The sequence below is a fragment of the Pinus tabuliformis genome, chromosome 4_1 (genome assembly GCF_031772625.1).
Source record: "Pinus tabuliformis cultivar Carrire ecotype Pingquan chromosome 4_1, CPIR1, whole genome shotgun sequence".
In the NCBI taxonomy this organism is placed as follows: Eukaryota; Viridiplantae; Streptophyta; class Pinopsida; order Pinales; family Pinaceae; genus Pinus; species Pinus tabuliformis.
Genome location: NC_142303.1, coordinates 749,363,301 through 749,507,479, shown reverse-complemented (window position 1 = coordinate 749,507,479; position 144,179 = coordinate 749,363,301). Strand labels below are relative to the sequence as shown.

Here is a 144,179-nt window from a genome sequence, read left to right as displayed (position 1 = left end):
ATATGGGAATGTCAAAGTTAACTTGTACCTTAAAGGGTGTGGCGCTTCCAGAGTAGCTGCTGGAAGTAGATGTATCGCCCCTAAGTAGTCGTTGAAGGATCTGGGCAAATTTGTCCATCATTGTGTTCCTGTGTCACTCGAGGTCCTCTTAGAGCAAGATTTTGATAGGATCTCCTGCCCCCTCGTCTTTCTTTTCATCCGCTATGGGAGACCGTCGGGATTTGTGAGGCTGGTCTTGCAAAGGTTCGACCAGTTCAAGTCCTAACTCCTTATATCCCGACCTCGTTGGGAACATGCAAAGAAAGACAAAGAAAGAGCAAATCACTTTGATACCACTGATCTGGATTTAAGAAGGAATGCAACAAATTATAGATATAACCATACATATAGAGATGCAGCAGAAATAATAATTCACTTCATTACTGTAAAATACTAAAATATGTTTACAAACAGAACTAGAAATAAACTAGCTAGGGTGATGGTAGCTTATCTCTGAGAAGAGATGTGGCGGCTACATGCCTCTGAACTATGTTACAATGAGGCCCAAAGGCCTATTTATTGTTGAGAAACAATGGAAAACCCTAAACATCTAAAAACCTAACCCTAGAAGATGAAATACCAAACTATGGGCCCCGTTTGGGTAAATTGGTACATCAACTTCTCGGGGTAGTAACTTTGGCATACGATCTCCATTTGATGTGCACAATATCTCGTTAGAAATATCTATCCGAGAACTACAACTTTGGGAAGAGAAACATAGGTCCACGGACCCATTTTGCTCCTAGTTTTCCCAAAAAATGTCGTTTAGGGCCTCAAAACGGCTCCGGAAGTTTAGGACCCGAAAAAACTACTAAAAATAGTAAACTGTGCTACAATTAAGAGAATTGAAAAGCTGAAAGAAACAATGGTGGGGTCCAAGTGGACTTGGCGGGTGGTCACCAATATCCACCTGGATTAGGTGAGCCATTGACCAAAATGGATAAGAAAGATTTGGAGATGAAAAACATCACCCAAGGTATCCATTTGTCATGAAATCCATATGCTTTTAGGGTATGGTAAATGTATTGTCAACTCAACTTGTTAAAAGCCTTGGACATATCAAGCTTGAGGAGCATCCCCAGTTCTTTGTAGAGGGAAGTGAGTATATGTCTTCCCGGACAACTCTATAGTTCAAACCGTTACACTCCAATATAGTATTTACAAGAAAAACCTCAAGTTTAGGAGCCTTGAGATCATAATGATGAAGATTCGGTGCATGTGGTGGGATGGGAAGCTTCATTTTTGTATTCCAAGACCCCTTTGGTATCCACTAATTTGAGGTCATTGGAAAAATAATTCTCCCTATATTTTGGTGTGGTGTTGTTGGAAAAACAATGGGGTTGGTTTTGCTTCTAGGAAAACAATGATTCATGACCAACATAACCATTGTAGGTTAATAATTACTAGCTGATGACATAGAAGTTCAACATGAATAATGTATTGTTCCAATATGAGTTATCACCAAACATGTTTCTAGTGACATATTCCTTCTTTAAGGATTCAAGAACTAGAGGACTTTATATGCCTATTATATTAGATTGGTAGACACCACCCTCGTCCTTTGTAACAAGAAACCAATGTAAGTAATAATGGGTGTTATTGGGAAAACTAGTGTCTATTCAGAGCTGCTAGTCCCACTACGATGGGTAGCTATCTTAGAAACAAACAAACTAAAGTCACTTGTGTTTTCCTTTATGAGAGATAGATGAGAAAGAAGCAGAGAGTACCAACCTCAGTCTTTCGCTTGGCTCCTTGCTTGTTTCCTTTCCCCTTTGACAGAATTTCGCCACTCCTTCCTTACTTGTCCCGCTTCAAAGAGCACTTGTAGAGTTAAAGCAGCATAATACCATCAAAGCATAGAGATCTATAACCATAAACAATATAGGATTAGATGTATATTAGCCATACATATGCATATATCAATACAAGATTCAGAGATATACAAGAATATAAAGGAAAACTCAAATAGCTTTATTGATAGAAGTAGTAGAAGAGAGGATTACAACCCATTGGTCTGACCCAGTGCCATCCTCCCAGCATGAAAGCCCTCTTCACCTCATACAAAGCAAGATCACCCAACAATGTCTTCAAAGAGAAACCAACAGCACTTCCTTGCAAATTACAAAATTCCAGCCCCTGGATCTTTGGGATGAGGGATCCATATATAGATTTTTGTAGAGGGGTGAGTCAGCTTCTGGGATTTTGATTAGTGTCATCTCTCTGATAGTTCTTGGTTCCACTTGGATATTTCATGATCCCTTACTCATCCCTAGGCGAATTTAGAGAGGCAAGTGTCAAATGAGCAACTTCTAGAAGATTCTCAGGGTCTCCAACTAGCAAACTGCTTATGCCATTTGTCTACTCTCACTCATCGCACCCTATAGAAGGGCTTTCCAGTATGCATCACACTTTTTGCATGTGGCAGGTGTGATGCATCACACCCTTAGCACTGGGCAGTCTGTATGGTCTTGTTTTGACCAGTTCTGAGTAGTTTTTTAGGGAAAACTTCTGGGAGATGATGTAATCAGCTGACCTTGCTCCTTTAGGGTATGAAACAACACTTTTAGGGACTTATAAGCCCTTGGTTTATGGACATATGTGATTGGGGTTGCAGTGCCCAAATATGTCTATAACAGTTGCCCCCTAAAGCATGAGGTCGTAAATCTTTTTGATGTCGGGTGAAATGCTTTATCATGAGGATCCGAGGTTTTTCGAATTGGAAGGTGACCTGTAATAAGATACAATACAATACATTATCTTCATAATATTTTTCATGATCTAGCTGAGGCGGGCATTCCCATGCCCAGCTTTATAAATTCATTTTCATGTACATAGGACAGACAACTGTCTATGTGACAGACTGATGATTCGGGTAGAGCCATCATCCTTTGGTTTGGATGATTATCTGTGCAGCAATGATGTACATTTGATGTCTTTATTTTCCTGAATATATCGCAGCCCGGATGGATGAAACTAGATCCAGGGTCTTCAAAACTCGTTCAATCTTCACCCGGAGTACAAGTCGGTCCATGTGAAAAGATGTTCTGATGTCGAACATGGAAAGACATCGCCTGATTACCAACCAATGATGTAAGCTGTTAACAGGCATGAGAGGAATCACCGATGATGATGATGACCCTCAAGGTACTGCAGTACAATTCACGTGGTGTGAATACATGAGTCGATGTCGAACACCACGCAAAATCTTTTGGTCGAAGGCCATTAATGTAAACCTGTCGCCGGAAGTGAGAAACTTGCCATTGAGGCATGCAAGCTTCAAAGTACTGAAAGGGTTGTTCCTAGGTCGACTTCTTGGATAATGAGCTGATGTCAACAAGAAGTGACCCATCGTAGGAGGGCATTAATGAATCCCACATCTACGACACGGAACGGAGCAAATTATTTTGTGGAGGTGAAAACGATCTGATGATACAAGGTTTAGGGTGGCGGTCATGAAAGAATGAAGTGTGAAGGTATTGCAGCGGATGAGACACAAGCTGGGTTGGTGAATTATCTGAGCGACTTCTCTTGAACATATCAGCGACACTGAAAATTGGTAGCATTAACCCCAAAAGTGGATGGTACGGTGGACCAATGGTGATATGACCAGTGAACGGAATAACCCAACCCGACTCAATCATGGTGATAGAGTGAAAGTGTCATGTTCAAGAGCGACCTGCTACCAATAAAGTTTCTTCAAGTTTTCTTCCCAATTTTCCCCAGTCATTTCTGACCAGTACCTCTTTATTTTTGTCAAGCTTGAGGATGATAACATATGCTTGTTCTATAATTTTCCCTTCGGGCAAACCCGTCGCTATGTTTTAACGAGCCTAGCGACAGTGAGACTTGCTCTTGTCTGCATGGACAAGTTTGTCGCTATTGTTTTAATGAGTTTAACGACAAGGATAACTTGGTTATTTTCAATTTTAGAGAGTTTGAAAAGAGACGGAAAGGAAACTCCAATATTCCTTTTTCGTAATATAATCCCTTAAGTCCGAAAAAGTATAAAACAATGGTAAAGGGATGACTTTTCAATAGTTTTAACGAGCTGAACAAGACAAACGCTCGATCTTTTTGTGCAATAATCCCTCAGGTCCAAAAAGATTAAAATCTAGAGGAGGGATGGCACTTCCAATCACTTTAACGAGCTAGAGAGGCTAATTGCTTGGCAATCTTTTCATATTTTACGAGTCAAATGAAAAGAGCTTAAAGGAGACTCATTTTTTGAGGAGCGAGTGATGTTTTCAGATAGCAGCAAGTTCTAGGTAATGTTTGGAACTTTTTCAATCATGGCAGTGTAGAGAAAGTGGCTAATAGGATCACTCGTTGTAGCTGTTCCTCAAAAGGGGTAAACAATCAAATGGAGGCATATGATCGGCTAAAAAAGAGTGGAGGTGATGGTAGGAGCACGAACAAGACTCAAAAGCTGATAATAATGCGATTGCAATGGTTATTTACCGAAGATGGGTTCATTTTTAATGAGCTTAAACTCTAGTGGAACATATGCTCATTGCTAGGTTTATTTTTTAACGAGCTTGAACTTCACGTAAAACTGCTCGTGCCAGTCGTATAATAAAGATGTCTCATTGATAGGTTCATTTTTTAGGGAGCTTGCCCCATTCGAAACTTTGCTCCGAATCCTTTCATTATGTAAGCTAGGAACGACCAATCCTACGAGTTTAAAGGGTTAAGAACCTACAAACTAAGAAAAGAAATGGTCGCTTTTCACTTTCATGCAAAAAGGTTTGCATGCCCCCAGGTATAACGAAGTAGAGTTTCCAAGTTACCCTTCAATTTGCAGACAAAACACTTGCTTTGTCGGGAAAGGCATACCTTCTGATGGAGGTATCTTATTCCAGTATAATCCCATTTTCTTAAATGGACGGGTGTGTCAGACTAGTCATATTCCTACGCGGAATCCCACCTTATAACTGGGGTTTTCATGCCGAAGCAGACCAGGGCACATGCCCCCTGGGTTTCAGTCAAAATCACTGAATCACTCACGCTCATCAGGTGGATGGACTGTAGATTGATGAGACATTCCTTGCACAAAAATACCAGTTAGGGACGCCATTTGACTATTAGCTATGTGTGAGCCAGGAAATGAAAGCTGGTCTACGAGATGGACCACTCTGCCTTCATGCGGAAAACACATCACTCAAAAGAGTGAGGAAACAATAGCTCCCATGCTATAAATGTAGTCACGCCCAAGGAGTAGATTGTAATCTAAAGGTCCTTGGACTACCATCACGTTCAGATAAACGGTTTTCCTTCTCAAATTTATAGGCAAATTTGGAAGGATCCCTAATGGTCGACTGGTTCCTTTGTCGAAGCCTGTCAGATTTCGCATCTCAGGCAGAAGCGATGGCGAACCAAGCGCTTTCCAAGCAGTTGAGGAAAGGATACTCACAGAAGCCCCTTCATCTATGATGGTACCAACCATGACAATTCTGTACGTTTGCACTATGATTCGAAATGGTACATCAGATGGTAGACGGGGTCTGCCTAGTAGATTCCAGTCGAAGGAAACAACTAGGTTTCTTGTAGGTGGGACCAAATAAATGGTTGGATACATCTCCGACGAACTTCCTTCCTGCAGTAAAGGAACAGGTAGATTGCCCCCATGCTCATCGAAGTCTGTGTTTACGAAGAGAATTTGAACGGTGTTGTTCTCATTCTTTTTGGTGACTGTATCATCTGAAGGTGGATCCTCTGAAGACAAGATGGGGTTGATTGCCATCTCGACCTGTTGACATTGGTCCAATGTGGACTCAGAGGGTTTATCTTCAATGATATGTGCTTTGACCGACAACAAAGGTGTGTCAGTCGGATTTTCAACTAGCGATGGACTCAGCAAGAGTTTCTTGTATCCAGGGGGAATCCGTAGTGGTGAAGCAGGACGGTTATCCAAGACTCTTTTAGCTTCATCTAGGAAGGGACAACGGTGGATGGCATGATCGCCTTCACACAGTCTGCAAGGAAATTTGGATCTTCCTTTCTGTCCCTTGACTTCATTTTCACTAGTTGACGGTGTACTCTCAACATGATCGTTAGAGGTTGACGACATTGGGTTGTGCAAGCGGGGAGACCAGTCCCTTAAGATTCGTGGGATGCAAGGAAAATGTCAATGATAGTGGTCCCCTTTGCAGATGAAACATGGAGATTTAGGTTTGGACGATGCAGTGTGTGGATTTTCACTAGATGATGTACGGTTGCCCCTTTTTGTCGTTGGCTCCTTCTTCTTCTTCTCCTTCCCTTTCTTCTTCTTCTCAGTTACTTGGTTTTTAGTTTTACTAGCTTCACCAAGCGAAGAGGAAGAAGGCGAGGGAGAAACAAATGAAGTAGAAGGTTGGGGGGTAACTCTAGTATCATCTAGTTTCTGATTTGATTGCTCAGGAATCACGGTGCTTTGAACGACAGAGGTCGAGAAGAGCCATACTGGCAGGCCAATTGTCAGTCCCGGAAGGGACAATGTGGCCATATGAGGTGCACCAACATCTCCCCAAGAGGAGAAAGGGGAAATCCTTGATTGGTGGACTCGATTTTCTCAACCTAAGATCAATGAGGGAGCAATGATGTTATTCAGATTAAAATAAATTTTATGATGCTTTGACACAACTTGATTTTCAATTTTTAAGAGTCGAGAAAAAGCTAAAGATGACTCTAGTCGCCTTCGATTTTTAATGAGCCTGAAGTGACAAGTGCTCAGATGGACCTTTTCCTTTAAGGAGTCTGAAAAGGAATGAAAGAGACTACTCTGGAAATCTAGACAGAGGGATTACCAAACCAATCGCAAAACTGCAGAATACTTTTTATGGTACGACAGTCAATCTTCCCGAATGCTGTGTTCAGTGCATTGCGATCAATAGGGCGGCAGACACGGTTTCCTAAGGATAAAGGATATAACCTATTGTGGTCTCCCAATATATACTCGACGGTACGTGGGAGCAAAAGTCCATACTATCACTTGTCATCTCAAAGAGGAGGAATGACCCAACCTACGATGAAAGCGATAGTTACCAGGCTTTACGACGCTAGAATACGTCTCTAGCCTAGACTTCAAGATGTTGTGCGTTAGGTTCCAAAGCGTTTTTATGTTCATTGAATTTATTTTACAGTTGATCTTTCTTAAGAAGTTTGCCTTTAAGGTTCACCGCGTGATGTAGATATACAATTCCTAAATATGCAATCTAAGATGATAAACAATCATTTACTCTTCTTTTTGCAATGAAAATCCTAGCTACTAAGGAAAGAGCAGTGAAATTCTTTCAACATAGAGCAGAGAGCACACACTAGAATGCGTTGTCCTAAATCAAAATCAACAAGCAGTCTAAATGCAATTGCACATACATGTATTTGTTTTCTGCTTTCTTAATGTGTGAATGACAAAAAGAATGCTAAATACAAATCTGAACTATCTTTTCTCTCAAAGCGATAGTACTAACAATTTTCTCTTCAAAAGACGAAAGGAAGACAAGGACGACACTTTGCGATTTTGAATTGAAAACTGCTTTCGACACTTGAAATACTATTAATTCAGATCAAATACAAGAGTAATAGTGTAATCAACCATCAACAGAGTAGGATTATTTTCTTTGACTGAAAACGACACTTGTGACACTTTCAAATCAATAGATGACAGGTCGATTAAGCTACTTTTTTGTAAAAGAGAACTGTAAATGGCGAAAAATACATTAAAACATTCACAATTCTTTGTACAATGGAGGCTGAATAATGCAAAGGAAGGGAGTTTCAACAGTGGTATACTGATCACAGACAACAAAACTCCTGAATAAAGCTGAAGACAGTGAAGAAAAAACCAAAATTTGGAGGCAGAAATAGTCTTACCTTATCATCGCACCTGTAACACAGGGAAACAGGGATGCATCCCACCTACTGCACATGGGAGGTGCGATGCATCTAGTCTGCCGAAAGGAGACAGTGCGATGGTCCAGGGACGAGACTTTAACTTGGTTTTTGGTCACAGTTTGCAGCCTAGTTCAGGGATTTAGGTTGAGCTAATGATAATCAGTAAATACAAAGTATAGGGGCTGATCTAATGAGGTTACTTGAGGTACCACCAGGTCACTTAGGATGTTTGCAAGTCAGTTGTTCAGTTCATAAACAAACCTAGAGATTGATTGAAGCAACATTGATCTACTTTGCACTTGCATAGAAAATGCAGTTTGAAGGCTAGCTGGCTTAACTTCGGCTCCGTCTGTAGTTTATGAAGCAAACAAATAGAGACAAGCAATCAAACTATTCGCTCCCCAGTGGAGTCGCCATTTTGTTATCGAGAAAGCTAGTGTCTATTCAGAGTTGCTAGTCCCACTAAGACGGGTAGCTATCTTAGAAACAAACAAACTAAAGTCACTTGTGTTTTCCTTTATGAGAGATAGATGAGAAAGAAGTAGAGAGTACCAACCTCAGTGTTTCGCTTGGATCCTTGCTTGTTTCCTTTCCCCTTTGACAGAATTTCGCCACTCCTTCCTTACTTGTCCCGCTTCAAAGAGCACCTGTAGAGTCAAAGCAGCATAATACCATCAAAGCATAGAGATCTGTAACCATAAACAATATAGGATCAGATGTATATTAACCATACAGATGCATATATCAATACAATATTCAGAGATATACAAGAATATGAAGGAAAAATCAAATAGATTTATTGATAGAAGTAGTAGAAGAGAGGATTACAACCCATTGGTCTGACCTAGCGCCATCCTCCCAGCATGAAAGCCCTTTTCACCTCATACAAAGCAAGATCACCCAACAATGTCTTCAGAGAAACCAACAACACTTCCTTGCAAATTACAAAATTCCAGCCCCTTGATCTCTGGGATGAGGGATCCATATATAGATGTTTGCAGAGGGGTAAGTTAGCTTCTAGGATTTTGATTAGTGTCATCTCTCTAATAGTTCTTGGTTCCACTTAGAGATTTCATGATCCCTTACTCATCCCTGGGCGAATTCAGAGAGGCAAGTGTCAAATGAGCAGCTTCTAGAATATTCTCAGGGTCTCCACCTAGCAAACTACTTTTTCCATTTGTTTGCTCTCGCTCATCGAACCCTACAGAATGGCTTTCCAGTATGCATCGCACCCTTAGCACTGGGCAGTCTGTATGGTCCTGTTTTGACCAGTTCTGAGTAGTTTTTTAGGGAGAACTTCTGGGAGATGATGTAATCAGATAAAACCTTGCTCCTTTAGGGTACGAAACAACGCTTTTAGGGACTTAGAATCCCTTGGTTTAGGGACATATGTGATTGGGGTTGCAGTGCCCAAATATTTCTATAACAATGGGGAACCATTATTATCTCGTAAGGTGAGTTAATTGTGAAGTACAACGACCAAGATTTCACCGGTGCAGGCATTATATCTAGGTGAATACAAGTGTGCTGGAAGATTGACAACATGGCCAAATGTCTGATGATTTTCTATGGCCCTGAATGCTTGTTGAAATTCATTGGCGCTAGGCACCCACGGTGGGGAAGAAATCCTGAAGTGCTATGGAGAGGCTAGTTGAGTCTCAAAAGAGTTTGAGTTTGACAACATTTCCACATATACTACTAAATATTAATTTTATTAAAGGTTGAGAGTTTAAGGAAAGCAACTAGATATTCTCTTGAATTATCATATTTTCTCACACAATATATAATAGTAATATACTTTCCTCTTCTGAGTTTCATGTTGAGTCACTAACATCTTACAATATCTTAAATGGGGAAGAACAACAAGACAATAAACTTCCATTTATATAACTTGATGTAGACTATTTACCTTGAACAAAAGGTTCATCCAATGCAAAATATATTCATAAAGCAACTAGTACCACAATCCTATTATTTTTAGAACAATTTATTTAGATAGTAAATGTATAATATGTTACTAGAAACATGTTTGGTGATAGCTCAGCTTGGAACAATACAATATCCATGTTGAACTTCTATGTCATCAGCCAGTAATTATTAGCCTATAATGGTTTTGTTGGTCATGAATCGTTGTTTTCCTAGCAGCAAAACCAACCCCATTGTTTTTCCAACAACACCACACCCAAATATAGGGAGAATTATTTTTCCAATGACCTCAAATTAGTGGATACGAAAGGGGCCTTGGAATACAAAAATGAAGCTTCCCATCCCACCACATGCACTGAATCTTTTTCATTATGATCTCAAGGCTCCTAAACTTGAGGTTTTTCTTGAAAATACTATATTTGAGTTTAACCATTTGAACAATAATTGTATGGACATAAATACCTAATATGGTTCAAATTACCAATTTCAATTAGAACCTATCCAACCAAAAAAATGTTGTATAAAACTAAAAGATTTTAATTTGTTGCATCTAAGTGTAATTGGAATGGGTCCATAAACAAGAATTTCAAGAAAAATAGAGATATTGTACTATTTTGGAGCTTTAGAGTGTGTTTGGATTCATGATCAGTCAAATGATTGGCAACAACATTTGTTGTTTCAGATCATCTTTCAAACCTTATTCAAGTGGAGAGCCTTTGAAAGGTTGTAAGAAAAAATGAAATAAAAGTGATATCTTAGAAGGACTACAACTATTAGAAATATATTTCCATGGTTTTTTCGCGATACCTATACACACCTCTAATCTCAATCAATCCCTATCATGGTAGATTTATTCCTCCATGATTTTTTTAATAAAAGGTAATTTTTTCTGAGTTGTTGGAGTTGTACCAAATAATTTAACTAAAACATTCCATCCACTTCCTTATTTAGTATTAAATATTCTAGTATTTCGCTATTTTTTTACTCTACCATCCAAATTATCACATATTTTATGTAGTGCCTTTTAGGCTTCACAATAAGATAATTAGTCCAATATATCTCTAATAGAATCCCAAATTTAAACCAACAAACAATAAATCGAAAATACAGGTGGACTCGATAAGATTTATTTCAAACGGGTTTAAAATCTCATGAGTTCTGAAGGATCGAACCGTTGATTGAACGAATGATCGGACGACTCACGCACAGCTAAGGCAGACCCGGTAGGTTTATGAATCAAATTGTTCAGTCTTTTCAGTTCCGTGGAAAAATAATGCTTCGCGTAAAATAGCCGATTCCGCTATTTAAGTGAGATAATCAGAATTAGCGGTGGATGACTAAAACTTCAAAGAAAGGTGATTGGTCGGGTTTTATTATGTTTTGGCCAATCAAGACGTGCCTGATACATACGTGGCCCCAGGTCCACGCACGGGGTTTTGTCAAATACAGTTTATTGAGATTAAAACAATTTAATCATTATTAAAGCATCTACAAAGAAACTTCATTAGCAGCCAAGAAACAAATCTGAAAGCGAAAATCATCATCATTTTGCTAAATTTTGTTACCTCTTGTTATTTTATTTACGAGGTTTTTAATCCTCTATGTAATATTCTATAATAACCTTTACTTCAAAGGTGTTAGAAGATAGTTAGGTAGTTTGACAGTTTTGGTGATTACCAATTGTCTCATAATGTATAAAAAGTGGGAAAATTTAGAGAGAGGGGGTTCGAATTTTGGAGAATCTGGAGACTAAGATAAGGAATTTCTGATACAACTGTTGATTAATGAAGAATCAGAAGTTTTCCATACGTTGTTGGGTATGATTTTGTGTCTTCTCTGTTATGTGTCATCTTATGTTTTCTTCCTTTGAGTATAGTAATTGAAGTTGCAGGTCTTTATTTGCCTATGTAAATAAAGTTAAATTCCTTAAAGAGCGCTCCTATACTTGAAGTTCCCATCTCTGCAATTCTTCTAAGTTACAAATAGTAGTTTCTGTGTAAAACAACATATTATCTATAACTTTTCCCAGTGTCACAAACAATAGATCCAATGTAAAACAACATATTTTTTATGACTTATTCAATCTTTCTTCATTCATCATTTGTATTCAACAATCAAATGGCATTATGATGTTTTCATGTCACTTAAGTATTAAGGGTCGAGAACCAGATTTCCCAGGTCCTTCATTTGAGAACACTATATAATTAAGTGACAAACAAGTGAAAATCATTATAATCATTAATGTCTTAAGAAAAATTTCTATACAGCCAGGAAATTGGTTTCTTAAGGTATCACATTAATTGGCGTCGTTGTCGGGGAGAGAATATAATAACACTTTTCCCTGGGTTTATTAAGTTTGAAGTTGATTCTTGAGGGTGACAAGGTTTCAATAGTTAGTTGTACATCCACACCTGTGATCTTCACTTTGAAGTTTTCTTTTCTGGGTTTTAATGGCTATCCCTGCTTTCTTAGTTAATAAATTTGGCCCACTAGATTTTACTGGGATCACTGGCTATCCTCATCATATGCCTACATTTCATGAGTGGAATGAGTATCTTCCAAGATTCAGTGGAAATGAATATGAAGATCCAGTTCAACACCTCCAAGAGTTTCATGAATGCATGGAGCAGCAAAACATCATTCATGAAGATGTGAAGATGAAATTGTTTATGTTTTATTTGGACTAAGAAGCTAGGGCTTGGTACAGGGCTCTGCCTCGTTCAAGCATTTCATCTTTGAAATATTTCCATTCAATATTCAATTCTTTTTGTAGAACTTCTTATGCACACAAGTTTCTTTTTAAAGGTTGTTGTGAATATTATGATTCTAAAGAAACTTTAAAAGCTCATGATAATCTTGTTGAAGAAACTAATGATCTTGTTGATAATATATCAAGCATTCAGAAAGGTTATAGCCAAATTAATTATGAGCAAGGCTTTGAAAAGTTTATAAAATAATTTTCTTCAATAACCTCACAAGCAGAGAATCAGTTGACTCTATTCCAAGAAAATCAAGAGACTATTCAGATGGAGAAAATTTCAAACATGCATCAAGAATTTCTGCCCAGCAGTGGAGAAGAGGGAGAAATAATTAAGTTGCAAATAAATCCCCAGAGATCTCATTTTGTTAAATTTGATGGTCCTCCTATCTATAAGAAAAATGGTTCAGATGGGGAACAGGATGAAGGTCTTCAAATTCATCAGTTGCGTGTTGGACATATAGAAGAAAACCAACAAGTGGGAAATGTTGTACAACAATATATTGAGCCATTTATCATAGAAAAAGAGGCTATCTGATGTAAAAAGAAAGATGATAAAGAGATTGTATATCATTGCGTTGAAGAACACAATGATGCCCATGGATCAGAGGTAAACAATATATTTGAAGTTGGCCATATGTCAATAAATATGTGAAAAAAATTCGTTTTCTTCCTGAGGTCATAATTACAAATTATTTTCAATCAAAGCTCAGAGATGAAAAGTGGAGACATAAAAGTGGCATAGATCATTTTCTTAAAGATTTTGTTGATTGTTCTGTTGAGCATGTTATCTCAATAAAAGGTTTATTTGAGCAAGAACCTTCATACATAGAGACTTTCTTTTTTGGAGCTCATCAGGACCATATTTTTTCTTATACTTTTGAAGATCCTGTGGCAGATTACATGGAGAAATTTATTAACATCCTACACATACAATTTTGTGGATATATTCCTAATTTTTGTTGTGAGCTACCCTTATGAATAGTTTATTTTCTATTCAGGATGAATTGTATTTTCAAGATTTACTGGCAGAATGGTTCTAGATTAGGCACTCAAATGCTAACCTGGTACCATTGGAAGATTGACTTCACCTGATGGAGATCATTCATGCACATAGGTAGGAACCTATACATAAATAAGCTCAGGTGTTGAGCATTTGGTTTCTAGTTGTAGTTCTTTAGTTTAATTTTAGCGGATAAATAAGGAGGACTGTACCAGTAGGAAACTAGTTTGCAGAGGTTTCAGACTTCAAGAATGTCAGGTTTCAGTTTTTCAAATTTCATGGTTTTCAGATTTTTGGACTTCATGCCCAATTAAGGCCACTGATATATGATTCTCAGCACCTTGCTATCAAAGCACAAGCATCCAATTATTGTAGATACCAAAGTGAAATCAGTGTGCAAATGCCATAAAATTTAAATTGATTAAGAAATATATGACTCCATGCCCGAGGTGAAGGGATTCTTTGTGCTTTTATCGCAAAAGCACTATCCCCAGGTGGAGCCAGATGTTGTATCTTATATTGTGACTTAGGCCTTATTTTCAGTTTTATCACAAAATGAAACAAAAATCAAAAGAAATGAAAAATTAAACCATTCTCTAAAGGTCGTGTAGGTTCAAGAGGTGCGATAAAGCGATAGCTTGATGAGAACGATGAGTTGTGGTGCGGGGAACAATAAGCACGAATGATAATTAAGGCTCAACCCCTGCAGTTGACCGTGACATGAGCATGGTTGACCACAACTTGTGGCCTAGAATCATTACGAGGGTTCGACCTCAATGTAGTTCCTTTATATTCTTTACCCCTGCAATGTCTAAAAGAAATGAATTATTTTGTTTGATTGACGGGATGGATTTGAATGCAAACCTGTGAGAAGATCTGGGTTGTTTGATTGACAAGCCACAGATCCAACGATAATCGCACAAGTTAACTTGAATGGGTTTTTTTCAGAGATCTGATGCAACGGTGTACATGCGAGAAGATCTGGGTCATCCGATCAACATACCACATATCCAACGACAATTGGACGGTAACTTATCGGACACGGCGGTATATCAAACATAGTTTAAACTTGCTAAAGTCAAGGCCAATATCAGTCGTCCATCCAAAAATATGGGATCCAACAGATATCGGGCGAAGACATGATCAGGTTTTAGCGCTAAAGTCGGATCCGATAGATTATTAACTGGTGGTATATATTTCTCATCGGGTCCATATGGGAGTCAATGAAGCGTTGAACAGGCAGACTCGATAAGATTTATTTCAAACAGGTTTAAAATCTCGTGAGTTCTGAAGGATCTGACCGTTGATTAAATGAATGATCAGATGGCTCACACACAACTAAGGTAGACTCGACACGTTTATTAATCGAAATGTTAAGTCTTTTAAGTTCCGTGGCAAACTAGTGCTTCGTGTAAAATAATTGATTCCACTATTTAAGTGAGATAATTAGAATTAGCGGTGGATGACTAAAACTTCAAAAAAAGTTGATTGGTCGGGTTTTCTTGTGTTTTGGCCAATCAAAATGTGCCCGATACATATGTGGGCCCAGGTCCACGTGGGTTTGTCAAACACAGTTTATTATGATTAAAACAGTTTAATCATTATTAAAGCATATATAGAGAAACTTCATCAGCAGCCAAGCAACAAATCTGAAAGCGAACAATCATCATCATTTTGCTAAATTATGTTACCTCTTGTTATTTTATTTACGATGTGTTTTTATCATCTATGTAATATTCTGTAATAACCTTTGCTTCAAAGAAGTTAGAAGATAGTTAGGTAGTTTGACAGTTTTTGTGATTATCAACTATCTCATAGTGTATAAAAAGGGGGGAAATTTAGAGAGAGGGGGTTTGAATTTTTGAGAACCTGGAGACTAAGTTACTGAATTCCTGATACAACTGTTGATTGATGAAGAATCAGAAGTTTTCCATACCTTGTTGGGTACGATTTTGTGTCTTCTCTGTTATGTGTCATCTTATGTTTTCTTCCTTTGAGTATAGTAATTGAAGCTGCAGGTCTTTATTTGCCTATGTAAATAAAGTTAAATTCCTTAAAGAGCGCTCCTATACTTGACGTTCCTATCTTTGAAATTCTTATAAGTTACAGATAATAGTTTCAGTGTAAAACAACATATTATCTGTAACTTTTCCCAGTTGTGATGAAGCTGCACAATCACAAACAGACATGGTCGTTGTCACAAGTGATTATCTGTTGTCCCCTCATCAAACAGCTCCACCATCGCAGAGTGATGTGGGAGAGCATGAACACACATTTTTTCAACCATCACATCCTCCTAACATCGCTCCTTCCGATTTTCGTGCAAGATTAGTTGCGAATCCATTGGGTTATCACATGTATTTTGTACCTCAACCTCTGTCTTCATACTTGGATGATCCTCCAGAAGACACTGTCTTGTGTTCTTCCATTCTAGACTCTACACTTGTTGTGAACAAGGATCAAGCCATCAACGGAGTTGGTGTTGCACAACCAACATGCGTTGTCATTCATGAAGAGTATTACTGAGAGATTGAACATCTACCGAAAGCATAGGACCATCCCTGTCTGTCCATACCTCTTCCATTTTTTCCTGACATCCTTGATGATCTTGCCATCCCTGATTTTTCATGTTTATCTCCATCCACGAAAGCACCCATTCTTGATCATTCACAGGACACACCAGATGTCAGTCCATCATCCTAACATGGCATGAACACACATTTGTTCAACCGTCACATCCTCCTAACATCGCTCCTTCCGATTTTCGCGCAAGATTAGTTGTGAATCCATTGGGTTATCACGTGTCTTTTGTACCTCAACCTCTGTCTTCGTACTTGGATGATCCTCCAGATGCCACTGTCTTGTGTTCTTCCATTCCAGACTCTACACTTGTTGTGAACAAGGATCAAGCCATCAACGGAGTTGGTGTTGCACAACCAACATGCGTTGTCATTCATGAAGAGTATTACTGAGAGCTTGAACATCTACCGGAAGCATAGGACCATCCCTGTCTGTCCATACCTCCTCCATTTTTTCCTGACATCCTTGATGATCCTACCATCCCTGATTTTTCATGTTTATCTCCATCCATGAAAGCACCCATTATTGATCATTCGCAGGGCACACCGGATGTCAGTCCATCATCTGACAATGGAGAGGACCAATCATTTTTTAAACATCCAGTTGATTTTTCATCTATTTTTTCTGGAAACGCAGAGGATGAACATTCTTGCTTCTAATCTACCCCTCTGTGCGATTCATCAAATCATGAGGATGCTGACCGACATCTTGAGTTTTCGGATCTTGGTTTTCGTGATCTATTTACATCATCATCCAATCACAATGTTGATTCACTCGTTGTTAATCCATCTAAGCCACTAGTCTACGATGATCCATCTGTCAACAAAGTCAAAACCCCACAGACTGTCGAGGCATTTCAGCTCGAGCTAATGGTTATGTTAGACCCTCGCTCTCCTGAGGTTGGTTTCACTTATGATGAGGAAATTGTTCAAACAAGTGAGGCTCCACATCACTCATCTATATGCATTGAAGATCAATCTAACACTCATATTTCACTTCCTCCACTCGAACTACATGATCCCATCGCTCATGCATTGGAGGAATCTTACTCAGCAAGCACACTTGTGCAACGTAAGTGGTCTACCTTCCTCACGTATGCTTGCAGATCACAGTCAAGAGTATCTGTGTGCTCAACATCTGCATGCAGTGTCACATAACATCATGGTATGTCCACGGGCTGCATGTCATGCACTTTCGCTCATTTTTGTTCTGTGGACGCTTGTAAGCTCGGAGTGTGTCTGTTTTCATTGCTGTATCTTTCACATCTACTGGTACGCATAGCTATGTTGTTCGTGAACCATGCCTTCACCGACATGGGTCAACCAATGTGCTAGTGGCTGCATTTCAAGTATCACTTCACGTGAGACGACCCATTCACTGTTAGCTTAGGAGTAGGAGTAGTGTTTGCTTTTTGAGTTGTTTCATTTCCTGCATGTTTGCTTCCTCTTTGTGTGTTTGTTTGTTTGCTTACTCACGTTTCATACGCATTTTCTTCTCGTTCTTTCTTTTCATTTTGTTTTGTTTGCTTGTTTTCGTACGTAGTTTATTGTTATGCTCTTAACCTGCAAGACAATACCAGAATATGCGAAGAAATATACCCAGAACATATAATAGTGAGAAACAACAACAAGTATTTTATTATTCAGAAAGCAATGTTCACTTTCCTCTTCGAGGGGGCAACCTCCAACAGAGCAGAGCTCGATTACAAAATAAGACACGATTCTCCTCGCAGGGAGTCTCTATCCTTTATATATGACTCATACATGCAATACCATGGATCAATACCATGGTTCTTATTAATACCATCTATCTAATACCATGTCCCATTTGCAACTAACAATGGTCCCGTCATTAATTTCGGGTTAACCACTTACAATTATTAGTATGGGCTTTATTGACTCCTTACTTAACTCTAACTATGACTCGATCCTACTACATAAATAAGGGGGTTAGGGTGGGACCCTAACATGCCCTCCCCCTTAAGAATAACCTTGTCCTCAAGGCTGAAGCTGCGGAAAATAATGAAGAATAGTGGCTGGTTCCCAGGTTGCATATTCCGGAGAGGTGTCTTTCCACTTGACGAGGACTTCCCTGATCATGCGGCCATGCAGGTGTTGTTCTCGTGTGTCTAGGACCTGTTCAGGTTGGAGCCAGATTGACCCTTCTTCATCCAATTCAGGTAGACTGGTTTGAATTCTGCAATTGTTCCCAATCACTTTCTTGAGGCATGAGACATGGAAAACTGGATGGATTTTTGCAGTGGGTGGCAAAGCTAGCTTGTAGGCCACTTCTCCAATGCACTGAAGTACTTGATATGGTACGTAGAATTTTGGAGATAGTTTATGACAACCCTTGTCTTTGAGTGAAGTTTGCTTATATGGTTGCAACCTCAAAAATACCTGATCCCCTTCTTGAAATTGGCGCTCTGAGCGACGCTGATCTACCTGTTGCTTCATGCGGTTTTGAGCTTGATGAAGATTCTCTCTAAGACAGGCGAGCATGGTTGTGCAGTTTTGTAGGAGTTGATCCACTATTTGGACCTTGGAGCACCCCTTGATATAAGAAGTAGGGGAAGGAGGGAGTTAACCATAAACTGCTTTATAGGGAGTCACTTTGGTGGTGGCATGAAGTGAAACACCTAAGGTAGGTTTCCAGACATTTTTTGACGGCTTCAGTTTGACCATCCATTTGTGGATGATAGGAAGTAATTAGTTTTAGTTGGGTGCCTTGTAGCCTGAAGAGTTCCTGCCAAAAATTACTGGTGAAGATCGGGTCACGATCAGACACAATAGAAGTGGGCATGCCATGCAATTTGAAGATCTGATCCATGAAAGATTGAGCGACCAAAGTTGGTGTAAAGGGGTGGGGTAGGGTGCAGAAATGAGCATACTTAGAAAGTCGGTCCACAACCACCATGATGACTGACTTGTTTCCTGACTTTGGAAGACCTGTAATGAAATCCATAGAAACCTCCGTCCATATAGATGTCGGGATGGGCAATGGTTGTAATGTGCCTGGTGCTTTAACTGTCTCCCCTTTGTGGTGTTGACAGACATCGTATTCCGCTACAAAAGTAAGGATGTCCTTTTTCATTCCTGTCCAAAAAAATGATCTTCTAGTGCGAGCATATGTCTTCTGAAAGCCTGAATGTCCTGCAATGGGGGATGAGTGCAATTCTACCAAAATGCAGCTTTTGAGGGTGGATGTTGGTGATATTACGACTCTGTCCTTGTAGCGAAGAATCTCATCCTGCCACGAGTAGCCCTTGGTGGAATTTGGATCCGCCTGCAATTGAGTAATGAGTTGGGAGATCTAGGGATGTGAAAACCATTCCCTGCAAGCCTCTTCAATCCATTCTGGAATGGGAAGGGAAATTGCGAGCAGGGTACTTTCCTCCTCAAATTGGCGAGATAATGCATCTACTACACTATTTTCCCGCCCTTTCTTGTAAATGATCTCATAATCATATCCCAGCATTTAGGCAAGCCATTTATTTTTTTGTGGGGAGGATAGGCGTTGCTCCAAAAAATATTTAAGACTGTGATGGTCTGTGCGGATTTGGAAACGTCGCCCCAGTAAGTAAGGTCGCCACGTATCTACTACATGTAAGATGGCCATCATTTCCTTCTCATAGGTAGATTGTCCCAGATTCCTCCCACTTAGTTGTTGGCTTGTGAAGGCCAAGGGTCGACCTTCCTGCATTAAGACGCCCCAATGCCCGTACCCAAAGCATCACATTCAATGACAAAAGATTTGGTGAAATCAGGTAGTGCTAAGACTGGATTGGAAAACATGGCATTTTTGAGAGCTATAAATGCCTATTGTGCTTCATCATTCCAGAAGAATGAATTTTTCTTCAGGAGTTGAGTGAGGGGCTTCGCAATGTGACCATAATTGCGGATAAATTTTCGATAATAGCCTGTGAGACCCAAAAATCCTCTCAGGCTCTTCAAGGTCTTAGGTTGAGGCCAATCCTGCATTGCTTGGATATTTTTGGGGTCCACCTTGACACCTTCACGCCCCACAATGTGGCCCAAATACTCAACTTCTGCCCTGCCAAAAGAACATTTGGACATCTTAACAAATAATTTATGCTTGCGGAGCAGTTGCAAGAGCAGATCTACATGCTCAAAATGTGCGGCCCAAGTGCAACTATAGATGAGGATGTCATCGAAGAAGACAAGGACAAATTTCCTGAGATATGGTTTGAGAAGGTGGTTCATAAGGCTCTAAAAAGTAGATGGGGAATTACAAAGACCGAATGGCATGACCAGGAACTCATAATGGCCTTCATGAGTTCTGAAAGCAGTCTTTGGAATGTCATCTTCCTTCATGAAAATTTGGTGGTAGCCTGAGCGAAGATCCAACTTAGTGAAGAATTGAGCTCCATTGAGTTCATCCAGCAAATCATCGACAACCAGAATGGGAAATTTATCTTTGACTGTCAACTTATTGAGGGCCCTGAAGTCTGGACACATCCGCCATTCCCCATCTTTCTTAAGCACCATGACCACCGGTGATGAATAAGGACTAATGCTGGGACGAATGACACCTGCTTCCAAAAGTTCCTTGATTATTTTTTCTATTTCATTCTTTTGGGTGAACGGATATCTGTATGGGTGCAAATTTGGTGGTTGGGCCCCTGGAACCAAGGTGATTCTATGATCATGTTCCCCTCACGAGGGTGGAAACTCATGAGGCTTTTCAAAGACTGGCAGATGGTTATTTAAAATTTGTTGCATCTCAGAGTGAATCAACAGAGAATTGGGTTCGACGGCCTGGATGCCATTAAATTGAGCTATAACTCCATGATGGCCCTTTTTTAGCAATTTTTCCATCCTATGTGAGCTGATGATAGAGGGAGCTCCCGCCTGGAGTCCATGGAGGGTATGTGTGGATTTGTTCTGCTTAAAGCTCATATATAACTCCTGGAAATCCATTGTGATTGGCCCAAGAGTGCGAAGCCATTTAGCACTGAGGACAATGTCGCACCCTCCCAGGTGTATGGAAAACATGTGGGTCTTCAACTGATAATCCCCCATTTGAATTTTGACATTTTCACAGCGGCCTTCACATTTCATTGTTCCCCCATCCGCAATTTGGACTTGGAAGTTAGAAACTGCTCGTACAAAACAATGCACTACTTCCACGACTTTTTGATGGATGAAGTTATGTGTACTTCCACTATCAATCAAGACTACTGCTGGGCGATGTTTAATAAAACCTCTGATTTTGAGAGTTTGAGGTGAAGAAATCCCTGCCAAATCATGCAGCGAAATAACTGGTTCGTAAGGGACATTGTCCTTCTCTTCTACCTCCTTCGGTTCCTCAAGTGGTGGGGCTTCCTCCGATGAGCTGTAATCAGTAGCATCAATTTGAAAAAATTTAGGCTCCTTGCATTTATGACCTGGGGAGTATTTTCATCATAGTAGTAACATAATCCCTATTTTCTTCTTTCGGCCATTTCTGCAGGTGACACCTTTTGAACCTTCAGTGTTTGAGTCGTGCTGTGAGCCTGTGGGGGGTGACCCTTGGCGGTGAAATTTGGGCGAACGGACTAGGCTGGTAATTCGGAACTGCGGGACTGATGTCTGCTACTGCTGCAACCCTAATTGGAGATCTGATCTAGCAGATATTATACGTGATCCCGAGATAGAAAAGGGAACTATGGTCTCGAGGAGTGTCAGGTGCTACAGATCGCAATATACATAAGGGTCTGATAGTAGTACTCGGCCCAATGTTTCAGGGCTCTAACTAAGGAGGATCAACCGTACCCTTAGTCGTACAACCCGACTACCCTATCGTACGGGCAAGTAATCTCTCTGAGTGCTGTTCTCATTGTACTGTAGCAACAAGATGGCAGACAGTTTATCTATGGCGAGGTTTGAAAGGAGCTAGGGGGCTTCCGATATACCCAGAGGGTACTTGGAAGACAGTGTGTGCGCGGTTCTGTTTAATGCGCTACTACTTGAAGGGGTACCCACAGGGGTTACAAGGGAGTCCAACAAGCGTGACCACCTCTTGTATTTCCTACGTGCATGCCTCCCCAAATCCGCAGGTTTATGCGCTCAACGACAGATCCCGTGGTTTAAAGACGTCGGAACACGTCTCTAGCCAAAAAAAAAAATTGCTAAGAAATGGAGATCCCACCGGCCCTGGAAAGAGCTCTGATACCACTTGTTATGCTCTTAACCTGCAAGAATACAGAATACGTGAAGAAATATACCCAGAACATAGAATAGTGAGAAAAAACAGCAAGTCTTTTATTATTCAGAAAGCAATGTTCACTTGCCTCTTCGAGGGGGCAACCTCCAACAGAGCAGATCTCGATTACAAAATAAGACATGATGCTCCTCGCAGGTAGTCTCTATCCTTTATATATGACTCATACATGCAATACCATGGATCAATACCATGGTTCTTATTAATACCATCTATCTAATACCATGGCCCATTTGCAACTAACTGTGGTCTCGTGATTAATTGCGGGTTAACCACTTACAATTATTAATATGGGCTTTATTGACTTCTTACTTAACTATAACTATGACTCGATCCTACTACATAAATAAGGGGGTTAGGGTGGGACCCTAACATTTATTTTCACATGGACCGTGTGTGACTCTTGAAACAAGACTGGATAAGGTACAAGAGGACTTGTAGAGCTATTAACATTTGTTTATATGTTTTCCACTCTCTCATGAAGAACATGTTACTTCTAGTCCATGACACATCAATGGACAATTCGCATTGTTCGAAGTGAACCTTGGTGAAAACACAACGCTTGCGTGCTAACTAGCGTCACCTACTCTAGTCAGTTGTTTTTGGGTTAACCCTTTTCATCTCAGTCAAGTAGAGTAAGGTGAGGGGGAAAACCTTAACAAGAACGTCAGAGGTATATAATAAAATACCTCTTTGAAGGAACAACCTCTTTTGCTCTCAATAAGTCGGGATTCCTCTTCCACCCGTGAAATGAATAAGTGTTATGCATAGTTATGAAAATAAAAAATGAAAAAGTGAAAAAATTCAAAAAAAATGAAAAATGAATAAGGTGAAAGAAGAGAAAGGCTTTTTGTGCAGAGAGGTGATGTGAGTAACTTTGTCGGGGTACTGACCTAGCTCGCTGGTAGTGGAGTGATGCTTGTGTTCCTGCGTGATTCTGTTGGGGTATTGTCCATGCCTGCTAGCAGCGGAGCAACACCAGAGATGAAACTAAAACTCTGACGACTATACTACTTGTGCACTAATATACCCCTCATACCCAATCGAAACAACTGTGTTCGCTTGGCTTGGAATGTGTGTCGACTGACCAAGATTTTGGAAAATGCTACATCTTACAATCAAGCAAGTGTGGAAACCAAGACGAATAGAGAACTGAACAATACTTCTGGAGGTGTTAGACTTGCATTTCACGAACAAGGTCCATTCAGAGAGTTGGAGTTCTACTAGTGTGTCGCCAAGTGTTGTAGCGGCTACAACCACCCTCCAAAAAAAAAAATAGCTTCATTTTGGAGCCTCCCTACCAACCATCCTCAAAATCATGTCTTGCACTATCAAGCACATAAGCTTTAGTTGTTTCATAGAGTCTTGTCAGCCTATGCATGCAAATTTGTTCCACCTCCTTCATAGGCTGATTTCTGAACTTAGTATCAGTTGTTGGTTGAGCAGCTCCCTCTAGGAATTGCATAATTATGGAGGGGAACCAGCCTTCCCTCCATAAATTGTGCAAACCCAGCTGGGCTCCAGAATTGTGCAATTCTTCTTGTAAGTCTTCCTCTCAAAAATTGCACAATTCATCCCAGGACAACTGCTCAGCCCAAAAATTGCACAGTTTTGGGTAGTAGTCACTTGCCGATCCCAGAAATTATGCAATTCCTCTGGGATAGCCAACCCAGTAGCTAGAAAAAATTGTGCAAATCCATCCAGGAAGCCTGTTGGGCTCAGAAATTGCGCAATACAATCAGACAGGATTCCTTGAGAAAATTGAGAGGTCTGACCCAGGATAATTTCTCATCTCAAAAATTGCGCAATCCTGGGAGACAGTCACATGTTCCTCCCATAAATTGTGCAATCCCTATGGGAAAACCATCTCTGCTCAGCCCAGAAACTACGCATATTTTCATCCCAAGCTCGCAGACCGATGCATGTCCCTTCAGGTTGACCGGTTCCCTCCGAGACCGAGAAAAACTAATTTGCATGCATATACTACTTCTCCCAAGGAAACATGCAAAGGCATCCTTTGGTCCAGGGATCTATTTTCAGCAACTGGAGATTACATGCAAGGATCATTTTAGAAACCTCCCGCCAAGTATCGCTTTTCCTATATTTGTGGCATGCACATCACAACCTCGATTTTATCAAAACTCATCAACCGAACGTTGTAGAGCTCATTACTCACATCAACCTTGTAGCTCTGGCATCCCACATTGCATCTAGGAGTCATCGGCACATTTAGCTCAACATTTTCGGGGTAAGCCTGCTTTTCATGTCTTGCGCAGTGTTTCTGTCGCTTTTTGTGTTTCGCTTTGTGTGAGTGTTGTTTGCTTGATTTCAGTGAGAGCTTGTTGTCATTTGATGTATGTTAGCTTGTAGAATCACCTTTTTAGTTTTCGTTTGCATCTCATTGATGTCGCATGCATGACACTATTTTTGCACAGACGGTCGTCGTTGCATAGACTTGCTTCACACACATGCATGCTTTCCCATTTCCTGAATCCTGCACCTGATGTTTGCATGTATGATTGCTCACTCTTGTTTGCACTCATCTCATCATGCATTCAAACTTCTCATGTTTTCAGTCACCCGTCGACCGATCTAGGTTGCTTTGGCCAGGACCGTGCCTTGCCTAGCTAGCATTGCGCATTTCTGGAAGTGAAGGCTCTGCCTTCCCTCCAAAAATTGTGCAAGTCTGGCCCAACACTGACCTCCAAGCTTGCATTTTGCAATTCTTGGAGGCAATCTCATGCTTGCCCCGGAAACTGCGCAATGCAGTTTGTTGGTTGCCTGTCACTCCTGACTGAAATTGCGCATTGCGCAGTTTCAGTCCTCAGCAAGCTAGCCTGGACTGTGTGTTACGCAGTTCCAACAGTTAATCAGCCTCCTAATAGCCCGAACTGTGCCCTGCGCAGTTTTGGCGGTCAGTCTCCCGACCTCCTGGCGGAAATTGTGCAATCTTCACGAACAGTCACACAGGTATGTTTCATGTCATTCCTCCATTTTTTTGTGGCTTTCAACTGACCGTTTTCTTTCCATGAGTGTTTCTATGTCTCCAGGTATCACAGGTGTCGTTTGCCTCCCAACAGCACAAGTATAATGGCTTCCAGGAGAGCAGAGTTGAAGACACTGTTCCGAGCACACTTGGGGATGCAGTCAAGCAAGTGTCTATGAACTTTCCTATCCACAAAGACATCAAGTTGTTCATGGAGAAGGATATCAAGATGAATTCCAACGGAATCACAACGAACAACACCATCAGCAGCAACAGAAGGCAACACACCTGCACATGAAGAATCCAAGAGGAAAGTTGTTGACAGCATAGAGACGGAGCAAAGCTACAAGTTCAAAGCAGTTCCACTCATGACGAAAATAGCTTTGGATATTTATGCTATGAGGTGACAACGCGACACGAATATGGCACGAAGTCAGAGAGAGAAATAGCGAAGGACTTGCAAGTGCTGAAGTAGCAACTCAAGGAAGAACAAGAGTTGCATAGATGAGAGAATGAGTTGCAGTAGGAACAAGTACAGTAGGGAGTGCAACATGCACAGACGGATGAAACTCCGCACTTACAAGTTATATATCCATCCCAGCAGCTGGCACGGAGTAGAAAAGTTGAGCAGTGTTGTTGATCACATGCAAGGAAATTCAACAACATGCATGTCATTGTGCGCATGCATGCGATCCCACCCATTTGACACACTCACCGAGGCGAATACAAGAAGAAATTCTGACTGGAGCCGAATATGTATTCTGACAAGTTGATGTGCATGGCCACCAGCACATGCTTGGAGATCAGCGCAGACACTATGCAGCAACATGTCGCAGGTTCGATCACACCTAGGATGACCATGCACATGTTATCAGACGAGTTGGATGGAGGAGCCATATTAGTGTACCCCGATGCAATGGAGACAAGAGTTCGCTTTCAATAGGATGTCACCATTGAGTGCACAGACACCATCATAGACAACCAAGCTTGGCATCACTTCGCCACCATCGACCATCACAAGGGTGTCAAAGAGTTGGTCTCACCACAACGGTCTGGGTGTTAGTGATGTCTTGCATGGCTTGCTCAAGCCATTTTGTCTCACATTGGTACATGTGCAAATTGTATGTAACGTCTTGTCAAGTGGAAGTTCAAGTGTCGATAGTTGAATGTAATAGTCATAGAGTAGTTGAAGAGTCATGAGGATAGATGAATGGTCACAAAGGGGAATGTTGAGGGTCACCCCACCCTTTGCTATAAAGAGTCCCTCGTAACTCATTGTAGAGGTTTTCGGTCATCCATGCTTCCAATAGGAGTATCTTAGAGAAAGCATGGACAGGATTGTAACGAGCCTTGGCTTCTCCACTACGTAGAGCTAGTATATCTCTTTGGAGGAGCAGGCAGCAGTGACTATAACGTTTTGCTATCGGAACTAGTGGTTGGACATGGTTGTATTGTATGACTGGAACTTACACTTCTTAATATAATAGAGCCAACACATTTCATGCATATGTCGTATTGTATTTCAGATATCTGTTTACTCTAAATGATATATGTATCTATTTGCTTACACATGCATGTGTGGCTATTTTCCGTACATGTATGTATGAATCTTACTAAAATGTGTTGTTGGTTTAACCATCACTTTGGATTGCTAGCTAACTTTCCTTCCATGTTGTGATGCATCTTTGCTCATGTATTCCCTTCTTAACGTCGTGCTATCATAGGTTTCCAAGGGGCACACTCACCTCACCCTCCATGTGTTAAAACCGATCATGCACCTTCCTTGATTTGTCGCAACTATCACACCCTTGCTACCAACAGGGACATCTTACATGCCTATGTGCAAAATTGCGGTCAAGGCGATACCGTACGACCCACTGTTGGGACTCCTACACCAAACGGTTTGAGGTCCAATTGGGACTTCCTACCGGGGAGATCCCCTGACATGTTGGTTGGTCTAGCACCTTCAACCAACACATATCACTTTTCTCAAAGACCTTGGTTGGAAGGGAGGAATGGAAACTCATTATTGAGAGAGAGATATGACAAGAAATATTGATCAAGAAATGCATATACTCGAGAATGGATCGGAATTTTTAACAAATCACATAAAGGAGCATTGGAAACTTATCTTCAAGAGAGGTATTTGGCTATAATATTCATAAATAAATCCATAAACATAATGCATCTATATAAGTGGATTAAAATTCCTAACAAATCATAGAAAGGGGGGGATTAAAACTCATCGTAAAGAGAGATATCTAGTAATAAATATTGACCAAGATAATAAATTTAATGCATATGGAGTGATGAATTAGAATGGATAATAAATTACACAAATGGATCTCTTAATTCTGGAAATCATTGTTAGAGTATTTTGTTGTGATTAGAAGATGCCTATTTTGGTGTGTGGCAATGGCACAGTGGTTCATTTAGGTAGGGATCAAGGACTTGGTAAGGAGCGGGACTTTGATGTGCCAAGGGAGTTTAAATATTTACTACTTTTTCAAGACTACCATATCTTAGTAAATTTGGTTTTATCATCATCCCACTTATCAATGGATAAACCTTAGTTATTCAACAAATCTATAGATATTTGAGGGGGGGTGGCTATTCAATGGCATATTTTTACTAGCCAATTAATCAATGTTGGGATTAGGTTTGTGGAGGAGGAGGATACACTTTGGTAGTGTGTCTATCTCATATGGGGTGCATACTTAGTTAATTTTGGTTATCACTCATAGTACTCCATTATGGAAAACCATCATAATCCTTGGTAGGTTTGAATTTGGAAGTTCTAGGCACCACCAAAGGTGATACCCTTTTCATGGTTAGCACGCAATAACAAAATATTAACTCGGGATGCATTGTAGTGCAAAGGCTAATAGGGTTCCAACTATTGTCCATGGTATGTGGATGGTACAGAAACAATCTATCATTTATTCATGAATTTCTCATACTTAGGGAATTATAGAGTTATGCAACTAGGTTAATGGCCTCTGAGGCTATTTGGGATGGCTAGAGGCTGGAGGTGTAGCATTCAAATTTTTTCTTGAACAAGAAAAGAAAGTGACGATAGAGCTCAAAGACTCCTCCTTCACATCATATGGGCAATTTGGTTAGCCAAAAACTAAATGGATCAAAAAGAAAACATTTTTCCATACCAATCAATTAAAGGTTTAATTTACAGATGGAATGATAAGGAAGAAAATGAAGTCCCCAAAGTTCTAGTTTCCCTAATTAGGTACCTTGGAAAAAGAATGGTATACCTTAATGAATTGTCAAGAGATAACCTATGGTAGAGTGACACTGGTCAAGTCCTCCCTCTCACAAAAAATGAGAAAATAGCATTCTTATTAGGATTAGGGAAGAGGGAAAACAATAAAGTGGAGCTAATGGTAACTTCTACACTTATCTAGGACGGTCCAAACTATTGTCCATAGTATGTGGAGGGTATGGCAAGCTTTGGCTCTCACATTAGTTTTGTTTAGCCATGATGTGTTCATCATGGTTAACCCATAAATTTATTAGTTTAATGCATCTAGATTTCTACTTCATTAATATATTAACCCAGTTATTTCAACTCAACCATATTTTCTATGCCTCCTTGGTTATCTTCATATGCTTTGCTTATTACGTGCACCTATTTATCCAATCAGTTGAATTGTTTATTGGATTAAAACTCCATTATTGTTGTTGCTATCGAACCCTCCATCATTGCATGTGTGTTAGTTCATTAAACATGGCTTATTTGATGTTTAATTAGTTTTAATTTTTCTATCTTATTCAATGTTTGATTAAGTCATATGTTTTAAGATGGATACAATTTTTAGAATAAGAAAAGAAAATACGAAATGGTTGAAACACATTCCAAATTTTATGGATTTTAATTCATCTTTTTAAGGTTACCAAGTCCTATATTTTAAGATGGATACCAATTTCATTGGCAAGTAAGAAAAATTAGAGCACATACAACTATGTCAAGCTAGGAAATCATGATAGTTTTATCTCCATGAAGATAGAAGATCTAGTCTAGTTCCATTGGAAATTTTTCCTTATCTATCAAAATAAAGATAGCCATGCGACAAAGATTCTAGAGGAAAAAATATGTATATATTAAAGATACTTATGTGGATGAAATAATGGTAAATATTGACTCAAAATTAGGTTCATTAGCAGTGGCAGATCTTGGTATCCTCAAACTCAAACTTAATGCCAGCATAATGAGGGGTATTAAACAGATGATGATCTACATCATCATCATCTAGACCCTTAATGTCTTGATGTACTTATCTTGATATACTCGCATCTTCATTAAAATCCCTAATAATTGAAAATTCAATACGACATTGTTGTGTACTCATGTTTAGAGTTGTTCTAATCTTCTAATATTTACTTATATTTCCATTTTTGGTATAAAAAAAAATCTATGTTTTGATTTTTTTAGAGATGTTGAAATAGTATACCTTGTTTCTTCAAGTTTCAAAAATAATATTTTGAATTTCTAGTAATTTAGGACTATATTTTAAATCCACCATTGGGGTCATATCCAATATAAAATACACTAAACAAATTACAAGTAAAAGTATTCCATTTAAAAAAAAAAAAAAAAAAAAAAAAAAAAAAAAAAAAAAAAAAAACCTTCTAATTTTCTCTTCTTATTAGACCTCAAGCAACAAAGTACCACGTGGAAATTCATAATGGTAATATTAACTTACTTAAGAAATGGAATTGTAGTAAAATTTGGATTTCACAAAGCCTTTAGTTAGTGAGTAGAAAAACAAATCTAGGTGAGCTCAGGCTCAAATTAGGATAAAGTTTAATGGAGGAAAACCAATGGACATTGAAATCATTCTTAAATGACTTGTTGGTATAAGTAAAAACCTTATTAGAATTCAAGATTGTTGATTCTCCCTTATTTAGTTTTCTCAACTAGTACCATAATGAAGTTTTAGCAATGGAGGGGATAGAGAACTAAATGTCAAAAGGGCCTTAACAAGTTAACACCTATTTCTCGAAGTCCACGTACCATTATTTATTACCTTTTCAATTTGTGTGAGACGAACTCTAAGACATATGGAAAACAACCTAGATGATCAACTAAGGTCCCTACACAATATCCATCATAGATAGAAGTTGTAAAACTCAAAACAAATATACTGTTGGATTTAGAGGCAACCATCCAAGAGTGAGAAATATCGATTTTTAATAGCATAAAGTGAGCTCACAGGGAAAACATACAACAGTGTTTTCTTGTTAATTGAAGATAATAATATGTTTAATCTCAAGAAATTTTTAGAACAAAACCAACAATCACATGCCATTAAAAGGAAAAATAACTTTAAGCATTGACATAATAGGAAAAATGAATCAATTGGATGTAGTGAGACTGTTTGTAAGGATAAAATGTTGTCCTCCCCACCAGAGTTCTAGATTGTGATATGTGTGTACTTCATGAGGAAGATGTACATATGTGATGATGGAAAGGCACCAACAATTCAACCACTTTTATTAGTGTTATCGTCGAAGGTGGAATGAACCCTTGAGCCTTGACGAATTTAGTTTATCCTAAGTATCATCCTCAAAATGAGGAGAAATGCGTGATTGCTTAAAAAAATGAGGCAAAACATGCCCAATAAAGTAGTTTCAGGTGGATTAAATTGAAAATAAAATTACCACTCTTCCATAGCATTCCCCAATTAATTAATTACATTTACAAAAACAAAGACTTGATGTTGCAAAATGATAGAAGGTTTTAAATGATGCAGGAGCATCTAGCTCACCATGACCGAGTGAAGTCTCTGCCAGGTTGGAAGGTTGTTGAGTATCTGGATTTTTTTTCTTTTAATTAGTTTATAAGGTCATGAGGTAGGATTTTATTTTATTGTACTCTTAGTTGCTATGTGGTCAAGTTAAATGTCGGTTAGGGGTTGTTAAGGTTCAACAGTAATAAACAGTAGTTTAGGAATTGATCTGTCAACTTAGAAAACAAAAGACAAAATTATCTAAACGCAGAACTTGTAATGACAACTGAACTGTAGTTACACAACCAATTGTTTCTGTTCGACTGACAAACAATTGTAGTTTCAATTAACTGTAACCAAAATGTATAAAAGCAACAATGTAAGACAAGAGAAGAGTTTAGCAATCTCATAACAGAGAAATAAAGAAATAGAGACAGATCTTATTTCCAAACACTGTCCATCTGTATTCATTGCCTATTTACTGTAACACTGTAATTTCATTTATCGAATTACAAGGAATTATGCTAACAAACAGTGAACGACCATCGTAAGGTTGTATTTTTCTTTGTGTTCTCGTCAAACAAACAAACCACAACAAATTCATGCAACTATCCAAATACAGAGCGAAGGACCAACGAGTGGAACCACAGTCTGAGTAGTGAAATACAACAAAATGACCAAGAGAAAATAGAACCGAAGGGAGAGTGCCGGAGAAGCAAACCACAGCAAAGGTATCTTCGAACGATTCCTCATAATTTTCATAAGTCAAACAGATATAACAAAACCATGTTCTCATTGTTATTGACCGAGACATAGATGTATTACATTCATTGATAAATAAAAACAAGTGCCGCGTCTAGAGAGTGGACAAACCCTAACCTAGGGTTTGGTAACAGCAACCCCCATAATAATAAAAACGAATAGTTAACCAAAGCAGGAATTACAACCAGGCCGAAGCTTCATCTTCAAAAGTGACATAGATTGAATACAAAAAGTGAAACGACAAACTACAAACCCTACAGGAAACTCAAGACCCTGTCAGTGCAACGACGAATGTAAGGACCAGAGCCTACCGGCAGAGCAAGAGTAGCTATATTTGGAAGAACGAACCCAGAAGGAAACCGCGTACCCAGGTCGAGCCATCGACCTGCACATACAATAGAGCATAGTTAATACATTACATAGTGATGAACCGAAGTCTAAACAACCACCGAAACGGGAGGGTTTCAAACATTACCTGAGTAAGCCGGACCAAGGGTTCGAGGAGCAGAGCCATTAACAATTGACAGAGCTGAGATAGAAGGAACATTTCTAGTCAGGATCAACACCATAAGGAGGTCGAATTGAATTAGGGAAGGGATTAATTACCTATCCAGAGCCGCGGAGGTCTATTAACTTGTTACCTGAATCCAAAGACGACGAAAGTTAAACCATTTTACACACAGAACAATGACCAGAGGAAAAAATAATAATAGCGGAGGTGACCATACGAAAGCAGAGGCAATAGAACAATAACAAGGAGCGATTATCGGATGAGACACCAGGTTCTACAACCAGACCATAGTAGAACGGAGGACGAGACTAAGGAGCTTACCGTGTGAAGAGAAGTCGAGCGAGTGCACCTTCAGAACTAGAACAGATTCGAGCCACCTGAGAAAACCACTGACAAACAAATAACCAGGTTTGGGAGGCCAGTATTCACCCACAGTCATACCAGGAGGAGAACTGGAGATTTCCATATTCACCAAAGCAAGAACCATACAGTAAACCCAGCAAACCCTTGCAGAAACCTCACCGCAGAGCAAAACCATCTCGAATGACCGGGAAGCCAAAGTGTTTTGGCCAAAGAACAAACGGAGGAACCAGGCCCGAGGTGTGCAGGTAGAAATTGAATGCAGCATTAACTACTGCCAGTTGACAGACAGATATTTATTGACCACCTTGCATGCAACCGCCGAAAAATCTAACACATCGTAAAGTCCGGCAACAGGTGTAAAGCCGAGGACACGCGGAGTTGTGGGCCAGTGTGGGTTGGGTTACGTCAGAGTGGTATCAGAGCGGTTGTTTATGTTAGTAGGAGGAATGGAGAGAGGAAGGCGAGGTCGTGGCAAAGGTGCTCGAAGATTGGCAAAGGAAGGATTGAGAGAAGAGATCAGAATTCTTGCTGCCTGTTTGGAGGCATTAGAGGCAGGTAGACGAAGAGATCCAGAAATAGGCGATGACAGTGAAGAGGAAGTTGAAGTAGCAGTAGATGGACTAGAAGGTGAGTTTGCATAAGTGAGCTTGTTGAGATCTGTTTTAGTAGCAAGCAGTAAACCCAAGCCAGAACTCCCGACGTATGATGGCAGTCTGTCTATTGAAGTTTTATTGGATTGGATTAGTGAGATGGATAAGTACTTTGAGTGCGAGGAAGTCAGCGAAGATCACAGGTTTAAGTTCGCTGTGACAAAATTGAAGGGACACGCAATCCTATGGTGGGATAGTGTCCAGAACGAGAGGAAGAGATTGAACAAGGCGCCGATTAAAACCTGGTCAAGGATGGTGGCCAAGTTAAAGGGCAGATTTCTGTCGAGGGACTATCAGATTGTGTTGCACAGGCAGGTGCAGAATCTGAAATAGAAAGGATTGACGGTAAGGGAGTACACGGAGGAGTTCTATCGAGTGAATTTGCGAGCCAGATATACAGAGGATACAACAGAAATAACAGCCAGGTATGTTAATGGGATAAGGTTATATATTTTGGATGAAATCAGTATTTTGTCTTCGAACAACATTGAGGAAGCATATCAGAGTGCGATGAAGGCTGAGGAGAAAATTACCAAAAGGCAAAATGCCCGGAGAGGATGAGGAACCAATAGAGGGAAAGGCCAGTCCTACGGCAGGGGTCGGACTGCTAATAGCAACGAGGAAGGCAACATTTCTAAAGCTTCTGGATCAGCAGACAGAGGTGGCAATGCGAGAGGCGGTAGGTCATCCCAGCGAGGCAGGGGAAATGGCCGAGGTAGAGGGGCTGGTTATCAGTGTTATAGGTGTCATAAATGGGGACACCGATCTTTTGAATGTCCAGAAGCAGATCCAGCTAGATAGCAGGGTGCGTATGTGGTGCAACCTGAGGAAGCAGCAACACCTCCCCAAGAAGCAGAGAATGCTCCGGAAACAGGGGAAGCTCTGGTGCTGCACAAGGTGTTGTTAAAACCAGTCAAGGAGGTCACCGAACAGACGCAGTGGAAGGCTTTATTCAGAACAATTTGCAAGTCGCGAGGTAAGTGTTGTAAGTTAATTATTGATAGTGGTAGTACTGATAATTTAGTGTCCACATAAATGGTGGAAAAATTGGAGTTGAAATGCTCGAAGCATCCCAACCCTTACAGAGTTTCATGGCTGCAAAAATGCCATCAGTTGCCAGTGGATGAACAGAGCGAGGTTGAGTTTCAAATAGGCATATATAAGGACAAAGTTATTTGTGACATCATGTCGATGGATGTATGTCACATGCTGCTTGGCAGGCCTTGGCAGTGTGATAGGAAAGTGGTCCACGATGGATTGACGAACTATTATAAATTTGTGAAGGATGGAATCAAGCATACGCTTGTACCCATCAAGGAAGAAGGGCCAGCAGGAACTAGTGAATCAAGAACATTTTTGGTCAGCGGAAAACAGTTTTTAAAACAGATTGAGGATAGTGAGATAGGTTATGCAGTTGTAAAGAAAGCAAGGACAATATTGTTGCATACAGAGGTATCAGATTTACCTACGGAGATCCAGCAAATGTTGGAGGAGTTTACGGACATAGTTTTAGATGACTTTCCAGACAAGTTGCCCCCCAAACGGAGCATAAGTCATCATATTGACTTTATACCCAGAGTTAGTTTGCCTAACAAAGCGGCATACCTAATGAGCCCCAAGGACAATGAAGAAATTAGGAAGCAGGTGCAAGAGCTGTTGGACAAGGGATTGATCAGGGAGAGATTAAGCCCTTGTGATGTTCCAACAGTTCTCGCTCCCAAGAAGGGAGGAGAATGGCGGATGTGCACTGACTCAAGGGCCATCAATAAAATCACTATCTGGTACAAGTTTCCACTGCCACGGATGGATGATATGATGTATTTTTTAAGCGGGGCAGCTTATTTCTCTAAGATAGACTTGAAAAGTGGGTACCATCAAATTTGGATACGAGAGGGGGACGAATGGAAGACAGCCTTTAAGACGAATGAGGGGTTGTACGAATGGTTGGTCATGCCATTTGGGCTGAGCAATGCGCCCAGTACATTCATGAGGTTAATGAATGAGATGTTGACGGAGTACATTGGGAAGTTTGTGATAGTATACTTGTATGACATACTTATTTTAAGCAGGACAAGGGAAGAACACCTTCAACATGTGCGTAAGGTGCTGGAGAAATTACAGTAGACTGAACTGCTAATAAACCTGAAGAAATGTACTTTTCTGCAGAAGGAATTGATTTATTTGGGGTTTGTAATAGCAGAGAATGAACTGAAGATGGATCCGGAGAAGGTGGCAGCGATAGTGAATTAGCCATCTCCAAAGAATTTATTTGAGGTACGTAGCTTTCACGGATTAGTGAGTTTTTACAGAAAAATCATAAAGAATTTCAGTGAAATTTGTGCGCCTATGCTGGAAACCATCAAAAAGGCCAGCCAGCCTTTTCGATGGACAGAGGCAGCAGAGAGAAGTTTCTAGTTGTTAAAGAGAAAGATTACTGAGAGGTCGATCCTAAGATTACCAGATTTCAAGAAGTTATTTCAGGTTCGTTGTGATGCCAGCGAAACAGCAATTGGAGCTGTACTCAGTCAGGAGGATAAGCCTGTAGCGTTCTTCAACGAGAAGCTGAATGAGAGTCGACAAAAGTACTCATCGTATGATAAGGAGTTCTATGCTGTCATACATGAATTAAAACATTGGAGGCATTATCTATTGGGAAATGAATTTGTGTTATTTTCAAACAATTATGCACTATAGTATGTAATGCAGCAACACAAGCTGAACCACAAACACGCCAAATGGGTGGAGTATTTGCAGAGTTTCAATTTCGTGTTGAAGCATATTAGCGGGCAAGCAAATAAGGTAGCGGATGCGCTGAGTAGGAAATCTCTACTTCTGCAGGAAAGCATTGTGAAGGTGTTGGGTTTTGAGCACTTACAGGACTTATACCAGACGGATACAGATTTTAAAGAAGCTTATGAGGCATGTCAGAATCCCTTAGCGAGAGATAACAGTCCTTGGTTGGACTACAATCTACAGGAGAAGTTGTTGTTTAAGGGAGGACAGATGTGCATACTTGACTGCTCGATGATGGAGAATATTATTTGAGAGAAGCATAGTGGAGGTTTGGCCGGAAATTTCAGCATGGACAAGACCCTCGAGAAGCTTAGTCATTTCTACTTTTGGCCTAAGATGAGGAGAGATGTATAGCGGTTTGTGGCCAAATGCAAAGTGTGCCAGTTAGCAAAGGGTCACAGTCAAAACACAGGAATCTATACACCGTTACCTGTTCCAGGCAGGCCATGGGACTCAGTTAGCTTGGACTTCGTCTTAGGTCTACCCAAGACACAACGAGGATATGACTCGGTAATGGTAGTAGTGGAAAGATTCTCAAAAATGGCGCATTTTATTCCTTGCAGAAAGACCAGTGATGCCACTCACGTGGCCCACTTGTTTTAAAATGAAATTGTCGAGTTACATGGATTGCCTAAATCTATCCTTTCAGACAGGGATGTGAAGTTCACGGGACACTTTTGGCGTACCTTATGGAAAAAACTGGACACACAGCTAAGATACAGTTTTGCATATCACCCGCAAACTGACGAGCAAACAGAAGTTGTACACAGGAGTTTGGGAAACCTGTTACAGAGCTTGGTCGGAGAGAATTCGCGAATGTGGGATCAAGCGCTTGCAAAGGCAAAGTTCGCTTACAACGACTCGCCTAACCGCAGCACAGGTTTCAGTCCATTTCAGATCCTGTACGACATGCATCCTCGCGGAGTGATTGAACTGCGGGACCTTGGACTGCAAGAAAGGCGAAGCGCAGACGAAGAATATTTCACTAACGCGATGAGAGATTTGCATGAACAAGTAAAAATTAAATCACAGGACAGCAGCTTAAAATACAAACAACAAGCTGATTTGAAGAGAAGGGAAGTACAGTTTGACGTGGGGGACGAAGTCCTCGCACATTTACGCAAAGAATGCTTCCCTAAAGGTACGTACGATAAATTGAAGTATAAAAAGATAGGACCTTGCAAAGTCCTTCAGAAGTTTTCAACGAATGCCTACGAGATACAATTGCCACCCGGAATAGGCATTTCACCTATCTTTAATGTAGCAGACCTGTTCCCTTATACGGCTGACCCAAAAGGAGAAGGAAGAATATGGAACCACGCGACCTACACGGAGTACCCAAGATGAAGGAGAAGCTTGTGTAAGAACCTGAATCCTATTATTAGAGCCTTTATTTCGTTATACACTAACATATCTATTTTCCTGTTAATATATAAATAATAAAAGGAGCTTGCTGACCTTTTCACATATCTTTAAATATTTAACATCTAATCATTTTATCATAAGCAACATAAATTAAGGTGAGCATTCCATTGATATCAACTTAACAAGAGTAGTCCATGGAAAAATACCTGTTCCGGCGGTTGATGACGATACCTTTGTCTGATAGCTCCAGCTGAACGCTCCTTCTGGCCGACCCAACCGGATTTACCTCCCAGCCAACTAGGAAATAAATTCCTAGCCCAGGAAACCTCCACAGGTTCCCTAGCCCTCTGTGCCCAAGTCCAACCAGGTATAGTGTGTCCTCAAGAAGAATGTGCAAAACTAGAAAATGATACTTTCCTCCCCTCAACCCAAGAAACCTCCACAGGTTTCCAAGGTCTCCCAAAAATCATAACAAGGCCAAACAATCACAACCAACCCCCACAATCCTAAGCAAGACTCCCACTCCCCTCTTCTTCCTTCCCCCTTCCCTTTTATACCCTCTTTCCTCAACCACCTCTCATTAATGTCATTAACTCTCACCCATCCTTGGTTGACTTCTCTTCCAAGCTAGAGTACATTTGGAATTGTGATATGAATTTAAAATTGAGAATTTAATGGGGAAGGATCATGTCTTCTCCCAAGTAAATCTGAAAAGTACATTTGGGAATGTGAAGTGTAATTACATGGGGAGGACTATGTCTTCTCCCAATTAAATGTGAGGGTACATTGGGGAATGTGAAATGAATAAATATATATTGATGATAAGATGGAGAGGACTTTGTCTTCTCCTTAGTAAATGTGAGGGTACATTGGGGAATGTGAAATGAATAAATATATATATATTGATGATAAGATGGAGAGGACTATGTCTTCTCCCAATTAAATGTGAGGGTACATTGGGGAATGTGAAATGAATAAATATATTTTGAATTAATGGAAGGAGACCATATCCTACACAATATTCAAATTGAGAAGGTAAGTGGGGAATTTGAAAAATGGAAATCATAAATTTATTTTAGACCAATATTTCTCAATATTTTCAGATAATGTAAATATTAGCACAATTTGTAGGATAAGATTTAAGTGGGGCATTACATACACCCCTCCTTCAGAAAACTTCGTCCCGAAGTTAGAATGAAAAGATACAAGGAGTTTGAAAGCATAGCAAACCAGAAAGAGTTATAGCATTAAATTTGATAAGTCAGACAATGACATTACTTCCCATCAAGAGTTTCCAACTGATCTATATCCTCCTATCCACCTTGACCTAGTTCCGTTCCCACCCTATCCATCCTCTGCTGCTCTATCAGTGGCAACGGCCATACTAACCACTGATAAAACCGACATGGTGGAAGCGTCGAATACCTCGACCGAACTTTCCCCAGCAGGCATCTGGCAATCGTCATCACACGTCTAGGGGGAGCGTTCAGTTGTCCTCCCCACGATTCCAGGTTTCGGAGGATACACGGTGGGAAACACCTCCACCCCTCCTTCAGAGCACGGACCACACTACAGAGCTGGTTGGACTTGTCATCGAATAATCCAGTCAGGTCGTCTTGCCACCTGTCATTTGCATTTTACTCATGTCATAAGAGTGCATATCAAGTAGATACCAAATGTAATAGAACAATGTACATCGTACCTTTCCTCATTGGTCATCTCGACCTTCCCCAATGGAATAGTATATCTTGGTTATCATATGGTTCTTTCCAACCTGTAGTTTAGTTCTCATCCATGCATATATACAACCACAAAATAGATATAGGTACATGATCTTAAACATCATGTTTATTAAGCCCAGTGTCCACGTGTCAATTTTTGTTGTTCATACTGGAAATAAATCTTACATTAGATAAATCATAATTTCACTAAGTCATTGATTAGATAAATCATATCTATATAAGCCTATACGATGCAACAATAACTTTGACAAGTCATGCACTAGATAAATTGTAACCAAGTAAGTCATACATTTGGTCATACATCCAACATGTCCATCATCAATATCCCATCCATCAATCGATTTTCACGTGTCCAACCAAATGTATATAATGTTCATAAATAACATGGAACTGCAAAATAGAACCTTAACATAGGTGGCTATCTATGTTAAAATGGGCATCATAAATGCTCATGTGACATCCTTGTGGAACCCCTCAATAACAATTAGAGTTGAAACAGATTCAACTGTCCATCATGGAAAATAGAATTTGAACCCGTATATGCTATATGGTGGTACCAAAACCAAGATAATAGCAAGCAACAAATTAGTGCACTATCAATTCCACTAGGAGGTGTTAGTATAAGTTTTATGCATATAATTTCTTTAAAACCTTAGTGAATAGATAAGTCCCAATCTTCCAAACCCATTTAATTAATCTTGAAAATAAAATAAAAACTCCAAACTTCAGAACTGTTTCCAACATGATTTTCATACTTTATTTTTTTGTAAATTGAGAGGAATGTCCTGTAAATGTCAAAAGGTTCAAATTTATTATATATTTAATCATTGTTTACTAGTACTAAAACAATCTTGTGATATATATTGCAGCTCACAATATGACCAGACAATTGAAAAATAATTAAATGAACGGAATAATTTCCTTTTCCCTGTTGCTATTAGTATTTCCTCTAAATGGCACCGCATTTCTAAAGATGCCTACTCCTTTCATAAGTGGCCAGTGACCACAAAGTTGCGAAGAAAGTTGAGGGTCTTTTTATCCACAACTAGCAACACATTACTTTTCACGATATTTTTATTCAACACTAGAATAAGGGTAAATGTGTATCCTAATATTTTCACTAGAAAATTCTACCCCACTAGACCATCTTTGTAAGGCCTCCATCTGTTATGCACCATGCAATAATTGTTGGCATTAGCTTGCTATTCAACTTCCTAAATCTTTCCAAGATAACCCCTGCATACTTGGTTCGAGATATAAAGATACTTTCATTTGTTTGTTCGACTTTAATACCAAAAAATATCTCAATAAGCCCATTTTTGTTATTACAAATTCTTTCTCGACTGCTAATCTAGATTCTTCTATGGATAGATTATTTCCTGTAAAAATAAAATCATCTACATACAAGCAAATAATTATAATTTCACCTTCATTGCTAACTTTGATAATTTCACCTTCATTGCTAACTTTGATGTAAACTGTTTGGCTTCCTGCTACTTTTACTAAAACCATTGCTCAATAGTTACGAGTCAATGCAGCTATACCAAGAATTTGGCAACTGCTTGAACCCACACAATGCTTTTCTTAACTTATACGTCATTGGGAAAAGTTGATTTTACATCCATTTGATGGACTTATCATTTGTATTGAGCTACTATGGCCATGACAACTATAACAGTTTCCATTCTTTGTACAAGAGCAAAGGTTTGATTATATTCTCTTCCATATTGTCGTTTGCACCCTTGACTACAAGTTGTGCTTTGTGCCTTTCAATTATGCATTATACATCATTCCTGGGTTTATAAACTCACCTCACACTAATAACTCCTTTTTCTGCTAGAAGATTTACTATCTCTCACGTCTCATTTTCCTCAATTGTTTGGATTTCTTCATCCATGTCATCACACCATTTTCTTTCTTTTACTACATTCTCAAAATAAATAGAATCAGATTAAAAAAAATATATATATATATAGCAAAACTCACAAAGTCATTATCATCATCTTCACACTTGGATATCTCATATATTTCTTACAAGTAGAAAAGAGTCTTCATCTTGATGCACCAGATACCATTTTCCCATCAAGCTATGGTACACTACTAGCCATCTCAAAACTGCAAAATAAACACCAAAAAGCCTCCAAATCTTCTTCTCCATTCATACCTTTTACTTCTCTTTTGCATATAACGATGAATAATCTTCTTCTCTATTCATACCTTTTACTTCTCTTTTACATATATAGATAAAACAGCTCTGCAAGTTTAGAAACTAACTTCCACGATTCTAATTTAATTGTCAATAAAGTTTCAGGATCCATAGTTTGAGTAAATGAAAAATGTTACGCTGGTAATATATGATAAAAAGAAAGAATATATTCATAAACCCAGCACTTCAATTATCATCGAAATTTAGAAAAAAAACTAGGAGAAATAAAACACAACCATCTAAAATTTCCTAAGTAATGGATCAGTATATAAATCATGGTTGAGGCCACCATAAGTTGTTAGATTCGAAGGCTGATATCGATACTCGAATTGGTCGTTGAGACATGCGAGGCCCAGGGAATCTCAATCGCCAGACTATCAATTTCTCATTCCAGTTATATATCGATATATTCATTTTCCGATCCATTACCATTACCAACCCACTGCTATTAACTGCTACTGAATCCAATAATGGAATGCTGCATTTTGCCAAACGGTTCTTTTTTTTTTACATCACACCATACTTCTGCTTCATTCAACTTCCATATGCAAACAGAGTCATGGCCCTTGTGCTCCACTAGCACCACTTTCCCATTGTAATCCCCTAAATTTTTCAGGACTAATCCTTTTGCATCTTTGTGGCAACGGGATTTCTGTCCACAGCCCGTCGGCAATATTGAAGGCTACCATGAGATTAGGGATGGGATTCGGGGGATTGGGAGGCAGAGACACCCAGTAAAACTTGCCATTACAGAAGATACCCTTTCCAGTAGGCCGAATATGGTCCGGGACCATCATGGAAACTTGAGTCCAGGCGTTGGATTCTGAATCATAAATACACATCACAATTCTTCTCCTGCTACTAGAATATCTGCCCAGCAGGAGAGTGCAACTCCTTGTGGAACAATCGAAAGCCAATCCATTGAAAACGAAAGCAGGTATTGGAGGACGAGGCAGCTGTACCCAATTCCTGGCACTGGGAATGCCTATGGAAAGATCCAATATATCCCCTTTTCTATGACAACAGAAGATGCCCTTGCAATTATTCACAACGACGTGATTGAGCAAAGGAACTTGGTACATGTCTGAACTGCGTTCTTCTATAACCCAAGAATCCACGTCATCTTTTGGATTCCAATGGATCTGAATAAAAACCCAGGGGTGGAGTACAACGACCAAATTGGAACCAGTCCTTCGAAGGCATCACGGGAAGACAGTAGATGTTCCACTGTTTGCACACAGTCCTCATTTTGCCAAGAACCCTAATGGGCAGCCTCGCTAAAATCATATGCAACAACTCTTTTGGGATCCTTTGCCATATTTCAGCTTCCATTGCTACAATATTTCTCTTCCACATAAAAAGAAATATATATATATATATATATATATATATATATATATATATATATATATATATGCTAGTTGATAGAAGTAGAAAAGATAAATAGTCTTAAAATGCAATGTGCTAGTCGGGTTAGGATTTAAGATCTGCTGACAGGTCCATGGTTTACCAGTGCCATATAAAATTCATCACCTTCTGTGCCCATAATTCATATTTTAATAACATTGTGTTATGTTCTCCCTTCTTGCCACAACCACTAATATTATGTAGTCTTTGGTCTTAGACACCTGTGGTGTATGAGCGTTGTCCCAGTAAGGATGATGATCAACAATGTTTGATTTCCTATGCACATATCTTTCTCATAACAAACTAGTCGGTTCATTACAAAGGGTATAGAGAACTCTCGATCATTGCACCACCGAGGCATGGTAGAGACGGAGTACTGAAATCAACAGTGGAAGGACAAACCCATCCTAGTTTAGAGCAAAGGAGACCAACTCAGATTAGTCCAAATTTTTTTTGAATGCTGACCTGGACATGCCATCGCTTTGTTCTATTCTTTTGTCGTAATCTTTAGGTTTGCATTGCTGTGTTTTTTGAATTTTATGTGAAATGTTGCATAGTATACAAGCGATCTTGTCCCATAGGCTGGTTGGCCTTGCAGAAGGTTTAATAAAATCTTATCTATCAATCTATTCTTGCAGTTTTGTCAAACATCCAATCTTTTTATCTATTCCATCATTTTCCCTCTCATTCCACTATATTCCTTTATTTCTGCACTCTTTGTTTGTTTTCATGTATTTATATAGAAGGAATTCATGATACTGAAGCTATAGACAGGTTTGGAAATTACCATTAATCCATGGGGAAGAATATACTCCTTGTAAACTGAGATGGAAAGTTTTTGGGTCTAAGTAGATTTAGTTGTTGTCTCCATATATATATTGATGCTGGAAGCATATGAAGACTGAGTTAACATAAGCCTATATAAAATATATGTTACCCATGTTTCACTCAAACACAGGGAGGGCTAAATATAATGTGGTTGCCTAAGAACCAAATTCCTTTAGGAAACAGCTGCTGTCAACATGGTTCAGGAAAATGTAATGTAAAGCAACAATGAGGTCGTCATTGAGGTTTTTGCTGTAAAAGACTGAATGACATAAGAACAAAAATAATCCTACATGAGGGCTTGGTATTCTACTATACATAAATATAAAGTCAGTAACGTCAGATGGAAGCAACAACTCACACCCTTTCAGAATCATGAAAAATGGTGATCAAACACATGTGGCTATCTAGTTGCTATGGTTTAGATCAAATTAAATGTTTGTAGATATATCTATCATAATGAATGCATACCAAGTGGTAAGAGGTATAATCTTGGGAGGATCTTCTTAATTAAACCTAAAGACAACTTTGTCCCACTTTTACTTGACTAGGCAGAAATCGTCTCCCACCTTAAGATACAACACGTTTAGCTTGATAATGCAAACTGGAGGGATTCCAAAGTTGTCCAATTTCTTGCCTGAACCACATTGCTTCTTATAACAATAATCAGCGTTGGATTGAGTTACTGTTCACCTTCAATTAAAGAGTAACAGATTGACAATTATTTATGTTATCTATAACGTTGAAAGTTTTTCTTTGTTGGACTCTTCTATATGTAACTGCAGATCATCTTCTTCCTACATCCATATATACATGAAGTGTGTCTTGAAGGTGCACCCTCTACTATAGTTAGTATCGGCATTTCTGCGCAAATGTATATGATGTCTTGAAAAGCTCTTTTTTTTTTTCTTTCGAATTTTGAACTTGCCTATGAATATTGCTCTCTGTTTTGGAGTTATCAACACAAGGGTTATAATCTACAGGTATATCTCATTGTCTCTTGTATTTGCTTCTCAGCACTTACAATTATCAGAATCTTGTTCATGTTATGTTGTTTCTGCTGGATTAGAAAGACAGTGTTGCATTTCATGCATCTCAATTTTTCATTGACAAAGAGTAAAGTGAACTCACTGTAATTTCCACTACCAGGAAACCTATCAAGTACCAAGCCGAGTACCGAATTAGACTGCAATAAAGTACCCAATAGAATAAACACAATTCAGAAGCAGAGTTCCACATGTTGAAAATTTCTGGAATGGCTACTCAAGCACAAAATAGAATAGAGTATGAACATAATTTTCCGGACTGGAAATTTCTCATATTCTAGCGCATTGATGACGATATCTTGTGATAATGATATAAGTCTGACTGGTGATATCCTTATAATTGTTCTGTTCCTTGACTTTTTACTCAGAATCAACAATCCCTGTCAAGTATATATATAGCCCAACTATTGCAAGGCTGAATTAATGTTCCTGGATGATTGGATACTTTCCCACCAGCCTGTATATGTCAATGCCTTGCTATATCTATAAACTTGATTATGATAGTCCATGAAGAACTACACCAGGCTGAAAGCTAATGCAATTCACACATCCTACACTGCCTTTTCATTTACCAATATGTTAGACTACACAGACATGCTATAAATGATGAGGCTTCAATGATTTGTACATGGGTGCTAAACTTTTGTTAACATGCTTGAGCTATATCATCTCTTCAAATTGAACTCACTTTTGAGGACCAAATTCCCAAATCAGACGTACTGATGTTACTGATGCCTCAAGAATATGACAGATTTGAATCTAGATCATCCACAAGGATCAATTCTAGTTTGAGATGATTGTTGAAGAAGATGATGTAATTAGATCACTGATAAATACGCAAACTTTCATGACAGTCTTCAACAAGAAATAAAGACTTCAAGCCAGCCTGAAGAATGAGATCGAAACATTTAGCTATAACTGCTTGGTTCTTTATCTAGCATAGGTCGGCTCAATTCCCCTTGATAGACATAGATCTATACTTAGTGAATTGAAATTCTAGACATCACCTAAAGGAGAGTGTTGTGGTTGTAATTTGACCACTGCAATTAAACTCAGAATCTTCGTTGTTATGCAATAAGGCTGAGACATTGCAATGTGGCTCATATTGAAACCTTAAAATCGTGGAGAGAATGGAAATAGTAATCATCATTCCTTGCCATTGTCAAAATTATTGGTCTACAACTTCTGAAGAAACCTAAGGCCGAGAATAGATCTTACTATTACAATTTGTGCTCTTAAATTCAAAAATTATGAGGACATACCTTAATCACAAGGCCGCAATATTTACTATCTTCTTTGCAGGGATAAGACATCCCTTAGATCTCTTTAAGAAAGGGTCAAATGTCCTGAAAATGTTTCTCCTCCACAGGTCTTCAAAACATATAAATAAGGATGTATTATTTTAGAGTATGACGCCCTAATGAGGACCGAGCCTAATTTTCTTTTACCAAAAAAAAAAAAAAATCCAGAACAAAACCAACCTTCTTCACTGCCACTTATCTGATTTTCAATGAATCTTTAGGGTTGAAGAGATACTCCAGTGCACGCACACAATCAAATGATATTTATCCAAATGGCTTGATCAGCATACCTCCATTTAAAACAAAATCTTAACATAACACAGTATGTAACCTACTTGACAAGCTCTTAGTGCTTCGCTGCGTGTGCATGAAAAGGTCATCTGGAATTTAATTTTTGCTCTGATTTGCTATATATATAAACCACTGAGTGAAATGGTACATATTTTCTTCTGAATGGATTAAAATATTAAATGAGTCTCCAGCAACTTCTCTATCATAATCCACTTCAGACAAATGGCTACAACACAAGTAATAAGTATATGCTGCATAAAAGTGGCTTGCATTAGAGTAATACGCATGTCACCCTCCATTTAAAACAGAAACTTAACACAACACAGTATGTAACCTACTTGGCAAACTCGAAGTGCTTGGCTGCAATGTGCATAAAAAGGTCGTCTGGAATTTAGTTTTTTTTTTTTTTTTTTTTTTTTTTTTTTTTTTTCCTGAATTTCTTCTTATGGCACTAACTTTCAGCATTTCCTTTCATCAAATGAGGATAATTGGGATTTAATCCTTACTAGTTACAACTTACACCTCGCTACCAGCTTTTGGGACGGTCGAAGATATCAAAGGGTTTAGAGGAACTTAACAAAAGCCAGTGCTAAGGAATGGGCGTAAACTGCAAAACAATAAATCCTTGACGGACTACAAGCAGTCAAGATCCCATTGACACTAAATCTCATTATGACACTAAATAAACAGAAATAATGAACCATAGTAAATCTGTAATTTTTACCCATTATATTATATCATATTATATATATTAATATAATATATATTGATTTTGACCGACAGATCCGCAGAAACAGTGGGACACTATAAATCTGCCGTCACAAAAGCATAAATTTCGTGAGGAATATTATGTCATGAATCCAGTATCATTGAGGGATAATTTTTACCGATATTATTGAGGGATATTATGTATTAATATATTATTTTGACCGACAGATCCGCTGAAATACTGGGCGACTGTACAGTGTAAATCGGTCGTTCGTCACAAATTTGTGAACACGGTGGGACTACTGTAAATCTATTGACTATAATACAAAAGAGTTTGAGCATTCGATACTGCAAATCTATCGACTATAATACAAAGGAATCTGAGCATACGATTAAGCATGGGATTTTTTTAATTCTTAAAATTTAATAATTTTTTTTTTATAAAATTATATATTTTTTATTATATAAATATATTTAATTTATAAAAAAATGATAAATATAACGGAAAAAAATATTAAAAATAAAATCCCAAAACATCTTTAAAAATAAAATTCGAAAACATCTGGACTACTACGCTTGATACAAATTGCCTCGGAACTCTACCGCATGCGATCCACAAAATACAATTATGAACCTCCTCTGCTACTTCAGCAAAAGGAATGCGGCGACTTAAATCAGCTAAAGCTAGGCCCAGAAACGCGATCAGATATTATGACGGAACCGCTTGCTTCGCCTGCGAGAGATGGACCATGAAGCAGAAACGGCAAAGGCCTGTCTCGGATTTCAGGAATCTCAACCTCTCCCTCGGATTTCAGGCTTCTTGCTTATTCTTGTAACCCAATCGTAAAAGTTACTTCCTCCTCATAGTCTGTAGCTCAAAGGGATTCAGTTAATTGAGACATCAAGGATAAATATGAACATATACTCAGAGCAGCAATGCCTTCTTTATGACATCACAACCCAACACTCCACTAGACAAGTGAAAGTCCATGGAAAGCTACTATGTTCTAGATAGAGATATACATTAATTTGTTTATCAAGTAACAAATTTCTCGCCACACTTTGGTAAGCAACAATGATGGATAGAATTAGCCAAGCAGAAGTCAGTTTGTTTATTATTTACAGAATCCAGGCAGGATTTTCACCAAACAATGAGTTTTAACCTGTAGACATTAGTCTGACTTTTAAACTCCCTTGATGTGGACCAAATGTATACTTGCCGTGATTGCCACATCGTGTACAGGTTGAACAGGGAACATATGTAACATTGCTTCCTGAATCCACAATTAGAGCAAATTCTTGTGGCGGCTTTCCAATCCAGAGCCTTGTAGTATAGTAGCTGTACCGATTGCCTGGTGCATTAACGCTGGCATTAAGTTTCCACCAAATTACGCTCTAAAGATTTCAAATTTCCAGGTATTTGTGGCCAAGTTTAAGCACTCAGCGGTGGTAAAATAAAATCACAGAAGAGGGAAGCTCAGCTTATTGTTGACCGCCTCTGCTAGACTTTTTTGGTCCCTCTATGAACTGCACATGCCCAGATTTATCTTGCAGAGAGTCTAATCCTTATGTTGTTCTCAGATAATTGGCTAGCGCAAAAAAAAAAAATCAATTATAAAACACAGAAGCTCCTCAGACTAGCCATCAGATTGGTGGAGGAAAGGGCAGATTCAAACTAAATGCGAATGGAATATGGGATCCTGGCAGAAGTAAAGGCCAGTAGTCATGGGTGGGGATTCACATCAAATGACAAGGAGACTTGTGGAAAGTATAAATTGTGGGTTTAGTGGGCTTTGGGTCCAGATTTTGAACCAAAGCTCTGATACCATGTGTAAGAACCTGAATCCTATTATTAGAGCCTTTATTTCGTTATACACTAACATATCTATTTTCCTGTTAATTTATAAATAATAAAAGGAGCTTGCTGACCTTTTCACATATCTTTAAATATTTAACATCTAATCATTTTATCATAAGCAACATAAATTAAGGTGAGCATTCCATTGATATCAACTTAACAAGAGTAGTCCATGGAAAAATACTTGTTCCGGCGGTTGATGACGATACCTTTGTCTGATAGCTCCAGTTGAACGCTCCTTCTGGCCGACCCAACCGGATTTACCTCCCAGCCAACTAGGAAAAAATTCCTAGCCCAGGAAACCTCCACAGATTCCCTAGCCCTCCGTGCCCAAGTCCAACCAGGTATAGTGTGTCCTCAAGAAGAATGTGCAAAACTAGAAAATGATACTTTCCTCCCCTCAACCCAAGAAACCTCCACAGGTTTCCAAGGTCTCCCAAAAATCATAACAAGGCCAAACAATCACAACCAACCCCCACAATCCTAAGCAAGACTCCCACTCCCCTCTTCTTCCTTCCCCCTTCCCTTTTATATCCTCTTTCCTCAACCACCTCTCATTAATGTCATTAACTCTCACCCATCCTTGGTTGACTTCTCTTCCAAGCTAGAGTACATTTGGAATTGTGATATGAATTTAAAATTGAGAATTTAATGGGGAAGGATCATGTCTTCTCCCAAGTAAATCTGAAAAGTACATTTGGGAATGTGAAGTGTAATTACATGGGGAGGACTATGTCTTCTCCCAATTAAATGTGAGGGTACATTGGGGAATGTGAAATGAATAAATATATATTGATGATAAGATGGAGAGGACTTTGTCTTCTCCTTAGTAAATGTGAGGGTACATTGGGGAATGTGAAATGAATAAATATATATATATATTGATGATAAGATGGAGAGGACTATGTCTTCTCCCAATTAAATGTGAGGGTACATTGGGGAATGTGAAATGAATAAATATATTTTGAATTAATGGAAGGAGACCATATCCTACACAATATTCAAATTGAGAAGGTAAGTGGGGAATTTGAAAAATGGAAATCATAAATTTATTTTAGACCAATATTTCTCAATATTTTCAGATAATGTAAATATTAGCACAATTTGTAGGATAAGATTTAAGTGGGGCATTACAGCTTGGAAGAGACAGATGCCTTACGTTCAACCTCCCGAGATCGAAAGCATTCTCGGCACTTAGGTGGTTAAACGAACTCGGCGGAAGGAGTATGTGCAGTACCTGGTCAAGTGGAAGAATCGTCCTATTGAGGACAGTTCATGGCTTGATGCCAGGAAAATTGAACAGACAGGTACTTCAGTCGAGAAGCTCATGGACCGGAGCCATGATTTCTTTTTGCCCCGGGAGCCTGATGCAGGAGCATCTAGCTCACCATGACCGGGTGAAGTCTCTGCCAGGTTGGAAGGTTGTTGAGTATCTGGATTGTTTTTCTTTTAATTAGTTTATAAGGTCATGAGGTAGGATTTTATTTTATTGTAATTTTAGTTGCTATGTGGTCAAGTTAAATGTCGGTTAGGGGTTGTTAAGGTTCAACAGTAATAAACAGTAGTTTAGGAATTGATCTGTCAAGTTAGAAAAGAAAAGACAAAATGATCTAAATGCAGATCTTGTAATGACAACTGAACTGTAGTTACACAACCAATTGTTTCTGTTCAACTGACAAAACAATTGCAGTTTCAATTAACTGTAACCAAAGTGTATAAAAGCAGCAATATAAGACAAGAGAAGGGTTCATCAATCTCATAACAGAGAAATAAAGAAATAGATACAGAACTTATTTCCAAACATTGTCCATCTGTATTCATTGCCTATTTACTGTAACACTGTAATTTCATTTATCGAATTGCAAGGAATTGTGCTAACAAACAGTGAATGACCACTGTAAGGTCGTATTTTTCTTTGTGTTCTTGTCAAACAAACAAACCACAGCAAATTCATGCAACTGTCCAAATACAGAGCGAAGGACCAACGAGTGGAACCACAGTCCGAGTAGTGAAATACAGCAAAACGACCGAGAGCAAACAGAACCGGAGACAGAGTGCTGGAGAAGCAAACCACAGCAAAGGTATCTTCGAACGATTCCTCATAATTTTCATAAGTCAAACAGATATAACAAAACCATGTTCTCATTGCTATTTACCGAGACATAGATGTATTACATTCATTGATAAATAAAAACAAGTGCCACGTCCAGAGTGGACAAACCCTAGCCTAGGGTTTGGTAACAGCAACCCCCATAATAATACAAACGAACAGTTAAACAGAGCAGGAATTACAACCAGGCCGAAGCTTCATCTTCGAAAGTGACATAGATTGCATACGAAAAGCGAAACAGAAAACTACAAACCCTACAGGAAACTCAATACCCTATCAGTGCAACGACGAATGTAAGGACCAAAGCCTACCGGTAAAGCAAGAGTGGCTATATTTGGAAGAACGAACCCAGAAGGAAACCGCGTACCCAGGTCGAGCCATCGACTTGCACATACAACAGAGCACAGTTAATACATTACACAGTGATGAACCGAAGTCTAAACAACCACCAAAACGGGAGGGTTTCAAACATTACCTGAGTAAGCCGGACCAAGGGTTCGAGGAGCAGAGCCATTAACAAATTGACAGAGCTGAGACAGAAGGAACATTTCTGGTCAGGGTCAACAACATAAGGAGGTCGAATTGAATCAGGGAAGGGATTAATTACCTGTCCAGAGCCGCGAAGGTCTATTAACTTGTTACCTGAATCCAAAGACGACGGAAGTTAAACCATTTTAAGCACAGAACAGTGACCAGAGGCAACAATAATAATACCGGAGGTGACCATACAAAAGCAGAGGCAATAGAACAATAGCAAGGAGCGATTATTGGACGAGACACCAGGTTCTACAACTAGAACATCACAGAACGACAGGACGAGACTAAGGAGCTTACCGTGTGAAGAGAATTCGAGCGAGCGCACCTCCAGAACCAGAACGGATTCGAGCCACTAGAGAAAACCACTGACAAACACATAACTAGGTTTGGGAGGCCGGTATTCACCCACAGTCATACCAGGAGGAGAACCAGAGATTTCCATATTCACCAAAGCAAGAACCATACAGTAAACCCAACAAACCCTCGCAGAAACCTCACCGCAGAGCAGAACCATCTCGAATGACCGGGAAGCCAAAGTGTTTTGGCCAAAGAACAAATGGAGGAACTAGGCCCGAGGTGTGTAGGTAGAAATTGAATGCAGCATTAACTACTCCCAGTTGCCAGACAGATATTTACTGACCACCTTGCATGCAACCGCCGAAAAATCTAACACGTCGTAAAGTCCGGCAACAGGTGTAAAGCCGAGGACACGCGGAGTTGTGGGCCAGTGTGGGCTGGGTTACGTCATTAAATTACTTTCTAAATGGTAATAACTAGAACAAGAAGAGCAGATATTAAATACAGTTAGCATTTCTTTTTTATTTAAGATGATTTCCAAAATCATGATAATAATGAATGAGTGGATTTAATGGTACATTGATGATAGCTTCACTTCATATTTTTTTGTTGAAGTATATGATGATGATTGCAATATGCATTGTCCACTTTCTTATACCTAGGAAAATATATTAAAAGTGAGGAAATGTAAGCTAAACCACTATTATTCTCAACATTTTGAACCACAAGGTGAGGCTCATAGTTAGGAGCAATGTGGTGTTGATGAGCACATTTCCCTTAATGACAGACGCAACTTGGTGGCTGTGTTGCAATATACATGTTGAAGAAGAAGAATGTAAAGATCAAGAACTATTTTGGATTTTGATTATGAGAACGACAGCATGACTAAACAGGTTTCACAAAACATTGATAGATAGACCTAAACAACTAAGTAATTTAACTTTATGCCAAAATGCACTATGAGAAAACAATGAGTATTCAAATTTCAGACCTAATTTTAGAAGACACATAAATGCAAAGCATACAATACCTCAATAGAAAACCAATACTTTAGAGCAAGAGGATGTGTACCTAGACATTTATGACCATCTTCGTAAATGGTAGAATGCCTATGGGTAGGTTGGAAGAAAATAACCTTTAGAATTTGAAACAACATATATCATTTAAATATCCCCTACAAAGGGTGCCCAGGAGCGACATACCCCCACCCATTCCCCCTCACCTTGATATGATGTTAGCTCGTACGAAAAGGGGTCATGGCTCCCACTATACTTGCACATTTCATGTGCTCCTATCACTTCATTGATCATGGCACGAAGCTTGTGTAAGGATCAACGCCATTTGAATATTGGAGGTTGTATAGGGAGGTACATATGGACTCAGTAGGAGAATTTTGTCAGATTGGAGGATGAGAGTAGTGACCAGCCATCATGGATGCCTGGAGATTATGCTCAATAGTTGTTGCGACTCACTGGTTTTTTTTCTTGCAACACTTAATAGTCTTCTCATGTTGATGTATGTCAAGGTCTGACACATCCAGCCTGTTTGTATCAATTTCTATTTACAAGGTGCTCCATTTAGACGAGGTATTAGCAATCTCAAGACTCTGAACTGCACTTATGTTACTGTAACAAAAGAAAAATTGGTCTATATCTAACTTCAACAATATATATATATATATATATATATATATGCAAAGATCACATGAGATAATGACGAAAAAATTCAACTTGAAGTTGATAGGATTCATTGGGATACATACATGTGTGTCTTGACTCCTATAACCTCAATTGTCTATCTACACAAAAGTATTATCTGTAAAGTTCAAGAATTCACACTTCATTGCAATCTTTGCTTTCTTATTAACTATCCATTTACATATCTTTTTACACTAAATAAAATAATAAATATATGAAAAAATAATGCTAGAAACCAATAAAATATTTGTCATTCTATTAATTTATAAGAAAAATTATTAATATAAATTATTTTACAAATTTAGGAAAAATTCAAATTTCCATAACTTTAATAAATAAAGTAAAATAAAACTTTACTTATTTCATGAATCTGCAACATGGAGGATTTGAAATCTGAAAAAGCTAAATAAATTTAATAATTTCATGAATATGGAGGATTTGAAATCTGAAAAAGCTAAATAAATTTAATAAGAAATAATTTCATGAATATGGAGGATTTGAAATCTGAAAAAGCTAAATAAATTTAATAAGAAAGAAGTAGCATAAAAACAACCCAATACAAAAAAGATAATTCTACAGGCAATTCAAGAAAACGCAAAAAGGTGGAGAACCATAATCCGAATAAAGTAGGTTCCAATGCTTTTCCCATAGTGCTGACGTAACTGTTTGAGGTGGTGAACCGTTGGGATTTAGAAAAGCAGGATCCAATGTGTTTCCCATAGTGGCGAATTATGTAGCCTTTGATTTCTGGATGCTTCAAGAGTTGGCGCTCATGCGTTACACAGAATTTCTATCCGTTGAAAGGAATTGGCTATATATACATCTAGCCTCTCAAATTTAGCATTTTCTTCCTCCTCTGTCCATCGCCTGCTCTGTCTGTCTGTGTGTGGGGATTGGGAGTCTGAGTCGAGTCGTGTCATGTCTTGCCTGTGTGTGGTCTGGTGTCTAAGTCCAAGTTTGAGTCTGAGTCATGTGGGTCTATGTGACAGAGGAGGAAGAGGCAGCCTCCATTTGGATCATCCCATCTCAGGGAGAGCCTCTGCTCTGAGCAAGGGTTTTTGGTTTCAGGTAAATATATTTCATTTTCTATAATTTTTCCACTATTTTTGCTTTGAATCTTTGGTATAACCATTCTCCAGCTCTCTCTTTTTAGGGAAATGTACAAATTGAAATAAGTGGCTCAATAATCTGGCTCTCCTGCTCTATGTAAATTTGTGTGATTTTAATTTGTGAGGTAGGGTTCCCAGGGAAAATTAGGATGTTCAAACCCTGATTGCAGCCCAACATGCTTTTCCCATTGATTACTAACCTCAGAAAAGCAATCTGATTTCTATTTGTTATTCACAGGTGAGAACGACTCCTAAACAATATTATAAGTGTTCACACTTTCCTGTATTCAAATTGCTCTTCACAAATTTTTGGTTCAGGGCCTCAAGTATTATAATTGTTGTGCTTTTTCTATGAAAAGAAATCTCTTATACTATACTAAGACTTATACTGTGCTATAATTTTTTTATTAAACAAAATTTTTAAATCTTCTGTTACAGAGTTCTGTCCATGGAGTTCTTTCCCAGAAAAGAAATTTTTGGTTCAGGGCCACGGGTATTATAATTGTTGTGCTTTTTCCATGAAAAGAAATCTCTTATACTATACTGCGACTTCTTTTATTAAAAAAAATTCTTAGATCTTCTGTTACAGAGTTCTGTCCATGGAGTTCTTCCCCAGAAAAAAGCAGAGTTCTATCCGTGGAGCTCTTCCCAAAAAAAGCAAAGCCACAACGAATCTCAATTCCAGCTCCAGGTATGCACTGGCTCCCTCTCTCAAATGATGTAACCGATTTTATTAAATTTATCATAATTAAAATTGAAATCAGTGTTTGATATTATTAGTTGGGGAATATTGCTCAAGTTAAATTGACCAGAACATCATAGGCAAGGAAAATAACTAAATCCCAGCCATTTAGTTTACAGACCTTGACTCTTTAAATTTTTTTTTAATGAATTTCAATGTGATTAAAACAAACTTTGAACTCTTTTTTTTTTAAATGAATTTCAATCTGATTAAAACAAATAAAATCACCAAATCCTACTCAGTACTCCCAGGTTCTCAATTCTTCACTTTAAAAACGTCTGGCTCTTCCTGCATTATTATTATTTTTAATTTTTTTAATCATGTTTTTAGGGTGATTATATATATTTTTTAATTTTTTTAATTATGTTTTTACAGTGATTATATATAATATTTTTTTTAACAATAACTTTGAGTCACATTGCTTCCAAATCGGGAACTCAATCTGCATATGGAAATGGATTTAAATGCGCGATTGAGAACTTCCTCTGCATCTTTCTATGATTCTATTTATTTTATCATAATTAAAAATGAAATTAGTGTTTGATTTTGAAATAATTAGTGTTTGGTTTCACAATTCAAAAAACCACAGATTTTGAAATTAGTGTTTGGTTTCACAATTCAAAAACCACAGATTTTGAAATCTGCTCCCGGGCTCTTAATTCACATTAAAATCTCCGGGTTCTCGATTCAAATCCCGGGCTCTCCATTACACACCCCACTACAGGGGAAGGGTAGTCCAAGATTTGAACCCAAGACTTCCGGTTCAGTGGCCATTGCCACTTGAGCTACCCCATACTGACATTACAGTGTTTAAATTTTATATTGCAACGCAGTTTGTATTTATTATTTCTGTATCACCATATTTATCAAATTTTTATAGAACATTTTTAAAAAATTATTTTAAAATTTATTTTATCATAAATTCATATTTTCATTATAGGTAGAAAATAAGAGTTATGTAAAACTCAATGTAAAATAAGAATTATGCTTACAAATTGAATACTTCCCGGTTTTGCAGGTCTACTTCCAGATAGATGTCCAAGAATGGTTCCTAATTATATGTTTATTCAAAATAAATATCAATGTAGTTATATAGGCATTCTCTTTTTCAGAGATTTTCTTTGTATAATGTCAGACTTATGTACATACAAGTATTAATAAAAGTACTTTTTTTTTTGTGGGAGAGGTAAAACCTCTCCCAAATGCTCTAGGGAGGATGGGGCCCCATTCTCTTTAGAGTTGTGTAGCATTTATTGTTTCCATGTTTTTATTTTTATTTTTTTAGTAAACTTACACATACCAAAATACATTTCAGGTGTACACATTTACTTTTTCAGATCGTCATTAATTATAATTGAAATATTTAGTTTTATATTTCAATTCATAAAAAAGTGTTATATACATGCAAACTATACAATTTCTCAAATAAAATAAAAGTAATGAATAATTTCATAAGCAAAATATTTATATTATTTTAGTTTTCTTTTCTTTTTAAATTATTTTTTTTTAAGCTTAACTCTTTTTTTTTTTTTTTTTTTATTATATTATATTTTTCCCTTCTCTATTTTTTATATTATATATTAATTTAATTAAATAAAATAATTATATATTATATGTTAAGTTTGTTTGGCAGATTAAATTGTATGATGTGTATTTATATAATTGGTTTTCATAATGTTTGTATTTTAAGTTGAAATTGTATTTATGTTTGTTAATTTGATTTTTGCTTATTCGAAATTGTAAGTTGTGTTGAGTAGTTCAAACTATTTGAAATGATGTTTGCTTTGTATTTGTATGTGTGCTTTGAAAATTTGTATGTAAGTTGTTTTGGCAATGTTTGTTTGTTTGATAAATTAGATTTGTATGCTGATCTGAAATTGTATGATGTGTTTAATTATTTAATCCAATTTGCATATGTATGGGTGTATAGGTGGTTTTCGTAATGTTTGTATTTTAAGTTGAAATTGTATTATGTTGATCTGAAATTCTATGTTGTGTTGAGTTGTTCAAATTATTTGCAATGATGTTTATGTTATGTGTGCTTTGAAAATTTGTATGTAAGTTGTTTTGGCAATGTTTGTTTGTTTGATAAATTGGATTTGTATGTTGATCTGAAATTGTATCATATGTGTAATTATTTAATCGAATTTGCATGTGTATAGGTGGTTTTCATAATGTTTGCATTCTAAGTTGAAATTGTATTATGTTGATCTGAAATTCTATGTTCTGTTGAGTAGTTCAAATTATTTGCAATGATGTTTATGTTATGTTTGTATGTGTGCTTTGAAAATTTGTATGTAAGTTGTTTTGGCAATGTTTGTTTGTTTGATAAATTGGATTTGTATGTTGATCTGAAATTGTATGATGTGTGTAATCATTTAATCGAATTTGCATATGTGTGTGTGTATAGGTGGTTTTCATAATGTTTGCATTCTAAGTTGAAATTGTATTATGTTGATCTGAAATTCTATGTTTTGTTGAGTAGTTCAAATTATTTGAATTGATGTTTATGTTATGTTTGTATGTGTGCTTTGAAAATTTGTATGTAATTTGTTTTGGCAATGTTTGTTTGTTTGATAAATTGGATTTGTATGTTGATCTGAAATTGTGTGATGTGTGTAATTATTTAATCGAATTTTCATATGTATATGTGTATAGGTGGTTTTCATAATGTTTGTATTTTAAGTTGAAATTGTATTATGTTGATCTGAAATCCTATGTTGTGTTGAGTAGTTCAAATTATTTGAAATGATGTTTGCTTTATATTTGTATGTGTGCTTTGAAAATTTGTATGTAAGTTGTTTTTGGCAATGTTTGTTTGTTTGATAAATTGGATTTATATGTTGATGTGAATTGTATGATATGTTTAATTGTTTAATCCAATTTTCATATGTATGTGTGTATAGGTGGTTTTCATAATGTTTGTATTTTAAGTTGAAATTGTATTATGTTGATATGAAATTCTATGTTGTGTTGAGTATCTGAAATTCTTTGAAATGATGTTTATGTTATGTTTGAATGTGTGCTTTGAAAAAATGTATGTATGGTTGTTTGGAAATGTTGGTTTGTTTGATAGATCGAATTTGTATTCTGATTTGAAATTGTATGGTGTGTTTATTTATTTAATTGATTTTTTCATAATGTTTGTATTCTAAGTTGAAATTGTATTATGTTTGTTAGTTTGAAATTCTATGTTGTGCTTAAGTATTTGAAATTCTTTGAAATGATGTTTATGCTATGTTTGTAAGTGTACTTTGAAAAAATGTATGTATGATAGATTCGATTTGTATTCTGCTTTGAAATTGTATGATGTGTTTATTTATTTAACTGAATTTCAAATAATGTTTGTATTCTAAGTTGAAATTGTATTATGTTTGTTAATTCGAAATTCTATGTTGTGTTGAGTATTTGAAATTCTTTGAAATGATGTTTATGTTATGTTTCTATGTGTGCTTTGAAAAAATGTATGTATGATTGTTTGGGAATGCTTGTGTGTTTGATAGATTCAATTTGTTTTCTAGTTTGAAATTGTATGATGTGTTTATTTATTTGACTGAATTTTTCATAATGTTTGTATTCTAAGTTGAAATTGTAGTATGTTTGTTAATTTGAAATTCTATGTTGTGTTGAGTATTTGAAATTCTTTGAAATGATGTTTATGTTATGTTTGTATGTGTTCTTTGAAAAGATGTATGTATGATTGTTTGGAAATGCTTGTTTGTTTGATAGATTCAATTTGTATTCTGATTTGAAATTGTATGATGTGTTTATTTATTTAATTGAATTTTTAATAATGTTTGTATTCTAAGTTGAAATTGTATTATGTTTGGTAATTTGAAATTCTATGCTGTGTTGAGTATTTGAAATTCTTTGAAATGATGTTTATGTTATGTTTCTATGTGTGCTTTGAAAAAATGTATGTATGATTGTTTGGGAATGCTTGTTTGTTTGATAGATTCAATTTGTATTTTAGTTTGAAATTGTATGATGTGTTTATTTATTTGACTGAATTTTTCATAATGTTTGTATTCTAAGTTGAAATTGTAGTATGTTTGTTAATTTGAAATTCTATGTTGTGTTGAGTATTTGAAATTCTTTGAAATCATGTTTATGTTATGTTTGTATGTGTTCTTTGAAAAGATGTATGTATGATTGTTTGGAAATGCTTGTTTGTTTGATAGATTCAATTTGTAATCTGATTTGAAATTGTATGGTGTGTTTATTTATTTAATTGAATTTTTTATAATGTTTGTATTCTAAGTTGAAATTGTATTATGTTTGCTAATTTGAAATCCTATGTTGTGTTGAGTATTTGAAATTCTATGAAATGATGTTTATGTTATGTTTGTATGTGTGCTTTCAAAAAATGCATGTATGATTGTTTGAGAATGCTTGTTTGTTTGATCGATTCAATTTTATTCTGATTTGAAATTGTATGGTGTGTTTATTTATTTAATTGAATTTTTCATAATGTTTGTATTCTAAGTTGAAATTGTATTATGTTTGTTAGTTTGAAATGCTATGTTTTGTTTGAGTATTTCAAATTCAAAAAATGTATGTATGATTGTTTGGAAATGCTTGTTTGTTTGATAGATTCAATTTGTATTCTGATTTGAAACTGTGCATGTATGTGACTCGAATAATGTTTCTTTATTTGTTTATTAAATAAATTTAGATATGTATATTTATTAAAAAAATATTTATATATCTCATTTTATAAATATTATTTTTTCACTTTTATTTTTTTATTTTTTATATACTTTTATGATTTTCTTTTTCTTATTTCCATTTTATATTTTTATGATTTTATTTTAGTTATTTCTATTTTGATATTATTTTATTTTATTTTATTTTATTTTTAATAAATATTACAAACATAAAAACTTAATATGAATAATAATATAACAAACTTTTAATAAACTTCATAAAATAATAATATAATAAGCTTTTAATAAATTCCATAAAAATAATATAAATATGGTTAATATATTTTATTTTCAGATCAACATATTAAAAAAAATCACACTTTTTCTTCCACTTCAACCAAATTAATAAAATTATTATTTTCAATCATTTTAACAATATATTAAAAACATTACATTCATCTCATAAATCAATATAATAAAATTATTTTCGCATGTTGATATGTTAAAGACCCCATATCAACAATGCACAGTTTTTGGGGCAAATTGGCTTCCACCTTCCCGTGGTTGACCCTGTTAGTAGAGATGTATGTTTAATATCTCGAAGCAAAGAGAAGCTTGTTTTATTTTTAATACACATTATAATAAGCATGAAGAAACAACTTTAATGAACAATATGGTCAACTATAAACATACATAAATAGACATTAAAAACAACTTTAATGAACAATAGATAAATTAATATTTAAAAGCAACTTTAATGAACAATATGTACCAACCATAAACCTACTTAAATAAATATTAATAAACAAATTTAATGAACAATAATGTCCTAAGCATAAACTTATATAGATAAATAAATATTAAAGGAAAACTTTAATGAACAATATGTAGAACCATAAACCTAGATAAATAAATGAACAATGTACCAAACATAGATGAATAAATATTAAAGACCAACTAATGAACAATACACCATAAACCTAGATAAATAAATATATTTAAAAACAACTTTAATAAACAATAATGTACCAAACCTCATAAATAAATAACTATTAAATAACAACTTTAATGAACAATATGTACCAGCCATAAACCTATTTAAATAAATATCAGAAAACAACTTTAATGAACAATATGTAAACTATAAACCTAGAAAAACCTTTGTAAGAACAAATAATAAAATAAAATAATTCTCTATATTTAAAATTAAATATACATGTTATCTTTTCTACTTACATATATCGTTTCATTTATAAATAGCATTCAATAGAAATTCAATACTCCATATGGTAATTTTTCAACTATAAAGTTTTAATTAATGTATTATTATTTTTATTATTTTTAATCTATAATTAATGTATATTACTAAGAGTTGTTTTTATTAGAGTTTTCAATATCATTTTGAGTATTATAATCACTAATTATCACTCGACACCCAAAAAAAAAAAAATTCTTATAAAAGACGCATGTGACATTTGTTTCAAATTTCTCCTTCCAAATTGTAACCATCAATTTTAAAGGTTAATTCTATTTATTCCATCTTATTTCTTTCAAATAATTTACTTGTAGTGGAGTTGGGTTTCCATATTGTTTATTTCCAACATAATGTTCAACTTTATAATATTTCTAGTTGAGCCATGCTTATCAAATTTTGAGAGCCTCGTCTATTATTATTTGTGGCACCCATCCTCCATATTTCTAGTTCAATATCACAAATCATTAAATTTGGAAAGGATTCCTATGAGTGATGTGATCTAAATTATTGATACCAACCAAGCTACAACTTTCAGCATTTTTACACTTCGTTAAAAAATTAACAAGTTATTTTGCACTTTATATTTTAATTAATATTCGATTTTTTATTCTCCCTTTTAAGAAGATGATAATTCATAAGATTAGAAATTGTTTTGTCAAATGTATATGAAATTTATTCTAATTCAACTAACAAATCAAAGGAAACATTCCTTAGATTTCCTCGTAAAACATTCTTCAAACCACAAAATATCAATAATGCATTTTTCTAATATATAATCATCATATTAAATTATATAATATTTACAATTTATTTTTAATATTTTTTTATTAATTAAAAATATATATATATAATATCAAGATTTTTCAATATATCATAAAAACATAACATTAATCTCTTTATAATTCACAAATTAATACATACACACTAAAATTAAAACGATTACACATTTTCCATTTTTTAAATCGCTTAAAAATACAAAACCACAATAATTGAATTTCAATAATATGGATGGATTCATAAGAAATTTTAAATTAAACAAACTCAAAAGGTGTCAATGTGATTACCAAAATACACAACCATAATAATTGAATTTCAACCACAAAAAATGAATGAATTTCAATAATATGGATGGATTCATATTGTAAGTATGATGAATGAAAGAACAAGTCTCAAAGTCGTTAAGGTATTGATTAGAACTTAAAAACAAGTTCGAGGCCATTGGTCAAAACTTATAACTTATATAAAATGTAGTTTTTCCTTCCCTCCTCTCCTCTCCTCTCCTCTCCCCAGCGCTCCATAATCTAATATTTGAACTTTCCTTTACCTGCATTATAGATCAACCAATTCAAATTAATGAAAACTATATTATAATTAAAATTAAAATGGAAACTATATACACCACTAAATATTATAATGAAACATACTAAAAATATTTAACAAATTATCAAAGAAAACTAAACAATACCAATCAATCCACTAAAGAAAAATACCAATCAATCCACTTAATTACTTCAGCATTGTTTCTACTCATTACATCATAGGCACCATTAGATCAAAGCTCATCATGTCACTTGCAAGAATGCTTCCCAAGTTAATGATCCAACATTGGATTCAAGGTGTGTGAGCTTGGCACCCGTTCTAACCAAAGATTTCTTGCTAGATTTCTTCTCATTTTAGTTCCTTGACTCAACACTCAAGCCATATGCATGAAATCATGCACGAGGCCCTTCAAATACTGAATTTTCAATTGAAAAAATTGCCCACCTAACTTGCCTTGTATACGTGGATTTTTGAGGGCTTCCAATGAAGTTATGGCTTTTTTCCCTAGTGCAAAATTGCATCCTCTCTAAGGAAAGTTATCTACCATGAATCCTTAGTGATTTTCCCACCCTCGACTTCAATATGGAGTTTGCATTAACGTTTACGTTTGTCCGACCACAAGGTTTGTTCATCAAAGTTCGTAATCAGGTCAAAGCAAACAAGTTCAATACATCACTTATCCTACATTTTACTTTCACTCTCAAATCATGGACCATGAGTAGATGAAGGTGTCTAGGCTGAAATGTTTTTGAAATCTGTCCAAAGACCACAAGGTTGTTCATCAAAGTTCGTAAAAGCAAACAAGTTCAATACATCACTTATCCTGCATTTTACTTTCACTCTCAAATCACGGACCATGAGTAGATGAAGATGTCTAGGCTGAAATGTTTTTTGAAAAATAAATGTATAGTGCAACAAAACCCCTCACCCCAAAGACAATATCCCTTAGTCTTTCCTCAATTTTACGAATATATGGAGAGCACACTCTCTAGCACCCCCACCCACATAAAGTGGTTAAATGTGTTAGGGGCCCACTGGAAGCAGTGAGACTCATCCCTTATAGTTATTTCCTTACAAAGCAAAGATTACAAGTCTTTAAAGAGTGACCCCATGTGATTTATCGGGTTTGAATGACCCTAACAAAAAAATACATTGCAATGCCATTCAGTGAAAATTGGGGACCAACCCAAAAAGCTTTCAAGGTTCTGCAAGCAAGAAACTCTCTAGTGTGCCCCATACTGCACAAGTCATTCAACTTTAACTTGATTTAGAGAGTTTATGATTGAGTAGAGTGGCCCTTCACTCTAATAATTATTTTTGCACTAGGATTCGGCTTATCAATAGCGTTGAAACACTACCCCGTGCCTTATCGTGTCTTACTGTTAAGATATGTTCCTCAAAGTAGGTTGAAATTTTCTTATATATCCGACAAAGGTGCCCCTTGCCCCAACACGGGTGGTTAAAGCTCTTAGCTATCTACTTAGCTCTAAGGTGAATTGGGGTGTTATTCAAGGAATCCTCTTACCAAACTAGAGGCTAGGTAATTAGTCAAAGGCCACACTGGTGGTGTCGCTTTACTAAAAATCTCAAGAGGCTAGGTAATTGGTCAAAGGCCATAATGACGATGTCGTTATATTGACAATCTCAAAGGACCAAATTTCTAAGGCTTGTACCATGGAGAGTCTTAAGATAGAGAATTTCAGTGGGATAAAACATAGCCAATGGCCTTTGTTGACCTACCTAGTTCATGATCTTTGATGTAATCATTGGTACTCGCCCTAATTACATAATTCTCCATCTCAATTACTCACACTCACCACCACTCCACCCTAAGTTACTTCACTTTTCTCAAATATGTTTAATGAGAAATTGTTGAGCTGCCCACGAGGAAGAAAATTTTGTTGATAAGGGGGTCTTCTTTTCATGGACATGGGATCCCATGAGATCTTTCATTGAAAATGTGAGAGCAACAATAACAAAATATTAGTTATAACATGTATCCAATCATCACCACTCAACAATGAAAATGTAACTAGCATATACCACATGTTATCAACCCATCGCCATCTTGTGGCTGATATATAAATTGCACGCAATGCATAATATCAAAGCATGTCATCACGGGTATTATATCAACATTATTTCATGATCAAAACAGAACAATTATCACAGGCTAATAAATAATATAACATAATCATCACCACTCAACAATGAAAATGTAACTAGCATATACCACATGTTATCAACCCATCGCCATCTTGTGGCCGATATATAAATTGCACGCAATGCATGCTATCAAAGCATGTCATCACGAGTATTATATCAACATTATTTCATGATCAAAAAAGAACAATTATTAGAGGCTAATAAATAATATAACATAACTATATACCAGCCACAATGGTCATGCATGTGTTATTCATAATTATATGGCAATGAAACAAATCATCACAACATCATATCCATAAATTCAAAAATAATATGAAACCATCACATCATAGTAATGACACATATAACATAACCATTGATAATGAATATATGTAAAGCAACAACTTTAATCTTATAGCATAAAACAAGTAATAATGTGAAGTCTTACGCTATGAGAATGGAAATAGCAAACACTCTCCAGCTTGGGATAAAAGAATCATCTTCAAAGGGTACATTTTCAAGATTTTGGTCTCTCAGGTTCATATTTTGTCTCCAATTTGAATAGGGATTCACGTGAGGTTAGGAAGCACTAATCCAAACTGTACTTTCTCCAGTGACCTACAGTTTCAAGCATTAAGAGTTTTGGGAGTGAAAGGAAAAGTAACACTCTCAATCAAAAGGGGAAGGCCCTTGGAAAAGAAATTAGAGAAAGAGAAACTAAAGATATAGTCAACGAATTGGAAATGTTAGATCAAATCATGAAGACAACACTTATGAAGCAAGATTCAAAAGATTGAAGAATTGTGTAGAAAATTTGCTTACAATGAGTATTAAATTGATGAAGTCAATAGAAGAAATTGTGATGATTTTAAAAAAAGTGAAGCTAGTGTCCCTATGTCCTAGAGGAAGATAAAGAAGAAGAAGAGCCTCCACAAAGGCAAGAGGACACAAAACAAGAAAAGTCCAAGGGAATAAGAACATTTAAGATACATACACCCTTTAAAACATAGTCGAAATTTAAGTTGTATGCTTATGAAAAGAAAAGAAATAGACTAAATCACTGAACAACTGGAGATGTAGAACCACATCACCATGGAGATAAGAAAAAAATTACATATACCAGATTGAAGATCTCTAAGTTGCATTAATATGGTGGGCCACCCATGTGGAGTCTTCAAAGGAAAAATGATGGCTACCAATCAGGAAAATTTAAATCCATGATGAGAAGAAATTTCTACACAATACGTCATGAGCACAAGTAGAAAATAAAATGTTGGATGTATAAGCACATCACAATGGAGATAAGAAAAAAAATTACATGTACCAGATTGAAGATCTCTAAGTTACATTAATATGGAGGGCCCTTCAAATAAAAAATGATGGCTCCCAATCACCACTTGGGAAAATTCAAATCCATGATGAGAAGAAATTTCTACACAATAGGTCATGAGCGCAAGTAGAAAATAAAATGGCAATTCAAAAAAAGCAAGGTCAAAACATCCAATAATACACAACCAATTTACTTCACATGGACAAGGGGTATCTACATCAAGTCCCGTATATGTTATCTAGATATATTTGAGGATTACAATTCCTGAGGCAGACCAATCACCAATTGGGAAAATTCAAATCCATGATGAGAAGAAATTTCTACACAATAGGTCAAGAGCACAAGTAGAAAATAAAATGGCAATTTCCAAAAAGACAAGGTCAAAACATCCAAAAATACACAACCAATTTACTTCACATGGACATGGGATATCTACATCAAGTCCCGTATATGTTATCTAGATATATTTGAGGATTGCAATTCCTAAGGAGGCAGATCAGTCATAATTCTTGCCCAGAGGATTTTCATGATGCTTCCATGAAAGCAAGCTACATAGAGAATCAGAATAAGCAAAAGTTTGAAGCAATAAGCAATTTCAAAACAATATTTTTCAAAGGCATACACCTCTAGCATCCAAATACCCAAAACATCATTGCAAATATTGTAGCATTGATTGACATTTGGAAGCTCCATAAGCAAGCAACGATCATTCAAGATTGAAGTGAAGAAATTGAATGCAATTTTGACATGTAAAATTGGCATGTTTGGCCTTGAAATAGATAAAATCAGGGAAGTCTATGAAAAGGAATTAATCACAAGCAAAAGAAAATCAATCTTGAAAAAGAAATAGAAATCGGCTAGCAAAGAGCAAGAGAAATCTCCGAGTGAACAAAAATCAGCCTTACAGGTGCAAAAAGAACAAGGAACATTCTTCCAATTGAAGATTAAGATCAGAGGTTATCGACTCTTATTGATCCCATTTATTAGAAATATCTAATTTCCAAATCATTGGTGCAGCAACTTGGCTTGGAGACTCATGCCTATCTTCAGACATGTTTATCATATGACAGTGATAAATGAAAATATAAGTTCAGATTTGCTACTATTTCCGAGTATATCAATAAAATCAAATGTGTTGTGCCATTAGTCATAATTCTGTTTTATGATGCTTCCAAGAAAACAAGCTATATAGAACTAGGGGGGTGCCATTGGATCAAGATAAGCAATTTCAAAAACAAATTACAATCACATATTTTTGGAAGGCAAGAAAAAACATGTGTACGCTTCTCAAGCATGACTCAAAACACCATTGTGAGCCTTGTAGATGGATATAAAAAGATGACATGTTGGAAGCTCCATCCTTGTATCCATCTAAAAAATAAAAACAAAGAAGAAATTTTAAGCAATTTAGAGGTGCAAAACTTACATTTATGGGCATAAAACCAACCCCATGCAAAATAAATAAATAAGCAATTGGAAGCATGAAAAATCAGCTATGGCTAAAGAAAAATCATTAATGTATGAGCAAGAAAAACTATGACCAAGCCAAAAATAAACAGTGCTGAAAAAAGAAAAATAAATCAGCTAGTAATGACCAATATAAATCTGCCAATGAAGAACAAAAATCAACCTTGATAAAATCAAAAACTAAGGGAAAAAGAAAAAAGAATTAAGGAGGAAAGACAAATACTCATCTTACCAAAGGCTTGAATAATCGACTCTTCTTACTGAAGGCGTTGACTCTTGTTGATCACAATTTTGCGGAAAAAAAATGATTTCCAAATCATTGGTGCAACAACTTGGCTTGGAGACTCATGCCTATCCTCGAGCACACACCTTGGATTTGTTGATCAAAGACACCAATATGCAAGTGACAGAAATGTGAGTTCAGATTTTCTATTATTTCCAGGTATATTGATGTAAACAAATGTGATGGTGTGCCATTAGTCATAATTCTTCTCCAAGGAATTTAGATGATGCTTCCATGAAAAATTATATGGAGATGACAAATAAGCAAAACGTATGAAGCAATTTTGAACAAAAAATTACAAGTAAAAAAAATTAAGGCAAGAAAATGCATTTGCAACATCTCAAGTTGGAGGTGAAGCAATCGAATGCAATTTAGAGGTGTAAAATTGGCATGCCCAACCCCAAAATCAAAGCTAAATATCCAAATTAATGGTTGCAAGTATTAAAAATCAGTCATGTATGTGCAAGAGGATCTATCCACAAGCAAAACGTATGAAGCAATTTTGCACAAAAATTACAAGTAAAAAAAAAATTAAGGCAAGAAAATGCATCTGCAACATCTCAAGTTGGAGGTGAAGCAATCGAATGCAATTTAGAGGTGTAAAATTGGCATTGCCCAACCCCAAAATCAAAGCTAAATATCCAAATTAATGGTTGCAAGTATTAAAAATCAGTCATGTATGTGCAAGAGGATCTATCGACAAGCAAAAAAAAATCAGTCTTGAAAGAGAAAAACACATCATCTAGCAATGAGCAAGAGAAATGTGCCCAATGGTGAACAAAAATCAGCCTTACAGAAGGAAAAGGAAGGGAAAGAAAAAAATTGAAGAGGAAAGAGACACTTTTCCTACCAAAGATTCAGATCACAAATAAGATGTCAACTCTTTGATCCCATTTATAAGATAATTTGATTTCCAAATCATTGGTGCAAAAACTTGGCTTGGAGTCTCATGCCCATTCCCAAACATATCCATTGGATTTGAAAATCAATGACACCAATATGCAAGTGACAAAGAAATACATGTTTATATCTAAAGTATACTGATGAAATTGAATGCCAAGTTGTGTCATTAGGTGCCAATCAAGCCAGAAGGTTGGTAACTGTGAGTAAAAAGTTCTTCTAATGGTGTTAAGATCCAAAGGAGGAAGCATCAAAGGAAAATTGTTTAAAGGACATGAGCATAGATCAAGATGTTTCAAGGTATGTTAGTGCAAGCACACTTTGTGATATAAGCAAACCAACGACCTCCCCCTTGGGATTGTATACACTGTTACACCTTCCTTCTAGAACACAAAACGCATTTCCATGGATTTCTCGAGAGATTTTCCAAGGACAAAGAGTGCAAATGACTATTTTATAGTGGCAATGGATAGATTCAATAAGTGTTTGCTCTTTCTCATTGTAAGAAGAGCATCAGAGCCCAAAAGACAACTGAAAAATTCCTTGAGAAGGTGTGGATACAAATCCACTCATTCCATACCCAAGTAAATGGATACACAAAACTTGTAAACACAATACTTGTTCATTTATTGAGGGGATATAATCACGAGCATCCCAAAACATGGGATGAAAGCTTACATTCAACGTGAATACAATAGGGCAGTTCAATCATCTACTCACATGAGACCATTTGAAGTTTGTTGTCAATTCCTTCCACAATCACCAATTGACATGGCAAGACAAGCAAATTACAGTTACAAATATATAAAATTATCTCTCACAATGAAAATGATATATTGGGCAACGCTTTTCAATGAAAAGAAACACAAAAGTATAAATTTAATGTAGAAATCACAAAGACGAAATTCATAAACCGAAGAAATACAAGTAAATTTAGTATATTCATAAATTGGAAAAATTCAATATTAATTACTACGCTCATTATTGATATTCTTGCATAATGAAGACAAATTATCGTGAATTGGTTGATCACTGAGACCATAATTAGAGAGAGAGGAGTTATAACTTGAGAGATTGTGTTCCTTAGGGTGGTTGAGTAATTACGCAATTTTATAGCATTAGCTCTTCTCATTGTTCTGTTTAAATATAAACTTCTCGAGCTAATATGGCCTCCACTAAAAAATACGTCGTCATTTTGTCAGTCTAGATAATGAAGAATCAAAGCTCCTCAAATTTTTGTTCCAAGAATGTAATCCATTTAACAATGGGCTCCATTTTGAATTACTTCAATGGAAGGGTGCTTGCTAAGTCGTTGATCCAACACTAGATTTGTGTGGGGGCTTTGCACCCATCCTCATTCTAACCAAAGATTTCTTCCTAGATTTCTTCCTATTTTAGTTCAATGACTCAATACTCAATGGTCAACCCATATGCATGAAATTGCATGAAATCGTGTTTGAGGCCCACGAACTATTGAGTTTTCAATTGAAAAGATTGCCCACCTACCTTGCCTAGTATAGGTGGATTTTCCGTGCCTGCCCTAGAGCAGATAGCATCCCCTCTAATGGAATTTATCTACCATTAGTCGTAGTGATTTTCCCACCGTCTGCCTCAATATGAGGCAATGTTAGCAAAACCAAACAGTTCACCAAACAATAGACCCCCCAAGCAATCAAAATTGGACCAAAACCAATAAAAAACCAAACCAAAATTCCAGTTGGCCAAAGAATATATAAAATATTTAAAATTTAAAGAAAAATGTATATATTCATGTGCATCTATATGAATCCAATCCATTTATACACAAATATGCAAAAGTTCTCAATTATATAAGGGTGCATATAACAAAAATAATATCGAATTCACTCCATCTCTAAAACAAAAAAGATGGCCTCTAGCATCCAAAAAAAGACATGCCACAACAAATACCGACATATCATCAAAACCGTTGCATTAAGATAAGAGAGACAAAGCTTAAAATGTCAAGTCAAGATGATTATTAAATGAACCTAAAACATTGAAAATGGGCATGTGGACATTCACTAATCAATAATAGTGGGATACTAAAATTAAAATTGTAACCACTATCTAACATTGTCTTCTTTCACACATGTCAACGTTTATCCCAACATCTATTTTCGCTCTCAAATCATGGATCATTGTAGATGTGACCATTTATGACCTAGGTCAACCAAGAGGTGGCTTTGCCTTCCCAAACCTCTTCCACCCCAAAGCTCCTAGGCAATGAAAATAGATGTAGCTCATACAAGTATTTCCATGAGCGTATCTACTTATGCAAATCTTCAATAAATGTATCTTATGCTCTTTCTAAATGTTCACGTTATTAATTAACAAAGTGAACATTTTTTAATTCAAGTGACTTTTAATTAATAAAGTCACATGAGTGAAGAAAATCAGACCCACTTTAACAATTAGCAAGGAGTTTTAGCAGTAGTTCAGCAAAAAGAAGACATCCAATCAGTAGCAAGGAGAATTGAAGTCGTACAACCCAGCAAAGGAGAACGTACAGTCATTTGTACGGATTCGTACAGTAATACGGACTGCAGAGTAGGTCGAACAAAGTGCAGCGCATACCACACATTTCATGTAGATATGCCTTGATTTTTGTGCAAACTAAAATTTTTTCGGGTTTATTATTTGTTTTTTAATTTCTCAGAGCTATTTTCCATGTAAGGGAGCTCTTGTAAAAGTTCTAAAGATATTTTGAATGATGAACAAGTCCAGAAGAGCATAAATAATTGTGCACTATGTGATTGCTTTTCTTGTTTTCAATGATGAACTGATCTAGAAGAGCCAAAACGATTGTGCATTGTGTGTGATTGAATTTCTCGTTTTCCGCTAAATGCAAGAGTTAATAATTCCAACTAGATCTGATCTATTTTCTTAGATAGTTGATTTTAGGATAATTTAACATGGTGTCAGAGGTTTTGTTCTGAGAGAAAAGTATATCTATTATTTTCCAAGATACTTCAACAAGCTTGAGAGACAGAGCTCAGGACAGCCATGTTTGTAACCAATGTGAAAGTTGAGGATCGACTTGATGGGGTTTCAAATTTCCTGCCATGGAAGGCAAGAATCTCAATGATCTTGAAGGAGCAACACTTCTGGGAAGTCGTGTTTGACCCTCCTGCTCAAACATAGACCTTAGGGAGCATGCAGACACCAACAGTAGTAGACCCTATAGTGTAGGCAGCATGGGATAAGGACATAAAGGAAAAGAGGTTGATCCTTTACGTTATTAAGGATCATCTAATTCCACATGTTGCAAAAAGACCAAATATAAGGAGATATTTGATGTCGTAGTATTTGTTTTTCAAAGTGATAACATGAGTCAAAAAATGGTTCTCAAAACTAAGCTCAGAGTGCAAAATGAACCCCTCCAACAATGTGACCAAAAACTGCCTTATGAGAATCACATAAATCCATGACCAGCTTGCAGTTATTGGAGAGGATGTACTAGATACAGAGCTAGTGAATGTTGATCTGAATGGGTTCACCAAGCCTCAGGAACCATTCATCATGCGCATTTGTGCCCAAAAGTATCTTCCCAAGTGGGAGATACTTTGGGATGACTACATCCAAGAGGATACTCGTAAAGAGTCCAGGAACAGCAAGCGGAGTCCAGGAATAGCAAGCGGAGACGAGCAACAAATGAAAACCTGGTCCTGATCAGTGAGATGAAGAAGACCAAAGGGAAAATTTCATCAAAAAGGGTGACAATTGTTGAAGAATGTGACTAATGCCAGTGTTCATAATTGTATTTCATTCATGATGCATTGTATGTCAAAAGAAAGAAAAAGAAATTTTATTATAAATAAAATTGACTTATTAAAGCATGGGTTTCATGCTTGGGTCAATCATTTATAGGTCATCCTCAATTGCAGGCTTCTAGAGTTTATGTCAAATGTCCTTGTCCATATCACATTGTAAAAGACCCTTCTTGGGATTTATTTGTTAAGAAAGAAATTTATTTTATGTAAAATTAGGTCTCCTAGGCCTCCTCCATCAAGTTGTCCTCAAAGAAGGGAAAGTCAGCCTAACTGAGGAGCAGAAACTCTTATATAAAGGCAGCAACCCGAAGTCACTCATCAAGTTCGATCTGCAACTTTTGGGACCAGAAAAAGTGTGAAATTCAAGGATGAAGAGGAAAGGGCTAACGATGGAGAAGGAGGTCTCTATCAATTACAAGAAGTTGAAATTCTCCCTATCTCATGTGTGAAGTTGCTAGGCTACTGGAGGGATCGAAATTGTAGTACTAAAGCTGGGCCGAAATTCTGTGTCGCTGGGGACCAAAATCTCTGGGTTGTTGTTGGGCTAAAGTTGTTGGACAAGAAGAGACTACTAACGATTGTTGAATTTAATTGGAAGGTTGACTTGGTGGAGGAGAAAGGTTTGTTGGTCTTAGGTCTTGGTCTATCTCATTTTGAACCGACTGAAGAAAGAGTTTTTGACTGGGTTTTCCCCTATAGAGGGGTCTTAGCCCTAACAGAGTGCCTACATCTGGTGTACTTTATCTTTGTGCTCTGCTTTTGGTAATTGCTTGATGAAACTAAGATAAAAGAAGAACATAAAAATGATGATAAGAACTCAAAGATATCACAAGTAATTATCAAAAAGAGAAAAGATTTTTTCCTTTCCGATTTTATAACAACAATGAAGGAGAGCAACAACATTCTAGGCAGAAGAGAAATATGAACAAGATCAAATGTTATATTTGTTATAAGAATGGCCATTTTGCTTCTCAATGTCCACATATGAAGAAGGGCAAAGGGAAGTCACAGAAAGTTGCAGCAACAATAGAGAAATGGTTGAGCAAACTTGCTTCCATGTTCGAGAGTGACTTTTTCACGCATGTCTTACCTTTCTACCAGTGTTATTGCTAGAAGCGTCTGGTAATTGGACAATGGTGCCTACTGCCTCAAAGGCTAGAGAGATATTTGGTGGATTTGCATAAGACGACTCAGAGACATATTGAGCTTGGCAATGATGTCAAGTATGCAGTGAGGGGGCAAGGGATAGTCTAGTTCCACTTGAGTCAGGAGGGTCCTTTCATGCACAGGAGGTACTCTATCTACTTGACCTAAAGAATAACCTTTTGTCCATCTCAATCATGGAGTACGAAGGTTATGAGATCAACTTCTGAAGGGGGCAAGTGTTCATTTTCCTAAAGGGAGCCAATCCAGATTGCAGAGACTGCAATAAGGCTTAGAATCTGAGAGAGAAACCAACCACAGCATCTACGAGCTTTGTCATAGGAGGGGATGGGGCATCTCCATCACAGGGCTCTACCATTACTTAAATGGATAGGACATCTCAGGATATTTGCCAATTTGGTTGTCCAGTCTACATCCACATACCTATGGAAAAGAGGGCAAATTTGCAGCCCTCCAGTGAGAGGAACATCCCCGTGGGATACAACAAGAATTCCAAGGCTTATAGAGTCTTCTTAACATATCACGAGAAGACAGTGCTGAGTTAAGATGTCGAGTTTGAGGAGAACTTGGCATCTAAGAAATCTCAAGACCTACCAACAATTGCAGAAGGGCCTCAAGAGGAGGAACCAAAGGAGAAGCTGAGAGCAGAGACTTCCAGTGGCAGAGATAGCCAACCTTCAATATAGGAGGAGCAGTCAACTCCTTCAACATCAATCAAGAAGCCGAGAGCAAAGACTTCCAGTAGCAGAGATAGCCAACCTTCAATGTAGGAGGAGCAGTCAACTCCTTCAACATCAGTCAAGAGGCTAAAGTGGGCAAAGAAGACCTTACAGGATGCTTGAAAGAATGTCAACCCTTTCAAGACCAAATTCAAGGAGAGCAAATCTCTGCATAAGTTTCTGATGTACATGGCTTTGATTACCAACATCATTATCTTAGAGCCTTCTAACTTTAAGGAAGCAGCCAACCAATAGGTGTGGAGAGATGGCATGGTGGAGGAGCACAACTCCATCATGAAGAATGATGTCTGGCAGATTGTATCGAGACCAAATGGGAAGTCAATTGTGACTTAAAGTATGCAGCATATGGCAATGTGGAAAAATACAAAGCTAGGTTTATTGCTCGTGGATTCTCTTAAAAAGAGGGAGTAGACTACAACGAGACTTGTGCTCCCATAGTTAGATACTTCTCTATTCGAGCAGTTCTTTCGACAACTTTTGAGATGGGATGGAGCATCCACCAGACGGATGTGAAGAAGTCTACATTGAGCAACCACAAGGGTTTGAGGTCCATGTGGGAATGACTCGAAATTTGCAATGACTAATGAATTCGAACTGAAAACAATAGACACAAATTTCTTCTACTCAATATGCAGAAGGGGAAACATACAATAGAAACAAATGCAATCAACCACAATGAACACAGTTTTTACTCGGGAACCCAATTGGGAAAAACCCCTCCTATATTTGTATTATATCAAATGAGAAAATTTGATCTATTATAATGACAACTTCAATATTGAAGCACAACTTGCACTACAATACGATCTCCTCCTCCTGAGACTGCTTTGCAAAATACTTAGCCAATTCTTGGCCTCCTTCTCCTCCTATTTCCTAGCGCAATTCCTGAGGAAATTAGTTCCTAGAGAATAGGAGAAGCCCCTATTTGCTTGTGCAATTCCCAAGAGAATAGTCTCACGTGCTACATGCAAACAACGTACACTCACTAGTATACAATAATGATTACATTGATGTATTTTTCCTCCACTCAACTAGGCAATTCGAATTCCATGCATGACTAGGCCTATTTTTAGTAAATTGACTAGTTACCTGAGAGATCAGTGAATTAACAACAGTTAAAACTCAACTAAACTCCTACTGACTCTATTTATGACTAAAGCTCAGATAACTAAGTTCAACTAACAATAACTCCATCAGATTACTAGATCTTAACAACCAACCCATGCACAACTCTACTTCTTGCCCACAAACTAGAATTGACTGACTTAACTAAGTGACAATGCCATGTCACTCCTGCTAATTGTAACTCAAGTCATCTTGTTGATGTGGAAATTTGTATTTCTCCATTTCTCCAATCCTCTTTGGGAATGGACTATAACACAAATAACACTCCCTCTCACTATTGTTGTCGATATTGCAACAACTACAACTGAAAAGCATCAGGAATATTGAATCAATTGTGTCTCTGAGTTGCAACTATCTCCGAAGTCTCTGGCTGCTACTAGCCTCTGCAACTGTCGCTCAAGACCTGACTACAACGACTAACACTAATCCTTTTGCCACTAAATACTGTAGGCCCTGTAGCAAGGGTAATGATCCATAAGAATAGTATATTGCAACTATTCTTGCTCTCCTATGGACCCTACCGAAATCTTTGCAACTCAGGGACTAAGGCTCTACAGCACCCCACCTCCCTCTTGGAGTTATAGCTACATGCAAGGCAAAATCTACCTCTAGCTTGTAGATATATTTAACTCGAACACCAATTTGTTTTACTTGTCTATTAGCAACATGCTTCAGATAAGCTTTCCCCCTACTAAACAACACATCATATCCTTTGTCCTCAAGTACATCTATAAAAACTAGATTTTTCTTCATGCCAGCCACATACATTACATTCTTAAGGTGAAGATGAGAGCCTGACTCCCTCTTATAGGTGAAAGTGTTAATCCCTTTGGTACTATATCTCCCATCATCTCCAAGCTCTATGTAATTGAAGGTCTTTCTCCTCTAGGCTGCTGAAGAACTCCTTATTTAAACTGAACGCAACAAATTATAGAGATAACCATAAATACAGATATGCAGCGGAAATAATACTTCATTTCATTACTGTAAAATACTGAAATATGTTTACAAACAGAAATAGAAATAAGCCAGGTAGGGCGATGGTAGCTTATCTCTGAGAAGAGATGTGGCGACTACATGCCTCTGAACTCTGTTACAATGAGGCTTGGAGGCCTATTTATTGTTGAGAAACAATGGAAACCCCTAAACATCCAAAAACCTGACCCTAGAAGATGAAAAGCCAAACTGTGGGCCCTGTTTGGGTAAATTGGTACAACAACTTCCCCAGGTCGTAACTTTGGTATACGATCTTCGTTTGACGCGCACAGTATCTCGTTAGAAAGATCTATCCGAGAACTACAACTTTGGGAAGAGCAACATCGGTCCATGGACCCATGTTGCACCCAGTTTTCCAAAAAAACGTTGTTTACGGCCTCAAAACTAAATGTAGACTTCTTCCTGAAGATCACCATTTAGGAAAGCACTCTTTACATCCATCTGATGAACTTTCCAATTGAACTGAGCTGCTAGGGCAAGAACAAGCCTTATGGTACTCATCTTGGCTGTAGGAGCAAAAGTCTCCTCATAATCGATGCCTTCCTTCTGTGAGAACCCTCGAGCCACAAGACGAGCTTTATACTTGTCTATGGTTCCATCAGCTTTGTATTTTACTTTATACACCCATTTGCAGCCTATGGGTTTTTTTTCGGCAGGAAGATCAGAAAGAGTCCAGGTGTGATTCTTCTGAAGACTCTGGAATTCGGCTTCCATAGCCTGTTCCCACTCAGATGTACCCTTAGCCTCTGAATAGGTTTGAGGCTCAAAAACACTGTGAAGGTTAGCCATAAGAGCAAAATTGACTGTAGACTGTTGTCTATTCTTATGTCTAGAAGTTCTACCTTCAAGGAGCTCATCATCCCGGAGATCACCTATGGTTTTAGCCCACCATTTAGGCCGAAGAGAAGAAGAACCAATATCAGGATTAGAGGAACCAATATCAGGAGGAAGAGAAGAAGGCTCAAGAGCAATAGGAACAGCAAGAGGAGGATTAGCTTCTGGAGGAAGCTCAGATAGAGTAGTATCAAATCCTGATGCTACATCATCCCTCCCATCAGATGGACTGACTGGGAGAAGAACACTGTGAGGCGGATCCTCAGTACGCTGCTCAGAAGAAGAAGACTGAAAGAATCCTCTGTCTTCATCAAATACTACATCTCGACTGAAGCTAAGTCGACCAGTGGCTATATCTATCAGCCTATAGGCCTTGTGATGATCACTGTAACCTGTCATCATGAGTTTCTGACTTTTGGAATCCAACTTAGAGCGCTTAGCAGATGGAATCCAAACATATGCAACTGAGCCAAAAACTTTGAGATGACTGATCTTAGGCTTACGACCAGACCACACTTCTTCAGGAGTCTTCCCTTTAACAGCCTGAGTAGGGGATCTGTTAAGAAGGTAAACAGCAGTAAATACTGCTTCAGCCCAGAATTTGTTTGGAACACTCCGGTGTTGTAACATGGAACGAGCCATTTCAACAACCGTGCGGTTGCGACGCTCAACAACACTGTTCTGCTGGGGAGTGTAAGGTGTGGTTAATTGACGTTTGATGCCATGAATATCACAGAAGTTGGCAAAAGCTGAGGAACAAAATTCCCCCCCATTGTCGGTCCTAAGGGTCATGATATTACAACCAGATTCGTTTTCAACTAATGTTTTAAACTTTTGAAAGGTACTAAGAGCATCAGATTTATTTTTTAAAAAATACACCCACATCTTTCTACTGAAGTCATCTACAATAAGTAAAAAATATTTGCAAGCAGTGATAGAAGCTGTATTCATAGGACCACAAATATCAGCATGAAGTAACTGAAGTACCTTGGATGCGCGCCAAGATTCTCCATTTTTGAATGAAGACCGATGTTGCTTTCCCGCTTGACAGGCGCTGCATACCCCCAACTGCTGAGTCTGAATATCAGGTAATCCTGACACAAGTCCCTCCCGAGAGAGCTGAGAGAGATACTGCATATTGAGATGCCCATATCGCTGATGCCATAGAGTACTGATGGGAGAGACACGTGCTGCTAGAGCCACTTCTGGAAAGTCACCGGTGTCAAGTAGCCTGTATAGACCATGGTCCTCTAGGCCAGCAGCAACTGTTAGACTGGTCTCCCTGTCAATGATGGAACACTTGTGTACACTGAACACAACATCAAGCTGAGGAGAATTCCTCATAATCTGACTGACAGAGAGCAGATTAATCTCCATACCAGGAACATAGTATACATTTAGAAATATGAGCGTGCGCGTGCGTCCACCAGACTGAATTTGAACTGTACCCCTGCCAGCTACATTGTACTTTTCACCTCCACCAAATACCACTGAATCACTGAAAGGTGAGAAGTCAATAAACCAGTCACGCCTGTGAGAGAAGTGACGTGATGCACCAGAATCAATGTACCATGCAGAGGAAGGAACATGTTCTGAAGACCTTTTAGCCATAAAGGCGTAAAAGGCAGAATCTGTCTGCTCGGAATGTTCGGCAACATTCGCTGTCTGATGTGGCCCTCCATGTTTCTTTTGTTCAGAAGCAATCCTCTGTCGGCAATCTTTCTTCATGTGACCGAACCTGTGACAGTAATTACACTGTACACTTTTCTTCCTGGCAGGATCAAAAGACTGCGGCGAGCCTTTCTGCTGAAAAGACTGAGAGGACTGATATTTTGCAGCAAATGCATTTTCCGAGGGCACTGATGAAGTACCACTACCAAACTGCTGTTTCCATCTATCTTGCTGCAGAAGTTTGGTACATAAATCTGGAAACTTCAGATCAACATTTGTGGTTGTAATGTTGAGTGTTTCGATGAAGTGTTCGTAAGATTTCGGTAGACTTTTCAGAGTAATGACTACCATATCTTCTTCCTCCATGGTCCGACCAATAGCTTCGAGCTGATCTCGAATGTCTTTAATTTTGTTGAGATGTTCCTGTAAAGACATATGGTCATCCATCATGATGGATAACAACTGATTTTTGAGAAAAAATGCTCTGCTTTTGTCAGATGTCTCATGCAGTTCTTTCAACTGTTGCCAGATTTCGGCAGCGGTTTTGCCAAAAGGGATCTGTGGTAACTGATCATCAGCGACAGAGAGCTTAAGAAGCATAACAGCCTCTCGATTTCGATCATCAAATTTTTCTTGATCGGTCCCAGCTGTACCGGGACGAAGCTCTTTGCCCAAAATGAGCTGATCAAGACGCCTGTATTCAAAAATGGTCAACATTCTTTGTTTCCAAATGTTATAGTTGCTGCCATTAAAGCGTTGATTTCCTTCTAACATCAGATTGGTGAGCGTGGCCATTTTCTTAAAGAAAATACAGAAGTCTGATACACAAAACGAAAGTAGCTGCCTGTTTTTCCTGATGTAAATCAAAAACAGATTTTGTTCTGGAAAAGAAAAAAAAAAAAAAATTACCCAGCAAAAATATCTCTCCCTGTCTAAAAAATAGCAATACGGCTGTAGCTGTACCCTTCTTTAGTCAAATACCACAGGACAGAACTTTAATGAATGTAACAGGTCCAAATCATAAGACAAGAAAACAACTGCCGGCAGACAAGACTGTTTGAAAAATTAAATACGCAGATTGAAACAAGGAAATGGACCCACGTCTTCTTCACGGCTTCACGTCCACTGTTCTACAATATATCAGCTACAGGTTTGCATCAAGGATCTGGAAAATACCTTTATTTTGGCATTGATCTGGTAGCGGGCAGTTCTTCTGAGTGCACGGCGGTGCTAAAGTATGACAACGGTAAACGCCAACAAGATTATAACTAATTTCGACGACGTACATGCAAGCCGTCACAGCACATAATAATCTTTATGTGTTTGTCGTCACTGTAGTTTGGGAAAAAAACAAACCCGTGAAGCTGGAAAAAGCCGTGAACCCGTGAACCCGTGAAGCCTTTAAGTGATTGCTGTCTGAAAAATCCCTTCGCGCGATCCACACGGAATTTTAAATCACTGAAAATACGTAAGCGGAGAGACGTGAATACCAAAGCGTGAATCGCTGGAAAATTCGGGTAGAGCCACGCTGCGTATTTTTGCTGTTGTGTTCACGTCGGGTTTCACCAGCAGCACACTGAAATCGTCGTCGTTTCCTTGCTTTGTTGACCCTGTGATGTCACGTGAACGACGGTATGATGAATGCTGAATGCGGTGAGATGAGGTTGATCGTCTGCAGAGAAAACTAGATGCTGCGGAATGATGTCGTCCGTCCAAGGGTTTTACCCTAAGTATAACTCCTTATATTCGCTCTGCTCCAGATACGCAGCTGAAATTTGGTGAATGCACACGCACACACAGAATTGCTTAACACGATCGATCAATTAATCCACTGATTTAGCAATTTCGAAATGAGACTGAATTTTTCATAAATTGACTTTTACTCGGATGAAAAATACAGTAGAATTGCTAATTTTCCAGCCAGAGAACGAATCCCGCTCCCATGAAACGGTCACCGCCACACAGATAATTCCTCAGAGAATTGATTATGCAAGGGAAGAATCCATTTCTGTATCGAGATGGACGACTGTAAGCTTTTATCACAGTGAGCAAAGCCGAAGCTAAGACTCAGTGAAGGCTGCCTGGCTTACAGAGGGCTCGACCTTAGAAAGGACTCAAGAGATTAGGATGCAGAGAGAATAACTGTTCAGGAAATCTCTTAACCTCGCTCTGATACCATAAAGGAATATCGAATGAATGAATTAATTCAACAAGAGCAAACAGCTCAATGATAATACAAAGATATTTACAATAATAGAAACATCAGGTTTCTATGTACAAACAGTTTCATCTAAGAAACTGCTAAAAGAATAAAATTAGCAACAGCTAGAAGACTGAGCATTAAATACTAAATAGACATATTCTAATAAAAACGGATCCGGAAGTTTAGGACCCGAAAAACTGCTAAAAATAGTAAACTATGCTACGTAAGGAAACTGAAAAGCTAAAATAAATAGTGGTGGGCATCCAAGTGGACTTGTCAGGTGGCCACCAATATCCCCCTGGATCATCCTGTCATATGATATGAAGCACCAGAGTCTAGGTACCACTCACTTCCTCTTATTGTGCTTGCCATGCAAGCACTGAGGGTGAAATCCAACTCGAATTGTGATGTGAGAGCATCAACCCCTGTTGTTGTTGCAAGTTCCTTACTGGATTTCTTATGTGGACACTTGGTTGCATATTGTCCATACTCATGGCAGTGAGACCATTTAAATGACTAAGGTCTTTCTTCTTGCCATGGTTCTAGCTGGATTCTGCCTCGCCTTGGGCCTTCTTGCCATTGGAATTATTTCCTTTGCTTGTAGGAATTTACAGGGTAAGTTCCTTAAATAGAACACCAAAGGGCACTGCTCACAAACAGATCACAGATCAGTACACCAGTATTCTTGACGTGGTTAAAACCCTCAAAGAGGGAAACAGTCCACGACCTGAGCCAATGCGGCCACTTCAGGCAATTTATTAATTTAAAAGAAAGAAAATTTACATAAGCTTCCCTCATGAACAGTCACCTTACAAATGACCCTCCATGCTCTTTAAATAGAGATCATAGACCAATCAGGTGTTAAGCCACAAATCAAGTGTCGGAAATACCAAGGAGAGAAGGAATCATCGAATTATAAGTTACAAAAAGTACATACTAAAGAAACACACTTACCTAACTATACACTAGACCAATTTATGCTTAAGTATTTCCTATGTGTCGGAATATCCTAACACCCCCCCTTAAGAACAACTTGGAATAGGATTGAAGGATGTACAAAGATGACACAATAGGAGAAGAAAGGAGGCATTAGAGCCTATCCCCCCTTAGTGACAACTTCCTGAACTCCAACCCCAAATCGAAGTTTAGTAAACTTCGCCTCTGTAAGAGCCTTTCTAAAGATGTCTACAACTTGATCATCGATTGAACAATATTGCACTTCAAGAACACGGTCATGAATGAGCTTTGTGATGAAGTGCATGTGTAGTTCAATGTGTTTGTTGCACTGATGTCGGATGTTGCTGCTGAAAACCAAACTCTGACAGGATCTGACGAAGCCACGGGGCTTCCTTACTAGCTTCAACAACACCACAATACTCTGCTTCTGTTGAAGAAAGAGAAATGGCAATTTGTTTCTTGTTGCTTCCAAGAGTGAAGACATAACCTGCAGTAGACTTCCGATCATCAGGGTCAACAACCCAATCAGAATCAATGAAACCAACCAATAGAGGAGATGCTTCTGCAATGTAATGAATCCCAAACTGAACTGTACCTCGAACATAATGAAGTATTCTTTTAGCTGCTTTCCAATGACTTTCATGTGGGTTTTGCATAAACCAAGCAACAAGGCCAGCAGCAAAGGAAAGGTCAGGACGGGTATGGGTCAAATACAAAAGTTTTCCAACAAGCTAAAGGTATAAGGTAGCATCAACTTCAGGGGAAGTACAAGTAACTAAAAGTTTCGCTCCAGACTAAAAGGGAGAAGGGGCTAGCTTACAGTCTTCCATGTGAAAGTGGCGTAGAAGATCACAGGCATACTTGGACTGGGAAAGGGAAATACCTTCTTTGGATTGCAAGACTTGAAGACCAAGAAAATAATGTAAGTGTCCTAAGTTTGTCATTTCAAACTGCTTTTTAAGGCTGGACTTCACATGGTTTATAAGGTTGGGATCACTACCAGTAAGGATAAGATCATCAACATAAAGAACAAGAATGATAAGAGACTTACCCACTTTCTTGGTGTAGACAGTATTGTCAGAATGACACCTAGAAAAGCCAGTATCTAAAAGAAATCTACCCATTTTGGCATACCAAGCCTGAGGGGCTTGCTTGAGACCATAAAGGGAATTCTTAAGCCGACATACAAGGCTGGAGTCTGTTTGTATAAAGCCAGGAGGTTGTTCCATATAGATTTTTTCATGCAAGTCCCCATGCAAGAAGGCGAATTTAACATCCATCTGATGGACTTCCCATTTGAAAGAGGCGACAAGGGAAAGAACAAGGCGGATAGAGTTCATTTTGGCAACAGGGGAGAAGGTTTCAGTATAGTCAATGCCTTCAACTTGTGAAAAACCCTTAGCAACAAGACGAGCTTTATGTTTATCAACTTTTCCATCTGGTCCAAACTTGGTTCTGTAAACCCATTTGCATCTAACAAGTTTTCGTCCCTTTGGAAGAAGAACAAGAACCCACATATCATTTGCCAATAATGAACGATATTCTTCATTCATAGTTGCGTCCCAATCTCGATGGCCTGAAGCTTCTGCAAAGGTGTCAGGATCATAATTCGCTAAAGCTTGAGCCAGTAAAGAAGAGGCTCTATCAAACTGAGAACATGTACGACGTTGATCTATAGGATCACCTACACGAGCACTTGTTGCATCTCGAGTAGCGCGGACCCATTTTGGAAGCTGAGGAGCTGAAGGAGGATCCCAAGAATGTGGGGGAGGATTGTCATCCTCGCTATCATCATCTGAAGAAGGAATATTTTTAGAAGTAGGAGGGATAGAGAGAGGTGGCACATTCGCTGAACTAGGCACGTAGGCCGATATATTTTCAGCGAACTTTACATCTCTTCTAATGATAACATTTTTGGATTTAGAAGTCTATATCCTTTGACATCTTCAAAATATCCAACAAAAATACATTTTTCACTCTTAGGTTCTAAGACTTTATGCTTCTCATCTGGAATATGCTTCACTTCCAAAAACACAAAAGTGACATACATTTGGTTTAATTGAGCTCCATGCTTCTTCTAGAGTGATATTATTTAAAACCTTAGTAGAAGTGTGATTTACTATGTAATTTGCACAATTAATTGCTTCTACCCAAAAATTAAGACTAAGTCCTTTGGATTGAAACATACAATTAGCTATTTCCTTTAAGGTGTGATTCTTCTTTTCAGCTACACCATTTTGTTGTGGAGTATATGGAACAGTATGTTGCAATTGAATTCTACGCTCAGTGCAAAAGTTGATGAATTTGTTGTTAACATATTCTCCACCATTATCAGATCTTAGTTTAAGAATTTGATGTCCATATTGTTTCTCAACAAAGGCCTTAAAGGCCAAGAACATGTTAAAGACTTCATCACTCTTGAGTTTTAAGAAGTATACCCAAGTGTGTCTGGAGAAATCATCAATGAAAGTTAAGAAATAATTGTAACTAGAGAATGAAACAATTGGAAGTGGACCACATAAATCACGATGCACAAGCTTTAAAGGGGCTGAGGCGTGCCAAGAGGCACGTTTTTCAAAACTATCCCAATGATGTTTTCCAAGTACACATCTGGAACAAACACCATCTCTACAAGATACCATAGGAAGACCTATCACCATATTTTCTTTACATAGATTTTGAAGGAAGCGATAGTTTAAGTGACCAAATCGCTCATGCCAAAGTTTGCTCACTTCATCATTATGAGCAACAAATACCGAGGGAAGAGTTGATGACCCAAAGTTGTTAAACTTATACAACCTTGTAGAATCATCAGCAATGCCAATAGCTAAAATCTGTCTAGGATCTCTTAGGTCTTTAATTACAACATCATGAGGTGAAAATTCAATAGTTTTACCTTCACTTGAATGAGTTGTCTGATATACAAATAGAAGGTTGCAGGGTAAGGTAGGCACACATAATACATCATTAAATTGACCATTGTCTAGATGAATAGTTTCAGTCCCTACAACACTAAGAGATCTATCATCACCAACATATATATTTTTGGTGTTACAATCATTTAAAGAAGAAAACATGGTTTTGTTTTTGGCCATGTGATAAGAAGCTCCAGAATCAATGAACCACTCATGAAAATGAGAAGAAGAAGATACATTTAGTAACCAGACCGAGATGCTTGAAAACCACATGCAGAAAATGTTATTCCTTAAGATGAAGTTGCAGTTGAAGACTGCTCCAAATGGATGTTATGCTTCTTCATTGCTGCTTCCAAGGCTTCCATATTCTCAAAGCATTTGGATTCTATGTGGCCATCACAATTACAAAATTTGCAATGTCTAACAGTCTTCTTCTCTTTGTTTTTACTTGTCTTATCATTTTGTTGAGTAGATTTTTTATTGTGAGACTAAAATTGCTTAGGACCCTTGTTTGGTTTAAGGACCATTCTTTTTAGGATGCTTCTTCTTACGATTCTTTGAACTTGGTTATTGTTGGGCTGCTAAGGCTTTCTTAGAAGAGTTTCCAATGTTAAGAAGACCAAGATGTAAGAGTTTTTATTACTCTCTTATTAAAAAATCACAAAAGGCATCAAAAGAGGGGGACTTGTAGTCTTGTCCTTGAGAAATAAAGGTTTCTCTAGCAGAATGGAAGGTGGAAACAAACACATAGTAGATTGGTCCTAACTTAGCAAGAATCGAATAGATAAGGCTACCATCTTCTTTCTTAACCTTAACACCTTCCAAGAGAAGTCTAAGGGTCTTGAACTTGAACAAAAAAGCTTTAATGGAAGAAAAATTATTGGGGTCCAACGTAAGCAACTCATTTTTGAGTTAATGGGCTCTAATTTCATTTTTAATTCCAAAAACTTTATTGAGTTGTTTCATTGCTTCATCGAAGGTATCAATGTCTGCGATATGGAATCTAAGGTCTGGAGAAATAGATATCTATATCAACCCACGTGCTTGATCTTTCTTATTTTCCCATTTGGCTTGCTTATCTTCATCCTTAAGTTTAGACTCTTGGCCTGAGGCTATTCTATAAAGACCTTGACTTCTAAGTAATCTGCAATGTAGGATAGCCATTGGAAGTAGTTGATGTTGTCAAAAATAACTAGGCATGGACTTTCCATTTTAAGAGAAACTGAAGCTGTAGATGTTGAAACTAAGTGTTCCAATAGAAAGATCTCGAAAAATTAGGCCGATTAAAAAAACGGCTTCCAGATGAAGAAGTTATGGCTTTTTGAAGAAAAGTTGTTGAAGATGCCGACGAACAACATGAATGTTGGGAAGTGAATGATAATGTTATATAAAAAAAATCCCCCCATTCCAAACTTAATCTAATTAGCTCACTTTTAAAAAAAAATTACTTTATTTGACCCACTTTTATAAATAAGTGAAAGTCACTTTTACAATAGTATTTTATGAACTATCCACTAAATTGTAACTTAAATAAAAGATAAAGTGAACTTAGAATTATAAGTGACTCACTTTTTATAACGAGTGAGAACACTTTTACATAAAGTAACTTTAAAACATAAGTTACATGTGCTTTTTGAAAAAGTAACTCAACAAAAAGAAAGACTTGAACCCAAGACCTCTATTCTCATAAAATAACTTTAAATCAAGTGAGGTAATTTAAAAGGTTAGTAATTTTTGGAAAGGAGGAAGGGTGTTTTTTTTTTGCTCTTTGAAGCTTTGGAGTGTGTGCTTACTTTAAAAACCTCTTTTTGCCAACAAAACAAAAAAAACAACCACACAAACCAAACGAACAAGCAAAAGTAATCCAAGTCTTAGGACTTAAAGTTAGACTTCGTCGGAAACTATATATTTTCCTCAATGTTTCTGATTTTCCGAGATCACACTAAGGCGCAGCAGAAAAGAGCATACGCATGAGGAAAATCATTTCTTTTTGTTTCTGGTTTGCCCAGATCGCACAAAGTCACAGGGCAAAGAGCATACGCAGAAATGAAAGGTATAGATCTGATAATAAAAAAAATTATAGAGGATTATAAACCAAAATAAACAGAGAGATAAATAACTATAATTGCAAATAAAGACTATATACCTCAAAATCTTAAAAATGACGTAGCTAGGGCTACCGGAAACCTTTTCGCATGAAACGAAAGGGGTTCCTCATTGGAACAGATGCTCCTAACACAATAGAGCAATCCTCTCGGCCCAAAAGCGGTCAAAAACAATAGATCTAGGAAGCGACAGTCGGATACAGTTGTACCGGCTTCATATTTGGATCACCAACAGAAGTGGTCCTCAAATAGCTCTGATACCATGTAGGAATTTACAGGGTAAGTTCCTTAGATAGAACACCAAAGGACATCGCTCATAAACAGATCAGTACACCAGTATTCTTGACGTGGTTGAAACCCTCAACGAGGGAAATAGTCCACGACCTGAGCCAACGCGGCCATTAATGTGAAAGAAAGAAAATTTACATAAGCTTCTCTCATGAACAATCACCTTACAAATGACCCTCCATGCTCTTTAAATAGAGATCATGGACCAATCAGGTGTTAAGCCACAAATCAAGTGTCGCTAATACCGAAGAGAGAATGAACTGTTGGATTGTAAGTTACAAAAAGTACATACTAAAGAAGCACACTTTACCTAACTATACACTAGACTAAGTTATACTTAATTGTTTCCTATGTGTCAGAATATCCTAACATTGCCAACTAGAGCACAGTCTTCTTCCTCATCAAATCTGTTTGAGACTCCATATTTAGTGTTTCTTCTAATCTCCTCCTACACAAAGTCAGACCAAAGTCTCTCCCAATTTGGGAGCTTGTCTCTTCCATTCACTGAATCCCAATAGCTATGCCAGGACTTCAAAAGACAAAGGAGTGTTAAGCTCACAAGCTCAGATGGTGGCACAGTATCTCCTATTCCTCCAAGTTCATCTCTGACCTGACTGAATCTGGATAGGTACTGAACAATGGTTTCATTTTTTTGCATTCAAATGTTCATGAGCTTATCTTTCAATGCCAATTTCATGGCATCACTGCTGCTTTCGAATAGGTCTGTAAGGGTCTTCCATATTGCATAAGCATTCTGCTTGCCATGCAAACTAGAAACCACATGGTCTCTGACTCACTCCACAATAATCATCCTGGCTTTAGTTGTACCTTTCTTCCTCTGGTCCAGTTGTTGTGCATCGGATGTTGATGGTTTTGCAATATCAGTTTTGTGTATTCCAGTACTCCATTGTCATCCAGCACAAATTCCATTATGTCCTTCCAGACAATGAAATTTGAACTTCCCTCCAATGCATACTCAAGTTTCAATCCATTGGAAGGCATTGTTCCAACACTGAAGAAAATTCCTGCACCACAAATTTGCTATTTGAAATTTCTCTGAGAGAAGATCAGGAAGTTGGTTTCTATGTAGTTTTCAAGGCTCTGATACCATGTAGAAATAACACGAAATTTGTAGCTGCTAATGAATTCGAACTGAAAACCATAGACACAAATTTCTTCTACTCAATCTGCGGAACAGAAAACATGCAATCATTCAATCACAATCAACGCAGTTTTTACTGGGAACCAAACTGGTAAAAACCCCTCCTCTATTTGTATTATATCAAATGAGAAAATTTGATCTATTACAATGACAGCTTCAATCCTGAAGCACAACCTGCACTGCAATATTATCTCCTCCTCCTAAGACTGCTCTACAAAATACTTAGCCAATTCTTGGCCCTCCTACTCCTATTTCCTTGCGCAATTCCTGAGGAATAGGAGAAGCCCCTATTTGCTTGCGCAATTCCCAAGAGAATAGTATCATCTGCTACATGCAAACATTGTACACTCACTATTATACAATAATGATTACATTGATGCATGCATGACTGGGGTTATTTTCAATAAATTAATTAGTTAACTGAGAGATCAGTGAGTTAACAATAGTTACAACTACTCAATTGAACTCCTACTAACTCTATTTATGTTTAGAGCTCAGATAATTGAGTTTAAATAGCAATAACTCTACTAGATTGCTAGATCTTAGCAATCAACCCATGCAAAACTCTACTTCTTGCCCACAAACTCGAATTCACCGACTTAACTAAGTGACAATGCCATGTCACTCCTGCTAACTGCAACTCAAGTCATCCTATTGATGTGGAAATTCAAATTTCTCCATTTGGCCAAGGCACAAGTCAAATGAAGCCTTTTCTTGCTACAATTTAACAGTCCGTGACAGTGAGACACATGTATGCATGCCTAAGAAAGCCCTATGTCAACTCAAACAGGAGCCCAAGGACCGATATGCTAGGATTGACAGTTCTTAGCAGGGCATAGGCTTCACTGTTACTTGGGAGCGGGAGAGGGAGCGAAAACGGGAGCGGGAGCGACCATTTTCAGAAGCTCTCGGTTTGGGAGCGAATCCGGGAGCGATTTTTTAAAAATATATATATATATTCTATATTTTTTAATTTTTGATACATATATGTCAACAAAAACATGTAGAATGATTAATTAGATATAAATAAAAAAAAAAAAAAAAAAAAAACATAGATTGATCATTGAACCATATCACATCAATCATCTAGATTCTAGAAACTATAATTTTCATCAACCATGTCCACAAGTTAGTAAAATACATATTACAACTGCAACATAATGAGTCTCATGAATCATGATTCATCAAATTCAATATTAAAGTTTCAACTTCAAGCTTTCAAAATTGAAAATTCAATATATAACATTTATCATCATTGATCACCAAAGTTGTACTTGTAAGCTAAGTTTAACGGTTAACCATTACAAGAAGTAATATCTTAGATATTTCTAAGTCCTAACTTCTAACTATTAACATGAAATGAAATGTTATAAAATGAAACATGAATAATGAAATGAAATGAAACAACTTTAGTCTTTCACAAAGCATCATATTCATAATTCACAATCATTACCAATGAGTTATAATTGCCAATTTCAAACTTCAAATTTTCATTGTCACAATCATATATTGTTTACAAAAAATATCATTATGATATGAAAGAGTCAAGGACTCAAGACTCAACAGTTATGAAAACTAATAGAAACTAGAAAAGACAAGTAAACTATAAATCTACATGTGGCCCTTGCCACGAGAGTCTCCAGGAGTATAAGCAGGTCGTGGTGGTCTTCTAGGAGTCTCCCACACAGACCGACGACCAGAACTAGAACCTCCACGTGAGGGTGTAGATGGAGGTGGCGAGAGCAAAGGAACAAGACTCGGACCTCGAGCACTGCTACTGGATGGTGGAGGTGGAGGTAGCAAGGCTGCTGCAGTAGTTGTCGCTGCTTCATCTTCATCCCTTATAAGTTCCTCTTCCAGTTCTTCAAGATGCACTATACCATCCTCCAAATTGTCATCCTCTGGGTGATTGTCCCAAATTCTATATGTGGGATCCTCATAAGCCCGATCACAGTAATGACTCAACAACCTCAACTTGTAGTGCACATAAACCAAGCTTTCTGCTCGGTTTTCATTGAGTCTGTTTCTTTTCACATTGTGTATGAAGCTGTAGGTGCTCCAACACCTCTCTGCAGAAGAAGTATTCACAACTTGTGATAGAACTTTTTTTGCCAATTTTGGCAAAAGTCCATGGTCGCCATATGTTTCCCACCATGTGAGAGCATCAAATCTGTCTTTGTCTTCCATTGCATGGAAGGTACCAAACAAACCAGTGCCACTGAAGTATCTGCCTATTTCAAGGCGCACAGCTGCACATTCCTCCCTGTTAGGTATCAACTTTTCCAATGCTTGCAAATATCCACTAGTTACCTCTGCATCTAAATGGGGTTTGGTCCTAATCCCACCCCATAGTGCAGGTTGGCCCAACCAAGATGTAGAGTAGTATTTTGGCGTAAGGATATACGCCAAGCAATGTAGTGGAAGATTAAGTTTATTCCACCGTACACACACAATCGTGAATCATTTTGTACAAGTCGAGATCTCTGTTATGAACAATATCTTCCCCAACATGGTATCCATCTGCTCATACACCTCGCCAATCACTGGTTTGTCTGTATCTGCAAACCGAATCATGTGATAAATGGGCTTGGTGAAATCCGACATTTGCCTCACACTTGTCCAAAACTGACCATCAAGAGCAGCCTCCTCCACCAGTTCAAAACCTTGCCTGTCAGCTGCATTTGTAGCTCTTTCCTTTAATACCTGCCAATGTGGACTTGATACCATGCTAGCCAATGACTCTCTTACCTTCAAAAGGCGCCTGAAGGTGAGGTAATAGCTACCAAATCTGGTCTTTCCAATCTTCAACAACTCCAATCTCGAATGACTGCGGAAAAGGCCATGTGTATTGCTATGATTTGTAATAAATTTTATCATTTGTTTGCCTTTCTTGTACAAATCACCAATTCATTGGTATTGTGCATTTTTGTTCTTGACAACATCATGCATCAGAAGGTTCAATGTGTGAACCAAACATCCAGACCAAAATATGTTGGGGTATTTATCCTCAATAATTGCTCCCGCTGCCTTACAATTAGGAGCATTATCAGTGATGACATGGATGACATTGTATGGCCCAATACGGTCAATTGTTTCAAGTAATGCTTCTGCAATGTTGATGCCGGTCCTGAACTTGTCTGAGTAATCATGTGCAGTTAGAAAGATGGCACCACTAACAGACACAGCAAGAACACTTATCAATGGCTTGCCTTTTACATTTGTCCATCCATCAGATACAATGGACACCCCATGGTCAGTCCAAGAACTTGTCATTCTATTCAAAGAATGTGATATTTTTGCTTTTTCATGATCAATTCCAACGGTTCTTGCCTTGTCATACCCAGGGCTCTTGTATCCTTTAGGGGCATCATTTATGGCAGAAACCATTTCGTGCCAATAAGGTGAGCGAAGAACATTGAATGGTATCCCACATGCATAGACAAACCTGTAAACCTTAGAATCCACATCATTCCTACACCCCTCATCAAGGAAATCTGATATGGTTCTACGCCTTAAACTTGATGACCCTGTGCCTCCATATCCACTGCCTTGGGAGGATGCTGAAGGAGTTATTTGTGCTTGTGATTGTGAGCTTGGTTCAAAGAAACCCCTTGATTTTTTTGATTTGTATTGGGCTCCCTCCTCTTCCCTTATGTATTTGGCTCTATCCACTGGACAAGTTTTGATTCCTATTTGTTTGTCTCCATCCCATGGCCTTTTCAACGCAGAGGTGTTTTCTGGCACGGGTGTATGAACCTGTGTAATCATTGTTGCAATGGGGGCAATGAAATTTAGTGGTTCCACCCCCTTTCCCTGCTTTAGGCCTGTTAACATATTTCCACAATGGGGTTTGGTCTCGTTTAGTTTTTTGAGTCATGTTCACCCTCCTCCAGCTCTTCTTCACCGGGGTTTTCATCAAATCCACTTTCTCCAGCTTCTTCATCCCCCTCTTCATTTTGGCCCCTCTATTTCCTACTCTCCAACACCATAATAACCATAAAAGGGACCAAGAAGAGGAAAATCCCAAGAAATATAGTCAGGTCCATGATGTTTGATATTTGTAGGGTTTTGAATCTGCAAATTAATTTAATTTATTTAAATTAATTAATTTAATAATTTTAATCTATTAATTTAATTTAGATTCATAATTTTTTACTAAATATAGTTAATAAACTAAATTAAACTACCTAAATTACTACCTAACTAAAGTAACTAAATTACTAAGTTACTTACCTCTTTGCAGGCTTGCTCCTCGCTCCTTAGCACTTGCTCTTCGCTTCTCCTCGCTCCTTTGCTCTTGCTCTCCTTGCTTTGGCGCTCATACAAGTGATAATGAAATGTTTGTTTGCCCCATTGGGCTTTTAAAACATTTTTTTTTTTTAATTGGAAAAAAAATTCGCGTCCGCGGCTTTTTTTCCGCTCGGATCGCTCCCAACGTCAGGCGATTCGCTCCCGGAGCGAATTTTTAATGCTCGGGAGCGATCGGGAGCGTTCGCTCCCCGATTGCTCCCGAGCGTTGAAAATTCGCTCCGGGAGCGACGCTCCCGATATCGCTCCCTAAATTGGCAGGGAGCGCAAACTTTTTTATCGGGAGCGCGCTCCCGACCCGCTCCCGCCCGGAGCGCGGATTGGGAGCGGGAGCGGGGGGGGGGAAGTGCTCCCCCGCAACACAGGGCTTCACCAAGAGCAAAGCAAATCCCAACCTATACTTCTTGTTGGTTGGACATGAGCCCCTCATTTCGGCATTGTATGTGGAAGATCTCATTCTAATAGATGAAAAGAGATTGATTGTAGGTTGCAAGCCAAACCTAATGTTAGAATTTGAGATGAAGGATATTGGGTCGATGCATTACTTTCTAGCATTAAGGTTTGGTAGCAATTGAGCGAGATCTTTCTCGCACATGGGAAGTACACTCTAGAGATACTAAAGAGATTCAAGATGGAGGACAAAAGACTCATGGTCACTCCGATGGTGACCAATTTCAAGAAGATTGATTCTTTAGTTTTAGAGTTGGTAGACTCCAAACAATATAGGCAATTGATTGGCTCATTGATGTATCTGGTCAACACTTGACCAAAAATTAGTTTTCCTATTAACACCTTGACTCAATTCATGGTAAAGGCAAAGCACATGCTTAGATATTTAGATGGCACAGTAGGATATGAATTACAATACCTTGATGGAGATGGTGTGAGTTTGTAGTTCTCAGATTCAAATAGGGCAGGCAATGATACAGATCGAAAGAGCACCTCTAGGTGTTGCTTCAATTTGGGGTTAGCCTCCATTTCTTGGTTCAACAAGAAGCATACCTCAATAGCACTGAGTTCATGTAAGGCAGAGTACTAGGCGACCAATCTAGCTAGTTATGAGTCCATTTGGCTTCGCAAGCTACTCAAATGATTGTTTGGTAAGAAGCTTCAGCCAACAATGATCCACTACGATAACCAGAGTTGTATCAAACTCTTGGAGAATCTAGTGTTTCACGATAGGTCAAAACACATTGAGATCAAATACCACATCATCAAAGACAGGGTGTTGAAGGGAGCAGTCAACCTCCAAAATATTTCTGATGAGGAGCAACTGGTAGAAATTTTCACCAAGCCCTTGTGAAGGGCAAGTTCGTCTGGTTTTGAGACAACTTTGGAGTGGTGGAGAATACCTTCCTCACTAAGGAGTGTTAGTGTTTGTAGCACAAACAAGTATTTCCATGAGGGTGTCTAGTTATCGAAATCATCATTAAATGCAACCTATGTTTTTTACAGAATTTCACTTTCTTAATTAATTAGGTGAATTTTTTTTATTAAAGTGACTAAAGTGGGTCACTTAACGATTTAATTGAAAAAGAACCATTGATCCCATGGTTAGATCTTAATTGTTGAAGATTAGGATTTTGGCTCATGGTAAAGCTATAAAAGAAAAAGAGGGCAAAGGGCAAAGACACAAAGCATTTCACATGTCACGTGAGTGAAGAAAAAAAATCAAAGATCTGATTTTCAACCGTTGGCAAGAAGTTCAACAGTAGTTTAGCAAGGAGAAGGCAATTAGACAGTAGAAGGAGAAAAACAATCATACAGCCCAGCGGAGTAGGTCGTACAGCCATCAAGACAGAATTCACACAATTGTACAAATTGAAAAGGGACCACACATTTGGTGCAGATATGCCTTGATTTTTGTACAGACTAAAACGTTTCCAGGTTTGTTGTTCTTTTGTTAATTTATCAAATCCATTTTCCCTATAAGGGGCTCTTGTAAGTTCTGAAGATATTTTGAATGGTGAACTGCTCTAGAAGAGCATAATTAATTGTGCATTGGGTGTGTTGCTTTTCTCGTTTTTCGCTGCATTCATGAGTTAATAATTCTAGCAAGTAACTAGATCTTATGTGTTTGTTTCGATAGTTGGTTTTAAGATAATCTAACAATGGATCTAGATGAAGGTTTCTAGACAGAAATGTTTTCTAAAAATAAATGTAATAGTGCAACAAAATCCCTCACCCCAAAGACAACTACCAAGGTCATAGTCACCATTAAGTCATTTCTCAACAAAGGTTGCCAATGAAACTTCATTTAGTGCCATGAATCAGGAAGGTAGTGAGTGCAGATGATGCTCTCTAGCACTTAAAATAAGCCTAATAATGACGAACAGAATATTTTGCTTGACTAAAGTCTAAGATACATCCATGATTGTGAATTTTCATAAGCATATTGAAAACAATGTTTCAATTATTAATGACAAGACATGCTTAAGGGAGCTTCTCAATTAGCCAAGCTCAGGCTTGGGCTCAAGATGGCAACAAGTGTTGAGAAATCTAGGGCATTCAAAGTTAACAATTTCTCTGCTTGATAATTGCTTGTAATGCACTTACACTTCTTTATCTTATAGTCTTTTCTTCGTTAGCTTATTAATGTGTTCTTTCATCAAGACAATTACCAAAATGCATAATCAAAAGACAAGTGATACAGCATGTAGGCTTCTTCTCACCTCTTGAGAGGAAAACCAGATCAAAATTCTTCTTCTAGATCTTCAATTGTTAAGTACCAAGACCATGACACGGACCCTTGACTCTAGTATCCTCCCAAGAACCTTGTCACCAACCTTGATGCTCTGCCTCTTCCTTCCTTTTCCTTTTATTCTTGATCTTGAACTGCTCTCCTTGACTCCTTCCAGAGAAACTCGGCCTCTATCCTTCTTACTGCTCCTTCTCAACTTCCCCTAGAGAATCTCGATCTCTAGGTCTTTACTTCGACCTTTCTAGAAGAATCCTTTCTTGCTTGCCTAGAAGAAACTTCACTCTCCTATCTTTGCACTGCCTAGAAGAAACTCCTTTTTCGTTGACCTAGAAGAAACCCTACTTCGTATTACCAAGAAGAACCCTTCTTCGCACTTATGTTCTTCTTTCTTTTCGTACTTCTACTTCTTCCCTTTCTTCGCACTTCTTGTCTCAAAACAGATCGAGTTGCTTGATCGAATTGTATTTCTTCAAGTGAGGCCGAGTAGGCTATATATACACTTCTCAAGTTCTTAGGGCCGACATGACAGTTGGAGGTAGACCGACTTGTTCTAGAGAGTTCCTTCATCGTTGTAGGCCGACTTCAAGAGGATAGATAGATGACAAGTTCTTGGAGGATACTTTACATAGACAATATTGACCTTTCACAAAGTGTAACATGACTTCATTTACATGACAATGACTCTTACATTTTATGACTAAATGACACAAAAATCAGAAAGACTCTCAATAGGAGTCTTGACTCAAACAAAATCCTTGCTTATGAAACCCATGAAGCAAGTTAATAAAATAATTTCTTATTTCTTATTTACATCTCATTACATAAAAACATATTTACATGTCATTATGAAAACAGAACCTAGTTACGCTTTTCAACAACAAGGGGATATCCTGCATTCCCTAGGCGAGACCTGCAATCAAGGGTTTAGACTGAAAATTATCCAACTCCTCGAAAGTTTGGACACCTTAATGACATTGAAATGTGTTGAAGAAAAAGGTACCAAGGAGGTGCTTTCTAGTGCATTTGCCTTTTTGCCTAGGAAGACACTTCAAAAAACGTTTTTAGCAAGTAACTTTATGAGTTATATTAAAGTCATGATAAAGTCACTTTATAAAGTACTTTATGTACTATGTACTTTTAAAAATTAAAGTTACTTTATGTTTTAGAGTTAACATTACGTGGAGAAAAAGTACATGGTACAAAATATAAAGTGATAAAATGACTAGGAGTCATTAAAGAGGGGGACCACATGAAAAGGGGGTCAAGTGAGGGAATGATCTCCACCATTGATCTAGAGGACTGAGATCTAATCTCAGCACTTGATCAAAAAGGGTTAGGGTTTCCTAACTTAATGAAGCTGAAAGGAAGAAAAAAGGTAGAAGGCTATTCTATTCTTCATGTGCATTTGGAGAAGTTATGAGGAGCCAAAAAAAAGGGAGAGGAGTATGTTGGGATTACAAGGCTACGCAGGAGAAAAATGTACAGAAAAAGTCGCCATTAATCTGAGTTTTATGCAGAGGTTCCTGGCATGCAAATCTAGGAGTTCAAGCTGTGCTGACAGCCCGAAATTCCTGGGTGTTTTGCACTGGTTATTTTGTGGAGCATTGAGAAAGACTCTCAGCGAAAATCCTTGGAGAACACAGTTGTTTCCAGCTCAACTTTCTGATAAATTCAGTCTGCTGGCCCGAAATTTCAAGAGAGTGATCAGATATTCTTGCACGCAGGTTGAGGTTGATATAGAGGGTTTTCTGCACCAGATTTGAGGCACACTGGAGAAGAGGCTGTCTTTAGATCTGAGTTCGAATTCTTAGTAGAAAAGTGACAGTGATTTTGTCAAAAAATTTGGAACAGTGAGGCAAATTTCAGATCTAGAGTTGAAGCTTTGTCACAAACTTCAGGGAAGCAGGCTTGATATTCAAGGGAGATAAGTACCTTGATGTGTTAAAATCTCTGTAATTATTTCCTCTAATATAAGCTAATATAGTCCTCTCCTTAGTAGTGGTTTTCCCAACTGTGGGGTTTTCCAGGGTCACTGTTGACCAAAATCACTGTGTTAAATTATGTGTGTTTGTCTACTTATTTTTTTATAAGCTGAAAAGAAAAATGAAAAGTGTATAGTCGTCCTGTTGTGTTTCGAAATAATTTGCATTATCAGTTTTTATATCAGCTAACACTTGGGGATGTGGGCATTAAACACTATGCAAAACACTTGAAACTGGGAGGGGCCACAGATTTAATAATTTCTACATAAATTCAATAATTTAATATGTGAGACCATTGGTTTCCAAGTCAAGAGAGATAAGTACCTTGATGTGTTAAAATCTCTGTAATTATTTCCTCTAATATAAGCTAATATAGTCCTCTCCTTAGTAGTGGTTTTCCCAACTGTGGGGCTTTCCAGGGTCACTGTTGACCAAAATCACTGTGTTAAATTCTGTGTGTTTGTCTACTTATTTTTTTATCAGCTGAAAAGAAAAATGAAAAGTGTATAGTCGTCCTGTTGTGTTTTGAAATAATTTGCATTATCAGTTTTTATATCAGCTAACACTTGGGGATGTGGGCATTAAACAATATGCAAAACACTTGAAACTGGGAGGGGCCACAGATTTAATAATTTCTACATAAATTCAATAATTTAATATGTGAGACCATTGGTTTCCAAGTCAAGAGACAAAATTCAGTAAATCTAAAGGTTTGTTATTTAATATGACGAGCCTAGATCTTAATAAAGAAAACCCATTGATCAATCTTAGTGGAAAGCAACAGGTCAATACAGTGGTGATAAACATCCTTTTACCGCCCAAGTGTGTTGCAGTTTTAGATGGTGTTCTTGACCATGTTCTGATCACACAGCGGGCTGTGACCATGTTCAGTTTGGATCAATCATGTGATAGGAAATGCAAAGTTACAGCTTCAGGGGTTGATTTGGATATTTTTCAAGACTACATCTTTCAGAACATGTTATTCCCAAATCCTATCATAGAAATAAAGCCAACATCCATCTCAAGGACATTATTTAAAAAGAAAGTGAAGCTTTAAAAAACTATGATCTCACTGCCTGACAGGTATGGTTTTGGGCTCATAAAAACATTCAGCTCTCAATCGTGAGCATCTTCTCTAAATTCTGTTAATAAAATGGGATTGTATATGGGCTTTACTGTTAATGCTGCCAGAGAACAAAATTCAGTGTAAGTCAGAGTATCTCCATCGATCTGAAGTATTTTGAAACCACACCAGATTGTTGGCATATGCTTCATGTGGGAGAATTGTATCCAATCAGTAAACAAGATCAGATCAAGAGACAAGGGTCTGGATTACATATTGGCCATAATATGGGACTTGGGAAGACGTTGCAGGTTATAATTTTTCTAATGTAGTCCGTAAATCTCAGGTTGAAGATTGCCCTTCTTGTAACATCACTGAATGTACTGCATAACTGGAGACAAGAATTTGCCAAGTGGCAACCTTTTGATTTAAACCTATGTTGCCAGGAAACGTGGGTGCGGGGACGGGGACGGGGACGGCATTTTTGGAAACAGGGTGCGTGGGTTCGTCGGGTAATATAATAATATTAAATTTTAATAATTAAATTTTATAAATTATAAATTTATAATTAATAATATATATGAAATTTGAACATGCACATCATTAGAAGGAAATGCCCCATGCATGGTGTGCTCTGTGGTAAAGCAATCCCAAAAAGTTAAAAGTTAAAACAGTGGCAGCCTTACCCTTCCACAAAACACGCTTATTCATTTAGGCATATTTTCCTAGTTTTAATCTTAACATGATGTTATCAGAATGCTGTGAGAAATTGGCAGATTTTGATACTTAATTTAGCCATTGTCCAAAATAGCCCTTCGCCATTTAACAACATCAGCTGATTACAGCTTATGGCTGGTCTCGACTCTCAATCCTACTTTCTATTTGACCGAAAATGTCTGAACCTGTATGTGTGCATTTACAGTTTATAATTTGAGGGTTATTAAGTTATTAACTTATTTGGCTTGGGAATGAATGTTTCATAAATTATTAAATTCATTCCAAATTGATTTACAAGAATCTACAGGCTCAAATTACAGAGTAAGAGGTCTCTTTTCCAGTTCTGGTTTCGATGCCATACAATATTAAAGGCATTGAAGATCCACAAATACAGGAGATCCATAATTTACATTGAGACTCTAACAAACCTTGGGCATAAGTTTTGAAATTGTTTTTATAGCATAAGACTAATGGAGAGACTGATCATAAGAGTCTCCTGTGGTAGGAAGGGACTCATGAATGTGCAAACAGCTACCCTTTTTTTTCCAACTATGGTCATCACCTTATTAAATATTTCCACAAAGCTACAGGCAATATGATATGATATTCTGCTTGTGGGATTGTACACCCATAATGTTCCTTTAATAATATTGAGATATCATAATCATATATGATTTCAGAATACTGTGTCGCTCATAAGTTTTGAAAAACTTATCACTGTTGATAAATTTTTACAATGATTCATTACCCTTGAGCAGCACGTCATGCCCACAGAGCAATGCTAAGGCATGTGAACAAAGACAGTCTTCAGAAACTGTAATCTTTTGAAATGAGAACACGGGTCTACAGAGAACAGAGAACACGGGTCTACAGGCCTGGGTTTTTGGTTTTAAACTTTTAACGAAAATTGAAATAATAAAATTGCAAAGGAAAACTTGTAAATACCACGGTCCACTGCCGTTGACGTTGCTCTGTCCATTGCCGCTGAAGCTGCCCACTGCTGCTGAAGCTGCCCACTGCCGCTGGATTTAGGGTTTCTTAAGTTTACCTTTGTTATAAGTTATTTATTAAATTTCAATAAAAAAAAATTAATTGAAAATTAAATTTTTAACATAGTTTTTTATGAAGAACCCAACCCGAAGAACCCAAAGAACCCAACCCGAAGAACCCAAGAACCCAAGCACCCGAAGCACCCGAAGCACCCGAAGAACCCAAGAACCCAAGCACCCGAAGAACCCAAGAACCCAAGAACTCATTAAAGGAAAAGAACCCAAATTTTTTTTTGAACAACCCGGTTCTTCTGGGTTCGTCTGGGAAGAACCCGTACCCGAATCTGGTACTTAGGTGCGGGAACCCCGGACGGGTTCGAGAACCCCACCCCCGGGTGCGGGTACCCGTGCAACACAGATTTAAACCCTTTACCAGCTTTCATGTTTGAGGATGTTCCAAGGAGAACATAGAGAAAGCAAGGTTATTAACAAAGTGGAGGAACAAAAGGTGGAGTTCTACGGATAGCTATGTCGCATTTCAAAACATATCTTGAGGAAAATATGTGAAAGGAAAGGCTGTCACAGATGACGAGGCTTTGCAAAGTGGTCCTCATTTACTCATTTGTGATGAGGCGCACATGAATAAAAGAAAAAAAAACACACAAACGTCGATATAACATAGGCATTAAAACAAGTGAAGACCTAACATAGAATTTCATTGACATGTTCTCCTTTACAAAATAATTTGATGGAAAGCTATTGTACGGTAGACTTTGTAAGAGAAGGATTTCTGAGAAAATAACCAGAGTTCAGAAAACGTTTTTCAAAATTCAACGGAAACTAGGAAGCATGCTAATTCAACTGCAGATGATGTGAAAATAATGAATTAGAATGTAAAAATTTCTCATTTCCCACCCCGGTTTTCAGTTTCACCTTATTTCTCCAAAATAGTTAAATGCCCTTTCCCATATCCATACATTTAACAACTGAAAAATAAATTTTGCTGAAAACACAAATTCTGGAAATTTTACAGAATGCTGGAAAATGCAGAAATATAAAAATCAACGCATATAAACAGCCATTCAACACATTTAAACACAGTAATTTTCGGTCAAGGTGACCCTGGAGAAACCCCCTACAACTCTTGGGGAAAACCAGTTCGAGAGCTCCTTATTTCTGAAAAATGCTTTTTACAATGAGAAATATTCAACGAAAAATCAGCAAGTAAACTTTTACAACTTATCTCGTTTTTCGTGCCTCACAGCCAACTGGAAAAACTTGCAAACAGCAAAATCTGAACAACAATAAATGTTGTACGTCCTCCTCGATTTCTGTGCCAATTTTCAGCCTTAAATTTTGTTGTACAGCCTGCCTAGAAAATCGTGCAAGCTGCCATAAATTCTGTTGTACGATTTCCTCGATTTCTGTGCCGAAAACTGTTGTACGGCCTTCTTGAAAATTTGCTATACGGCCTCCTTGAAAATTGTGCCAGCAAACTTAGATTTCTACTCCTCGATTTTTGTGCAAACTGTTGTACGGCCTCCTTGAAAATCATGCCCAAAAATCTGCCTTTCACTGTATGCTAACTCAACTATACGGACTTGCTGCAATGCTGCCTTGGAATGTGTGCCAAGTTGTTGCCTCCTTCTCCTCCCTGTCCAGAAATCTCCCTTGCTCTCTTGATCTCCTTCTTCCAATCTGCTCATGAAAGAATGAATGACCTTTTCCTCCTTTTCCTCACTTAATCTAACCCTAAGTGACTTTTGGGTGATCCCTAAATCCAATGGCTGAAATAGATTGAGATCTAGGGCTGAGATTAAATGCTCATTTAAATCTCACTTTCTATTTTTTAGTTCACCCCACTTTAATAAAGACCCATTTAGTCATTTATTTCCAAAGTCACCTTTCCTTTCTAATTTTACATTGACCTTATTAAAGTCACTTTAAAATTAGACTTTAGTAACTTTATCACTTAAAGACACTTTTAACTTAGATTTGACTTTATAAAAATTATAAAAGCCGCTTTAGGAGAAAAATTATTTTCTTTTGGACACTTTTCCCTAGGCCAAAGATCAAAGCCTTAGGGAACCACCTGTCCTCCGATATCGAATTTCAACACTCCCTCTTACCGAGGAAGGTGTTCCTCACCACACCCATCTTGTCTCTGAAGCAGTCATGCTTGCCCCATGGTAAGGCTTTGGTAAGAATATCTGCAACCTGCTCATCAATGGGAATATACTCGAGCTTCACAGCGCCCTTCTAAACACAGTCTCTGACGAAATGATATTTGATCCCGATATGCTTTGACCTGTCATGAAATACTGGATTCTCCGTGAGTTTAATGCAACTCTGATTATCACAGTAAATCACTGAAGGTCTCAACGGCTGACCAAATAAGCCAAACAACATCTTGCGAAGCCAGATGGCCTCACAACTAGCTAGACTGGCTGCCATATACTCTGCTTCCGCTGAACTCAATGCTACTGACTGCTGCTTCCGGCTAAACCATGACACTACTGTTGAACCCAACCCAAAACAGCACCCTGAAGTGCTCTTCCTATCAGAAGCACAACCTGCCCAATCAAAATCAGTATAACCTGTCAGTCTCACTCCATCCCCCTGCCTGTAGTCCAGACCATAATCCACTGTCCCCTGCAAGTATCGCAAAATGTGTTTTGCAGCCACCCAGTGAACCTTCCTAGGCTCACACGTAAATTGACTCATCGTGTTGACTGCAAAACAAATATCTGGTCTAGTGTTGACCAAATACATCAAGGAACCAATCAGCTGCCTGTACAATGTGGGATCCACCAACTCGGAATCCGAAGCATGAAGTTTCTTCCAGTTGGTGATCATCGGTGTCGACATGGGTTTACAATCCTCCATGTGGAATCTGCCAAGGATGTCCACAATATACTTCCCCTGCCCCAGGAAGAAATGCCCCTCCTCCTGCCACACCTCCAAACCCAAAAAGTAATGCATCAAGCCGATGTCCTTCATCTCAAACTCCGCCGCAAGATCTCTCTTGCAGTGCTCTATGAGTCTCTCTGCACCTGTAATGACCAAGTCATCCACATACAGCACCAGAATGAGAGGCTCCTCACCTATCACAATAAAGTAAAGGTTCGGATCTGCCTCACACTTTGTGAAACCCATCCCCTGCAAGTATGTATCTATCCTGGAGTACCAAACTCTGGGAGCTTGCTTCAGGCCATAAAGGGCCTTCTTCAGTCTGCACACATGGGACTCCTTCCCATGCACCTCAAAGCCCTGTGGCTGCTCAATGTACACCTCCTCCTGTATGAAGCCATTGAGAAATGCAGTCTTCACATCCATCTGGTGGATCTTCCAACCCATCTCTACTGCTATCAATATAATGGAGCGGATCGAAGTATATCGAGCCACGGGAGCGAAGGTCTCCTCATAATCAACTCCCTCTACCTGGGAGAACCCTCTAGCCACAAACCTCGCTTTGAATTTCTCAATGTTGCCATCTGCAGCATGCTTTACCTTGTAAAGCCATCTGGAAGTAACCACGGATTTGCCCTCAGGCCTCGACACTACCTCCCAAACATCATTCTTCATGATAGAAGAATACTCCTCCTGCATGGCCTCTCTCGAGACCTGCTCGCTAGCTGCCTCCTCATAGCTAGAAGGCTCAGAGTCAAGGATGTTGGTAACCATTGCCATATAGCTACAAAACCTCTCAGGTGGTCTACTCTCTCAAACCAGCCTCTTAGGCTCAGCAACAAATGTGGCATCTCTCAAGGTGTCTTGAAGCCACTTGGGCTTCCTCTTCCCTGAGTGTACTTCTCCCATAGGAGAATGAAACTCCTCCTCCCCATCATCATCAGAAGCCTGAACTCCTGACTCTCTGTCTGTTGTCCTCCTGCCTGCACCTGAACCTGTAGAAGCTGAGGTATCGTGTGAACTGTCCATCAGTGGACTCCCTAGTGAACTGCTCTGTGGACTCCCTAGATTCTTTTGGACACTTTTCCCTAGGCCAAAGATCAAAGCCTTAGGGAACCACCTGTCCTCCGGTACCAAATTTCAACACAGAAATCACACATGAACAATTAAAAAGTTTTGTACAACATATGGGCATGAATGTGATGAAGGATGAGCTTTTCCAAACATTGTATATATAATATCTGTAAAATTTCTACATTACAGTGGCAGATATACATCAGATTCTTAGAAGTTCACAGGTTAATGAAGAATGACAAGAATGCCTGTGTCAAAAAGGGGACAAAGGAAATGCTTCTTCAATGCATATCATTCTTTAGCCACGAATTTGAATCATCCAAGACTACTGCATATAGCCAAAGAAGACAGAGACTTTCAACAAGGCAACAACACAGTTGAAAATTTCATTTTGGATGGTAACTTTAGCGATGATTACATGAGTCAAGTCATCTTAAATGGAGATATGATGGAAGGTATGATGATGATCATGCAGGATAGAAATGTCTGGAAAGGTGAAGCATAGGGAACAGGAGGATCGAGATGCTCCAAAACAAAGCCATGAGTCTGGCATAAGTTCAATGATCTTGTTACAATCCTGAAACTTCCAGTAGGAGCCTAAGGATACCAGGAAACAGTATTACCCAAAACTATTGGTAAATTTTGACTGTGCACATATCTAAATGCACTAAAGAGAATGCATAAATAAGGGGGAGGAATGTAATACCCCCAACCAGGACACCTAACTATAATGTATATGTACATATGATACTTGGGTTGATGAGCCAATGCATGCTAAATAGGCTAGTGAGACAAGTTTTATTGAGGCCTCCGTGCATGTGTGTGTATACAATAAATGCGTTAGGCCAGTGGGCCAGTGTACAGATATCTTTTAAGGCTAGGGTGCTTGAGTGGTCAGGCCAGAGAGTCTGTGTTAAAAGGCTAGCAAGCCTAGTCAATATATGTAAACATATTGAGATTAATAAAATAACATCATAGTTGCAGACCAAAAAACAAAAAAAGGTATGGAGGGTTACAACTACACAAAAAGAAAGGTGAGGGGGCTAGGGAGCTTAATAGGGGGGCTAAGCCAAGAAAAAAATATTTTATTCCTAGCCAGTGTTATAAAGGTAAAGTGGCTTGATGTTAAAATATATTCTAATATTCTAATCTATTATTGAAATATAAAGTAAAGGGCACCATGCCTATAAAAGGTGATTTCCACCATTCACTAGGAAATATCTACTAGCATGGCTTCTATTATTGTCTAAGGAGAGCCAAAGTGTCTAGCTAGCATACCTTGAAGATCCTAGGTGAGTCCAGGTATGAGAGCACTTCTTCATGAGTTGCCTTCGGGAAGGATAGAGCCCTAGAGGGAGAACTGTAGGGACAGGTGCCCCTGTGTGAGGGCCTAGAACACATGAGAGTAGTTGGAACTCACAGAAGCCACAAGGCTCCGAGACATCCCTAACCGACTCGAGTTAGAAGCCTCAAAGGGTAGTGGTACAACCCAATGGAATGCAGGTGCAAAGAAAAGGGTGCACTACCATGGTTTGTGTGGGATGATGGGGGATGTGAGACTATTGGTTAGAGGTTGTTGGGATTTGGTACCTTGGCCCTGCTTATGTTCAATATTGGTTATGTACTATGTCAAGCTTTCGGTAGGCCTTGGTACTTGTAGAGTCATAGCCCCAGCTCTGTAGTGGCCCAACGTCAAGAGATTGTGAGCAGCACGACCTACGGCAAGGTGGAATGTCTAGGGTCTGCAGCTAGTCGGTTAATTTTATTAGATAAGTGGTCAAAACTGTTTTATGTTGCTTATGGTTTATCACTCTCATGCATGTTAGTATGCTATTTTGGTTATGTTATACATGTTATGTTTTTATGGTCATAATATCCATGTGGGTGGCATCACCCTAGATGGGTGCCTAAGGAATGTTACACATACCCAATTGCCTTCCACAAAATGGTTCGTTACAACCATCTTACCCATAGCTAACTATCTTCCATGAAAAAAATCTACTTCAACAAGCCTTGAAGTTGCACTAAACAATCCAATTCATCCTCTAAGTTAGTTGTTTGGAACTATCGCATCTAAAACACCATCTTAGATTCAACCACTTCATCCATTGCATGAACAAATGTCACACCCTCAAATTATCCAACGCATGAACAAAATATGTTCTCCACCTCCAACTGTATTCCAAATGAACTCTCCAGTGGTTTTTTATACCAAAGATAGTTATTCATTTGTTTCCCTCTATATAGGTTGATTCTCGCATATTTTCTCAAAACATGGCTAACTTGATTCCTCTCTAGCCAATTGGGTTATCCTCCCACATTTTCAAATAGACAAATTCCTTTAAGACAGACCTTGACTTGCTTCAACTCAACAACTTGAAGCCGATTCCAAGTAAATCAGAATAGGAAGACATCCAAAATTCTATCTCTACAACGAAAACTCCATTCAATCCAATGACACCCTACACAAAGCATCCCAGTGATTTTGCCGATTAAGGCACCCCAATATGATGCAATGTGCCATGTCCAATACATTGGGCTAGCGTGCCAAAATTGTTCTAAAGATCCACCTAAGGCAATAACCAAAGTTGATCCATCTGGTCCATCATCCATCCACGCACCATGCATCATCAAGTTGAGTGAATCATGCCTTAGCCAAAATTTAGGCAAGGTCAAACATCTATCCCAAATCTCACTAAATCATTTCATGTTGTCCCAAGGTTTGCCTACAAAAGGCATATGCACTTCAATTCACCCACACACTTATCCCAATTCCAATTGAATACTAGTAAATACACACCAAATCATAAGGCCTATTGGGCCAACGTGTCCAAAAAATAATTTCGATCATCTAGTTTTGTTTAACGTGAAAACTCCTTACAAGTCTAAAGGGGATTGTTATTAATCTACTATTAATGTAACACCCTCCCTTAATGGTCGATCTAGCCACAACAAGCTTATCTCAAAATTTTACATATTTTTTAAGACCCAAAGACTTGGTAAAAATCTTTGAAGGGGACAATATTGTAGCTCAATAGATCCATCCACTACAAGTTATTTGATGAAAACATGTCCAGTACACTTGTGGAAAATTGGATCCTTAACTAGTTTGAGTACCCCTTCATTGTCATACAATAGGGATGTTGGCCCTATTTGCTATATCTTCATGTCTAAAAGCATCCTCCTAAGCCAAACTTCCTCACATGGTCCTTTCACTACTTAATATTATGCTTTCATCCATGAAAGAGATGAAAGATCTATTACATGCTAGCTCTTGTTAGTCCATGTGACTACACCAGTGCTAAGGCTAAATATATATCTAAAAGCTTATTTTTTGGCATCCACAAAACCTACTCAATTTAAATGTGTACCCACACAACCTAGGGTCTTTGCTTTATACACAATCCCAAAGTCAAATCCCCATTTCACAAATCTTAACATTCTCTTTGTTGCAGTCCAATGTTCTACTTGTGGTGTGACCATGAATTTGGAAATGAAGCTCACAGCATAGCTCAAATCAAGTCTAGTCGCGCTATAAGGTATATCAAGCTCCCCACAAGCTACCTACAGGCTAACTCGTTAAATATGCCTTAAAATCGGTCTTGGTTGAAAGCTTCAACCCTTTCTTTACAGGTCTAGACAAGATTTTGCAATCTATCATTTTGAACCTGCCAAGAAAACTCTTCGCATATTTTGTTTGTGAGACCAAAATGTTGCTAATTCTTTGCCAAAACTCTACACCTAGACGATAATTTATGAGACCTAGATTAGTCATGCCAATAGCTTTATTCATATTAGATTATATGTTCAATAGCACTTGACTTCCAACCTATAATAAGATGTCAGTTACATATATGAATAGTCCAATGATATCATTATCAATGGTTTTGATATATAAATTGGAATCCAAAGGACTCCGTTGAAACCGCTATTCACCCAAATACCTATTAGTTTTAATGTAATACCATGCCCTAGGTGCCTACTTCAAGCCATATAGAGCTTTCTTTAGTCTACAAACAAGATGCTCCCTCCCCTGAGACCCTGAAAACCATATGATAGATACATGTAGACTTATTCCTCCAAATTTCCTCTGAGGAAGGTACTCTTCATATCCAATTGATGGACCTTCTAGTAAAACTACGTTGTCATTGCCATAACAAATTAGATGGTGTTCATCTTCATTGTAGGAGAAAAGGTATCCTCACAGCCAATGTCTTTTGTTCAGAGAACCCTTTCACAACCAATTGTGCCTTGTAGTTATCGAGTGTGCCATCCACTTTGTACTTGACCTTGAATACCCATTTGCAACCAATAGGTTGCTTTTCTAGTGGAAGACCTAGAAGCTCTAAAGTTTGATTTTTCAATAAACTCATTTTTGGTTGTCATGGCCTTCTCCCATCCAGTTTCCACTATTGCTTCCTCAAACAACTATGACTCATAAACTCCTTGAACATTGGCCATAGGAGCACAGTTAATTATTTTTGGTTTCTATTTGCTCTTACCTTTCAATTATCATCCCTCAATCATTTCACTCACCCAAGCATCTCTAACGGTGTTAGGCCACCACTTTGGTCTCTTATTGAGATCCTCCTCATCCAAGTTGTCAAGCGAGGATGGTGACTCTCGAATTGATCAATTCCATTAAGCTAAACATCAATATAAACAATCAAAATGGTGACCCTTGGGATTCACATTCTAGGGTCTTTTCCTATACTAAGTTTTCTATTTACATATTTACATAATTTCACCCAATCCCGAAGGATTAGGTGTCTAACATCCCCCACCCCACACCCCAAATCTAAAGGGATGTTTGTGAGTCCAAGCATCATTATGAATCTTTGAAACTTTTCTCTTCCAATTGCAGATGTCTACAATTCTCTCATTTGTGGAACAATGTCATAGGTGAATAGTCTTGGCCTCAACATGATGTCGAATCAAATGATATTTTGTATTGATATGTTTGGTTCAATCATGGAATTTTGGATTCTTGGCCAATTTAATTGCAGAAGTGTTGTCAATGAAAAGAGGAGTAGAGTTCACTTGTTTCTCTTGCAAATCTTCAAGAATTTTCCTAAGCCACATAATCTCCTTGGTTGCTTCTGCAACTACCGCATATTCTATCTTTGTTGTGGAATCTTTTGGAACTGACTGTTTGCATGACCTCCAAGAGACAAGTCCTAATCCAAGACACATAACATAGCCTAAAGTAGATACTCCATTTTCCTTATCTCCATCAAAGTCTAAATCAAAATATCCAACAAAGTTGAAGTCATACACCTATGTATATTTGAGTCCATAGTCTTCCTTTCAAGTACTTTAGAACTCCTTTTGCAACAGATTAGTGTCCCTCCTTTTGCATAAACTTGGAAAGGATTCCTATAGCAAATGAAATATTTGGTATGGTAGTGGTGAGGTAGATAAGGCTTCCTACAAGTTGTCTATACTTAGTTGCATCATCAAATTCATTTCCTTCTTTAGATGTGAGCTTTAAATTTTGTTCCACTGGAGTGGACAAAGAATTACATTCAGCCATGACAAATTTGTTCAATAATTTTCCAATGTATTTATTTTGAGAGAGGAATATATACTTCGAATGTTAGGTTACTTCAATGCCCAAATAGTAGTGAAGATGTCCCAAATCTGTCATCTCAAATCCTTTCTTCAATTCTTTCTTTACGAATCAAAATAACTTTCAGTGTTCCTTGTCATCAATAGATCAACTACATATACCACAGGATAGACGACAGTTTTGCCAACTTTTTTGGCAAATAAAGTTGCAGCATCAAAATTAAAGTGTTTGAAATTTATTTTCAGAAGATGCTTGATTAATTTTTCATACCAGGCTCTTAGTGTTTGTTTTAGGCCATACAAGGATTTGAGGAGTTTACATACTTTATGTTTTTGTCCCTTCACAACAAAACCTTCTGATTGAAACATGAAAACATTTTCTTTCAAGTCTCCATTCAAGAAAGCAGCGTTTACATCCATTTGATGGATTTTCAACCCATTCTGAGTTGCCAAGGCAAGGAGTATTTAGATGGTGGCCCATTTTGTTGTGGGGGTAAAAGTCTCCTCACAATTGACCCCTTCTTTTGGTGCAAATCCTTTTGCCACGAGCCTTCCTTTGTGCTCATCTGATTTATACTTGTTCTTGAAGAACCACTTGAAGCCAATTGGTTTGGTTCCAAATGGAAGCTCTATCAGCTTCCAAGTTCCATTCTTTATGAGAGCATCATACTCTTTTTGCATTGTTTCTTTCCATTCATCATTAGAAGCGGCTTCTTTATAAGAAGTTGGTTCAAAATTAGTAAACAAATTTAATTCACAATCATAAGAAACATCCATATGAACAACTGAATTAGAATCATCTACATCACCTCCATTTTGTCTGTGTTGAATTTTGTAGCTATGGTCGGTCTTCATAATTTGTATTTTAGTCCTTGAAATATATAATGAAATTGTAAAATGCATTCTTCATGTCATTTTCATTGTTTAGCCCTTGAAATAATTATTATAAGACATGTTCTTCATGTCGAGACTCGATATCAAAAGAGAATTTCGAAATTTGAATTTTAAAGTTTTGGTTGTTAAATTGGCAGCTTAGTGACAAATTTCAACCATGGGACTAAATTCCTCTTTTTGAGAAGACCAATTTTGACTATTGAAGCTCTCAATTTGGACAAGGGAAAGTGTATTCTTGAAGTAAAGCCCACATGTGCACAAAAGGACAGGTCGGCCCTAACCGGAAATTGGACACCCTTGGAAGCCTGTAAATACAAGTGACCTCAAGCTCATTTGAACATCACCAAGCAACTTCTTCTTCTCTTCTTCATTGATTAGTTCGCACAAGTCTGAGGTTGGTTTGCAGATATTGGTTCGTACTAGTCTAAAATCGCAGGGTCCGAAACTTGCACGTGTGTTTAGGGTTAAGGTTTTCAGCTAGAGGTTTGACACAAGCAAATTTCAGTTACAACTGCAGGCTCGCAAGCTCATCCATGCGGTTGGAAGCTCTCAACTGCACGCATAACTCTTCCTCCATGCAGTTGAGCTCCAGGGTTTCAACTTGACATTTGACCGCAATTGACCACAGTTGACTACAAACGGAAAAAGTTCTCTAATAAATATTGACACTGGGAACATATTTTTGAATGTTGTTCGGTTAACTTTGATGGACGATTTTGTATTAGCTCATTGTACTCTATGTCGAACATTTTATGGCAATGTAATACAAGAAGAATTTCAAAGGGTTTTCCCCGTAGTGGGTTTTTCCTTGGTCTTTGACCAAATCTGATGTCCTTTATTAATGCGTTGATTATCTCTTTTGTCATTGCATTCACTGTTTTATCTTCAATTACTATTGATGATTGGAAATATTAATTGTTATTTAAAAGATTGCTAATTGAATAATTGAATTGGGCTAAAGTAATTGAAACAACATAGAGCAGTGGTAAAAATTAACATGGTCTCAGAGCTAAGGTGAAGGACAAGCCCAAAAGGAGACAAGAGTTGAAGCAATCATATTTGGAAAAGTTGAAGGAGTCTATCTAATCCAGTCAATATGTCTTCCTCTTTCTTCAAGGAAAATGAGAAGTTGGGTAATTCATCTAACTTTGTTGCATGGAAAATCAGGTTGGAAATCATAGCTAATAACAATGATGTTTTGGAATACAATCAAGGAAAGGTACCTGAGCATCCGGAGAATGCTTCCACTGTTGCCAAGAACAAGTACAAGAAAGGTGAGTTAAAAGCAAAGCAAATTATAGATGATGGTTTACAAAATAATTACTTACATATGTTGGAAATTTGAAGAAGTCTAAGGATATGTATGATAAGCTAGTTGGCATGTATGAATTCAACAATTTGAATGAAATCATCTCCTTGAAAGATCAATTCAAAGATATGAAGATGGATAAAGTAGAGCCTATGCAATCCTATATTATGAGGATATCTTGTCTTAGATATCAATTACAGAGAGTTGGGGAAAGTATGCCTAATAGGGAATTGGTGATTGTAACCCTTAGAGGTCTCCCTCCTATTTGGGAGACCTTCATTACCACTATAAGCAATAACAACAGTTTTTCATCATTTGATGAGATTATTGAAAAGCTCACTCAAGAAAAATCAAGGATGATTTCAAGAGGCATGATTCAAAAGCATGAAGGAGAGCCCACTGCATTCGTCACTCATAACAAGAAGAAGAAAGGAAAAGGATGTCCATCAAATTCAAGGAAGCTGCCTCCTCGAAATGCAAAGAAAAGGAATGAAAGAGAATCATCACACATTGAATGTTACAATTGTCACAAGAAAGGTCACTATGCTTGAGATTGCCCTAAGAAGAACAATGGTCCACGCTACAACACTAGAAGCAACAATAATGGGTTTAATGATCGAAGAAGAAGAGATGATTGAAGGAATGATCGTAATGGAAGAGATGAAAGAATAAGAAGAGATGCTCCTAGTGATCATGAAGAAGATCATTGTCCACAAAGGAAGTCAAGATATTCCAGGTATGAAAGTAATGTTGCCAATCAATTTGAATATATTCTTATTTATGCTCTCACTAGTTCCTCTCCTCTGGATCCGTGAGATGGTTGATTGATAGTGGGGCCACTCATCATTTCTCTGGATATAAGGAAGTTCTTTCTAATTTGGAAGAGGAGTCAAATTTGAAGATTATTCTTGGAGACAAGTCCACTCATCCCGTTAAAGTCCTTGGGTCTATCAAATTTCATTTGGATTTCTGGGAATCTGTTTTGCTCCATGATGTGATGTATGTGTCAAGATTGAAGAAGAATTTGGTATCAATATCTGTTAAATTGGCAAATAGGGCCAAACTCCATGTGGGTCATCTTATTTATGGCAGCTGATATTTTTCTTGGATTCCTCTCACCGAGAGGTATAGGATTAATCTAAAGATTATCTGATGCCGACATGTATTCATGGAGATATGAATTTATTAATGTTATTTGACAATTTGTCAAGGTTAGCCAACAACCAAATTACCCCAACTTATCCTCAACGTTGCACTATAAATAGAAGAGGTCTTCAAGTCATTTCATAAACTCATCCCTTGTGATCTCTCTCTCCACTCGTTTGGGTTTTGATGGAAAGAGAGGTCTTAAGTAAGAGCCCTAATTGCAGCCCTATACGCAGTCCTAAAGGGAGAAGACATAGCCGCAGGAAAAGAGAGAGATCTGGCCACAGTCAAGAGGAGAAATCTACGCAGTCAAGGAGGCTTTTATATGCAGCAAGAGGAGGCTCTTCTACGCAGCAAGGAGAGACTTTAATCCGTAGCCAAGAGGAGCTTCTATACGCTGTCTAAGGGAGCTTCAATACGGTGTTAAAGGAAGCCCTAAAGATCCCTCGTCGCAGGTCTAGAAGAGACCTTAATTCGTTGTCAATTAAGAAGGCCTAAAGACGTTGTTTGAGGAGCCCTAAACATAGCTTGAAAGGGACCCTTAGACGCAGCAAGAAGTGTGGACCTAGCCACAGCAAAAAGGCGTACTACAACAACGTGAAGAATATGTGTTAAAGCCACATTGTTGTAGGTGACAGTGTGGTCTAACTCAAGGCTGTTTGGGCATGATAAGGTTGTTCTTGAGCTCGATTTGCAGGGCAGTAGAAGCCGCTTAAAGGAGGAGCAAGGAACTGTTGTTTAAGGGTTGTTTGGGTCACTGTTTGAAGGGACCAAAGTTACAGTCCACTGCTGGGCTAGGCCACAGGCCATAGCCAACAGTTGGAGGCCTTTAAGTGTTGCGTTCAGAAGGATAACAGCCCTATAAGGCAGCATGTAGTTGGAGGGACGGTATGAAGGCTAGCCGCAGTCAATAGGTGGACTGTTGGATGTGTTCAGGGTGTTGTGGCACTGAGAACTTTTGCCCTAACCAGTGACCAGGTCTGCCATGAAATGCACCAGTGCTTGCAGCATATGAAAGGTGTCAGATTAGCAGCCTTGTCATGATCAGTGAAGTAGCAAAGGAAGGAGAGTCTTATTGAAGGAAAGCCTCAGTATTCTAGGTAATTGGTTGAGTTGTTCTAGGCCTATCATCTGCTGCATATCTTCAGTCCTTGGTATCAGAATTGCAACCTCATTGTGTCATCGTCACTGAGAAGATCTTTGATCTCCTATTTGGCAAGTCAAGTATTGACTTCTAATAATTGTACTCTTTCTCTCAGCTGAACTATTAAAGAATCCAAGAGGAATTGATCAAGGGTTTCCCCACATTGGGGTTTGTCCCTGGATGGTGCCACAGCTTGTGTCTTCTTGTCTTGGCTTGTCTTCTATTGTTTATGTATATGTTCTATCTTCACTTTGCTATCATGCTGATGTGATTGCTACTCTGAATATTGTCATTGGGCTAATATGAAAAATTGAAGTAAATTGCTCTAAGCATAGAACATACCTAAATTTAACAATATCTGCTTTGGAAGACAAAGGGATGAGGGTTGCTTTCATCAAGGGAAAGGTTCTTACTTGGCCTGTTGGATCCTCTATGAGAAATGCATTCACATTGGGATCGAGATTTGAACGACTTTATATAGTCACTGGAAGGCCTCTTCTAACATTGGTCAAGCATACTAGTCATCTAAGTGAACTCTGGCACCGAAGATTGGCCCATCTACATTATGATGCTCTTACAAAATTGAAGAAGTTAGTCTCTGGAATTCTCGATGTTCAAGCCCAACATGATGGAGTATGTACAGGCTGTGCCAATGGAAAGAAGACTAGGGGACCATTCCCCTCTAGCGAGAATAAGACAAATGACATCCTCCAACTCATTCATTCTGACATATGTGGACCAATGCTCATACATTCTATTGGTGATCATCTCTACTACATCACCTTCATTGATGATTTCACAAGGATATATTACTTGAAGCATAAGGATGAAGCTTTCGAAATGTTCAAATAGTTCAAAGCTTTGGTCGAAAATCTAACAGGGAAGAAAATTAAACTCTTCAAGTACAACAACGGTGGAGAGTACATTTCAAATGAGTTCATAGATTTTTGCAAGAAGAAAGGGATTAAGAAAGAGACGATTGTGCCCTATAATCTAGAACAAAATGGAGTAGCTAAAAGAAAGAACGTGTCTATTGTAGAAGTTGCATGTGCCATGCTCCATGATCAAAAGTTGTTGAAGTTCCTTTGGGGAGAAGCAACGAATGTCGCAGTTTATGTTCAAAATAGGGTGCCTCACCAAGCATTGGACAACAAGACTCCCGAAGAAGTATTTACAAGTGTGAAGCCCGATGTTAGCCATCATCGTATCTTTGGTCGCCACGTATATTTCCATGTGCCGAAGGACAAAAGAAACAAGCTGGAAACCATGGGAAGAAAAGGTACATTTTTTGGATGCTGTGAAAATTCTAAAGCATTTAGAATATATATTCCTAGTCAAAGGAAGGTTGAAATTAGTAGGGATGTAACATTCGACAAATATGTTGCCCTTGGGAAAGCAAGGGACATTCCTTTGTCTCCTCCTCCTGAGAAGAAGACGAATGACATGGATATCTTAGATTGGAATAGAAAGGCACCTCAAAGTATATAAATAAGAATCCCTTCTCTAAGTGAGCGTCATACAACTCGATTTTGGTCCTTTGATTATATCGCACTTGGTCATCGATGCTTTTCATGGCTCGTATTATTTGGTCACTGCAGCACGTATTATTATCTGAGGCTTGCAGATTCCTACAGATGGAATGTTGAGAAATCTAGAGGGATATGGATTAGGTGATTTCTCTTACTTTGATAACTGCTTGTGATGCATTTTTACTTAACTTGATTAGCTTCTTCTTTCACTTGATTATTATTAGTGTTTTCTATTATCAAACAGCTACCAAACAATGAAGATCAATGAGACAATAGGACACAAGATATAAGCTATCAGCCAAGGCCAAAACCTCTCCTCTTGAGAGGAAAACCCACAAAAACTCTTCTCTTCTTATAGAACTTCAAATGACAAATTCCAAGACCTAGGACCTTTGTCAAAGTCCCCTCCAAGACTAAGACAATCCTTCCTCCTTGATGAGCTTTCATTTTCTCTAGCAACCTCGACTCCAACAACTTCTGCAACTTCGACCCCCAGCGGTTTCTTCGGCAACTTTGACCCCCAGCAAATTCTTCTACAACTTCGACCCCCACATTAGGGGAATTTTGAGGTCTAAAATGGGCCTCCTAAGGAAATTATAAAATAATAGTGGAAATAATAAAATAAGATTGGATTGCATCACCAAAAAAAAAACTACTTTTCAACTCATTTTTTCAACTTATCTCCCTATGGGTTTACTCAAATTTCGGGCGGGAATACTCGTTGGATGCAGAAATTGATTCCTCATGCAAGGAGTACCCATGTTGCATACTTTCAATGGACCCTACTACACAAAAAATGAGAAATACATGAACAACTAGTATTTTCAACTTATCTCCCTATGGGTTTACTCAAATTTCGAGCGGGAACACTCATTGGATGCAGAATTTGATTCCTCATGCAAGGAGTACCCATGTTGGATCCTTTCGATGGTTGCATACGCTTTTCATGTATTTCTCATTTTTTGTGTAGTAGGGTCCATTGAAAGTATGCAACATGGGTACTCCTTGCATGAAGAATCAAATTCTGCATCCAACGAGTGTTCCCGCTCGAAATTTGAGTAAACCCATAGGGAGATAAGTTGAAAATACGAGTTGAAAAAGTAGTTTTATTGTTTTATTATTTTTTAATCTTTTTACTTTTTTACTCCAAAAATGGTGAATCATCCCCCATGGTTGACATCATCATCTTGAATCCTATTAGTTCTTATAAAGTTTAGTTTGGTTGTACATTTTTCTTAGGAGGCCCATTTTAGACCTCAAAATTCCTCTAATGGCAGTTTCTTCTGCAAAAACCCTAGTTCTTGCACGTGTGGAGAAGATGATGATTTCTTCCTCTTTTGTTCTTTGCTTGAGTTGGTTCTTCCTTCTATGGAACTCAGCTTGCAACGTATACCTTAACTCAACTTCTTGTAGCAAGTCTACAATTCAATCTAGCTGCTGCAATAGGTGCCCTAATTCACTCGCACATGTGAAGGATATTAGCCCAAAAACAATCCCAAAACTTCGCTTTCTCCTTTTCCTTCTTTGTTAGTTATTCGGCTTCCTTTTTTATCCTCTTCTCTTCTTAGATCTTGAGAGATGATTGGATGATGTTCAAATGAGGTTGAAGTCTTCTTAGATATAGGCTTCTTTCTAGGTCGAATTGCTGCCTTTAGTTCGACTTGTCCACTCATGAAGGTCGACTTGTTCTTTTGATGATGACAAGGTCTTGGAGGGTCTATTTGACACTTTTGACTTTACATAAATTTTCTTTACAAGACGTAACATGCCCAAAAGGGTCTGCCATACATGACAATGAATCAATAGACTTGTAGACTCAAATTACAATGAATCAATTGACTTGTAGACTCAATGACAAGCCCTAGAAGGGCTCAATGGGTGCTTGAACTATAAATAAATTTTCCTTGTGCATGAAACCTATGCCTCAAGAATGACAATAATAAATTTATTTTTCTGCAGATCAAATACATAAAATAATGATTACATATGTCATTATGAAGACGGAAATTAGTTAAATATTTCAACATGGAAGTCGTTTTTGTGGATCGCATAACTCATTTCAGTGGCCCGTATCCCAATCAGTTGCTCGCTTCTTGTGTGACTCGCTCTGTAGCTATCATGGCTCGTTCAATAGATCACGACATCGCATATATAATGCAGAAATATGGTTCTTATATAATTCAACGGTGAATGGTCATCATTTTGTGAAATGGACAACACACAGTCTTTTATATGGGTCACATACAGTCTTTTATATGGACAACGCTCAGTCTTTCATACAGGCATTGCACATATATATGGCACATCGCATACAGTCTTATGTATGACAGGCACCACACATGTATCTTGCCATCACATAAAACTTTTGTCTTGGCATCGCATTTATATTACAGGTCCAGGAATCCGATTTATATTACAGGTTTTGGCATCGCATTGACACTATGGCACATCGCATACAGTCTTATGTATGACAGGCACCACACATGTATCTTGGCATCGCATTTATATTACAGGTCCAGGCATCCCATTCATATTACAGGTTTTGGCATCGCATTGACACTATAGTTTTGTGATGACACCACGTTATAGTCACATCACAGTTTGGCTCTATCCATGGTTTGACATTCATCGCTCTCTGTTTGCCTCAACACATACGTACACATGGCATAAATCGTATGGTCTCTTTTGGCATATAAGAAATTGTATACAGCATTTACATATTGGATCTCAATTGTCTTAACGATAAGGGCACTAATCTATTACATATTCTCTTTGAGTTATGAATCAGTAGTATAATATATGCATGGAACAGTTAGGGTTTGCAGTTTCGTTTGCAGGTCTAAGGCCTCAATGATGGGCAGTATTATGACATTGAATGGCTTCCTGTATATATTATAGTCTTACAGCATCTCTGAGACATATGCAGCAACCTCAAGTGAAACCCTAATGACAATACAACCTGCCAGTGATCTAATGACCTATCTTCATGATGACAGTATTGCTATGTCTGTAATGATGATATTGCCATGACATTATGATTGCAGCACTGATGATTTATCAAATGTCAGTTCACAAACAAAGTTGTGAACTGGCCTGGGTAGGCCCTAGATGGTCTGTTGTAAAGATGTATTTCTCCATGGATGTACTTGTATCTCAGCTGAACAGTTGATGAAATCTAATAGAAGAAGAAGAATTGAATTCCAGGTTTTCCCCCTTGTGGGGTTTTGCCCTAGTCTTCGACCAATCCTGGTGTCTCTATGTGTGCTTGTTTTTCTTTTGTTGTTACTTTATGTTCTGCTGCATTGTTGTTGATATTGTTCTTGCTACATAATTGCACATGATGTAATGATGTTATAATACTGTGGGGTGAATTTTAAATATAAATGACGTAATGCAATTATCAAAGCAAAGAACAATATATCCCTAAGGAAAATTAACAGCATGTGTTAGTTTGCAAGTTGTTTCTCAGTTCAGCAAAAGATGGCGCGTGCAGTTGCATGTGTTAACTTTATTTTTACTTAGCAGTTTTCTAATTATTAGCTCAAGTATAAGTTTAGTTAGTCAGATTCAGTCTAGTAGGTAAGGTGCATGCTTACATGCCTCAGATCATCTACAGCCAAGGCATTGTTGTGCATGTGTCTAGATTCATTGTACCTACTCTTCTTCTCAGTCTGTAAAAAAGAAGATAGGGATGTAGGTTTATTCTTCAGTTTTTGAATGGCAAACAGTGTATTTAGTTTGCTTCTGTTTTCCTGTAGCAGACTTCATTGCAGAATTATGAGCAAGCAATAACAAGTCTTCACTGTCCATCTACTGAGTTTCTGTGTTTTTCTACTTTTAACAATGATTTAGCAAGTATTCTGCAATTATGTTTTTCTTCCTGCTTAAGAACAGTAAAGATATTTAAGACAGACCCATGAGTTCCTTCTCTAAGTTTTTTGCAGCATGTGCTTGTATATTTTAGCAATATGACAACAGCAGTTGTGTGTAACTTTCAGGTTTCAGCGGTCTAGTAATTTAGGAATTATTTTAGTGCTAAGTCTGCTGACCATCATTTAGAAAATCTAAGGAAGCATTCCAATCTGGAATAGCCAAGCTATTCCATCACTAAAGGAAGCATTCATATAAAACAAAGATGAAAACAAGAGAGTAAAATGCAAAGCAAAGCAAAAATAAGAGACCCGACAAAGGTGACACAGCAAAATAAAATGCAACAAGCTTACAAACCAGCACTAGTGACAAGAGGATGTAAATCTAGCCAAAAAAATTACCTTCATGAGCAAAAGGTGCAATACTACAAGGAGGAGGACGCTACCAAGTTGCTATCATCCAAAAGACTCATAAAACTTAAAAAATTAAAATAAAAAGGGAGCAGCAAGTTGTCGTAGGGGATTTCCTAACAAAAGGGAAAAACACTAAAAAGAAAGCAAGGCAGGGAGTAACGAGGAATGCTCACAAGGAAAAGGCCAAGAAATGAAAATTGGACTACAGGATCCAACACATCAAGGAAAGGGAAAAAAAAGTACCACAACTGACAAGGGAGTCAGCATAGGAAAATTTTAGGCAATAACAATGACAACTAAACGAGAGAGGGGCCAGAAGGAATGTGGCACACAGAGGAGGTGGAGGGCAAGGAGACAACGTCCTCAAAAGGAGAGGAACAAGGTCCATTGAGCAAGAGGACTCAAAACAGACCAAAGAGAGGATCCACAAAAGCTCAATGAGATAAGTGCGGGTTCACAATTGAGAAAGGAAACGCGAAGAGAAAAAGGGGAACAATGGTTGTTTTATCTCCATTCAGTTTTAATATAGAATTTTCATCTTAAATATGAACAATCAGGCAATAAGATTGATGGTATTTTGTTAGTTAGGATGGCTCAAGTGTTTGATAGGAAGAATTGTTATTGTTCCCACCCAAGTTTAAAACTTGTTAGTGACACGTTCACTCTTCATAAGCCAACTGTTGTTGACGCTCTTTGTGAACCATGAGGATATCTCACCATTGCCTATGAGCTGGAGGGTAGGGTGCATCAATAAATGTTTTAAAATAAAATTTAAAAAATCATAGATGACATTGGGATGGGCTAATATGTATGAACAAGAAGTAACACAAACAGTAAGATTGATGACATTTTGTCAATTGGGATCGATAGAGTATTTGAAAGGAAGAATTGTTTTTGTTCCCACCCCGGTTCAAATCCCGTTAGTGACATGTTCACTCTTCATAAGCCAATTGTGGTTCAGGCTCTTCGTGAAGCATGAGGAAAACTCACTGTTGCCTACCAGCTTGAAGGTAGGGTGCATCATTAAATGTTTCTAAATAAAATAAAAAGGATAGATGACAATGAGATGGGCTAATATGTATGAACAAGAAGTGAACAAAAACAGTATTTTCATGGATTTTTTTGGTTCTGCATTATCAATGGCTAACTGATATAAAACCCAATTATTTTTAACTATTGGCTGAAATTATATCTGTTCCTGCCCTAGTGCAACACCGGATTCAATATTTAGAGGACAAAGTTTATTTAATAGACCAGGATCATTAATTAAATCTAATATCACAAAGAAAATGGACCCTATGAGTTGACCTGGCCAACCTGCTGGAAAATAGATGATTTAGAAACATGACCTTTTCAATCATTTCAGCAGTTTATATTTTTAATAGAAGATTCCGAAGTAGACCCTATGGATCTGTTTGGCCAACTTGCTGGCTGAGTGAGGGGCAATTTAAGATCCCATGTCACAAACTTATCAACTTTCGTAGCAATGTAAGCTTTCAATATTGAATTTGATTCTATTAAAGACAATAATGACTGAAAATTTGTTCTACATGTACAAACTGTGGATAATCATCAAGGCCCCTATAATATTCAATATACCATCTAACTAAATTCAGTCTACAAATTAAATCCAGCACAAATTAAATTCAGCTCCAAAATTTAATGATTGAAACATAGTGTGACGATGTTAATGACCCTAGTTTAACAATAGAGCCAAAATCATAAATCAGACAAGCTAATTTAACAAATTAGAAAAAACAAATCATTCATTGACTATACACTGTTGATTTGGGGTAGCATCGGATGTGCTCTAGCCATGAAATTTGGTGGAGAGGTTGGGGCATATGAGATCTCCAATACCCAGAAAGGGTTTGGGCAGATTCTAAACAGTTCAAGAGATATTAAAATAATTAATATTTTTAATGGAGTTCCTAAGTCTAAACTTAGGGAAAATAAAATATTAATGTGTATTAATATGAAACTGTGTTAAAATGGTCCAAAAGATATGGATCAAGCCAGATCTAATTTTAGCCGTTGATTAGGGACTTAATCTCGGTCGTTGATATGTCAACAGGAAAAGTATAAAAGGAGGCTTGAGGGTCACTTGGAGAATACACCAGAGTGATTAGTCATTCTATTCTCTAGAGTGAGGTTTGCTAAGAAAGATAGAATTAGTGATCGAGAGTTGCAGCTGAGGGGCATTGAGTACAGAGAGACAGAGAGGCAGAGATAGTGTCGGGAGAGCAGCGCAGTAGCTTGGGAGAGTGACGTAGAGCTAGCCAGGGCTCACGCAGGGCCACGCAGAGGCAGTTGGGAGTTGCGCAGAGCCTCAGAGAGGCCAGCGTTGCTGATGCAGAGGGCCAAAGGGCTAACGCAGGGCCTCCTAAGGCTGACGCAGACCCATCCGAGGTGACGCAGGGCCAGCGTTGGGCAAAGAGGGGTTGACGCAATCCAGGAAAGGTTGACGTTGGGGTCTCTGGGGCAGATTAGTGCTGAGGAGCTGCCGAAAGGATTATCCGGGGTTTCAGCCAAGAGATTTATCTCAAACTGAGAGGTATTACTGCTAAGGAAATTCTCTGTTGGGTAGGCCAGTTTCGGCACCTAGATTGTACTTTGATATTGCTTAATAAGAAAACCCTCAAACAGTTGCACTGGTTTTCCCACATTAGGTTTTTCCGGGGACATTGATCCAAAAATAATGGTGTCATATGGTGTGATTGTTTCTGTTTCTTTCAGTTATTGATCTGTAATATGTTGAGCATGCACTAGTGTTTATTTTCAGTATTTACATTGTAAATAACTTGTTAAGTAACAGAACAAGTAGGTAAGAATAAATCAGATAAAGTACATGGAGGGTTTCTAACTAAGTAGACTTAGAAACTTCAACATAGACATAAGACAAACCACTTATGGTTGAACATGGTTACGGAACAGGGTTACGGTCCTTCCTAGTATTACATTATTTGTGCAGGTCTCCTTATACCTGCAACTCTCCCAAACTACTAGATACCTCTACAGACATAAGACAAACCACTTATGGTTGAACAGGGTTACGGTCCTTCCTAGTGTTACATTATTTGTGCAAGTCTCCTTATACTTGCAACTCTCCCAAACTACTAGATACCTCTAGCATAAGAGCAATCTGCATTGACCTGCCTGAAACGGGTGATCTTTACACACAAGAATATGAAACAAAGAATGAAGCTATAAAAAGTTGGCTATAATGTAAAACATTGATGCCCCTATATTCAATCTACTGCCCAACTAAATTCAACCTACTAATTAAATTCAAACATTTAGGCCCCCAAAGCTAATAGTTAATACACAATGTGAAACAAAAAAAATACAAAACTATAAACAACTAACTACAAAATACAAATAATAAACTTGGGGGACAATGGAGCTCCAGCGAACGGGGAAAAAGCGAAGGGGAAGGGACTCAAAGCCGGATCCACTCTTGACACCACTCTCTCTCACTCAGCGCTAGGGTTCAGGTAAGAGCGTGGGTGGTTACAGTGAGAAATAAGCGGAGCAGTCACGGGATTCCCCTTGTTACAGCGCGAAGCAAGTGTCAGCATTAGTTTTCAAAGGTGGTCAGACAGTTTTACCACCGCAAACACTTGCAGTTCCCCGGTCAGAAACTTTCGGCCCCTTTTCTCTCTGCCAACGTATGAGTAGTGGTTAGTGAGTCCTTACCACAAAGCAGCAGGTTACCTGGGCGATACCTGTCACGGCTTAAAGGTTTGTGGCTTGTGCTCTACCCGCAACGGTTACACGGGTTCGTTGCCCTGCGGTTTCTGACCCGTTTCCCTTCGGTTTTCGCAAAGTTGTCGGGGATGGAGGAGGGTTACGAGGAGGAACTTGTTGACTACACCTTAGACAACTACTCTCAAACCGAGATTTTCGTGACATCCTATCCACAAACCCATGAGGGTGCTTGTTAAGTTTAGGTATGTTCTATGCTAGAGCAATTTATTTAAATTTTCACAGTTAGCAATCACATCAGCATTACGATAAACTGCAGATAGAACATAAATATAATATGCAGAAGACAAGCGAAGACAAGAGGACACAAGATATGGCGCAAGCCAGGGACAAACCCCACAATGTGTGGGGAAACCCTTTGATCAAATCTTCTTTTATCTTCAAAGTTCAGCAGAGAAAGAGAGAGAGAGAGAGAGAGTACAATTACAACAGAAGTCAACACTTTGACTTGTCTAGATCTAAGCATAGATCATCTTCTATAACAATGAGATCGGTTGAAGACATTCTGCTTCAACTGATACATATCATCAAGCGGCATCTGATCCTCTTTCTGCACCACTACATACTACACCATGCTTCACTAATCACGTTGCTCATGTCCATGATCTTATCCATCATCATGCTGCCCTTCATTTCCATGATCTCATGCTGCCCATGTCCATGATCTTATTGCTTCATGTTACCCATGCATCAAATCAAGCTTCATGTTGCCCATGCATCATATCAAGCTTCATGCTGCCCATGCATCAAATCAAGCTTCATGTTGCCCATGCATCATATCAAGCTTCATGCTGCCCATGCATCAAATCAAGCTTCATGTTGCCCATGCATCATATCAAGCTTCATGCTGCCCATGCATCAAATCAAGCATGTTGCCCATGCATCATATCAAGCTTCATGCTGCCCATGCATCATATCAACACTGCTCAACGAATATATACCCATGATTGCCCAGAGTGACTGCCCAACGTATATACAGTCATGAAGTCCACCTGTGTATATATATTCATGAAGTCTACCTGCGTATATATATTCATGAAGTTACCTGCATGTATATGAATCCACCTACGTATATACATTCCTGAAGTCCACCTGCGTATATATATTCATGAAGTCACCTGCGTATATATATTCATGAAGTCCACCTGCGTATATATATTCATGAAGTCACCTAGGTGTCCACCTGTGTATATATATATACATGAAGTCCATCTGCATGTATATGAATCCACCTACGTATATACATTCCTGAAGTCCAATTGCCTGAGTGACTGCGTGTATACCTGAGTGTGAAAGTTGTGCGTGTATATATATATATTGATTGCGTGTATATATATATTACCTAAGTGATTGCGTGTATATATATATATATATATTGCCAGAGTATATGAAGCTATTGCTACGTTGAACAACTCTTTATGACTGCGTTGAATCCGGATGTCATCACGTTGACTGTATTTATCCATGATTAACGTGTAATGATTCCGGATGGCATCACGTTGACTGTCTTGTCTTCATGCAGTGCGTATGTACTCCATTATAGCATATAAGTTCCTACCCTTACTGCGGCTAGATAGATGACCTACGTATTAATCTTATGCCCTGCGTAACCCTAGACTGCGTATAACCATGAACAGCATATTACGATGGCTGCAATGTACAACGACTTACCTCTTCATCACTGCGGCTTGATGACTTTGGCACTCTTGACTGCGTACGTGTCTTCTTGACCAGCATATCTCTTCATCATTGCGGCTTGATGACTTTGGCACTCTTGACTGCGTACGTGTCTCCTTGACCAGCATATCTATATATAACCATGAACAGCTTCATGTCCAACGTATATATAACCATGAACAACTCCATGTCTAGCGTATATATGTCTCCATCATCTGCATTGGTAGGTTTTCATGATCGTTGGTAGGGCATCATCTTTGGGCCAGCGTGTGTTTCTCTTGGTGTCTCACTCCTTCTCCAAAAACCCAAGACGTCGAGAGGAGGAGATCACTCAAGAATTGTGTCCTCAAATGACATCAAACCTCATCTATTTATACTAATGTGTAGATGATGAATAGACACGACGTTTGGGCTTCTAGAGCCTACATAAGAGCTGGTCGGCTTCATAATAATTACATAAACAAAATAAATTCGTATCTCCATAAATACTTATCGAAATCGGATGATCTTTGGATCAATCCTACACCTCTCGACGAGAGGGATCCAATAAAAATATCAGCTGCCATAAATAAGCCGACCCACATGGAGTTTGGCCCTAGTTGCCAATTTAACACTCCCTCTCAACTAGGGAGAACTCCATCCGTTGATCCATATGTACGACTGTACTATCTCTGCCATTAGTGCCTTGCACTACTCTGCCTAGCTCTGCTGGCTCTGCTCAGCTCTGCTGGCTTTGCTCTGCTCTGCTCAGCGTTGCTGGCTCGGCTCTGCTCTGCTCAGCGCTGCTGGCTCTGCTAGCTCTGCTCTACTCAGCTCTACTGGCTCTGCTCTGCTCAGCTCAGCTCTGCTAGCTTTGCTCTGCTAGCTCTGCTCTGCTCTGCTCATCTCCGCTAAACTATGAAGAAGAAGAATTGATCGAGAATGAGTCATATCATTCTCCACTGACCTGAAGTCAGTCTCAGAGTGCATACCACTAGTCCCAGACCAGTCTCAACTGACCCGAAGTCAGCTTCATAGTAAGTACCACTCCTACCACTGGTCCCAGACCGGTATCGCAGTCTCAGAGAGTGTACCACTGGTCCCAGACCAGTCTCAACCGACCCAAAGTCAGCGTCATAGTATGTACCACTCTCACTGGTCCCAAACCAGTACTGCACTGACACGAAGTCAGTCTCGGAGTATGTACCACTGGTCCCAGACCAGTCTCAGCCGACCCGAAGTCAGCGTCATAGCATGTACAACTCCTACCACTGGTCCCAGACCAGTATCATTGATCCCAGATCAATGGAGGACATCCTAGCGTAGGGAGTACGGTAGATACAACGATGCGTCCATCGGTACTACTATGGTCCCTAACTTCATTTCCCTGCTCATTGATCAGATGAGAGGTACTTCCCATGAGTCCCAGACTGCATGGGTAGGATGCCTCGACAGGAGAATTTAATCAATCCTGTCCTCACAGGAGAACACATCAATCCTGCTACAATCGCCATGGAGAACACATCAATCCAGGTTGCCATGGAGAACACATCAATCCAGGCCTCACAAGAGAACACATCAATCCTGCTACAATCGCCATGGAGAACACATCAATCCAGGCCTCACAGGAGAACACATCAATCCTGCTACAATCGCCATGGAGAACACATCAATCCAGGCCTCACAGGAGAACACATCAATCCGGCTACAATCGCCATGGAGAACACATCAATCCAGGCCTCACAGGAGAACTAATCATCCTGCTACACAAGAGAGCGAATCATCTTGTCCCACAAGAGAGCGAATCATCTTGTCGCACAAGAGATCGAATCATCTTGTTTCAGTGCGCACCACCAGGGGAGGGTGAGTCACCCTGTGGTCGTATGTTGCTCCAATAGAACTGCAAGCCCCCCAAAGCTCCTAGAGTTCAATGTATGCAGCATGCAGGACCCTTTTACAAAGGTCTCTCGACGACTCCAAGTCGTTCGGGAAAATCACAAATTTGATCTTTCCTCAGGGCTCTGTCCTGTACATCATCTCAGTGTGATGGAGCCTCCTTGATCATCGACTTACCATATCCCAGATAAGGCAGTATTTGATGTCTATTTGCTGGAGCAATTGTCGAATATGAGATTCCTCAATAATCAAATCCCACCTCTAGTTGTCACAGAGAATCACAGTGGTATTCATCATGTGTACAAACAGCTCACTGAAGAGTTTCAACAACCAGACTGCCTCACAGAAGGCCATGCTATCAGCAATGTATTCTACTCAGAGTCACCGACTTCTGCTTCCTGCTCATCCAGGATATCGAGGCAGATTCCAAAGAGAGACAGCACTGGGAAGTGCTCTAGTGATCCTCCATACTGCCTGCCCACTCATCATTCGAATAATCATGTGGTTTCATATTTCCACTAGTGTATCTCAATCCATGAGAGATTGTGCCCTGAAGATATCTCAGAAGATTCTTGGCACCAATCCAGTGAGGCTCAAATATGAGCTCACCATGCTAACTGCAACACAGATGTCCGGACGGAGGTTCTCCAAGAACATCAACGCGAATGAGTTTATGAAACTCAGAGGCATTTCCCAAATCTGGTCCGACATCATTACCATATAACTTCTGAAAGTTAAGATCCTTGAGGCAGTCACAAGCTTGCAGCTTATCTTCTCACATTCAAAATCCAACTCCCTCTGTCTCCTATAAATGAGAGGGTTTGCACCTGTCAGAGAGGTTTATAATCCACAACCTTCGAGTAATGGTTTGGATCGGTTTCACTCCTAGTGAATCTCAGCTGCATTAGACAGCTATCAATCCTCTCATATTATGCCGGAGGTGTTTTTCTTCAAGCCATAGAGGGCTTTCTTCCATCTGTATACATGAGATTCCTTGATCATGATTCTCAAACTCCTCGGGTTGTTCCAAACCTGTGAACCTGCTGCTTTACCTGAACTCAAAAACATCTTTAAAAGATCTATTTTCAAACACGTACCTTTCCATCGATAAGTGCCACCCTGCAACCTTTGACTTCCATTTCCGAGATGGACATCGGGTTCGATTAGGTACATAAAAGAGATTTTGGGGTTCCTTGCTTTCGTGGAAGAGTCGACCATTTCCTTGATGACTTGCATTACCAGTCATTCTTTTGATCATTGAAGATGTCCCAGGAATGATTGTTATCTTCATCAAGAGATGTGTCTCTGCCATTCGGACACTCCTGCGCATAACGGCCGAACTTATTTCAACAAGGCATCCGCCTTTCCTTCCACCCTTAGATCCGAACTTCCCAATGAAGTGATCTTAAGATGGACCATCAGAATCTTCCGCTGCGCCATTCTGATAACATTCTCTTCTTTGACTTCACCCTAGGTGAATTATGAGGAACCCATTGATCCTTCTGTCTTGTCCCAACTGTCTTCGGAGATTGCTCTTTCACTCTTGCTTGGGCATTGTCTTCACCTCAGCTCTGATACCATGTTAAGTTTAGGTATGTTCTATGCTAGAGCAATTTATTTAAATTTTCACAGTTAGCAATCACATCAGCATTACGATAAACTGCAGATAGAACATAAATATAATATGCAGAAGACAAGCCAAGACAAGAGGACACAAGATATGGCGCAAGCCAGGGACAAACCCCACAATGTGTGGGAAAACCCTTTGATCAAATCTTCTTTTATCTTCAAAGTTCAGCAGAGAAAGAGAGAGAGAGAGAGAGTACAATTACAACAGAAGTCAACACTTTGACTTGTCTAGATCTAAGCATAGATCATCTTCTATAACAATGAGATCAGTTGAAGACATTCTGCTTCAACTGATACCTATCATCAAGCGGCATCTGGTCCTCTTTCTGCACCACTACATACTACACCATGCTTCACTAATCACGTTGCTCATGTCCATGATCTTATCCATCATCATGCTGCCCTTCATTTCCATGATCTCATGCTGCCCATGTCCATGATCTTATTGCTTCATGTTACCCATGCATCAAATCAAGCTTCATGTTGCCCATGCATCATATCAAGCTTCATGCTGCCCATGCATCAAATCAAGCTTCATGTTGCCCATGCATCATATCAAGCTTCATGCTACCCATGCATCATATCAACACTGCTCAACGAATATATACCCATGATTGCCCAACGTATATACAGTCATGAAGTCCACCTGTGTATATATACTCATGAAGTCTACCTGCGTATATATATTCATGAAGTTACCTGCATGTATATGAATCCACCTACGTATATACAGTCATGAAGTCCACCTGCGTATATATATTCATGAAGTCACCTGCGTATATATATTCATGAAGTCCACCTGCGTATATATATTCATGAAGTCACCTAGGTGTCCACCTACGTATATATATACATGAAGTCCATCTGCATGTATATGAATCCACCTACGTATATACATTCCTGAAGTCCAATTGCCTGAGTGACTGCGTGTATACCTGAGTGTGAAAGTTGTGCGTGTATATATATATTGATTGCATGTATATATATATATATATATATATTGCCTAAGTGATTGCGTGTATATATATATATATGTGTGTGTGTATATATATATATATATATATATATATGCCTAAGTATATGAAGCTATTGCTACGTTGAACAACTCTTTATGACTGCGTTGAATCCGGATGTCATCACGTTGACTGTATTTATCCATGAACAACGTGTAATGATTCCAGATGGCATCACGTTGACTGTCTTGTCTTCATGCAGTGCGTATGTACTCCATTATAGCATATCAGTTCCTACCCTTACTGCGGCTAGATAGATGACCTACGTATTAATCTTATGCCCTGCGTAACCCTAGACTGCGTATAACCATGAATAGCATATTACGATGGCTGCGATGTACAACGACTTACCTCTTCATCACTGCGGCTTGATGACTTTGGCACTCTTGACTGCGTACGTGTCTTCTTGACCAGCATATCTATATATAACCATGAACAGCTTCATGTCCAGCGTATATATAACCATGAACAACTTCATGTCTAGCGTATATATGTCTCCATCATCTGCATTGGTAGGTTTTCATGATCGTTGGTAGGGCATCATCTTTGGGCCAGCGTGTGTTTCTCTTGGTGTCTCACTCCTCCAAAAACCCAAGACGTGGAGAGGAGGAGATCACTCAAGAATTGTGTCCTCAAATGACATCAAACCTCATCTATTTATACTAATGTGTAGATGATGAATAGACACGACGTTTGGGCTTCTAGAGCCTACATAAGAGCTGGTCGGCTTCATAATAATTACATAAACAAAATAAATTCATATCTCCATAAATACTTATCGAAATCGGATGATCTTTGGATCAATCCTACACCTCTCGACGAGAGGGATCCAATAAAAATATCAGCTGCCATAAATAAGCCGACCCACATGGAGTTTGGCCCTAGTTGCCAATTTAACAGTGCTAGACCGGCTATCGCCTCTACACTGGAAGAACAGGTAAACCAAAATGATATAGGGTTGGCAGACATGGAAGTTTCACTACAAGGGTTGGATATTGCTCAACCGACCGTGGTAGTTACAGAAGGCTTTATAAGCCTAGTAGAGGGCACCAGCTCTTCCTTCCTATCTATTCCGTCACCTTCAGACCTTCTTGCCTGGAGCGGACAGCAACTGCAAACAGAGGGACTCCAGAACAGAGAGGGTTTTGTTGCATCTGCTTCAGAAGACCTGGGGTTTGGCAATATAGCGTTGAACGAGGTAGGCTTGAGAAAACTTCTTTGTGCATGATTTGTTTGTGCAAGGTGGTGAATTGAATGGCATTAAATTGAAAAACGAGAGTAAAAGTCTGCCTGTGCATTGAGAAAAAGTGAAAGTCTACCTGCATATTTCACCAAGTTTACCCAGTTTTTTCCTCTGCATTGGAAATCTCCTCAGCATTTTTTAAATTCTCCTGGAAGGAAGAGACATGCAACAGTAGAGGCCAGCCTGTGTGCGTGAAAAAAACTGAATTTACATATCTATCTATGTGCTGAGAAGAGAACCTGCATCCTTATGCTCTGTTCTGTAAAAACAAAATTCTTCTTTTCATAAACAGACAGTTAAATTCTGGGTGACAGCAGTCTTAAAACAGGAGAATTATTGCTATTTGATATTGTAAGGAACACACGAGAAATTCCTTCTTGGGTTCAGAAGAAACCGAATTCAGTTATCCTCTGTTTCAGTGATTGACTGTTTATTTTCCTGAGCATTTTCTTTTCTGGTTAAAACATAAAAAGAGCACTCAACACCATGCCAGGAGGATTCATAAGGAAAGAACCCTCAAACTCTAACAAGTTGCACAAGCACCCTGAGGTGGTAGACCTTTTCACCCGGGCAAATTGGAAATCCTTCTTTGACAAAATTCAGGGTTATGATGAGGAGATAACTGAAGAGTTTTTAATGTCCCTGAGACCACATTCAAAGACACATGCCACAGTTAGTTTTAGGGGTTTGACCCTAGAACCTACCCCTGAGCTCATCAGTAGAATTATTGGTCTACCATTAGGGCTCCCTTGGAGCAAAGAAGAGAGATCATTGGGCCAAGTTGCTAAGAAAACATTTTTTCTGCCCGAGGAGCATCCTGTAGAAGACAAAAACGGAGTTAGAAGGACAAGCTTGCCTCCTCTTTGGAGTGAAGTTAGTTATCAAATTATGAAGTATATCAAATGTGAAGGGAGGTTTAGCATCATCTATGGATATCATTTCAGGTTGTTACATGAATTAAGGCATGGGATGGACTTGCCTCCAGCCAAGAAACTAAGCATCCCATATTTCCTTCTTCAGTCCTTAATTGAATGTGGTACAAACCTAAGTGAAGGGATCCCAGATCAGTTGGCCCACCATGGGCTCATCAAACTGTTGGTGAAAGATGCTTTACACACCTACACTGTCCCCATATCTTGGGAAATCTTCAGAAACATGTCCAGGGATGATAACATTAGAACTTTGGCTACGAACATCACCCCATCCAGCAGTGAGGAGGGGGAGCAAACTGAAGAAATTCAGAAGAACAATGATGAGGGAGCACAGGACATTCAAGCAGAGGGCAAAACAGAGGAAAAACAGAAAGAAAAAGAAGAATTTGGCAAGACTGTTGAGCCTAAAACAGAGGAAGAAACAACAGCAAAAACAGCAAGGGAAAAGAGGATACAGAGTAGAAAGGAAAAGTCCGAGAAAGCCCAAATGAAGGCTGCCACAGCCAAAGCAGGCACCCAGAAAGAAAAGGGAAAGGCACACCCTGAGATATCAATCATACAGACAGAAACAGTGGACACACAGATTTCTACAGGAAGCGAAGAAAAATAACAGCGGGAAGAGAAATCCCCTGAGGCGTTGGCAAGGGAGGCAGCAGTTGTGCTTGCTGCATTAAGCACACCTACAAAACAAAAAGGAAAAAGAAAGAGGCAAACCTCCATGTACTTTAAAGCCAGGAGAAGCACAAGGATCAAAGTGAGCAAACCCCAGCCACAATTAAAGGAACCAATTGTCATTGAGGACACAACCACTAAATCGAAAGAAGAGTCTCCTTCAAAGATATCTATCACCTATGAAAGGGGAAGCCCAAAAACCTCCACTTGGAGAGAGAGAATTAGGATGATGGACTCAAAGGCAGCTCTACAGGAAGCTAAAACATCTCTACAAGAAACTCTAGCTAAATTAAAAGAGACTGAGAAATTGGAGAAGGCAACCAAACAATCACAGGGAGAAGAAAAGATCGAGGAGATACTGGAACCAAGCCCTCAGCCTAACTTGGGCTCATATTACAACCAGTTAGAAGGTGGGAAGATCATCCCACAGAAGTTTGTTGTACCACTTTTCTTTGCATTGGAACAAGAACAGGTTAGGACTCACACTTGGATGAGAATTGCCAAATCCAAGGGTGTTGCAGACATAGGCCACCTGGAAGAACAGCTCAAAGAGTCAAGAAAAGAGTTGGCCATGGTGAGGCACATGGAAAGCAGTCAAAGAGCCAAATTACAGGAAGAAAATGAGTTGTTGAAAAAGCAGTTGCAGGAAGGTCATAAGGAAGATAGGCCGTCCATTTTGGGAGAGCAGCAGCAGCAAGAAGGACCTCCAGCAAACAAGGAAACAACCAAGGAACAGCAGAGAGAGGAAAAGTTGCAAGCTGATGTTGAGATGCTAACAAAACTGCTACAGGAAAAGGAGTCACAGGCAGCAGAAGAAATACAGGTTTTAAAACAACAGGTGCAAGAGAAAGAAGCCCAAATCGTCTGCATGGCCAGCGGGGCAGTTGAAGCCTTACAATGTAGGCAACCTGCTAAGTCATATGCATTATATCTTAAAGATCAATGGTTGCAATTTCAAATTAACACATTGACCCAAAGGGGCACCATTCCATTCCATAATTACAATTAGTTCATGTATTTGTGTGACAGTAGCTCAGCTGAAGATAATGCCAAGTTAGCAAAATTCTATTTACACAACTTGGCACTTTCAAACATGAATCTATGGGACCCCAATGCCGCATTGGGAGATGTGCAACTCATGGCCATGGCTTCCTGGTTAAGCCATGAGGAAAAGAGGGCAGCAAAAATTCGGAAAATTATGGACAGGGAGCTAAGTGAGCCACTCATGATCAGAGCAGAACCAAAAGATCCCTCAGCTTTAGTATATGCCCATCAACACCTTGCCAACAACCCTCAGGTTCTCCCAGACTAAGTTGAAAGGCAAGCTCAGGCCACTGCTCACTTTGAAGACATGGAAAGACTGTTGGGTGATAACTGCATTCATGCTTGCACAAGGAGATGGAACACATTGTCCCACAGTCTGAAAATAAGAGAGTACCACTCCCCAACAAGGATGAGGGAGGCTTTGGCAAGAGTGCCACTTTATAAACAGTCAATGCAAAATCTGAAGTCCAACTGGATTGGCCTAAAGTTCAGTCCTCCATTGCTTTTGGGACTACTGGAAGGGGTCAAAGAAGAAGAAGAACACAGGCAATGGGAGGAAGTAGAGAGAAACGCAGGGTTTCCTGACCAAGAAGAGGACATCACCTCGGAAGCCTGGGATGTCAGAGAGGCAGTCAAAGCAATCAAAGATAATGAGCTGGATTAGTTGCTCAGAGGATGAGAACCACATTCAGCAGGGGGGTGATGATGAGCCCCAAAAATGAGTAACTTTATGGGCTCATTTTGCCTGTTATTCTCGATTAATCCACCATTCTTCATAGTTTTATGCATGCTTTTGAATATATTTATGTTAATTGAATGAATGAGAATAGTCACTTGACCACAAAGTCTAATACGTGCTTATTGCATATTTTTGGACATCTTTTGGACCAAAGTCAAGCATTTATGAGCAAGTTGACAACCAAAAACGAAGGAACAAGGCTGAGGATTTGTAGGAAGGGTGTCTCCTGCACTAAATGACCCCTTTCTCGAGTTCTCCACCATCAGCTCGGAGTTCAACAACCCACCAAAGATGATTTCAAGGGGCAGCCGAGCAGGTTTTGTGAAGTGGCTGATTAACTGCAGTTTTGGCAGCCAAGCTCCTAAAGTTAAGGAGAACTGTTTGGGAGTCCTCGTGTTGCATAAGTAGGAAGGCTTCAAGCCTTAGTAGTTTAGCTATTGAACAGTTGTTTTTCGCACTTTAGTGCAACTCTGCATTTCAGCTCATTTGCGAGCTCTTGCTGTAAACAGTTTTGTGACATGATTATTTTTTGAGTAATGGAGATAAATTTCGCTTTGCACCAGCTCTGAGCTTTCTTAGGAGGCCGTAGCTCTTGGGGATGGGCCCAACCCAAGTGCCAGTACCTCCTTCGTGTATTTTTATGTGTTTTCCTTGCATTCATAGAATAATTTCTGTTATTTAGGTTAAGATCTTGCTTTGTTACTTAGGTTGTTTTTGATTATTAAAATAGCTTTTCATGCTTCAGGTTGATTTGACAGTTTGGTAACAGAAAAGATCTGCAAAAAGGCCATCAAGCAATCCTTGATCTCATCTCTCCCTCCTTGGGACCATGAGCTGAGACCAAGGCATACTTGCTGCCACAAAAACACTGTTTTTGCCTTTCCATGCGATTGCTAGTGTTAGATTTTTAGGTGGAAAAGTTGATACCAATTGTACTTGCATGTTTAGATCTGTTCTTGCTTAGTTTCCATAGTTATCTTGCATGATTTCCTGTCTATAAACTTCTATTCATCATGTTTCTGGTTTTTGGGTCAGATTAGGTCAAAATAGATAGCTCTCTGGTTTTTCTAGTCTTTGTTCAATCGGTTTTGGAAAATAGTGTGCAGAACACCTGTGATACATTGCCACCTATCCTTCCTCCATCATACCACCTGCTCCAACCCCTAATTCCAGATTTCTTCCCTTCATTCACCACGCTTTTCCAATTTGACCTAATTTCTACATTCTTGTGCAACATTGCTCCCTCCATCCTTGAACAAATCCAACCACCTTCATCACTCCTTAGCTTCATTCACCAGGTCCTAGACCCCTTCACATCCTCATCCATCCTCCATTTCCACTTTCCCACCTTTTTCCCACCATCAACCCTCCAAAATCCTCTTTCGGCTCTTCCTGTAGAACTTCCTGTAAAACCCCTGCAGACTTCCTATAGAAGTTCACGTGAGCAGTTTTTCGAGATCTGATCACTGTGAAACTCTCTGAAAGGGTGCTAGGGACCCCTTAGGCCCTCTTCTCACCTTCCCGACCTCCTGCAAGCGCCCACTCCATTTCCTTTCGCCAATCAACCTCTGCACAATCAAAAACAGTTAAAGCACATGCATAATAATTCTGCAAGATTACTCAAAAGTACAAAAAGATGTTTTTTCCATATTTTTCTTCAGAAGTAGCTTAGTCACATGCATTTTACCTTTCCAAAAGTCAATGGCATCCATTTCCGCAGCTTTCATCTCTTTTCTTGCACTAGTAAGGTTAGTCGGTAAAACTAGGGTTTGCTAGGGTTTGCATTTCCTTTCAGTTTTCAGCTTCTTTCTGCAAGTAGACTAGCCTCTTTTGAGTTAGCTTTCGTCCATCACAGTTAAAAGCTTCTTCTAAGAGCTCATAGAAGTTGGCTTAAGCTCCTAGCGAACTTGTGCCAGTTGATCAAGTGACAGCCTGCGGCAAGAGCTAGTACTTGTGCATATAGCACCATCGCTTCCAAGTTTGTTACGAACAACCGAGTTGATAAAAGTAAAGAAGGGAGTCCCAGGAGTTGCAGCATCATTGCTGCAATACTAGGGCCCACCAATTACCTCCAAGATTATTGCCCTCCGCATAAAGCCAATCCTCTCCAGGATGATCTCAAAGAAACAATTTGCCTTCCTTAGACACCGCCATATCCAAGAGGCCATAGGCACCACTCATAAAATGCTTCACTCCATCAAAACCCATTCTAAAAGAGCTGCCATACTCAAGATTGACTTATCTAAGGCTTTTAACAGAGTAAATTGGACTTATCTTCAGCTCATGTTCACACACATTGGGTTTCCTCACCAATTCATCAAATGGGTGGGAAGTTGTTTCACAACTGTTTCTTTTAGCGTCCTAATCAATGGGGCAGGATCTAACTTCTTCCAACGCTATTCCTTCTGACTATGGAAGGTCTCAGTAGGCTCATAAAATCAGCAAGAATAAATGGCACTCTAGGAGGCGTGGAAATCAATGTCAGGACCATTATTTCTCACCTTCTTTTTGTTGATGATGTTCTAATTTTTCTAAATGGCTCCTTTAGAGATACCTCTAATTTCGAGTCAATTTTATCTCTTTTCTGTAAAGCAACAGGAATGGAGCCGAACTTCGACAAATTAGCAATCATTTTCAGCTCCTGTCTCCCAAATGAACAAAGATATGCCTCCCAGCACTTCGGGTTCGTAAGGCAGGAGCTAGAAGCTGGACTGAAGTACCTGGGTTTCAAGCTTAAGCCAAACGGGTACCACATTGCAGATTGGGCGTGGATGCTTCCAAAAATTGAAGCCCGAATAAATATTTGGCAGTAGAAGTAGCTCTCTAAGGCTGGTAGACTCACCCTCATAAAATTAGTCCTTGAGGCATTTCCAGTCTACTGGATGTCTTTGGCTTGGATCCCTAAAGGCATTCCTCGCAAAATCAAGCAGATCTGCTACAAATTCCTATGGCGTGGCCAAACAGTAGGTAAAACTTTCGCTTGGGTCAATTGGGAAAGGATAGCAAAACCCAAGAAATGGGGACGTTGGGGATTCAAGGATCCCCAGGACTTTGCAAAGGCCCTAGGAGCAAAATTGTGTTGGTAAATCATTACCTCGAGCAGCCTCTGGAAGGATGTAGTTTACAAGTACATTTATCCACTATCAATTTCAGATTGGAATCATAGCCCCAGCCACAGTCCCATGGGGGTCTCAATCATCTAGAAGGCCATCACGCACTCAATTGATATCATAAAACAGGGCCTAGCATGGAAGGTGGGGGATGGATCCCAAATCAGAATTGGCTCCAATGCCTGGGCAAGAAGCGAAAATGCCCATATTTTGCCACGAGAGATGAGACAGGAACTCACAGCAGCAGGGTTCTCACAACTTGCACACATCTCGGCGGAGGAGCAGCATGAGAGGCCAAATATGCAATGGAGGGATTTTGAGCATCTGGGCATAAGTGGCAGATGGAGCAGGGAGTGGATGAGGTTCGTTGGGGCGCTGGAGGAGGCAAACATCAAGATCTCAGCAAAAGAGGATAAGTTGATATGGGCCAAGGTCCCCACCGGCATATACTCTCCAAAGGTTGGATTTGCATCAATCATGGAAACTCGAGCAATGGGAGTTATCTGCTGGTGGTGGCGATTCATTTGGAAGCTGAAAGCCCCCCATAAAGCTCGGCTACTCATTTGGACTATCTTTTCAAATAAAATTCCCACAGACCAAAACCTGAAAAATCAAAATTTCCATGGCCCTTTCATATGTAGCCTATGCAAAGCTGCCATTGAGGACACCGATCACCTCTTTCTCCATTGCTCAGTACCGGCTAATATCTGGAATATCATTACCACAGCGCTCTCAGTTCACCTTCGTTGGACATGCCACAATGTAAATGAGGCTTGGCAGACATGGTAGTCAAGCACGGCCAACCAGAAAGTAAAAAACTTACCTCTCATTATACGCTGGGGCATATGGATTATCCGGAACCATAGAATTTTCCAGGATAAAGATATATTGGGAGCGGCAGCCTGCAATCATATGTTGGCCATTTATAACTCAATCCCTGAGTATCCAATCCAGCATCCCCCTCGGGAAATAATCCCAGAAGTAATAGACAGAAGTCAGCCATGGGTGTACTTCGATGGCTCGGCCCAACTGGAGGGTTGCGAGGGAAGGGCAGTCCTATATCTAATGATTCAGTGAGCTTCAAAATAAAAGTGGGATTAGGGAGAGGCACAAACAACTACGCGGAACTAAACAGTCTTAGACATCTCCTCCTCTTTGCCAGGGTAAAACACTATCATAACCTTCAAATATTTGGAGACTCTCAGCTCATCATTAACTGGATAAATGGGATCTATAATTGTCACTTGCACACACTCAGAGACTTAGTGGAGGAAGCTATTGAATTAAAATCTCAGTTTGAGTCTTTTGTCTGCTCTCATATCTACAAAGAAAGGAATGAAGTCGTTGATCTTCTTTCCAAAGAGGCCGCGCAGCTGACCAGAGGACAGTGGTTGATTCAAGAGTACAGGGATGGAGACTTTTTCCAGATCTACCATAGGCCTTTCATCGAAGAGACGGTTCATTTTCAGGACTGATCAATATGATCATCCTAGTTTTTTGTTTTTTGTTTATTTCTGCTATACAGTTTTTAACATTGCAAATACAGACCTGGTTTATTTTTTATCCTTCAAGTTTAATGAAGGAAGATATGGAAATATAATGCTCATAACGTCTGGACTGACACTCTGCTGATAGTAGTGAAAGCATTTCTCAAATGCTGGCTTACAACATGTAATTTTCTTAAATTTCTTAATGAAAATTACGCTTTTTCCTTGGAAAAAAAACCTACAAAATACCAGCATGAACGGCTTTATGCACAACACTGCTAATACAAAAGTAAAATTATAATTAAAAGCTATACCATGACTGGCCAACGTAATCATCTAGCTAGCTCTGGATATTAACCACTAGATGATTTCGGATTTTCTAAATATTAACCACAGTACCTTACGGGGTTAACTAGCCGTTTTCTTTTCTATATTAATGAAAGAATATACACCTAGTTCATACTGTCAACCACGAGATGACATCAGATTTCTAAATATTAACCTCATTATCTTCTGGGGGTTTACCTAGTTGTTTTCTTTTTCCGTATCGAAAAATAGGTAATGACAGAATGCATACATAGAAAGAAAATGACAAATGTATACCAACCTGATTCCAGACGAAGAATGAGGCTGATCCCTTAGACTTGCACAAACCACCCTCGTTTCACCTTCTTCCACGATGGTGAACCCTCTTCTTTGCATTCCCCTGTTGCAGAGCAAAATTCCTTATAAAATTACTGGCCATGCCAAAAACCAATAAAAATGAAACTGACAAAAAAAAAAAAAAAACAGAAAAGCTTTACCTGGAATATCTCTATCAATTCAAATGCCAATGATTAAAACCTTACGAATTCCCTTCAAATGACAATGTTTAAAACCCTTGCGATGTCCTGTGAGATCTCCAACTTTTCCTGATTAAGAGCTTGGGCTTCTCCTTCTGGAGCGGGCTCTTGGATCCTTCATAGCTTCTTTCGCTTTGGTTTTCATGATTCTCTAGCTGTCCCCCTGCTCTGACGCTGAACGCTGTCTTTATCTAATGGTCCAACCCAGAAGGGTGTCGATGTTCACCAAATACCTCATTCTTTAGAGTTGGAAATGGGGCAATGTTCCCTAAATACTTCGTTCTTTAGAGTTGGAAATGGGGCAATGTTCCCTAAATACTTCGTTCTTTAGAGTTGGAATATGGCTAGCGAACTTAGAATGGCTGTTGCAAAAGTCTTTCACATTAATCCCAGAAATGTGTGTGCTTGAAGATTTAAAAAAAAAGAAATCTTCGTCATGACAATGTCCCGTTAAAATTTTGAAAACGTCCTCATGGGCAATGTCTCGTTAAAATTTACAAGGTTTCGTTAAAATTTACAAAGTTTTAGGTCTACTTTATTTTAAGTGAAAGTTGTTAAAATTTAACATTAATAAAATTAGCAATGGCTCTCAAAAGTGCCCAGAGAAGCTTATAGGATTGTTAAATTATGATCATTTTAATCATATATGTACATTTGATTCAACATTTTTAAATTTCAGTATCTTGATATTATCTGAGCTTGAAGGGGAACACAACATCAATTAATAAAAAAAAAAAACTACACTACTCAAACTATGAGAATATCAACTCATTAATTGATTAACTTTACAGTGAAATTATACCAGCGAAAATGAAAATAGCACAATCAAATTGAAAATATTGTGTAACTTCCTCAAATAAATAAAATGTTTAAGTGAAATTGTTAGTTTGATTTTAAAATATATTTTTAGTTGTTTATTCATTAAGTTTAATTATAAATTGAATGAGTTTAATTTATATAATTTAAAATTTAAATAATTGTCAAATTTAATTATTTGTGAAATAGTCCATAATAATAATAAAATCACTATTACATTGTGAATTCATTTAAAGAACAAATTAATTAATATATATTCATCTTAATTTAACATTCATTAAGTTTCTAAATATATATATAAAAGAAAAATATGAAATAATTAACAAAAATATATCTTCACTTAGATTTTGTTAAATATTTATTGGCTTCCATTAAAATATGTCGTATATTTATTAAATGTAAAATCTATTAAATACATTGTACAAAAAGATGAGATCACGAGTAAAAATCGAGCTCAACCTTATTTTTATTTGCCCCAAAACCTAGGGCAACCCCGAGGTTAGTATAAACATGCAACAACTTATTTTCTAATTTTCAATTTTTAAAGTCTTTTATTCTTTTTATTCTTCAAATTAAGCTAGTTTTACTTGGGAATATGAGATTTCTCTCCACTAGATTGTTCGCTTAACAATTGATAAGTCGTAAATCAGGACAAAATACTAAATTTCTAGTTGGTGTGCTTGATCCAAAGAAAAATACATGCAATCACAATTTCCAATGAGTTAAGAACTTTTAATAGCAAAGAATTTAATGCCAACAGCTTATTAAGAATTTGGATTCATTTTCTTGTTGTTAACTAAAATGAAAGTGAATCAGAAATCACCACCGAGTCCCCCAAGCACAACCATCATTTTAACCTAAGGCAGTGATTTTCAGCAATTTGCTCAATATTTCATGTGCGTGTTTTTCTTCAATACAACTCATATTTGCAGTGTGATAATAAAGGGGAAATTATAACACTTCCAAATTTGCTCTTCTTCATGTAATATTAACAGCAAAGAAACAAAGCACTTGAGTGCATTGAAGAAGACAAGACACCAAGTAAAACCCATAAATATGGAAATGAATGAACAAAAGGATATCAAAATACAAACGTGTTTATAAGTATAAATTTATCTACAAGGTTACTTGCTGCAATCTAAATTTTTCCTGTGGAATATTGTTAAAATGCAGGAAATGATCAGACATTGTTGAACCAGGGAACACATCCCCACAATTGTGATATTTGCGGGAGTTTAAGGTTTCCAAAGGATGTGAATTACTGGGATACTAGTAGGTTTTCAAAGGATGTGACTTATATGGATATTGGAATCTATGCAGGAAAAAAAATCTCCCCAAGACATGTTACCTGATGTTCACGCAGCCAACAGAGTTAACTACACCATTCAAAGCAAAGTGGAATTTTTGTCGACCTTAATAACATAAGGATGTATTATATCTCAACAGATGAGAGACAAATTTAGGATGGATTTGAAAGAAAATGGCATCTAATCCAAAGATGGAGGCCCTCTTTGTTAACAAAAAAACCATTTACAAACTAAAAAACAAATAGGTTTATTGTATTGCAAAGAACTAGGAATAAAACAGTGACAAAAGAGACAGGCGAGGTTCACCAAAATGTTGTCATTTGGGAGCATTTCCAGCAATGGTAATGCCTTGAACTGCTTCTCAAAACCATTGTTATTGAAGTAGTAGTTGTTACAATTGATGACATGCTTTATGTTATAACTGCCATGTACAGTACCAACCTTGGCTCCAACTTTGACAAGTTTCCAAATTAGGTTAAATTGGTTATCGTTAACTTCCTTAAGCTTCCCATTTGATTCCTCTCACCTAATTTAACTTATAAGTAGGAAGTTTTAGGCTCCCGACTACAAATATTGTCACCTTTCGTTAGAGAGTAATGCTCCAATGCAAATAATTGTAATAGCTATGATGTAGGGATTATGTTATAGAGTGTAGACAACTCTAGGTTTAAGAGTGAAAATATCGCAGTTGGTTACTATAGAGGATGGAGCCTTCCAGTAGGAATTTACTAGCTTAGAAATGGATGTATTTGTGAATAAAAAAAGGTACTTGTGTTGAATTTCTAGTCTCTTGTTTGCTGCATTTGCCAGTTTACATCCTAGTATCAAAACTTGGCCAAGACTAACTCCCTTCAAAGAGGAGCATGGATCATGGATCTACCAGAAATGAAATCCTCATCAGAGTAGGAATAGATTAGAGAGTTCATAATAGCATAGGAGTGCGTTGATTTCTACTCTTAAGGTTTGCAAAAATAAGTATGCATTGTTGTTTTTTTGTGCAAATAAATCTATGTGTACTTTGTAGAAATCAGTAATGCATTGTTGTTGTTATTTTTTGTGTGCAAATAAATCTATGTGTAGTTTGCAGAAATAAGTATGCATTGTTTTTGTTATTTTTTGTGTGCAAATAAATCTATATGTAGTTTGCATAAGTGTGGTTTTCTTGGGTAAGTGAAGCTAAAGTGTAGCAAATTATGAGTTTCTATTGAGAAGGATTTAAAGACAATAAAGAAGCTAGTTGCATGGAAAGCTACAAAGTTTGTTTTCTCTTTTGAGCTAGAGTGTAAAGTGCACTCTTAGAAAATTTTGGACTTTGTTGCAATTGCTAGGTGATTCACAACATCCAGTGTAGAACCAACAAGTGATGGAGATGTGGAGCATCCATTGCATAACCAAGAATATGTTGCTCTGTGTTGAATCTCTAGTCCTTGATTTGTTGCATTTCCTAATTTGCAACCCTTATCCACTTATTTGTTCTAATATAGCAAAATTTGAAGCAACCAGTGTCCAATTTTCATCCTCTGACCTTAGGCATTGATGCTCCTCCCTAAACCATACGAGAAAGAGTCCACCATCTTAATTCAATAGATGAAATATCTAAGTTGATTCAAGCCCCTAAAATTAGGATATCGAGATTCCCGCACCCTAAAGTGAACAGATAAATC

General features: G+C 38.3%; 1 protein-coding gene and 1 long non-coding RNA gene across 2 annotated transcripts; both read right to left on the bottom strand.

Moving 5' to 3' along the window:
• Nucleotides 1-42,076: 42,076 nt before the first annotated feature.
• Nucleotides 42,077-42,601, bottom strand: LOC149178314 (uncharacterized). The gene has a single exon (XM_089422049.1). The coding sequence runs from the start codon at nt 42,599-42,601 to the stop codon at nt 42,077-42,079; it is 525 nt and encodes a 174-aa protein (XP_089278175.1).
• A 19,758-nt stretch (nt 42,602-62,359) lies between these two features.
• Nucleotides 62,360-140,715, bottom strand: LOC149178313 (uncharacterized). Its single transcript, XR_016258181.1, has 3 exons — nt 140,354-140,715; nt 140,158-140,256; nt 62,360-62,672 (listed from the first exon to the last, which is right to left on the bottom strand). It is a non-coding gene; the product is annotated as an uncharacterized LOC149178313 (long non-coding RNA).
• Between the last annotated feature and the right edge of the window lie 3,464 nt (nt 140,716-144,179).

What these genes read in the sequence shown, in the direction of transcription:
- LOC149178314 (XM_089422049.1), bottom strand. Translation starts at nt 42,601, where the DNA reads ATGTACCAAGTTCCTTTGCTCAATCACGTCGTTGTGAATAATTGCAAG.